Source organism: Panthera leo, chromosome B4 (genome assembly GCF_018350215.1).
Source record: "Panthera leo isolate Ple1 chromosome B4, P.leo_Ple1_pat1.1, whole genome shotgun sequence".
NCBI lineage: Eukaryota > Metazoa > Chordata > Mammalia > Carnivora > Felidae > Panthera > Panthera leo.
Window position 1 is genome coordinate 39,561,098 of NC_056685.1, and position 144,179 is coordinate 39,705,276.

The following is a 144,179-nucleotide window of genomic DNA, read 5'->3' on the forward strand; positions in this document are numbered from 1 at the left end:
GATTCTGTTTGTTCAAGATGAGCCAAGGGCTACTTAGGAGCCTGGGTCAACCACTGAACCCAAGGAGCTACCAGGACCCCCTTCTGGGGGTCCCCAGAAGACCCCCATGTGCCTGGGGCCCTGGGAGTCATGTTAGGCCTCACTGCCCTGGGGCCGCAGGAGAGGGCCTCATGGGTGGTGGTGGAGACAAATGATTCTAGCTTTTCTCCAAAAGGCATACATTCCAGCCTCACTTGTTAAGACCAACAGAGTCTGGGAATAGCAGGATATTCTGAATTCATGAGAAATCCAGATTATGGAGTTTGTCAAGAGCTGTCCTGAGGTGACATCTGCCATGGGCAAACCTACAGGTCCTGTGTCCTCTCTCCTGACAGACAGTTCACCTGTACCAGTCCCGTAAGTGCTCCTGGAAGTAGGTGCCACGCAGGAACTTAGTTAGCCCCCTGTGGGGTGTGGTGGGGCAGAACTCGCCCCTGAGCATCTTGTTTACACCACCTATCAGCTCTGGTCTTCTTCCTTTCAGCTGAGGGAAAAAGTAGACTTCAGCCCAGGTTGGTCTATTTGTGACAAGTTCCAAATTATGAGGATCCGAACTATAAACCACCCTGAAAACTGGAAGGGTCTGTATCATTTATTTACACTGGATCTCTACGGGGCAGGGCAGGACACTGTGGAGGCTTATCCCAGAGAGATAGTCCTTGGCTGAGGGACCAGGTAGTGGTCAGTGACATGGCCTCTTGAAACCGCCTTCTTGGCTGGATTGCTTTGTTGGCCCCAGCAGTCTAGCACTCTCAATCTGCCTCTTTACAACCTCCGATTATTAGCAACTGCACTCTGAAGCAGGGTCCCTAGACCAGCAGTTCTCAACCTGGTGTGATTTTGTTTCCAGGGAAATTTAGCAATGTCTGAAGACATTTTTGATTGTTACAGTTAAGGGCAGGTCCTACCGGCATGCAGTAGATAGAGGCCAGGGATACTACTAAATGTACTACAATAAACAGGACAGCCTTGCACAAGAAAGAATCATCTGGCCCAAAGCGTCAGTAGTGTAAAGGTTGAAAAATCCTTCCCTAGACAAGTGCCCAGGGGTCCTGGGCTGACCCAGGGGAGCTGGATACACAGGAAGCCCAGCTGGGACTTTGTCAGAACACTTGCCTCAGGGCAAGGTGTTAGGGCTCATTTTCTCCTCTTAAAATAATGAGGATCCTTATAATTTGCCCTTTTACTTGCCTTTGTCAACTGCCTTTCATATTGTTGTATTTTGGTGTGTCCAGCACTGAAGAGGTTTTAGTAAGTAGTTCTGTGATAGCAGGTGAAATAGTGGGGGCACCAGAGTCTTTCCTTGTGTTATATTCCATACTGGCCGTTCTTAGCAACACTCCTTAGTTAGGGTCAGGTAGGGAAAAGGCACAGACTGTAGCCATGCATCAAACCATGCAAGCATTAAAACACCATGGATATTTAAGAAATGGTAACTAGCATGGTTATAAGCACCCAAAACTTTTATGAAATGCTTGTTTTCCCTCCCAACCCTGGGTGGCCAGGAAGAGAAATTAAGTCCCTAAAGTCTAGGAGTAAATACACTAAAGATGGCAAAAATCACAGGCAGAGAGAGATTCAGGATTCATGCTAAACAAAATGGTTACATCATAACTCTACGTAAGCGAGTGATCTGCTCACCTATCTGCATACTGAGTTGCATTTTGCCAAACCTCAGGTCTGAGGCAGGGGGTGTTGGAGATGGGTTAGTAGTATAGGTTAGAATGTTTGGGCATGTGTGCCTCTGTGGATGCCATGTGGGTACCAGGATGAGGATACTCCAGGGCGCCATAATGGGTAAACATATTTGTGGCTTGGTGCGCAAGACTGTGTGCGGTCAAATGGATTTGATTTCCTGACAATATATATGAGCACTTTGGAGCTTAGTCTTATTTTGTGTTTTTTATTCTTCTTAGCCTCCATTAGAGGTAAACATACTGGCATTATATAAATACTATACTTTTATTAGTTTATTTAGACTTGTCTACTGCCTCTTTCCCCCTCAAAAAAGGATCTGAGATAGGTCACAACTAAGGATACAGAGGATATAGAGAAAGGCATAGATGTAGGTAGACTAAGCTTTCTAAAGCAGCAATGTATTGTGTACCAGGTTTAAAAAATTATGCTAACTCTGTAGGCCAATCTAGTCACTGTGATTGTCATGTTTGTCTCAGAGCATCTTTCCAGCTAAAGTAAAAAGGGAAAGGGGATAAAATAATATAAACTTTTTATGTGTGACCTTGAATGACAAAGTGAACAATTCTCCCAACTATGATTTTACAAACAAATGCCAAAGTGGTTTTGATAACAAATCTTAATAGAAGCTGAGGGCACAGTATTCAACTGCAGGTTAGTGAAGACAGCTCCCCAAAGCTCCTAAGGGGCCACTGCTCTTGGGGTTTCACTTGTATGGGCTCAAACTTGAAATGCTCAGCAGAGTAGAATGTCACCATTCTTTATATTCTCTTCCCTAAATATAATTTCTTTGGCTGCGCTTTTTGCCAGGAGTTGTTTACAGATAATTTGAGGCGTTACTTCCTTATAAACTCCTGGATGTTGGTCTTCTAGATCATAATTAGAGAGATACCTTATATAAAAGTGCCCATACTTGATTTTGGCATCAAGTAGGCACTCTGCATTAATCTTTTTGTTTATTTATTTTTTGCATTTGTTTTTTCATCTGTCTGTTCATCTGCCCATCCATCCATCCATCCATCCATCCATCCATCTGTCCAACCCTCTCCTAATTTTGAACAGAGTGGGAGGGTGTAATGGCTGACATGTTACTTATTTAGATGAGCTTATAGGTCTGTGAGATGGAGGCTGCCATCCTCCAGGCCCCATAAATGCCTGATTGTCACCTGGAATTGTGAAGGCCCATGGGACAGACTGGAGATGAACAGGCCCAGTTGGTTAGCAGGGAAGCAGTTGGTGATATATGGACAAGCCAAGCTGTGGGAGGGAAATCTGAAAGGCCATCCTCAGAGTACCTAATTAAATGGGTTCACCAACTAAAACCAGGCTACAAAAAAGGCTTTGTGGTGTTCCTCTCATAAAAGGAAAATAACCCATTGCTTGTTCCATTTCTAGTTACATATTTGTAATTGAGGCCATGCTTGTTTGCACAGCCAATTCTATGGGTGCAAATCAATTTATTTTTGTTTTTAACACTATGCTATTCAGTTGCCAAGAAACACATCAATTGCTTAGTGGTTTATCTAATTCATCCTGTTGGTTGTCTGCAATATGATCCATTTCTTTGTTCTCGGTTAAACCAATCATGTGACTAGACTGTGCCTGAAATTCTGCTCTTATCACCATCCCCCATCTCCTGGGCAGGTGCACATACATCCATGTACACATGCACATGTACACCTTTGAGGGCCCAAAGCTTCAGAAAGAGCAGATAGCTCAGAGCAGGTACAAGCATCCTCTAACCCTCTGAAATCCCCTTGTGACAACCCACATAGCTGTCACATCCTGAGAAACTAAATTTGAATTCTTCAGGAGCTGTGCTATTCTGGCTAATGAACTATGAACTTTCTTAAAGTTAACGAAAACATTCTTTCCTTGTCATTTTTTGGTTGTACCATGCTACTGAGAATATTTCTGTAACCCATTAGTCCCTTTTCCTACCTTGGCAAATACCATAAATAATTAAATCTACCTTTGAATGATTAAAACTCATTATAAGGATAGAGGCTCATTAAGGCATAAAGGATTTTGGAATGAGACATATGTGGCACTGGATTTCAGCTTTAAATGGCACTTACAGGCCGTGTGACTTTAGACAAACTGACTTAAATTTTATTAATCTCTGTTTTCCTTTTTGGTCTGCAAAATTAGAGATGATCATATTTGCCTTATAGGGCTATTATGAGACTTGGAAATAATGTAGGTAAATTGCCTGGAGCATAGTAGTACCCTGCATATGGTAGCAATGGTTGTTTTGGCTTTTATTATTCCAGAGAGTACCAGACAAACAGAGTTATAAAAGGTGCAGGAAATTGAAATTGAGTCCAATGTGAACTGTGCTCAGAACAGCCTTCTGAAAAATTGAATTCTGATGCCAAAACCAATATCCTTTTTATTAATAACATTGGAGTTTCATGGGTAAAGATCCACATCTGATGTGTCTAATTGGTGTTCTCCTGAAAGCTGCTGTTATAAGTGGTCTGTGAAGGTCTATGGCACCCACTTGGGGGAGGGTTCCATTTCTCCATCACCTGGCTTTGCTGGACCAGGGAAGAAATGCAAGAGTGGGAGTCCTAAGGACTTTCACCACAGCCACACAGGGGAGTGAGGAAGGGGCAGAATTGGACCTTCTGTCCTGGATCCTGCAGCTGTTATCTGGTCCCCAAGCCACATGGGTTTCATTCTTCACTCCATGTGATGGGGGTTGGTTATGCCCAGCAGAGTGACCTGTTGTTGAGCAGAAACAGACTTGAAGAAGCAGACAGACAACAAAACATGGTTGTTGGGCATCTTAAGCCTCTAGTAACTTTTAAGGCAAAGGGCATTTTGATGAAATACCAGCAAATCATAAACATATGGATTGCAGTTCTTGGCCTCGGATTCTTAGATGCAACCTTAAGGAGCAGGGGGTTGGCAGAATGTGTTGTTGAGAAGTTACCTACTTGACCTGACAGCTGAAAATCCCCATGTAGGGGAAGATCCAGATGATGATGTCAAGAATAATGGTGGCTCCCAAGAATCATGGCCATACCACATTTCTAAGAGCAGAACTGTATTCAATCAGTCATGTATTTGCCAAGCCACAGCTTACAACCAAACCTCAAAGAGTCCACTTGAGGGAAAAGAGCTAAGGCCACTTAAATGCCTTTCCTTCCCTTTCTCTTATTCAGAATGTCATAAAATCAAGCCTGGCATCTTCAGCTAATAAGGAATTTGTGGGACAAACCTTAGAAGAGGAGAACTAAGAAATACTCAGCTACCAGTCTCCTGGGACTATCTGTTTCCAAGGCTGGATTTTTAATTATTAATTAATCGCAAATTAGTAAATAACAATAAATGATTAAAAAAAGTGTTACAATGTCTTCTGGTACTCTGGAAATGTTAAATGGCAATCCCCATAGTAGATTCTCAACAAATATAATTAAATTACCTACTACATGTCAAGTGCTCTGCTGGGCACGATGGAAATCATGGAGAAGCACTGTTCCCCCCCCCCTACTCTAAGGGAACTCAGAGTCTGGGAAATTCAGGGCCATCATGAAAAGGCCACTGGCTATACCAGGCAGTAAGTGCCAAGTGTCATGGTGAGCTGGCCCCCAAGTTCCAGGAGACCACTGGACCAGAAAACATGTTAGGTGGGAATCTGTTTTCTCCTTGTGGGTTTCAATGACATCAGTTTCAATGGGAGAAATTTCAACTGGATATGTTATGTCTTCCAGACAGTAAGAGTTTTTAAATCCCAAGGGAAGAATTTTTAAAGGGGTCAGGAGATATCATTTTTTCCTGGAACCTTTGCTCCAAGTGACCTGTATTTTCAAGGGGAATGGGCCATAATGCCCTTGTTCTAAGGACTTAACATTCGTGACATTGAGTTGCTACCTGAACTGAGCATGTACTACACCCACATGCATGTGCAGTCGAAGCTAGACCACCACCACCTCCTGCTTCCCCCAGGACCCTCTACCCTGCCCAATGTCCCAGCCAGGGAATCTGACACCAGAGAACCTTCCTGGACATAACCAGTTCTTACTGCTAATAGAGTCTTTGCCTGATTGCCTGCTAGATACACTCAGCATTGATGTAGCCTCTGTTTTTCTTGTGACAATTTGGCTCTGCTCAGCCTCCTCCCTGGAGTTAAGCCACCCATTCTTAAAGGGATGCCCCAAGGCTGTCTTGAAGCTCTCTTTCTTCTTCTCTTCCTTGACCTCCCACCATCTTCTCAAATCTCTACTTGAAAAAAAATTCTCCCCTAAAATTTTCCAAGTATTTGAAGCATTGTGGTATAAAGGAATGAGCTCCAACTTTGGGGATAGATAAGTGTCCATTCAAAGCAGGACTTAGCCACTTGCTAGCTATGTGGCTTTGGGTAAGCAAATTGGCCTCTCTGATCCTAAATTTCTTCATCTGCAAAGTAGAGTCGCTAGGAACATTAGAGGATGCCATGGGCAAAGCATCTAGTATGGTGACCAGCATACAGTAGGCAGTTGTTACTTTTAGTGCGCCCCTTACCCAAATTTCATTTCTTTTCACATGCTTGCTTACACTAGCATAATTAACTTAGTTCATGAAGTGCCATTTTATGAGACAACACATTGTTAAATACTTTCCTAGTCACTGTCTTGTTTAACCCTACCAACTGGTTGTGTGTCAGAGATGCTATTTTCACCATTTTTTAGATAGAATTATAGAGGCCAGAGATCAGCAATGTGAGACAGGCTCCCAGAGGACTCCTGTAGCACCCCTCCCATCATCTGTCCCATTTGCCTCATGGTTATTTACTTATCTCATTGAAGCTGGTCAGACATATCATACAAAGGAAGCTATAGCCCTGTCCTCAAGGAGTTTCTAGTCTGGTTGGTGGGAAGAGAGAGAGAGAGAGAGAAGGTACTGTGCATACTTGCTGAGGACAGGACTGTCCTTTTCTGTTCCTACTGGAACCTCTTCCTGTGGCTGCCAGCCCAGGGCTCAGTCTGGCCCAGCAAGCTGCTCAACTGAGGCACCTCCATGGAGAGCAGAGGCAGAAAAAATTTTCAGGGAAGGAGGCAGGCCAGGGACAGAGATGGCCTGTGTTTCAAGGTGGGACATGCAGGCCTATGCTAAGGCACTTCCCCAAAGCTCCTTTTCATGGCTATTCTACCTGTCAACAAGGTCTATGTTTCTAGGTATGAAGCTTTAAATGAGGGAAGGCAGAAAAATGGAAAGACAATCCTGGCCCACTGAGAGCCTAGTTGTCAGAAAGAGCCCTCTACTAAGCACCAGAGAAATGGATGCCAATACACAAAGTGCCATGGGTGTAGTAGCCCAGGGTGGGCAATGGGACAGTAAAAAAAGGATGGGGGCCTGGGGGTCTTTGAACATGAGCTTTATGTGGTCTTGAAAGAGACAATATTACTAGAATGGAAGAAATAGCTCAAGAATAAAGGGGTGGAGATTGCCATATTGAGAACCAAGAGGAGCCTTTGTAAAATTCAGGCCACACTGGGTAGAAGAGAGAGGATGGGGAGAGGATGGCATGAGGGGAAAAGGGATGCCCTGACTATATTGTCAAGAAACTGGCAGGTCTGTTAAGTGACCCAGGGATCTTGGTGACAAAGTGAGGCAGCAATTTAGAGAAGTGGAAAAAAAAATAATGGGGTCTGGACCCAAATACAAGTCCTGACAGTGTTGTCACTGGAACATGGCAGCCCATTTCACTCTCAGCCCAGTCTCCTGTCCTTCATAAGGGTGAGGCCACCCACCTCAAGGGTGCTGGGGAGAGAGAAAAGCGGACATGACACCCCACTCAGCAGGCGGGCTCCATACCTCTCCCTTCCCTCCCTACCTGCTCTCCCAGATGCTTTCACTTCAACCCAGGGCCCCAGGGACATTGTCTTACTTGTCATGACAGAGGTTTAACAGCAGAGAAAGTCCTCTAACCTTGCAGAAGGAAGCACCTTTTTCCTTTGGTGGAAACCATGGGCCCCAAGTAGCTGGGCCTGTGGGCCAAGATGGACAGAGGAGTGGTGGCTCCACATCCCAGCCTTCAAGTCCGGAACCAGCTGCCCTCCTCCATAGGGCACCAGCCCCTTGGAGTTTGCTTCAAGATGATCTTTGCCATTTCTGGAGCTGTGGGATGCAGCCAGGTGTAGTTTTCCTCCCCTGTGGCCTGACCCAGTTCTAGTTAAGAAGTATTCAGATTTCTCATGGAGAAGAAAAACAACAAACCAACTTTATATTCCTTTCCTGCATGTTTTTTTTCTTTTAATTTTAAAGCAATCATTTAAGTAAGCTTCTTATGTTTTGAATGGTAAACTGAGACACAGAGAAGAATATCAACATGCCTTTATCCCATAGTGAATCAGGATCAGGGGACTGGGATGCTGAGCTTGGCTCCAAACCAGAGTTTTAGAGCCTTAATGTACATACAAAGCACCAGGGCCTGTTAAAAGTGGACACTCTGGACCCGCTCAGTGGGAGTCGGGTGGAGGAGGCCTGGGTCGGGGCCTGTTCTCAAGGTCCCAGGGCCTTCTGACCCCGGAAAAGGGGGATCTGGTGACCACACTTGAGATGCTTTTGCCACCTCTGTTCCTTCCCCTCTCATGACAGAGTGTCTTTCTCAGAGTCCTCCTTCACTGTCCTGCTCAAACTTCTGGTCTGGGCATGGTCTGGTGACACCCTGTGAAAACCACTGTTCCAGCCATCTGTCACTACCATAGCCGGCCCATAGATGGGGCCCTGGCTGGCAAGCTTCCTGTGTGGCCCAGAGGGACCACTTGGAGGGCTCCTGGACATGTAAGCCAGGCCACAGGCATGGCCTCAAAGACAGGTGCTTTGGGCCCTGCCCCCCTCTTCTCTCCCTCCTTGGTGGCTGGGTGTTTGCAGCAAGTCTGGGCCAGAGGGTCCTGCCACCCTGGAACCTCTTGGCTGGGCATGAGTCGGCTGTAATTCCTGGGCCTTCTGCTTCGGCCTTAATCTCTCTGGCTCTCATACTGGTCTTCTCAACTCTTAGCTCCCTGAGCTCTTTTGCTCTGTCTCCCAATCTCCTGTCTGATCTCATCCCACTGAGATCCCCAGCATCCAGCCTGCCAGATCGGAGCTGGGAGGCTGTGACTAATGGGCTTGAAGGTGAGTCATCTGCTAAATATAAAAACCCACTCACTCCTTGGAAGCAAAAGATTCCAAGAAGCTCTGCGTCCTTCCCACCCAAACCCATCCTTCCTCAGAGGGTCAAGAGAAGTTTATTCATGAACAGCAAACAAATAAACACCAAAGAGTAGCAACAGCTGCATTGTTTCATTGCCCTTCGGCTCTCTCCTGAGGATCTCTGAAGGCGGTGAATTTCTCTGGTCCCTCTACCTGCTCTAGGAGGAAGGAGCTGAGTTAGGAAGACAGTGGCTTTGGCCCCCTGTGGAATTATGAAGGAGGCAGAATTTGTCTTCAGGACTCCCTCTCCCCTCTTTCTGCCCCATCCTTATTCAAGAGACACCAAACTGCCCATCCTCCTGCAAAGGTAAAGATGAGCCTTATAAATACATACGCGTCTTGCAGGAATTAGGCAATGCTTACCCATGCATGATTGAATAGCAAATGGAGGGGTTCGGGTATGGGGTCTCATAGTTGGACAGGTGCCCTCCCTTAGTGTCACTCTGTTACCCTCCACAGCGTGCTTTCTGCTTGGCTTGACTGCTATGGCTCTTTGGCACCCTTAGAATATGAGTCCTTGTAGTAGATGCATAAAATATCACAGGGATATTTAATACTTAACCCTTACTTTGTGCCAGGTACCATGCTTAACATCTTGTGTGGATAATTTCAATTAATTGTCTCAATCCTGTAAGTCTATCACTACTCTCAATTTACAGGTGAGGAAACCAAAGTTCACGAAGATGAAAACAATTGTGTAAAAGCCCAATAATAGGGGTATTAGAACCATGATTTAAACCAGTACTTTATACTTTACCTCTAAGCTAAGCTAGTGACTTTCAAGCTTCCTTTGATGACAACCCATAGCAGGAAAAATATTTTGTCATGATGCCACGAATACACACATACACATATACATATATATCTGTACATATGTGTCTATCCGCACACGCATGAATATGAGAAAAATGTTTGGGGAAACAACACTTACTCTTACTGCCTTCTGACTCTATCATATTTATTTATTTATTTGTTTATTTATTTATTTATTTATTTATTTATATTTTGAGAGAGAAAACATGGGTAGGGGAGGGGCAGAGAGAGAGGGAGAAAGAGAGAATCCTGAGCAAGCTCTGCACTGTCAGCACAAAGATGGATGTGTGTCTCAAACACACAAACCATGAGATCATGACCTGAATTGAAACCAAGAGTTAGAAGTTTAACTGACAGAGCTACCCCGGTGCCTTCTATTCTATTCTATTCTATTCTATTCTATTCTATTCTATTCTATTCTATTCCTTTCCATTGTAGTCTAATTTTATTTTAAAAGTTGTGTAGACCATCAAATTGCTTTCATAGCCTTCTATAGGTCTTTACTTATTATTTGCCATTGAAAGACGCTGGGCTAAACCATACTTAAACTATAGTGATTGTTCCACAGGAAGGTGTCTGGAAAGCCGAGTTCCCGTCCTAGGACAGCAACTAAAATATGTGACTTTAGACAGTTGTCTTCACTTCTAGGACCTCATCCTGCTAAAGCCTGATGTGAAATGGAGTTTAATGAAATGCTATGGAGGCCCAGCTCATGCTTTTCTTTAATTTCCTCAAACCGTCTGCTTACATCTTTGTCTGGGGAAGAACAGTGGGTGCCCCTCCCCCCAGCCTTGTATCTCACATCTGCCTACCTGTGCACACAGGTGATGCAGGAACAATGGACTGATGGCCTGGTGGTCTTCACCCTAGCTTTGGTGGTAGGCTTGATCACTGCAGCATGGGTCACAGAGAAAATATGGTTTCCACCTGTCTGTGACTTGTGATCTGAAATGAAGCCACACGTTTTCTCATGTAAAATGTTCATTTGATTCCCCTTCCCATCTTTTTATTTGCCTGCTTTTGGATATCTTTCCTTTCTCAGGCTTTCTGAAAGGCAGAGGAAGGATCATTCCAGTGGAGACTGGGAAATGTGAGTGGCAGGAGAGATACAGAGAAAGAGAAAAAACTAACAAATCAGATAAACCAGAATGGTGTGTCTGGATTCAACAGGACTGGGTCCCGGTATCCCCTTGACCATGAGTGGCTATGTGACCTTGGGCATGACGCCTACCCTCTGTGGGCATGTATTGGATATGAGGGACTTAGCTGAGGTCTCATCCAGCCCATTCTAGAATTATGAGTCCACACATTGAGACAGAGAGAAGAGAGAATGAGCCCTGGGTGGTGCTTACCATGAACGGCTAGTCCAAGAAACCCCTGCGGATGAGAATTCCTTTGTTTTTAATAACTAAAATAGCCTGTCATTCTTCCCTTGGCCTCCCTCAAAAGGTGTTTATCTCATTCCAGTGAGTCTCAAACTTCCAAATTGGCTGCCTGTGGTAGGTGAGCTCCTCGGTGGACAGATTGCACACCCGTGCCAAGTACCAGCAAGTTACTAGAGCAGATCTGCACACAGGAGTTTCCCGTCCCATAGATGAGGTCTGCTTGGGTCCCAGGCTAATTGGTTGCCCTGGTCTGTGAGTGATGGTCACGACGTCTGTGGCTGAGGCCGAGCCAGTTCGACTGTGAGGTTGGCTGGTTTACATGCAGGTCCTCGTGTCTCTGAATGGGGGGTGAGGATTGCGTGGGGCTGGTATGCTGCCCCCAGCTCTATGCAACTCAGGTGGCCCAGGAAAACATGCTCTTCCCTGGATCCTGGCCCCCAGGTGGCAGTATTGGCACCGACACCCCTGCAGCAGCTTGCACTCCACCACCTGGAGGCCCAGCGCAAGGGCAAGGGCACCACTGGCATGTGCTCTGTCTGGAGGCTCTGCCCTGCACGCACCCTTCACCTCTCTGGTGAGGACGCAAGCCATTAGGCCTGTACCCCTTAGCCCTCTGCACTGTTTTAGGACTGGGGGTGTCCTGGGGGTGCTCAGGAGGCTGAGCTGCTTTTACCTGTCCCTAGGCTCCTCTTTCCTCTCCCTGGCAGCCCCTCTAGGAGACTACTGTGCTCTCCAACTGGCTACAGAATTCACAGACTGAAAGAGACTTGAAAGGGTCACCTTGCCCCGCTACCCAGAGGGAAGACACAGAGCCATTCAGTGACCACGGTGTCTGAGGGCAGAGGTGGGGCGAGCTGCTACCCTGGTGTAGGGACCCCCACAGGCAGAGAGGGCCGCAGCTAAGGCTGCCTGTGCATTCTCCCTCTCTTCCCATCAGCAGGGGAGGCTGTCTCCACCTCTACCAGGGGCAGAGAGACCTCTGGCTCCCCTTGAAGAGGCAAGAGGAGGAAGATCCCAGCATTGCTACATTCCGGAGCAAGTCCGGTCCGCGTTTCCGACAACTGCTTTGTAAAAAATGAGCCACATACCTCCAGCCAACATTCACGGATCACCTGCTATGTGCTAGGTGCTTCCCCATTCTTAAAATGAATTTGTGCACAGCAGCAGGCCCCGGTTTATCTCTGGAATGATATGCGGGCAGGAGGTAGGTTCCCCATGTGCTCCTGCCCTTCCGATGACGATAACAGTGTACGACCAAACACATAGGTGCTGCCTCCTCTCCCTTCTCTGCCCCAGTTAGTTAAGGAGAAGAGTGCTGTGCCCCGCTCACAGCTGGGGAAAAGGAGCATACGCCTGCAAAATGTTTCCTACAATTGCGGCAGGAGAAGGAGATGCAGTTATGTTGGCTTGAGCCAGGTTCTGAGCCGACACTGCAGGTAAGGAACCTGGGGTGCTGTCTTCTCGGGGAGAGAGGTGCTGTCACTCAGTGGGTGGGAGGACCTAGCGGTGCTGTGACTGGGCCGGGCCCAGTGTGAGCCCCAGCCTCACTGTGTCTCCTGGGAACACAAGCCTGGCTGCTAGCATTACAGGCAGTGAGAAAGGGCGGGAACTAACGAGTGTAGGACCTGTACTTGACACAAGCCTTGTTAGGACCTGGAGCCTGCTGACAGTGCTTTGTCCCTTGGATGCCCAGAAGCTTTTGCTGCCCCCTATCCCCTACCCTTGTGGTGCCTGTTGTGGGATTCTCCCCAGCCCAGTTAGCTCCTGTTCCCTTGAATCAAAATGGGTGAAGCATTGAGGAGAAAAGACAAAAGAAAAAGACTTAGGATTTGTCCCATAGAAACTTGTGTTAGTGGGACGCCTGGATGGCTCAGTCAGTTGAGTGCTGACTTCGGCTCAGGTTGTGATCTTGCGATTCGTGATTTCGAGCCCCACATCAGGCTCTATGCTGATGGATCGGAGCCTGGAGCCTGGAGCCTGTTTAGGATTCTCTGTCTCTGTCTCTGTCTCTCTCTCTGCTCCTCCCCCTCTCATGCTGTCTCTCGCTCTTTCTCAAAAATATAATAAACATTAAAATTTTTTTTTTTAGAAACTTGTGTTAGTCCTTATAAAACCTTTGAAAAGGAGGAGCAGAGTCAACATAATTTGTAAGTTTGCACTCTTGATTTCTTTCCATCTTCAGCCTTTCCACTTGAGGTCCGGGCAGAGCAGACTAGTTTGCCTCACAGAGAGCTGGCTGAAGGGGAGTGCAGGTCACTGCCACCCACTTTATAGATGAGCAAATAGAGGCTACCAGAAGCCCCCAGTCCCCACTGCCAGGAATCAGGAGATGGATGGAGGTGCATTCCCTCATTTCTCAGCCTCAAGTAATGAAATCCGCTAGCTGCCGACTCTGCCCAGACTGCCCCTGAGGCAGAACGCCCATGCGTGGTCAGTGCTGGGCAGATGCTTCACCTCACCCTGCCTTCCTCCTCACCACAGCAATGGAGATTAAGCCATGCAACCTTTGTAGACTTGTGAGGGCTAAGTGAGGTGAGGAATGTTTGATAGTTGGTGAAGCTCTTTACATGTGTTTATCTGCCCTGGATTTCCACTGTATTCTCTATACTGCCTTCTCCAAAGTCCTGGTCACCTCATGATTGGTGGTCTTGTTGGGGGGAACAGCAGAAACTTTGAAGCCAGATCACCCTGTGTTTGAGTTCCAGCTCAGTCATATGCCAGCCATGTGACTTAGAGCAAACTAACCACTCTGACCCTCAGTCTCTTCATCTGCATAATAATACCCACCTCTCCAAAGTGACTTGAGGATCAGTTCAGATGAGGGCTGTTAACAAGCACCCAGGACAACCTGGCCCTGATCAGCCTTTACCCCAAACACACCCATGGACACACATTAAGATCTTCCTCCTTCCTCAACTCCTCAGACCTGCTTCTGCTTATCAGCAATTTTCCAGCTGGAAATATTTGCCTTCACTCTGGAGAGTGGGGCGCAGGAAGGTGACTCCAAGGTGAAAATGCCTGGGATGAGAACACAGAAGGGACTCAGAATCCTTAGTTTGAGGATCCCCACTGCAGAGGCAGCAGAAGGGAGGCTGGGCTGAGTTTCACCCCTCACCTAGAGTGAGGCCACAAGACTTGCGATATATGCCTTTGTCTACTTGGTACATCTGCAGTGATCTCTGAGTTAGATGTATCTTGGCAGATCCATTTAGTATTCTGTTCTTTGGGGAAGCCAAAGGTGCCTTTGGAGCCTGCAGAACTGACTGGCTGAAGCCAGGCACGCACCTGCCCTCTAGTGGTGATAAAGGGAAAGGCATGAGCAGCACCACGGCTGAGGTACTGTATGGTGTGTGTGGTCCCCCGGAGATTCAGCAGTACCAGGCAGCACAAGTCCAGACTAGCCCAACATGTGCGGGTCATACAGATTTGGGGTTCCACACACCCATTCCTTTGTTCATTGCTTCAACAAATATCTACAGAGTATCTACTATGGGTGGGGAGGAGGGTGGTTCTAGGTAGGGATGTTAACAGTGATCAAGACAGGCAAGTCTACATGCTCATAGTTTTCATTCTAGTGAGTATGCTGTTTCTGGGCATGGGTGGAGGTGCTTCTCAGCCCTCCCCTTGCCTCAGAGTCAAGAAATCAGCAGCCAGGCACCTGATTCATGCCAGGATTTCTCATTTCTGTTCCTTTAAAAAAATGGTACCAGCAATTAAATGACACAATATAATAGAAAGACCATCGAACAGAGTTAGTCGGGATGTATCTGAATCTTGGTGCCTCCACTTACTAGCTGTGTGACCTTGGACTCCTCATTTAACCCCCCAGCTTGGCCTGTTACCTTCCAGCAATATGCTAGGAGCTAATGAGCCAGTGCTGGATGAGAGCATACAGTCCCTTCAGCTCTCTGGTTATGGGTGGGGGGGCACTGTGACAGCCACCTGCCCTGTGGCTATGAATGCTGGAGTGCCTTTCACCTGGCATTTGGAAGGAGTAAATAATTAATATATTTGCTTTATAATTTAAAAAAAGGAAATAAATTCATGAAAATTAATTTGATACAATTTTATCAGTTTCACTGTGTGCCAGTATTTCAGTTACCCGCTGCTGTGTAACAAACCACACCAAAACTTAGTGGCTTAACACAACAGTGTGTCATTACTTCTTGTGATTTCTGTGGGTTGATTGGGCTCAACTAGGCAGACTTTCCACTTAACATGACTGCTGTTAGGGCTGGGAGGTCCAAAGTGGCTTTTTCACATGCATGTGTGGCACTTCTGCTGGGTCAGCTGGACCAGCAGGGGGAAAGAGAGGACCTGATCAGGCATCTGTCTCTTCATCATGCCTCCAGCGGGTACCTGGCCCTCTTCTGTGGCGGCTCAGGGCTACTAGAGCTTTACAAGAGGCTGAGCCCCAAGGCACAAGTCCTTATCAAAACTCTGATTGCATTGCACTGACCAGAGGAAGTCCCAAGGCCACGCTCAAGGGCAGCATGGGAAGGAGCCACACAGGACATGAGTACCGAGTGTCATGTCCATTGGGTGCCACTCACATAACAGTCTCAATGATGATGTGAGGAGCCCTTCCTAAAGCAGTGGGGCTGTGTCTTCAGTAGTTTTGGGAATCAAGGTGCATTTTGTTGCTGCTGTCTTTCCCAGGAATGACTATTAATTGGGAAGTTCAAAGTTTCCGCAACCTGGTGTGTCAGGAAATAAAAAGATGAGCCTGGAGGAGTCACTCCTTCATTTCTCTGAGTGGAGCCACCTCAGAAAAGAGGTTGTCTGCACACTGAGAACTCCATAAACTTCCTTATTCATTTCTCCTTTCCTGTTTGTCACCAGGGAGAGAATGGTGGCATTGGAGGACTAGGACATAAATGGCACTAAGGTTCTGTGACAGCAAACACATCAAATTTTAAGGTCACCAGGCTCTAGACACAAGCTCCAAAAAATAATTTCCAGCTGTCAAGTCTTAGTGGGTTTTTTTTTCCTGTTTTTATCTCTGGTGTAGAGGTGTGGGTTAATCATACTCCTCAGGTCATTAACCCGCCCTTGTCTTGTTTTACTTATTTTTGTATGTATGTATGTATGTATGTATTTATGCTTTTCATTCTAAGGCACCTAATGTGTATCCTTTCATTTGTACACATTCTTCCAAGCTGTGTATTTCTCTTTTGTTGGCATATATGTTATGTTTAATTTACACAGCCAGGACTGTATTATAAATCTATTTTTGCTTTTTATGTTTTCCCTTAGTACCATGGTTTTTAGGTCCATCCGTGTGGCTCCATATTTTTCTAGTTGGCTGTTTTTTAGTGTGCACTCACCCAGTGCCCTCCTCTCTCCTGCCCAGTGGGGGACTCCTGGAGTGTGTCAGCTCCCACCCTACAAAGATCACCTCTGGGGACAACCTCAGCATATATGTGAGTGTTTCTTTAGGCTCTCTGTGCAAAAGCTGAATCTCTAGCACAGTGGGGGTGTTTATAACACATGTGATGAGGTAGTGCCAGAACTTTTCTGAGTGGATGCCCTGGGCTGTCCTCCAGCAGCAGTACCAAGGGGCAGAACTTCTCATCACAGTCCAGCCCTAGCATTAGCCATAGCAAGAAGATACAGACACAGTCCCTGCTCACAAGGATCCCGAGACATCACTCTTCCATGCATCCTTGACACAGACCCTTGTGGACATGTGTCTTCAGATTTCTCCCCGACAATCTGACCTGGCCCTGGGCACCCCGAGCCACATCTACCTGTCTCGGTACCCATGCCTCATCCACCTGCCCTCTATGTGTCAGCATATCTATGTCATGGCAACACACCAAAGCAGCTGGGACTGGATTTTTTCAAAGAGGGGAACTCAGTGAAGATGAGAGATCTCACCTACCCAGGTTTAGCTAACACATCTCAGAAGTAACCATAGACAGTGCACTGGAACACAGTCACTGGCAGCAAATGCTTTGTCTTACCATTGTCAGTGAGTCTGAAAAGCTGGCTTCTTGTTTGGTAGGGATGGAGTAGACAATGTTACTTTAGTGAAATGACCTGATGCCAACCAGATCACCTGCTCTAGACACTTCTTCACTTCACAGGAAAGGACACTAAGACCCAAAAAAGTGATCTCAAGACCGTTGGGTAGTTGAGAGGCAAAGCTGGGGCCAGAACCCAGGGTCCCGTTTGTCCAGCCTGACTTCCCTCCTAACCACTGCCCTTGTTCCTTCTACACTTCAGGGACCCTGGATCCACAGACAGTCTTCAACTCTGTTCCATGAGGTTGAACTCCTTCCTTCCCCAGCTTGGTCTTGAAAAAGGCTCATAAATACTAAAATTGGGTTTATTGGGTTTATTATCCCTCCCTCTCCAATTTAGTATGGCCAACTAAAATGAAACAGGAATAAATAAAATAAAGAGGGGGAAGAAGAAAATAACAATCAAAGCTATTTCTCAGTAGTGTAAAGTCAGTTATGGAATAAGGGAATAATATCCTGCAAGAATTCTAGGCCAGTGCGTGTTTCCCCCTTTTTCCAGGTGGAGAAAGCAGAATTAGAAAGGCACCCAGGGAGGGACTGTGAAGAGACATGACCAATTATTTAGCAAAGAGATCTAAAATTACCTGTACAAGGAGGTCTGGGTGGCCCAATCAGATAAGTATTTGGATTTCAGCTCAGGTCATGATCTTATGGTTTGTGGGTTCAAGCCCCAAGTCAGGGATTCTCTCTATCTCCTTTTCTCTGTCGCTCCTTGCTCGCTCTCTTTCCATCTCGAAATAAATAAATAAACTTAAAAAAAAGAAGATAAAATGACACCTACAGTCCCACATTATCCTGTTCACAAGAGTCACAAGGTAGGTTTTATTCCTTATAAATGTCTCTTCCTTGTATAGCTCAAAGCAAAAATTCCTAATGTCCTCCTATGGTCCCTTCATTCTTTCATCCGACATTCTCTGAAAGCATAACCATAGTAGTAGTTTCAGAAACAGTCAAATAACATTTATATGCCTTTGTAAAATTGACAAAGTTGAACATAGGAATCTATGCTTAAGAAAATCTTAATTCTGGACGAGTGATTAATTAGGTAGGAGGGCAGGATTTGAAGATAAGGGGATGAGTTCTGGTAGTAAATAAACAAATAGCTCCCTGGAGATGGTCAAAGAAGAAGTTTGTTGTTCCACATCACAACACCTTAGGATACCCCAAAAACTTGCTCTGCAAATTAGAATAGGTTGGGGGAGAAGGGGATTTCAGAATTTTGAGCTAATTTTCTATCTACCCAATAAGAGAAACGTTAGAAATAATGCATGCTTTCTTTGTAATCCTAAGCCACACCAGGCACCAACTTTGTGAATGGGGTCTCCCAAAGAATCCTCTGAAGGGAACATGACGTGTAAACATCATGGTGTCTGTTTGTCCCAGGGACTGTGCCACTGCACACTGTCCCTGACCCTACAAGCCAGCGCTTGACCTAGCTGACCCCATGCCTTGGGTTCAGGGGAGATTTTTAAATTTATTTTTGAATTCAAATGCTGTAAAATTCACCCTTTTAATAATGCACAATTTGGCAGTTTTTAGTATATTCAGAGTTACATGACCACCATCACTATCGAATTCCAGAACATTTTATCACCCTGAAAGCAACTTCATACCCACCAGTGGTTACCCTCAATTTCCTCCCTTCTTCTGCCCCCCAGCCACTGGCAGCCACTAATCTACTTTCTGTCTCTGCAGAGAAATGGCCTATTTCGGACATTTCATATAAATGGAATCATACAAAATGCGGGCTTTTGTGACTGGCTTCTTTCATTCAGTGAATGTTTTCAGGGTTCGCCCATGTTATAGACTGAATGAATACTTCATTCATTTTTATGGCTGAATAATATTCTGTCATGTGGACATGCCTACCACATTTTACTTATCTGCTCATCAGTTGATGTGCTCAGGGAGGATTTTATTACTAAAAATGAACTGAACTGAACTTGAAACTGATAGACAGTGAGTAACTTTTTCCGATTCCTGAGGAGGCTGTTAACATGACAAAATCAGTGGTTTAGGATGATGTCTGTGGTGGGTGGACCATGAAGATCTGATTTGCAGTGAGGCAGAAATGGGCATGATGGAATTTGGAGATTGTTCTACAAGAGAGGGGAGAAAGGCCAAGGTCACCCAAGAAATCTATGTTCAAGGAGAAAACCTGAACTCTCACTCTCTCCAGCTCTGACCATAAAGCCATAAAGCCATAAAGCCACAGGCTTACAAAAGCAGCTCATTCTGAGGGAGGGGAACACCCAGTGATGGTTTCTACTTTGTCTCATATGTCTCCTGGAAGCTCTGTTGAAAATAAGCCTACCACACTCCTTCCCGGAATGCTCATGACTGATAATTGCCTTGTGCACAATTTTCTGCCAAACCCTGTTGTTAATGAAATGATGATTTAGTTATCCTTGTCAGTACTAGCCCAAATTGTACGAGGACCCATTACTGCATCTGTGAGGCTGGCAGGAATGCCCTGCCAAGGCACCTGTGAGCGGTTCCTACAATGGGCATTCTCAGCTCAAGCTTGACTGCGGAGTGGAGGCTGCCAGAAGCCATGGGTGCAGCCTGCTGCCTGGACCCCCAACCCACAAATATCAGAGTTGGAAACACCTAGGAGCAAAGTGAGAAACCAGGCCAGAGCACAACTCTGTCAATTTTGACCTGCAAAGCCTGGGGCTGCTTCTTGTCAGCATGTGGGGAAGGGATGCACTGAAGGACTGTGGTGACATGTCAGATTCCCTGAGGTCCAGGGAGATGCTCAGCTGGCTGGTGGACATGGGCATCCTAAACCACCTCCTCAGGTGATGCCCACAATATACCTTTCTTCCCTCCTCCCCAGTCTGCCTGTGGTTTGGGGCTTCCACTCCTTTCCCTGCCCCTGTTCCCAGGACTGCACTCTCCAGCCTTCCTGGACTGCTCATGCTGGCTGCTTTGCAAGAGAAGAGAGCAGTAGAAAGAAAGGGAGAGAGACATGGTTATGGTTGGGGCAACCCCATGGTTGCTGGTCAAGGCAAATATACACAGAAATAAAGTTACTTGGCTCACATGATGTTCAATACACCTGTGTGGGCACAGGAGTACGTGTGTGCACAAACACACACACACACACACACACACACACACACACACACACACACATTTCCCCTTCTCTTGTCTTCAGGAATATTCTGTTTAGGAGCGAGGCCCTCAGGTTTGGAACTAGTTTATCCAAGTTGTGATGGAGAAATGTAGCTCAGCTAGGAGTGTATTGCATGCCTCTTTGGGGCTTTTGTGAAGTTAGCAGAACCAGCCTCTCACCTTGGTAAACCGGGTAGTGGAGGCTATGTGGTGGAGGAGTGCTGGTGTAACTCTGGCCACCAAACCCACAGCAGTGTGTAATAGATGCTCAAAACCTGGTTGCATGCCTAGTCATTTATTCTGATCGCCTCCTGCATTCTTCTCTAAAAAGGTTGTGGCAACTTACAACAGCATTAATGAAACAGATAAGCTAAATTATGTGAGAGGAGCATATAATATAATAAAACAGAATATAATAAAGTCAGAGGTAAGATCAGCACCTGGGAATCTCTCTTTTGTGGCTGAAATTTGGCCCTGTGAGTCACAGAGCTTCCTGCTTTGGATCGTGAGAAGGTGTCATTGGGGGTCCTGATATGGATGGTGTGTAGGGTCAGAGTGTGGTGCCTTGATACTATCCTTGAAGTAGAGAAAGAAAAGATTCCATGACTGCTTCTGGGGGCACCCCTCACAGGAGGTGGGGGTGGGTGGGAGGATGCCAGCACTCCTGTCAGCACAAGCAACAAAGTATTGCAGCCCAAATTATCCAGCTGGAGCTGGGGGTAAAATCCCCATGATCTATAGTGGCCATTTTCAATGTTTTGTAAAAAGCAGTGGTACCCTTCTACTCCAATAAAATCTTGTGCAAGCTCCTCCCAGAGAGAGGGGGAAAAAGGATAGAGAGAGGACTCCTTCCTCACAGCAGATTTGTGCTGAGCTCAAAAAAGGCACTAGACTATAGTGTGTCTTGCCTAAAATCTACAGTTCTGTTCTCTTGATGCCATCTGCTTCCTAGGTGGTGTCAGGACATCTCAGGCCCTATGTAGGAGATTTTCCAGGGGTCTCCCCCAAAGATTATAAGGAGATTCATGTGTAAGGGGTTGATATTATGAAGACACAAGGTGAGAGCTACAGCAGAGGGATGGCCACAACCTTCACATGACAACAGCCTCCACAATAGCTGTTTCCACCTTCTTGGCCCCATGTTTCCACCTTCCTGACATCACCTCTAGGGTTCCCATGCAGTAGGGGGTTATTTCCCACAGGGGACTTACCATTTACTCTGAACCACCAAACTCACAAGCTAACCTCCATGGTAGAGACAGTGCCTGTTGTGGGCAAGGGGTGGGTGGATAGGGACGTCTGTGGCAGAGAAGGTACCTGCCATAAAGAGGGAAGATGGAGGTGGAGGAGAAAGCATGGCCGCATCAGAGAAGTGAAAACGGGTGTGGGTGTGTCAGGGAGGGTGAGGAGACCTGATGGATGCACATTTTGACTTGATTCTATAGGAAATGCCATGTGACGCATGACCAAGAAGGACTTGTCCTCTGTCTAGGACCCAGCTAGGAAACATCCCCAAGCAGAGGGAAGGGCAGGGGCAGTGTGAGGGTCTGCAGCAGCTCCTGCGAATGTACATGAATACAGCTGAGCATGTGTGGCCAGCCACATCTCTAAACCAAATCCTTCTGGTGGGGATTATCCATTACTTTCTCTAGTTCTTCAAGTCCCTTAATCCTCTAGGCTCTGAGCATGGATAATCCAGGGTTTACATAGACCTGATTTTTCACAAGCCTTTGCAAGACCACTGTGTACTATCTTGCTGGAGGAGAAACTGAGGCTATATGTTCTAAAAAGCCTAGTTCTAGAGCTTCCCTCGGATCATTCTGTGGTGGGCCTTGGGGTATGGGCTGCTGGCCCCTTGTTCAGTGATCGGGCTTCTAAATTTGGTTCTTTCCCCATATCTTATCAAGGGAGGAAAGGATGTACCTAATTGCTTCTTGCAGGCACAGGTTGAGATAATCCCCATTCCCTGGTGCTCCTTCAGCCTACTGGTGAGTGGAGAGCAGGCTAAGAAAGGTATACACTTAATCCTTACCCATGTGGGAAAAAGGGACAGAGGGAGGAAGAAAACTTGAACTTGAGCTGAGAAGGGATGGCCAATGCTGGCAGAGGTACAATGTCCCCATGCACACCTTCTTCCCCGAGAGGATTGCCTGTGCTAAATATAAAGAGTTCAGGGCACAGGTCATGGGGATGGTAAGGCGACCAGTGGGCTGACAGTCTGCATCCATGTGGGCACTGTCCATCTATCTGTAAGCTTTGACCCACCCTCTCCAAGCCACAACCTCTGTCCTTTGCCCTCTTAGTTCCCTCCTCCTAACTGAGCTGCCTCTTGCTCTCTTTCTCCCTGAGGCTATGACAATGTCAGGGTACCCAGCCATGGCATGGACGTCAGCCTCAGTTTCCAGTTCTCAGCAAGTGTATGAGTGTGAGTGTGTGTGTAAGGGCTGGGGCTGGGGTCATCCACAGAGCACAGAAGTAGAGAGCTTCTGAAGGTGGGGCTGCCCGTCGGTCACACCCTACACCCTGGAGCCCTGAGGACCTGTCACTTAGACCCACCACCAACCTCAACACCATGAGCAGCCAAAGCAGCATCAATCACTGACTAAAGGAGCCCAGACGCCACAGGAGTAAGTTAAGCCCTGGAGGGACTGGGTGTGGCTGAGCTCAGTGAAGGGCAGGTAAAGCCAGGAACCCTCAGAAAGAGTAGGAAGCATAGAGCAGAAAAGAGGAAACAGCAGAGCTTTCTCTGGTCCTCCCCTTGTTCAGTGCACAATATCCACACCCCTTTCCCTCAGGACTGAAATCTGGGGGACGGGGGGCACTGCACTGCACTGCAGAAGCTGGAGAGAACTGGTAGAGGAGCAAAGAGTGTGAGGATTGGAGGGAAGTATGACCAATGGAGTCTCTCTAAAAGTGCATGGTTGGTAGTCATACAACGCCCAAAGGCAGGGACAGGGGAGGCCCAAACTCAGTGGTCATGTGGGGACTGCTGAGGAAACTTGTAGAACCTCAGCTGGCCATGCGATGAGGGACGGAGATAGTGAATGGGGGGAGGGGTGATTTGGACAAGAAACAAACCCTGCTTTCACTTACAGGTGCTCGCAATGGCCAGTACCTTGAAGAAACTCTGGAATAAATACATCTGGGCCTTTGAAAATGGAGGTAGGAGATGGTGTCATTTAATGGGAACTTTTGCTTGTTTATTCAGCCCATCCTGATGGCAGACATCTTAAGGGACAAGACATAGTAATGACCAAGACCTTGGGAACTGGCTGAAGGGAGTGCTCAGGGAAGTGGGCATGGTGGCCAGTTCAGCTGTCTCCCTGACCCTTTGCTTTTCTAGACCCAAGGATGGATTCCTGGCTCCTCGTACACTTGCCACTCCCTGTCATTCTTCTTTCTGTCTTCTATCTTTTGGTGGTGGCAAGTCCTTGCTTCATGTCTGGATGGGAGTGTCTGAGGTTTGCAGGATCCCTCGCCGCCTATAGCCCAGGCCTGGTGGCCTTCTCAGGGTACATATTCTATGAGGTAAGCCCGGTGGGGCCCTGCAGAGTTCTAGGGTCTTCTCCTTTCTGGGGTGCCCAAAGACCATGATCTTCCTATGCATAAAGCTGAAAAGCTTTGGAGGGGACACATATAGGAGCTGGGGTTCTGTTCCATCTTTGGTGACCCTGCCTTCCCTATAGAGACACAAATCCCATCACCAAATCCCATTTACCTTTTCTTTAAATGGAAAAATAGATGTCAGCAGCAAGCAAGATAGAATGTATTACCCCCCATGCACACCTAAAAGAACCCCCCACTGCCTCCTGTTTCTGCCTAGGCTCTGTTATTCTCTACCTAGTGTTCCAAGCTCCAAACGCAGGGTCCCTTCCAGACACCTTGCTGTCAGCAAATCATTGGTCAGCATGTGTGCACTGGGCATGAATTGGGTGCCTGGCTGTGCAAGAACCTGCAGAGCCGCTGCTGGAGAAGGCACCCCTCACCCCTGCAGTTTCCGCTCTAGGTGGAGAGTCATTTGTGGAAATGGGTGATTACAATTCACAACAGGAAGTATGTGCTAGGGATGGGGAGGAGGCGCAGAGACCCATTTGGGGTGTCAGGAAGAGCTTTCTAGAGAAAGTGGTCGTCATCACTGGCATTTTACTGCGATTATTACAGTGAGGCACTGCTCTAAGTGCTTTCCAAGGACCTGCTCATCAGTCCTCATACCAGCACTGCCTCAAGATACAAAGGGGCCAGGTAATGTAGCAGGTGGTAAGCCTCTCTGGCCACAGAGCTTGCCCCTTCACCCCCAGCCCCTCTGCCTCAGTGCACCAGCTGGGAGGAGATGATGCAAGCGGTCCAGCCTGAAGAAGCAGGTCCTGACAGCCACACCTCTCACCTTCCCTCCTCTATCCACTGGTCTCCATTCCTTATTAATGTTCACCTCCAGGCCACCCTCTGCACTGCTGACAGAATGATCATCCCAGACACCTACGCACCAAAAGGAACTGCTGACCCTATGAAGGCTTCCCAGCAGCAGGGGTAAGGCAACCCTTTCGATGGGTATAGAAGCCTCCCACAGTCCTCTCAGCTCAGCCTTACATTCCCACCTCGCCTCCTTCTACTGCCTGGGCAGCCTGCATGCCACCTGCCTCCTCCAAAGCCACACCGCTCCCCAGGCCCACAGCCTTGCTCCGTGGGCTCCAGGCCTTGGCTGTTACCTGACCCTGACAAATTCCTACTTATTCTGTAGACTCAGGCTTCTCCTGAAGCCTTCCTTGGCTCTCCAAGTCCAGGTCATTTGTTTCCTTCTTTGGGTTTCCACCTCTAATCTCCATGGTGGACCAGGGGCAGGTCTACCAGCTGGGCAGCACTGCTCATGTGTATGTCTCCCTAGCTCTACGTTCAGTGACTTCCTGGTAGCTCAAAACCAGCCATGGTGGGAGCATTTACACCATAGGAACTGGCCAACTCTACAAATCAGTCTCCCCTCTCCTACCCTAAGGGCCTGTTAAACGATTTGTTGGTCTCACTCTGAAGGGCAAGTGCTTCAAAGGCAGGGTCACTCCTCCCCATTTTTATTTTTATTTTTGTAATTTAAATTAACGTTAGTTAACATACAGTGCAGTTTTTGTTTTAGAAGTAGAACCCAGTGATTCATCACTTACATACAACACTCAGTGCTCATCCCAACAAGTGCCCTCCTTAATGTCCATCACCCATTTAGCCCATTATCCCACTCACCTCCCCATTAGCACCCCCCCAGTTTGTTCTCTGTATTTAAGAGTACCTTATTGTTTGCCTGCTTCTCTTTTGTCATCTGATTTTTCCTTCCCTTCCCCTTTGTTCATCTGTTGTGTTTCTCAAATTCCACATACAAGTGAAATCATATATTTGTCTTTCTATGACTGACTTATTTCACTTAGTATAATACATTCTAGTTCCATCCACATTGCCGCAAATGGCAAGATTTCATTCTTTTTCATCGCCAAGTAGTATTCCATTGTATGTATATACCACATCTTCTTTATCCATTCATCAGTCGATGGACATTTGGGCTTTTTCCATACTTTGGCTACTTCTCACTTCTCTTTTAAAAGTCAGGCCCAGCATAATGTCTGGTACCTTGCGGAAGATACAGATACTTTGTGAAACACAAGACATACCCCAGAGAGCTTGTCATTTAATTGTGGCAACAAATTGCTCTGCTTCCACCATAATCCTTTGAAAATCTGCCATGTCCACATCGACTTCTTGCTCAGAAGCCCTTGGTAGCTCCCTTGGCCTATATGACCCAAATGTGAACTCCCACAAGGTAAGGATTTGTCTCAGTGCTCAGAACAGTGGCGAGCATGGAGAAGTGCATAGTACCATTCAACCTGTCATTTTCAAATGAATACTAAATGATAAAGTTCAAGCTCCTTAAAATAGCCTTTAAGTCCCCTCATTAACCAATTCTGTTCTCTCTCTGCTTCTGTGGCTGCTCCTCCCCCAGTGGAAGCCTCCACTGCATTCTCACTGATCCCTTTCTGGCCTCAGGGCAGTTAGGAGAGGTCCAGGCACCCTGCACTTCTCCTTGGCATGCTCAGGCCCTCCTCATTCTCCAGTCCTCTACCAACTTCTGGAACACCTCGTGGTTCCTACTCTTCTTCCAGCCCCAACCTTACAAGGTTTCCTACATCTCGGTGAGCCTTTGAGCTCCTTGGGGGCAGGGTTGATGTGTATAAAGATTCGTGTCCCTCCAACACTCCAGCACCTGGATTAGGGTCTCACACATAGTAAGTGCTCAGTGTGGCTGTGTGGCCCATAGTTGTGCACATTAAAAAAAAAAAAATGAGAGACCAGCAAGACGTATGCACATCCCAGCCTCTGCTCTAGCCACTCCATGGAGGTGATCTGACTAGCAATCACTCACTGAGTATCACTGAGGGTTGGAGAGGGACGATGGTGTCCAGAACTTGACTGGAGGAGGTTTTAGCCTCACAGGCCCTGAGCCAGGTGGGTCTCACCATGGTAGAGCAAGCTTTCCTTTTCTCTTCTTCCTCCCTGTTCATAGCCACCTCACTTCTGGATAACTACAGCTACTTCTGCCAGTCTGTAAATTGTTACAAAGATAAGGGGATGGCAAGACATGGCAGCATTAGGCCTGGAAAGAGTGTTGATAGGATGCACTTTGTAAAAACTGGAGCTTGATCGGGGTGGTGTCACTTATGATGGGAGGCAGTGAATCCATTGGTTCCATGCAGCTTTGGAAGACCTCAGTTTGAATCTCAGCTCTGCCAATCACTTGCTGTGTTACAATGGGTGGCTTACTTACCTTTTATGGGCCACAATTTTTTTAATCTATAAAATGGGATCAATAATACCTACTTTATAAAAGGCAACAATTGTAAGAAGATTGAAGTGGATATGTATGAAAGTGTTTAGCCCTGAGCCTGGCACACACTGAGTGGTAGCTAAGTGGTAGGTATTTCATTGTTTTTAGCTGTTCTCTGTTCAACTGTAGCAGAACAAAAAAACTTCTTTGTAGAAAAAAATCTGAGTCTTGACAAGTCACCAGATAGTGATTTAGATGCTGAATTGAGAGATACTGAGTGATGGGCTGAAGTCTTGCTACTCAAAGTGTGGTCCCCAGACCAGCAGCAGCAGCATCACCTGGGAACCTGTTGAAAATGCAGAATCTCATGTCCCACTCCAGGCACACTGATTAAGAATCTGTGTTTCAACAGACAAGACGACCTGGAAATCCTCATGCTCATTAAGATTACATGGCTACAGGCTACAGCACCTTTGGAGAGTCCTTCTGTTAACACTCTCAGTAACTTCTCCCCATTTCCCTGTGCTCACAGGCATCTTCCTGCAAACAGGTAAGCACTGTGGGAGCAGGGGGCACCTAGGAACAGTGGGGACTGGAGCTGAAGCCAGCCTTGTTGGGGCCAGCTGCACCACCAGCAGGACAGTGGTCTGACTGAACTTCCCCTTGATTCCCAGCAGATGGCGAACATGTGTTGATGGTGCTTTTCAAAGGCCATTAAATTGTTTGATACTGAAAGCACCAAGGTCCCTTTGGCTCTTACACACTTATATGGCAGAGATAACAGAGTTATCTCTGTTAGCCGGGTCTGGGTTGGGTTTTAAGGTGCTCTGTTTGGACGCTTCCCTCAAGCATCCTTGTTGATGTCCTCAGGGTTTGTCCAGGTGGCCACATCTGAGGCTGATCTCAGAGCAAAACCTTGGTCCCATTACCTAGCAGAGGAAAGATCCTCCTTGATGTAACACCTCCCACCACCAAACGCTCTCATGGGCCCCCACTCTTTATTCATGCACCTGCATAAAAGTAAGCACTTTCCCCCATTAGCAACAAGGTTCTAGGCTAAATGAAAATGGAAAGATAACAAATTTAAAAACCTAATATTATGTGGCAAGGATCATCATGCAGCAAGAGCCATTCTTAAGTGTTAATGAGGAGAAAAAAACACTACTTGTGAATCCAGACAGTTTGTAGGATTGAGTGGGATGGGGCGAGGTCATAATTTGGAGGAAGTGATGAAAGGGAGGGGGCTCTTTCTAATCAAAAACTTGCCAAAATGAAGTCTGAGCAGAGAACATTTGGGAATTTGTCTTATGGGACTTGGGCTGGGTGTTCAATACCTGAGTTCTCTTCCCATTGCCCTGGGAAGGATATTGGAAGGAGCCCAGTCTCTGAAGCCAGACCGTGTTCAAATAACCTTGGGCAAGTTACTTAACCTCTCTGTGCCTCAGTTTTCCCATCTGTAAAATGGAAGTAAATATAAACCACATACTATTGTGAATATTTATATAATAACTTAAACATGCAAAGTAGCTGGTACACAGTAGATGCTACATAGGTGTTTAACAAGTGTTATTTCCCTCAAGTTTTAGTCTCCCCTTCAGCAAAACAGGCAGAATCACCCTGTCTTTGGCAGTTGAGGCCCCAGGAGAAGAGTAGAGAATCGACACCATCTTTTCTTCCTCTCCAGGTCTTCTTCATATTACGAAAGAAGCCAGAGCACATCACCTTTCTGCATGTCTGCCATGTTCTTCACACAGTGGGCTGGCGTCAGATATGTGTCACATGGTCAAGGTAAGTGACACAGCTGCAGGCAACCTTGCCCCAGGCCCTTCTGAGACAGGTCCCTGTCTGCTGGCTGAGTCCTGAGCTTGGGAGGTGTGTATCCCTGTAAACAACAGTTTGGTGCTAAGGTTCCCCTTCTTTGTGGCCATGAGACCAGGCCTCTGCTCCCATTTTATCTCTGTTTTTCTTCAGAGCTTCCTACCACCCTTGGGCAGGGGACTGTGGGAGATTCTCAGAGCCATCTGCCTTGACAGTACAGAGGGAGTTATAAGCACTCTCGTTTGGCATCCTGTCAGCCCCAACCCACCATGATGACCTCAAACAGCTCGTGCCAGACCTCCTCATGATAGGACCTTCCCAAGGACTTTTTCTGTAAGGTATGCAGAAATGCTCCCTGCAGCTTAGACAATTGGAAGATGGGAGAAATAAAAAAAAACCACTAGGCCCAGCTCCACTATTTCGCTTCATCTCCCCACGCCACCCTATAGCCTTCTTTGTCAGGATGCTGAATGCTTTGGTCCCCGTCTCCACATGCCTGTACTATGGACTGGCCAGTCTGGGGCCCTGTGTGCAGCTCTACCTGTGGTGGAAGTGACATTTAACCATCCTTCAGCAGGTAAGAAAGACCCATCAGCTCCAGGGGTCTTGGCTGAGTCCTGGGTTCTATTCTTAGTTGCACCAGTGATGTGGTATCTGAACACAAACAAGCCCTTCTTAACACTGTTCTTCCTTAGTTTTTAAAGTTGTAAGGTTCTCAGTAACCATCTTGTCAATCCTAGAACCAACCCTAAGTCACTGACCTGATGTGGGACCTGGAGCAAGTGACTTCCACACTTCAGACCTCAGTCTAATCCGTGAAGTAAGGGGGGTGGGCTATATGACCTCAAAGCACTAATATCCTGAGAGCCTGGGATAACTGATGACCCTTCATGTGACCAGAGGGTGCCTTGTGGTTTGGGGAGTGCCATTGCCAGCTGGTGGTAGCAGCCTGAGGTATTCCTCAGGCCACCTAGGATTGATTGAGTCCATCATCAATGTTCACAAGACATGGCTGGATTGGTGCAAATGGGGAGCCAGAACTGGGAGAAGGATCAGGAAGACTCTTAAGATCATAAATTGGGAGAAAATGGGGGCAATGCCTCACCCATCCCCCTGCCGGTAGACAGGGAAGTGAAGACAAGAGGAGTCAAGGGTAACGTTCTTCCAGTTCCTCAGCACTGCTCACTGCTCTCCTGTTTATGTTCTCTCATGCTTTCCTTCACCCAGGGTCAGTTGCCATCGTTGCCCTCTCCTCCTACAGCCACTTCACTGAGTGCTCCTTCCCTGATGGATTCAACATGGTGGTCCTCCTCTGCAGCCTCAGTGTCATCAGCCTTTTCCTTAACTGCCACCACCAGACGTACCTGAGGGGCAAGCGGGAGAAGCTGACTTCAGGGGCAGGACCCAAGGACTGAAACTAGTAGAGCTGTCCCCACAGAGAGTCGGCAGAAGACAGCATGGGTCACAGCCCACCTGTGCTGAGCAGATACCTCTGGGCCTGCATTTCATTCTGTGAAGGGTGGAGGAGAATTGCCTTCTTTCTGAAGTTCAGGAGAACAGAAATGGACCAAGCTCCTTGCACTCACTTCTGTTACAGCATTTCTCACATGGATTTGTCATTGTTTGATGTGAGCCCTCTCAGGAGGGACTGTCTTGTTCTCAATGTCCCCCCCACCTGGCACAGCACCTTAATAAATGTGCATTTGGGTCCTTGTATTCCATGACTGGCCGTCATGACGTTTGGTGAAGATCAGGGCTGGTGGCATGCCTAAAGCCAAGGCTGGCTTGATATCCAACCTTGCAGTAGGAAATGATGCGAAGAATATGCAAGGGTGGGTCTGTTTGGTTTCTAGCATGGCTGTGTCAATGTTTGCCCCTGTGTCTCTTCTTGTCTCTTCACTCTTACCTGCACTTGTATGATTCTGTGTGTGTAAATGGGAGAGGGTTATGTGTATGTCTAAATTTTTGTTTTCAAGTAAACATGCATGTTCCCATTTGAGTTTCTCTCAGTGTCGTCTGCTTGTCTCTTCTGTATGTCTATGTAAGTGCCACATGGTAACAAAAGCCAACTGGGATCAATATTTTTCCTGTCCCCAATGGGAAACATGGAAGTTCCCTGAGAAATCTGAATATATGTTCCACTGAGGGCCTCCCAAGAGGCATGTGAGAAAAGGAGAAATGGAAAAATGAATATAGCCATCCACTTCACAGAGAGGGAAACTGAAGACCAGAAAAAGGGAATATATGTCTGAGATAATATAGTATGGTGGAAGCAAACATTTGCTGATCCATTTAAAACCAGGAGTTGATTCATCAGGCTCTGTGCTGACAGCTCAGAGCCTGGAGCCTGCTTCGATTCTGTGTCTCCCTCTCTCTCTGCCCCTCCCCTGCTCATGCTCTGTCTCTGTCTCAAAAATAAATAAAAACATTAAAAAATTAAAAAAAAAAAACTGGAGTGGATGGGTCTCTGGGAAGCAGTTGACCTGGGAGCTGCCTCTGGGCTTCCAGGATGCTTATTTTTCTTTATAATCTCTCTTCTGGGTTCCGGAAGATGGCGGCGTAGGAGGACGCGGGGCTCACAGCGCGTCCTGCCGATCACTTAGATTCCACCTACACCTGCCTAAAGAACCCAGAAAACCGCCAGAGGATTAGCAGAAGGGAGTCTCCGGAGTCAAGCACAGACTAGAGGCCCACGGAAGAGGGTAGGAAGGGCGGCGAGGCGGTGCGAGCTCCACGGACTGGCGGGAGGGAGCCGGGGCAGAGGGGCGGCTCGCCGGCCAAGCAGAGCCCCCGAGTCTGGCTGGCAAAAGCGGAGGGGCCGGACGGACTGTGTTCCGACAGCAAGCGCGACTTAGCGTCTGGGAGGTCATAAGTTAACAGCTCTGCTCGGAAAGCGGGAAGGCTGGAGGACAAAGGGAGGGAGAGCTGCTGAGCCCCCGGACGGCAGAGCTCAGCTTGGCGGGGAACAAAGGCGCCAGCGCCATCTCCCCCACCCATCCCCCAGCCAAAATCCCAAAGGGAACCAGTTCCTGCCAGGGAACTTGCTCGCTCCGCGCAAACACCCAACTCTGTGCTCCTGCGGAGCCAAACCTCCGGCAGCGGATCTGACTCCCTCGCTGCCACAGGGCCCCTCCTGAAGTGGATCACCTAAGGAGAAGCGAGCTAAGCCTGCCCCTCCAGCCCCCGTGCACCTTGCCTACCCACCCCAGCTAATACGCCAGATCCCCAGCACCACAAGCCTGGCAGTGTGCAAGTAGCCCAGACGGGCCACACCACCCCACAGTGAATCCCGCCCCTAGGAGAGGGGAAGAGAAGGCATACACCAGTCTGACTGTGGCCCCAGCGGTGGGCTGGGGGCAGACATCAGGTCGGACTGCGGCCCCGCCCACCAACTCCAGTTATACACCACAGCACAGGGGAAGTGCCCTGCAGGTCCTCACCACTCCAGGGACTATCCAAAATGACCAAACGGAAGAATTCCCCTCAGAAGAATCTCCAGGAAATAACAACAGCTAATGAACTGATCAAAAAGGATTTAAATAATATAACAGAAAGTGAATTTAGAATAATAGTCATAAAATTAATCCCTGGGCTTGAAAATAGTATAGAGGACAGCAGAGAATCTCTTGCCACAGAGATCAAGGGACTAAGGAACAGTCATGAGGAGCTGAAAAGCACTTTAAATGAAATGCAAAACAAAATGGAAACAACGACAGCTCGGACTGAAGAGGCAGAGGAGAGAATAGGTGAACTAGAAGATAAAGTTATGGAAAAAGAGGAAGCTGAGAGAAAGAGAGATAAAAAAATCCAGGAGTATGAGGGGAAAATTAGAGAACTAAGTGATACACTAAAAAGAAATAATATACGCATAATTGGTATCCCAGAGGAGGAAGAGAGAGGGAAAGGTGCTGAAGGGGTACTTGAAGAAATTATAGCTGAGAACTTCCCTGACCTGGGGAAGGAAAAAGGCATTGAAATCCAAGAGGCACAGAGAACCCCCTTCAGACGTAACTTGAATCGATCTTCTGCACGACATATCATAGTGAAACTGGCAAAATACAAGGATAAAGAGAAAATTCTGAAAGCAGCAAGGGATAAACGTGCCCTCACATATAAAGGGAGACCTATAAGACTCGTGACTGATCTCTCCTTTGAAACTTGGCAGGCCAGAAAGGCTTGGCACGATATCTACAGTGTGCTAAACAGAAAAAATATGCAGCCGAGAATCCTTTATCCAGCAAGTCTGTCATTTAGAATAGAAGGAGAGATAAAGGTCTTCCCAAACAAACAAAAACTAAAGGAATTTGTCACCACGAAACCAGCACTACAAGCGATCCTAAGGGGGATCCTGTGAGACAAAGTACCAGAGACATCACTACAAGCATAAAACCTACAGACATCACAATGACTCTAAACCCATATCTTTCTATAATAACACTGAATGTAAATGGATTAAATGCGCCAACTAAAAGACATAGGGTATCAGAATGGATAAAAAAACAAGACCCATCTATTTGCTGTCTACAAGAGACTCATTTTAGATCTGAGGACACCTTTAGATTGAGAGTGAGGGGATGGAGAACTATCTATCATGCTCCTGGAAGCCAAAAGAAAGCTGGAGTAGCCATACTTATATCAGACAAACTAGACTTTAAATTAAAGGCTGTAACAAGAGATGAAGAAGGGCATTATATAATAATCACAGGGTCTATCCACCAGGAAGAGCTAACTATTATAAATGTCTATGCGCCAAATACCCGAGCCCCCAGATATATAAAACAATTACTCATAAACATAAGCAACCTTATTGATAAGAATGTGGTAATTGCAGGGGACTTTAACACCCCACTTACAGAAATGGATAGATCATCTAGACACACAGTCAATAAAGAAACAAGGGCCCTGAATGATACATTGGATCAGATGGACTTGACAGATATATTTAGAACTCTGCATCCCAAAGCAACAGAATATACTTTCTTCTCGAGTGCACATGGAACATTCTCCAAGATAGATCATATACTGGGTCACAAAACAGCCCTTCATAAGTTTACAAGAATTGAAATTATACCATGCATACTTTCAGACCACAATGCTATGAAGCTTGAAATCAACCACAGGATAAAGTCTGGAAAACCTCCAAAAGCATGGAGGTTAAAGAACACCCTACTAACGAATGAGTGGGTCAACCAGGCAATTAGAGAAGAAATTAAAATATATATGGAAACAAACGAAAATGAAAATACAACAATCCAAACGCTTTGGGATGCAGCGAAGGCAGTCCTGAGAGGAAAATACATTGCAATCCAGGCCTATCTGAAGAAACAAGAAAAATCCCAAATACAAAATCTAACAGCACACCTAAAGGAAATAGAAGCAGAACAGCAAAGGCAGCCTAAACCCAGCAGAAGAAGAGAAATCATAAAGATCAGAGCAGAAATAAACAATATAGAATCTAAAAAAACTGTAGAGCAGATCAACGAAACCAAGAGTTGGTTTTTTGAAAAAATAAACAAAATTGACAAACCTCTAGCCAGGCTTCTCAAAAAGAAAAGGGAGATGACCCAAATAGATAAAATCATGAATGAAAATGGAATGATTACAACCAATCCCTCAGAGATACAAACAATTATCAGGGAATACTATGAAAAATTATATGCCAGCAAATTGGACAACCTGGAAGAAATGGACAAATTTCTAAACACCCACACTCTTCCAAAACTCAATCAGGAGGAAATAGAAAGCTTGAACAGACCCATAACCAGCGAAGAAATTGAATCGGTTATCAAAAATCTCCCAACAAATAAGAGTCCAGGACCAGATGGCTTCCCAGGGGAGTTCTACCAGACATTTAAAGCAGAGATAATACCTATCCTTCTCAAGCTATTCCAAGAAATAGAAAGGGAAGGAAAACTTCCAGACTCATTCTATGAAGCCAGTATTACTTTGATTCCTAAACCAGACAGAGACCCAGTAAAAAAAGAGAACTACAGGCCAATATCCCTGATGAATATGGATGCAAAAATTCTTAATAAGATACTAGCAAATCGAATTCAACAGCATATAAAAAGAATTATTCACCATGATCAAGTGGGATTCATTCCTGGGATGCAGGGCTGGTTCAACATTCGCAAATCGATCAACGTGATACATCACATTAACAAAAAAAAAGAGAAGAACCATATGATCCTGTCAATCGATGCAGAAAAGGCCTTTGACAAAATCCAGCACCCTTTCTTAATAAAAACCCTTGAGAAAGTCGGGATAGAAGGAACATACTTAAAGATCATAAAGGCCATTTATGAAAAGCCCACAGCTAACATCATCCTCAACGGGGAAAAACTGAGAGCTTTTTCCCTGAGATCAGGAACACGACAGGGATGCCCACTGTCACCGCTGTTGTTTAATATAGTGCTGGAAGTTCTAGCATCAGCAATCAGACAACAAAAGGAAATCAAAGGCATCAAAATTGGCAAAGATGAAGTCAAGCTTTCGCTTTTTGCAGATGACATGATATTATACATGGAAAATCCGATAGACTCCACCAAAAGTCTGCTAGAACTGATATATGAATTCAGCAAAGTTGCAGGATACAAAATCAATGTGCAGAAATCAGTTGCATTCTTATACACTAACAATGAAGCAACAGAAAGACAAATGAAGAAACTGATCCCATTCACAATTGCACCAAGAAGCATAAAATACCTAGGAATAAATCTAACCAAAGATGTAAAAGATCTGTATGCTGAAAACTATAGAAAGCTTATGCAGGTAATTGAAGAAGATATAAAGAAATGGAAAGACATTCCCTGCTCATGGATTGGAAGAATAAATATTGTCAAAATGTCAATACTACCCAAAGCTATCTACACATTCAATGCAATCCCAATCAAAATTGCACCAGCATTCTTCTCGAAACTAGAACAAGCAATCCTAAAATTCATATGGAACCACAAAAGGCCCCGAATAGCCAAAGTAATTTTGAAGAAGAAGACCAAAGCAGGAGGCATCACAATCCCAGACTTTAGCCTCTACTACAAAACTGTCAGCATCAAGACAGCATGGTATTGGCATAAAAACAGACACATAGACCAATGGAATAGAGTAGAAACCCCAGAACTAGACCCACAAACGTATGGCCAACTCATCTTTGACAAAGCAGGAAAGAACATCCAATGGAAAAAAGACAGTCTCTTTAACAAATGGTGCTGGGAGAACTGGACAGCAACATGCAGAAGGTTGAAACTAGACCACTTTCTCACACCATTCACAAAAATAAACTCAAAATGGATAAAGGACCTGAATGTGAGACAGGAAACCATCAAAACCTTAGAGGAGAAAGCAGGAAAAGACCTCTCTGACCTCAGCCGTAGCAATCTCTTACTCGACACATCCCCAAAGGCAAGGGAATTAAAAGCAAAAGTGAATTACTGGGACCTTATGAAGATAAAAAGCTTCTGCACAGCAAAGGAAACAACCAACAAAACTAAAAGGCAACCAACGGAATGGGAAAAGATATTTGCAAATGACACATCGGACAAAGGGCTAGTATCCAAAATCTATAAAGAGCTCATCAAACTCCACACCAGAAAAACAAATAACCCAGTGAAGAAATGGGCAGAAAACATGAATAGACACTTCTCTAAAGAAGACATCCGGATGGCCAACAGGCACATGAAAAGATGTTCAACGTCGCTCCTTATCAGGGAAATACAAATCAAAACCACACTCAGATATCACCTCACGCCAGTCAGAGTGGCCAAAATGAAGAAATCAGGAGACTATAGATGCTGGAGAGGATGTGGAGAAACGGGAACCCTCTTGCACTGTTGGTGGGAATGCAAATTGGTGCAGCCGCTCTGGAAAGCAGTGTGGAGGTTCCTCAGAAAATTAAAAATAGACCTACCCTATGACCCAGCAATAGCACTGCTAGGAATTTATCCAAGGGATACAGGAGTACTGATGCATAGGGGCACCTGTACCCCAATGTTTATAGCAGCACTCTCAACAATAGCCAGATTATGGAAAGAGCCTAAATGTCCATCAACTGATGAATGGATAAAGAAATTGTGGTTTATATACACAATGGAATACTACGTGGCAATGAGAAAAAATGAAATATGGCCTTTTGTAGCAACATGGATGGAACTGGAGAGTGTGATGCTAAGTGAAATAAGCCATACAGAGAAAGACAGATACCATATGGTTTCACTCTTATGTGGATCCTGAGAAACATAACAGAAACCCACGGGGGAGGGGAAGGGAAAAAAAAAAAAAAAAGAGGTTAGAGTGGGAGAGAGCCAAAGCATAAGAGACTGTTAAAAACTGAGAACAAACTGAGGGTTGATGGGGGGTGGGAGGGAGGGCAGGGTGGGAGGGAGGGCAGGGTGGGTGATGGGTATTGAGGAGGGAACCTTTTGGGATGAGCACTGGGTGTTGTATGGAAACCAATTTGACAGTAAATTTCATATATTAAAAAATAAAAAAATAAAAAAAAAAATATATAATCTCTCTTCTTCACTCTTTCCACCCACTAAGTAAATCCTTATTTTGTGAAGGCTCCCCAGTAAAGAACATTCAAGAACTGTTGAAGTTTATGGAGTGCTATTTGGGGACTATCTATCCATCAGATACTTGAGCTAATTAACCGAAGGCCAGGCAGGGCTGCATCCTGTGGACAGTATATTCAAAGAAAATTTCCTCTAAGTTAGCAGGATGTGAACACATCCCACACAATTTTCCATACACAGGTTGAGTGCCTTTGGAGGTGGGTGCATATCTCCTTAAACACATAAGACTAAAGTCTGTTCATGTGCTTAGCAGCCAGGATAAGGAAATATTACTCATTCCAGAGTTCAGAGCTAATGTTTGTCCAGGTCTGTGTAGCTGCTTTGCCTGATCAAGCAGCACAAGAGGAAGTGATATGTCCCAGTTCATGTCTGAATGTAAGGTTTTGGCTGGGGAGACCCTGACTCTACCTGGTTCAGGAGTACTGTGCAGGTATTGTTTATCAGTGTAGAAAGATTGTGTGAATCTTATAAGACACAAAGTTAATTTGTATTTGTCAAAACATAGCCAAATTCATAATTAATATTGTAGTTCATTTCTATGAACTTTTCTGTTTTGAGATAATGATAAGCAAGAGTGCTGGTTAAATTCTTAAATATATAGCAGAGCTGAGTTATAGCCGACAGTGGCCATGGGCCAAGACAAGGAGGCTGTGAATAACCAGTGGGATGGTCCCAGAGACAGAAGCGAGGGGGCTGTGCTGAATCTGACATGAGGGTGCAAAAGATGATGGTCTGGGTTCCTACCTATCACTTCCTAAATCAGATTCCATCTAGTTGAAGGAATAAAACCCACCCAAGATGGAGCAGCTTCATGGTCACCTTCTAGCTCAGAGTTCAGTGAACACCCCTACCCTTGCCAGCTTCCATACACACTCCATTGTACGCTCAGCTGAGAATGTGTCCCAGGTGCTGCTGGGCCTGGACAGGTGCCTGGAGCCAGAGGTTAGGAGAAAAGCCATGCTCCTCTTTTACACTCCCTCCATTACATCACCCTCCTTTACACTATTTCTTGGGGTTCTCTATGTAAATGGAGGAACCCTTCTATAAGAAGACAGACTCTGCCTTTTGTCTTTTGTCCTTGGGCGGTCTTAAGGTAAAACATCTGCAAATGTGGACTTTAACTAAGGTTTTTGGAATTCAAGCCCTCCCAATCAGGATCTAAGATCTTATGGATTTGCAAGTTTTGGGTAGTCAGCAAGCTCCTGCTGCAGATACCGGTGGGAAGAAGAGGGAATAAGCCACCAAAGAACTAGAAGACCTTGACTTGAAGCATCTGCTTATCAACAGGGAGAGGGAGAACAAGGGCTCATGAATAAAGTAAGGGATGATCCATTTCCAATAGCTCACACAGAGCCATTATAAAAGTGGAGACCCATGCTGGAGGACAGCACTCACTGGGCAGCAGCCCTGGACTCTCAGACAACAGCCAAGGTCAGAGTCGGCCTTTGGCCTCTTGCTGCCTGGGGAGGATGTGGGGCAGTGCACATCCTCTTTCATTGTCTTTTCTTTTAGTCTTATTTATTTAAGTAATCTCTACACCCCATGTGGGGTCTGAACTCACGACCCTGAGATCAAGAGTCACTGCTCCCAGACTGAGCCAGCCAGGAGCCCCTAGGGTCTTTTTCATGTATAGAACTCAAGTAGGAGAGGTTTTCAGCTCTAAAAAATATATTCTGACAGAACTGAAATAATAATATATGATCATAAAAACCACTTCTTTTAAAAATATTTAATAACTTAGCAATATAATATTAAATAAAAATGTAAGAGCATCCCAATTTTGTAAAGAATTACATATAAAGTATAAATACAAAACTGTTTGCAACAATCATCTATAGATGGTGAGATTATGGGTGTTTTTAATTTCTTTGTATTTTTCTGTTTTCTGCAATGCTTATTCCTTTTTTTAATCGTAAAAATTTTACTATTGCAAATACAGGATACCTAGGCTGTTCTTTTTCCTGAGAGTTACGAAAGTGTTTATTGGATCTGCTCATCAGATCTTCATTATTGACACGGGTGGCACAGTTGACCCTACTACTGATCTCTCAGTCATGCAACATACAAATATAGAGGGCTAACTGTATTCTAGGTGCTGAGCTCTGTGTTAGGGATCTGACACATGGCAGGTATGATTTGCAGTAAAGGACCATGTGAATACGTAAAAAGCTAAACCTCTGGCCACTTCCACTGATCCAGGCAGTGTTAGGAAGAAAGCCATTTTTGTCCCATGGTGGTGGTCAAAGAAGATTTTGAAAATAGACTTACATATAGTGTCAAATGTGAAAATGGGGCTGAACCCCACCCTTCTGTATCCAATCTTCCTGTGTGACTCCATTCCTTGCTTTGAAGACAGCTTCCAGAGCATTAGAAGTGAGGTATCCAAATGGAAATCTGAAAACACTTTCTCAAAAATTAATCAAATAGGGTACATTTAAAAAAAATATCTGTGTTTAAGACATAACTTTTGCCCATACCATGGACTCATTTTTGGTTTGTTTGTTTATTGATTTTTTAATGTTTATTTATTTTTGAGAAAGAAAGAGGGAGACAGAGCAAGAGTGGGGGAGGGGCAGAGAGAGAAGAAGACAGAATCCGAAGCAGGCTCCAGGCTCTGAGCTGTCAGCACAGAGTCCGATGCGGGACTAGAACCCACGAGCTGTGAGATCATGACCTGGGCCAAAGTTGGACACTTAACCAACTGAGACACCCAGACACCCTTCATTTTTGGTTCTTAACAAACACTTTTTGAAGTGAGTATCTGAGGGTGGGGAGACTTCGTAACAATCTTTATATATATAACAAAAGTTGATTGATAGTTGTGAATGATAGTGATCATTGAATTACAGATTTCTCAAGTTTCCAATGACCTTAGTATCTAAAAACTTTTACTTGAGGGCTGCCTGGGTGGTTCAATCTGTTAAGCATCCAACTTCGGTTCAGGTCATGAATTTGTGGTTCATGAGTTTGAGTCCCATGTCAGGCTCTCTGCTGACAGTGTGGAGCCTGGAGCCCGCTTCCAGTTCTGTGTCTTCCCATCTCTCTGCTCTTCCCCCACCCCTGCCCACAATGTCTCTCTCTCTCTCTCAAAAATAAATAAACATAAATAAACTTTTACTTGAGAAGTGGAGAAAATGCTGTCCATAGATGAAAAGAGACTTTGTCCTGAATCAATATGATGACGGTTACACCTGAGGCCTTGGTTTCTTGACTTATATCCAGGGTTCTATGTCTTCAGTGTCAAGATAAAAGAAATATATTCTTGTAAACAGGGCAGTTCGGATATCCCAGCTCCTGAATTCTAGCTGGTAGCTCATCCTACTGGAAAAATTGACATTAGGTTTCTATATGCCACTCTCTACCACCATCCTGTGCCTCCTTTTTTTTAAAATATAATTTATTGTCAAATTCGGTAACGTATAGTGTGTAAAGTGTGCTCTTAGTTTTTGGGGTAGATTCCCATGGTTCATCACTTACACACAACACCAAGTGCTCATCCCAACAAGTGCCGTCCCCAATGCCCATCACCCACTTTCCTCTCTCCCGCGCTCCCCCCTCCCATCAATGCTCAGATTGTTCTCTGTATTTAAGAGTCTCTTATGGTTCGCCTCCCTCTCTGTTTGTAACTATTTTTTCCCCTTCCCTTCCCCCCATGATCTTCTGTTCAGTTTCTCAAGGTCCACATATGAGTGAAACCATGATATCTGTCTTTCTCTGAGTGACTTATTTCACTCAGTATAATACCTTCCAGTTCCATCCACATTGCTGCAAATGGCAGGATTGCATTCTTTCTCATTGCCAAGTAGTATTCCATTGTATATATAAACCACATCTTCTTTATTCATTCGTCAGTTGATGGACATTTAGGCTCTTTCCACAATTTGGCTATTGTTGAAAGCGCTGCTATAAACATTGGGGTACATGTGCCCCTATGAATCAGCATTCCTGTATCCTTTCTGTGCCTCCTTTCTTATCCCTTATTTCAAGCATAGGGTGCTTCTGTGGTGATTAAATTTACCATTTAGCTCACTGGTTGCAAAATATCAAATAGGATCAGGATGAAAAGAGGAAAGACACAGAGGAAAAAATCGTTTAAAATAGCCTACTTTTAAAAGGAAGAAGGAAAAAAAAAGGTATCTGCGGTCTTCAGATTCTGTAGGAGCAAAAAAGGGGAACGCGGGTGTGGTTTTAGAAGCTCCAGCACCAGATGTGAAGACAGTAGCCTTACAGAGACTGTTTCACCAACTCCCACAATCGCATAGGGTCAAGTCCCTGTTATTAATTCCTTACCATACATACCTCCTAGTGGTCAGCTTCTTTGATGAAACCCTGACTGATACCATTTCCCCGCAGTGTATAAAGCTCCACAAAGTTACAGACAGCCCTGAATTAAAAATGGAGAGGGGCGCCTGGGTGGCCCAGTCAGTTAAGCGTCCGACTTCAGCCAGGTTACGATCTCGTGGTCCGTGAGTTCGAGCCCCGCGTCGGGCTCTGGGCTGATGGCTCGGAGCCTGGAGCCTGTTTCCGATTCTGTGTCTCCCTCTCTCTCTGCCCCTCCCCCGTTCATGCTCTGTCTCTCTCTGTCCCAAAAATAAATAAAAACGTTAAAAAAAATGGAGAGAAGTTGCCTTTCAGCAGCAGTGTCTGTATCCTGTAAGAACTAAGCAGAGGAGGCTGACTGACCCAGCAGCTATTGCAGGGAGTGCCTCCCGAGAGAACCAAGAGCGCCCTCTAGCGCCATGATGGTGAACTTCACCCCCGCCCTGGACCACCTGGGGCTGTATGAAGACCCAGCTCCTGTTTGCCTTTCTTCATTAAGACAGCTAGAGAAGGGGACATTCATTGCTTTAAGATAATCAATCAAAAAAGCCTGAGAACAGAGAACTGAAATTCTTGGCTTTTAAGGAGAAAGGTCTCAATTCACATGTGGGGAAAGTTTGCAAAACATATATGTGATTCTGCAGGGCTCTTTATTTATTTTTTTCTTTTCCCCGGCCAATAAAACCAAGGAGGGAGAGAATAGTTGGAGAATATGCAATGCAGTTAGATGTCAGTGTGGAGACCCTGTGTCGTGCACCACCTTCATTTAGCGAGGAGAGACTTTGTTGAAGTCCAGGGATGTGACAAGTCTTGCAGATGACACAGTGGATATACAAATGGACAATGGTGAGACCATATATAAAAATAGAGCTCTGATACCAGTCTGCAGAACCAGCCCAGGAAACTAACCCATTACAGATAGCTCCCAGCCCAGGAAATCAGCCTGCTATCTACAAGTCAGACTTGCAGGAAGTAAGACCATGATCTCTGTAACTGGTCCAGGAAGCCAAACAATAGCCCTATAACAATCACCCCAAACACTAGGATTTACTAGCTGACAGTTTCCCTAATTTTTCCCAAGAAAATTTAAAACTGACCACCACCACCACCAACAACAGCAACAAAAAACAAAAAAACACAAAACTAAATATGCACCAATTACACAGGATGCCCTGTTTCTAGTTAGCACACCAATAGCGTCCCCACATGAGCAAGCCTCCAATCAGAGCACGTCCAAAGCTTTCCCATCCCACTATCAAGCTTTCCTACCTCTGTCTGCCTTTGAATCTCTGTCAAAATGCAAGTAATGATGGTTGACTCCCTACTATCACAAGCTTTGCTTGTCTCTATTTGGTTGGACATACTTTATTTGCACATAAAGAAGTCTCCTGTCCTTGCAATGTGCAGCAGCCTTAAGGTGAGATGGTGGTATGGTCTTCCTATGCTGGAGAGGGCTGGAGACAGCTTCTTGAGTTCCTCATGACTTTGCCCTAGTCCAGGAGGTAGGGTTGCCAAATAAAATGCAGGATGTCCAGTTACACTTGAATTTCAGAAAAACAATGAATGATTTTTAGCATAAATATATCTTATGCAATATTTGGGGCATACTTATTCTAAAATAAGTATTCATTATTTGTCTGAAATTCAAATGTAACTGAGTGTCCTATGTTTTTATTCATTAAATCTTGTAATCCTAAAGGAGGGCAAAAAAACATTCTCATGCCCCATTCCAACAACTGGAAAGAAAAAGTTAAGAAGGCAGGAGTGAGAGCCCTGGTGAGGCTATAGCGAGTTTCAGAGCTAAAAGAAGGCAAACACATCAGAGGTGATGTGGGTAAGCCTCCTAGGGATTGGATGAGGATTCAGCTGTGTCTCAATGAATTGTCAGGGTAGAGGAGGCATGCCCAAGAACTAGAAGCAAAATGATTATTCTAGAGCAAGAATATGAGCTCAAGACATATCTAGGTGCAGAATTGGATGCCCATTTTTCACCAATGCTGCCACTACATTTGTGTAAACACTGCATCCCCCCTTGCACCCACAGCAAGCCCAACATCAACCCTGGAAGAAGGAAAGCGGATGGGAGAAATATCCTGAATATGGCCGAGTTGTCGATTTAAAAAGACATGCTAGGGCTTCTAGGGGGGCGTATGTTGACTTTGACTGGAAGTGACTAGATTAAATTTCTGCACCAGTCAGAATGGAGCCTCAATATTGAAAAGTAAATCAAGTGATCAGAAATGTTTTAAAAATTAACATTTTGCATATATGAGTTCATTGTCTGTGAGGCTTTCAAAAATTCATAGCCATCATATATATGAATGTCTGGTCTTTACAAACACCAGCTAGAGAAATAGAATCTCCCCTTCTTATTCCCCAACCATCTCTCTCCAGTGTGGCAATTTTCCTGGGGAATTTGACAATTCCTCCAGAGAGACATGTTTAATCTCATTCTATTTTGTCTGTGTTATGAAAACAATAGTGTTGTTTTTTATTTACCAAATAGCAAATGACATTTTGTTGAATATACTTTTCGGCCTTCATACTGACCTCCTATGCCTTCAACGTCAACGTACTCTCCTAGGCTCTCCATGCTTAGAATCACTGACTTAAAGTCTATCTTGTTTTCTTGATTCTTCCTACCCAGCAGATTGATGATGATGAAGATGACGATGATCATGATGGTCATGATGACAATAAAGAGGCCCCTGATTCAGGGCCTGCTGGATTCTACTTACTTTCTATATATCATTGATCCAGGTGACAATTCTGCAAGCTAGACATCATTGTCCCCATTTTACAGAGAGAAGTAAGGCACGGAGGGTCCAGTGATTTGTTCAAGTTAACAAAGACTAAACGGTAGAGTCGGATTTAAATCCAGATTTGTCTAATTCCAAAGCCCATGATTTGTCCGCACTGCCACACTGCTGGCCACCACAGTTCCCTAATTCGCACGAAATTCCTGCATCCTTCAGTTGACTCTAATTATAGTCTTTCTAAAGAGGAATGTGCTGGGCCCTCTTCCTGGCATTGACTGCACCTCACTGGGAATGTTGGGCATCTTTAAAATTTCATTTATTAATAAACACTTATATAATGCCTGCTGTGTGCCAGACACTGGTCTGAGCAGTTTACAAACATTAACTCATTTAATCTTTATAGCAACCCCATGAGGTTAAGCACCATTATTATTATTACTCTTGTTTTACAGATGAGAAAACTAAAGCACAGAGAAGTTAAATGACGGGCTCAGGGTTATGCAGCCAGTGAGTCTGGCAGAGCCAGGTTTAAATCTATTATTATGCAGTGCAACACCCCTTCCTTTAGAGATTTGGATTTCTCATCCTAACCTTTCCCTTAACTATTTCCTGTGAGTGCTGAGAGAATGGTGGGGTCAAAGGCTTGGAGTTCCCTAGAAGAAAGATTTTGAATAAGCTTAAGTCTTTTTTTTTTTTAATTTTTAAATGTGTATTTATTTTTGAGAGAGACATTTATATTTGTGAGTGGGGGAGGGGCAGAGAGCAAGAGAGACACAGAGTCCTACACAGGACTTGAACTCACTAACTGCGGGATCCTGACCTGAGCCAAAGTCAGATGTTCAACCGATTGAGCCACCCAGGTGCCCCAAGCTTAAGTGCTTAAAAAATATCCATCACAAGATGAAAGCCGGCATGGTCCAGCTGTAGCTCCCAGCAATTATTAGTTCTGTTTCAAAAAACAGGCCTTTCTTTAGTTCCAGTGTTTGCTCAGTGCTAATGATCTCCAAGAAACTTCCTTCATTTGAGACTGAAAACCCAATCTCTAGTCTTGGTGGTCTTAATTTTCCTCTTCAGAGGTTTCTTCTTGCCCTCAGTCCCTCTGATCTCAGCTAAACTGCACAGGCCAGACTGGTGCAGGTGGAGGGAGAAGAAGACAGAGGGCGCTGTCTCCTCTGAGTAAGCAATTTGGCTGTCCTAACCTGGGAAATCACACGCCAGGTAGAAAATCTCTGCCTCTTGGAGTCACTTGACTTTGACAAGATGCTGGACATCCCACCTCTTTTTTACATGTTAACAAGCAATGACCTGGAAACTTTGAAGGGCCATCAGTCATTCACACTTTTATCACTGGCTTTTCCCCATTAGGAAATAACAGGGACTTGACATGAGTGGGAATAGGGTATAGAAAGTTAGGAAGAAACATCCCATGAAAAACTCTCTCTGCTGTACCTTGGTCAGAGGCGATGCACTAATAATGGCTTAACAATAACCAGTGGTAACCAGGAGCTCTACATTTACTTCTCTACAAACCTTTGATAATTTCCTTAACTACATTAACTCTCAGCTTCCATATCTATAAACTAAAATTAACAATAGTGTCTACCTTTTAGGGTTGTTACTGAGGATAAAGTACCATATGCTTGTAAGAGGATCATATATGTAGTTCAAGTTTGGGTACATAATAAGAATCAAGAAATGTTAACTGTTCTGATTACATTGTAGACACCAGATGAAATGCAGTTTGTTGTTTTATGTGAACACAATTTTAAGCAATGGAGTCAATGTTTATTTCCCATGTTAGGGAATGGGAACATTTAGCAAAAATGTTAAAAAAAAAAACATTTAGAGAAGCTAAATTATTTGCTCAAGCCATGTGTCAATAGAGGTACAGAGTGAGGCCCAAAGTCTTGGTTGCCTGCCTTCTAATGTCATGCCTATTACATTGCCTAGAAACAGTGTTAGCAGTCACCTATTCCCTCCACCTTAACTCACTCACTCACTTGCTCACTGCCATTTCCACTTGTCCCTGAGCTCTAGGAAAGCTGTCTTCACAACGTGGTAATTGGCTTTCACATCACCCAGTGTAGTACAATAACACTGGGGAGTGGAGAGTAGCCAGGCAGTTCACAGAGTCAGTCGTGGGGGCATTTGCCAGCCATTTCTTTGTTGGCAGAGACACAGGCTCTGAAGCTTAGTTGAAAAATCCAATGGGTGGTGGCTGAGTCCCAGCTTAAAGTGTGAAAGTCCTTATTATGATCCTCCTCATCATATTCCTACTGGTAGCATAGGCCTACTAAAAAAAAGGAAATTATTTCCCAAGATTAATAAAAAGAAAGAGGCTGGGAGGTGGGGGGTTGGTGTTGGGCTGGGGAAGGGGAAATAGAAGGCGACAGACATTAAAATAGCAGCAAATGAATACCATGTAATTTCCAACAGTCGATAATGTCACGCTGCAAGGTTGGCAATTCTGCTGAGATAATTGCCCTTCCTCAGATTACTGTCTTTACCAGAGAAGGAAATGATGGCCGTGTGTGAGAAATCATGCTGCCTCCCACTTCACGAGAAGTGGCAGTGATTAATGAGAGATCAGGCTTCAAGTTCGCAAATATTTCATCCATGCACAGGGCCTTTCAGAAGCAGAGAGCTCTTAGAGCAGAAAACATGATAAACTTCTTCCACAACAGGGAGACTGACCTACTCATGGGATGATTTAGCCTGTAGAGTTGCCCTTCATCTTCCAGCAAGTCTGGGTCTGGAGAATTATGATTTGACATGACTGGTCATTCATGGGTTTTTCCTCGCTGCAGAGAGATTGTCTGCTGGAGAAACAACTGAACCTGGAGTCTGCAGACTTTGGTTGGAAATGGGTTGCTCTGCCTCTGATCCTTCTCAGGGGGAAAACCTCCAGGTGTTTGTTATCTGTATAACAAAATGATTTGACAAGCTAACAGCTTAGGCTCCATTCAGCACTCAAAGCCCCACCCTAGGAGTGTCACTGGGAGGGGTGGGAATAATGGCAGACTGAATAATGGTCTTTCAAAGATGTCCAGGTCCTCATCCCTGGAACCTGTGAACATGTTACCTTACATAGCAGAAGGGACTTTGCAAATATGATTAAAGTAAGGATCATACAATAGGAAACCAATACAAATGGCAAGGTCCTTAAAAGATGGAAGAAGACACAGAGAAGGAGATGTGACAAAAGAAGCAGAGTTGGAGGGATGCAAGTATGCTGGCTTTAAGGATGAGGGAAGGGGCTATAATCCAAGGGATGCAGGTGGCCTCTAACGAATACACCTTGGAGCCTCCAGAGGGAACCAGCGTTACTGACACCTCAATTTTAGTCCAGAAAGATGAATTTTGGACTTCTAACCTCCTGAACTATAAGATAATAAATTTATGTTGTTTTAAGCCATAATTTTGGGGTAGTTTGTTAGAGTAACAATAGGAAAGTAATATTAACAAGAGGGTCAAGAGCCAGATCATGAATGGCTTGCCCCCACACTCATCACTCAGAGAATGCTGAGGCTAATACCCAGGCATCCGGTTTCACTTTCCACCAAACTGGGAGCCCATAGCACCATGACTCGGTTAACAGAAAGATGACACCATTAGTCACTACAGGCAACTAAGGTTAGCTAGCATTAACAATATTAACTAATATCAATTGAGTGCTTGCAACTTCCCAGACATTTTCATGCTTAAAACAATTACAGGAGGTAGGCACTATTAGTGTCTTTATTTGACAGATGAAGAAACTGAGGCCTAGAAAGGTTGAATGTCATAACAAATAAGAGGTGTTGCTGGAACTTGACTGGAATCTACCTCAAGCCAGATACTAAGCTATTTATCTCAAAGAACTTCCAAACCTCTGAATTCCTTATGCAACACAGCGTCTAATAAAAGGACCAGACTCCTGAGTAGGACAGGCCCTCTAGGGACACTGGTTCTCAAACTTTGGTAGCATCAGAATCCCCCAGAAAGCTTGTTAAAACAGATTCCTGGTAGGAATTCTGACATTCTGATTCAGTAGGTCTGAGAAGGGACTTGGGAAATAACATCCCTCATAAACTTCCTGTTGACCTTGACACTGCCCTTCCATGAACTGTTCTTGGGAGTAGCAAGCCTCTGCAAGCCATTCCAACTCAGCCCCTACCTCCAGGTCCAGTGACATTGAAACTGAGGCTGAGCCCTAATCCTGTTTCATGATTTTTGTCAAATCAGAATAAAGAGGATTTATTTTGATAGGAACATTGAGAAAAATGGGTGCTGCCTGGCCTGCATGAATTATGTAGTGATCACATGTTTTTCCAGCTTGAAAGGATGCTCCTTCCATAGGAAAGAAACTATCTTAGGGGTGTCTGGGTGGCTCATTTGGTTAAGTGTCCAACTCTTGGTTTGGTTAAGGTCATGATCTCACAGCTCCTGAGATCAAGCCCCGTGTCAGGCTCTTCGCTGACAGCGTGGAGCCTGCTTGGGATTTCCTCTCTCCCTCCCTCACTTTGTCTCTTCCCTCAGCTCCTCCCTCACTTTCTCTCTTTTAAAATAAATAAATATACTTTTCTTTAACCCTCTCTTACATTTGCTTAGCACTTTTAAAATACTTTGTTCCTATATCTTGATACATAACCTAAATTCATACTGTATTTTTATGCAATGTGGGCAACAATTTAGCTAGAGAAGCCACTGAATACAAAATTCTCAACTAATGCCTTCCTTGATCTGGATGCCTACGCAGAGAGTGAGGAAATAAAAGTTGCACATGGTATTGACAAAGTATAAAAAATTCAGACATCTCTAACCCTGACAATACATGAAGCTACTGGTTCACAATTTCAAAGTCAGGAAGTTTTCATGGTTTATAAGTGAGTACCATAGTGAGGTGTGTTGAAGGAGAAAATGAGAGAGCATGAAAAATAGTCATGATGTACCTATAATCCATCAGCTCATCAATGGAGGAGGGAAGGGGAGGGAGGGAAACCATTATTCATCAGGGCAAGCCGTCCCTTGAACCTCCCAGTCCCTGTGCATCTAGGTCACTTCCCTTTCTATGTTTGGCTCTGAAAATGCAGTGGACCCATTAATGAATTTATTCCTGGATTAAATCTGGGGAAGGTGGGAGTGAGGGAGGGAGAGAAAAAGCCAAGCTCCAGATGTGAGCCTTGATTTGTGAACGGCCTCTCATCTTAATCCCTGCAAACGGGAAATCCTAGCACTAGGCTTGAGGTCTCAGGATCTGGGTCATTTAAACATCATCTTTCTGCTGTTCACCGTCTTCTGCTTCCATCTCTAACACAGCAGATAAATCCCCTCCCCCCACCCCACAAGTGCACACTTGTTTTGTATGTGTGCCTTGTTGACTCCACCTCTGCTGCTCCCATCAATCCGGAAAGGAAGGTCATTTCCAGGGCTTCCTTCCCAAGGTGTCAGATTGAGGGGCAAGTGAGAAGGGAAAGGGAGGGAAGGAAGAACAGCTGCTCCCCTCATTAAAGATGTTTTCTACTACAGATCTGGAAGCAGAATGCATCTGGGAGAGGGGATCAGGAGAGAGACAGCTTTACCCTTTTGCTGATTAATACTCTATTCCCAGTTATTGCTTGATAATATGCCCTTGTGATATTACTTAATAGTAATGAGCCATAGGATTATATACTTTGTAACATTTAGCAGTAAGACCCAGATCATCAAGTTTTCCTCTTAAAATTTTTTTTTTTTTTAAAAAAACTATGTATTTTGGTTGATTTTAACTATGCTGCCTCCTATTCGGTTCTCCCTGCTCCAGCCTAAGAAACCCTGAACCCTCTCTCCTGACTTTCAGAAACTCTGTGTTTCCATAACATCAAGGAGTTGTGGGAAGGTCGGGGGAAGGCAAGCCTTCCCAATTTGGGGGTGACAGCTTCCCTCATGGAGGAGACACAATGGTGGTTTTGTTCAATTTCCTTTTATAATGAAGAAGAGACTCAGTTGGGATGACAGTAATTCAACATAACTGGCTTATCAGAGTGATAGCAGGGGGACTGGGGAAATGGCTCAGATTGTGCCTTTCCTCCTTAAGAAATCTAAGATCTCTCAGCCATGCATGGTGCCTCGGAACTTTAGAAAGCCTGGTGTTGGTAGAAGCAGAGCCTTTCTTTCTCCTCAAAAAGGAGGAGCAGGAGTAATTGAGCCCTGAGCCCTGGACAGACTGGTTAGTACTTTTAATGGTTTGCAAAGTTAGTACCTTTAATGGTTTGTCAGCCCATGCTCTTGCTAGGACCCTCTCGTTGCATTTTTTAAAAAAATGTTTGTTTATTTATTTATTTTGAGGGGAGGGAGGGCAGAAAGAGAGGGAGAGAGTGGATCCCAAGCAGGCTCCCCGCCCAGCACAAAGCCTGATGAGGGGCTATATCTCGAGACCTTGAGATCATGACCTGAGAGGAAATTAAGAGTCAGTTGCTCAACTGACTGAGCCACCCAGGCGTCCCCCATCTCATTGCATTTTTGATGTGCTTCCCAGGTCTGTAACAACCTCCAAGGTAGAGCAGCAAAACTGATGTTTGGCAGGAAAGACTACTGGCATAATTAGAACACAATTTTATTTTTGCCTCCTTCTGTTCCTTTAAATTTTGCCTAATGGTGGAAGCTTTTCCCTTGACCTAGATGAAAATTAAATGGACGTTTATGCTTTATGGTTTAGTCTTATACAATAAACAGTTATGGTAACTTTAGGTCTCAAATACTATCTCAATCTAGGAACTAAATTGCACAGTCTTATATATTAAACTGTTTTTAGCCACAAAGTTGTTTTTTTTTTTTTTTTAACGTTTTATTTATTTATTTTTGAGACAGGGAAAGACAGAGCATGAACAGGGGAGGGTCAGAGAGAGGGAGACACAGAATCTGAAACAGGCTCCAGGCTCTGAGCTGTCAGCACAGAGCCCGACGCGGGGCTCGAACTCATGGACCGCGAGATCATGACCTGAGCCGAAGTCGGCCGCTTAACCGACTGAGCCACCCAGGCGCCCCCAAAGTTGTTTTTTTTTTTAATGTTTATTTTAAGAGAGAGAGAAAAAGACATGGGGGCGAGAGAGAGAGAGAGAGAGAGAGAGAGAGAGAGATTGATTGATTCCCAAGCAGGCTCTGAGTTGTCAGTGCAGAGCCTGAAGACACAGGACTTGATCTCATGAATGTGAGATCATGACCTGAGATGAAATCAAGAGTTGACGCTTAACCGCTTAACCAACTGAGCCACCCAGGTGCCCCACAAAGTTGCTCTTATACACAAAATTGAGCTGGTTTGTGTCATAACAGATAATGCATATAACCTGAACATAGAGCCAAAGCACATTTAATTCACTTCCCCTATCTGGCCACCCAAATGAGTCTTACATTTTTCTGATTGGGCTCCAGCTCCACGATCACTTTGACTATTTAGTTAATCTCCGATATCAGATTCAGTTCCTATCCCTGTTTCCCCTCCCTTCCTGCTCCATAGCTGAGCTCCTTTCTCTTAACTCAATTGCATTTAACACATACTTATTGAAATTCCTAAGACAAACAGAACACAATGTTTGGTGTTGTAAGGGAAATGAGATGAGTAACGTATGGACTTTGATTTCAAGATATCTCTGTTTTTCTCTATTATCTATCTATCCATATACCTGCCTACCTACCTATGTATTATAAATGATAGATAGATAGATAGATAGATAGATAGATAGATAGATAATAAATGGAAGATAAGTAGATAGACATATACACACATAGAGATAAAGTTAAGATATATTCTGGCAGACGTGGAGGGGAGAAGAGACTAAAAACAAGTAGTGGAGAGTAAAATAGAAGTACATTGGCACACTTGCTTTCATAGAGGCACAAGCAAAGTGTCTGAGGGTGGAAGGAAGAAAGTATTATTGAATCTTGCTGGGGAGATCATGAAACATGACCTAGGGAGCTCTTCATAATCTGGATCTCCTCCACCTCTGTAGCCCCATCTCACAGAACTCTTTCTGAGCCCCCCATCAACAACACTGTCTTTCAATTCCTCAAACCAGCCCTGAGGCCTTGGGACATACTCTTTTTTCCACCTGGAATAGTTTTTTCCCCATCACCACCTCAGGAAAACTTCCTTGATGATGGGTCCTTGATGATGTCCGGCTCCCCGCTAATCTCACAACACCCTACATTCTACATGGTGTCTCTTAAAATTGCAATTAAGCAACCAGTGGAAAATTAGATGCTTAGTGGCTTTTGCCTCCCCTGAGATATAACTCCACAGAAGTTAAGAAATATGTTTGTCTTTGTTCTCAGTATGCTCCCAGAACCTGGAACAAGGCCTTGCACATAGTCAATGCTCAATGAATTATTTTTGAGTGGATTAAGAAAGGTGGCATTTGGGATTTTTTTTTCTCCTCTTCTTCTTATCTATCTCCTTTCTCTTCAACCCCAGCCCTCCTTCCCATCAATGCCTTACTTCTCTTAATATATTCTTTTTTTTTCTTGGTTCTGCATACCTTCCAAGTCCTCCTGTGGTCTACTAGGACCAGTCCGATGAATTAGGGGAAGACTTCCCATTTGTCTGCTCTGTATATCTCATTCTGGGAGACATAATCTAGGTGTCTAAGTAATTCCTTCGCAGGCCCTGTCTGGGGTTTGTTTGAGAGGAGGTGACTCACAAGTGCGACCTTCAGACAAGAGCCTTAGCGTTACTGCGGGTCTTGTCTGAAATGTGGTCTGAATTCTCCCTGCATCAGAGTCTGTGTTTGGACCAGATCCTCAGGTGATGGTGCACATGAAGTTCTGTTGTGAAGGGGCTTATCTCCTAGGGTTAGTTGGGTAGAGGGGGGAGCAAGTTTCAGTTATATGACAGATCAGTTAGTGTTGGAGTGCAAGAGGTTTACTGGGAAGTGATAGAAGAAAGAGAAAAGAGCCTGCAGAAGCCAGTAGAGACAGCCTTCAGCCCATGATGCTGATCCCATGACACCTGTGAAAGCAAAGAGATGAGGAAGAAGGTTGAATGGAGTCTCAGACTGAAACATATTTCTTACAAAGTCGTGGCCAACCCAATGGGGGAGATCCAAGGCAAAGAAGGTACAGCAGAGGAGTTCTGCATTGGGCATAAATGGCCAGGTCCCTGGAACCGTGTTGTTCTCAGTCATTGGCAGAGGGCTGCCCAGGAAGGGTGAGAAGTTGCTAATGGCTGGAAGCTCTCAGCTAATGGCACTCATTGAAGCTGAAAAGCAACTGCTTTCTTTAAAGCACATGCTCCCAGTATACCCCCATGGCTGCCATATGTGACATCTGAAGATAATTGTACAAGAAATGTATAAATGCTGGTAAATGTATGGAAAGCAGATTGAAGGAAATACCACATTAAAGGAAACCTGCTTTATATGCTTTTTCAGCACTGTTTATGTTGTGCTCTTATTCTTCAGGGAACAGTCTCTCTAAGGGCCCCTGGAAGACAAGGTCCTGAGGACTCTATCCCATAGGGAGCTCAGGCAGAGCCCTTGTGTGAATCAAGATGGCATCCCTGTATTACAATGTGCATGAATCAGTAAAGACGACTCAGTGGCCATGGGTCTCTTGAGCTCACCCTCTACAAACTCAGTAGGCCCCAGGCTCCCAGGGGCAAACCCGATCCTGACCAGACAACCTGAGAGCCAGAGAAGAATTAAAAACTCAGGGCAGATGGAACAGGGATAGCAGAGGTCTAGGGAGGGGAGGACAAGGCTCTGTGGTTACAGTGATACCCTCACATATTGATTTTCACTTTCCTGCCCCTTCCTCACCCAGGCACATTTGCAAAGACAGCCACCCCCCCATGCACAGAACCACACACAATGAAAACATTTACATAGACCACATTCACATCTACCTTCACGCAACACACAGAAAGGCCCCATGCAGAAAAGCCCTATTTCTTCATACCTGACATAAGCTTCTATGTGCACACCTTGCTATTCCAGCAAACACTTGTGCACCCCGTAGCAAGTTTCCCAAACTTCCCTTATGTGCAGATACATTTCCAGACAAGAGGCCGTAACATCCATATATATTAACAATAAACAACATACAGGAACAAAAAGAGACAAACTTTGAATGAACTTTGAACATTCAGAAACAGCGGCTTTATGGTAACTTAAAATCAACAAATATCTGGAGGCTATGTCTGGAGATGGCAGATATGACTTGAAAGATATTTCTGTTGTCCACTAAAACCCCACAGGGGCTGGGGCTGGGGCAGGGGTAGATAGCCCATTTCCTAACCTAGAGAGACTTGGCTGTTACTCAGCCAACCTCCTGCCTCCCGAGGGAGAAAATTAAAGCTCTCAGGCCAGATGCCAGGAAGGGGGAGCACTTGTACCTGGAACAGGGGTTACACATTTCTGTAGAGGTGTAGAGTGGAGGGAGCAAGGGCCCAAGCTCTGCTTGCTTGGATTTGAATCCCAGCCTCACCACTTTCTACCTGTATGACCATGGACAATTTAGTCAATCCATGTGTCTCATTTTCCTCACCTAGGAAATAGAGATAGATAGTAATAGTGCTCAGAAAACACATTGCTGTAGGAATACACCGGTCAGTATTCATAAAGTGCTGAGGGTAAACCTAGTGCATCCTAGGAGCAAAGTAAGTATTGCTTCTTATTCTACTCTTGGGAGTCCTCTAGCCCTGGGATTCCACAACCTCCCTGCCCCTCCTCCCCCCCCCCCCCCCCCCCCCCCCCGACAAACCCCTCTTCACAAAGCTGTAGTTGCTAGCTCCAAGCTTCACAGCTCTCACCAGGATCTTTCCCTTCCTCCTCCTCTTCTCTGTTAACGGTTTTTATAAAGAGATTTGTGGAGAGAGCATGGAGGAGTTGTGTGTCCTCAGCAAATTTGTTCCGCGGGCCATCACTTTCTGGACTGGGAATCAGGGCTGTCCCAGCGCAATGGCATGAGGCACTGCCAGCTCTTAACCTTTTGTTGGGTGTGTAGGAAGATGGGAAGAGACAGGCTTCTCCACTGGTCTGGAGGTATCTCCATTGCTATGGATCTCTAGATTTCTAGATCCGCAGGAGCTCCGCCCAGCCCCTTCCTGTCTGTAATTTTTCCCCAAGAAGAGAGAATAGGACTGTTATTTCTTGTCTCATCCGTCCAACCCAAGGCAATTCATTTCCCCTGGAGTCCAGAGGCGTTCAGCGAGCTCCCAGGTGAACTGAAATCCACAGCTATTCTCATCTGGTTGCCCTGGGAGTTTGGGCGCTCTGGGTACAACCTGTTCCTCCAGCCTCTCCATTCCCTCCCCCCTCCCTCCCTCCGCCTGGCTGCGCCCCGCTCAGCCCCCCTTCCTCCCCTCGCCCGAAGCCCCAGCAGTGGCCTCCGGGGAAACACCCGCTGCTGCGTGCCCTGAGAGGTGAGGCGGAAAGAGGAGGGGAGGGGGCCGGAGGGAGGGGTTGGGGGGGAGGTGAGGGAGGAGGCGGGGGAGCTGCACAGGGTGGAGGCTGAGCACCGCCCCGCAGCCAGAGAGGGGCGGCTGAAGGTTGCATCTGCTGGAAGGAGGCTTTGGCTGCTTGGTAACGGGCTGCCAGAACAGAGAGCGAGGCTGAGAGCGGGGCAGCAGCTTCTTGACGTCAGGACCGAGCCAGGGGATCCTGCCAAGCAGCCCCAGCCCTCCCCACAGGGGGGCCGGCCGACGGTTCGAGAAGAGCCCCGGACGCGAGGCGCCCAGCGGGGCGTGAGGTGGGGGGCGCAGACGCCGGTCAGCAGGGGTGAAGCATGCCCCCTGCCCCCTGGCCATGGAGATCGCCCTGGTGCCCCTGGAGAACGGCGGTGCCATGACCATTAGAGGAGGAGGTGAGGCCCGGGCAGGCTGTGGCCAGGCCATAGGGGGAGAGCTCCAGTGCCCCCCGACGGCTGGGCTCGGCGATGGACCCAAAGAGCGGGCTCCAAAGGGGCGCGGCGCGCAGAGGGGAGTGGACCCGGGAGGGCGGCCTTTGCCGCCGCTGCCACGGGAGCTGCCACAGCCTCGACGGCTGCCACCGGAGGACGAGGAGGGAGAAGGCGACCCTGCCTTGGGCATGGCAGAGGACCAGGTGCTGGGCGCGGGGTCCCTTCACCACCAGCGCGTCCTTATAAACATCTCCGGGCTGCGCTTCGAGACGCAGCTGGGCACGCTGGCGCAGTTCCCTAATACCCTCCTGGGGGACCCAGCCAAGCGCCTGCGCTACTTCGACCCCCTGAGGAACGAGTACTTCTTCGACCGCAACCGGCCGAGCTTCGATGGTATCCTCTACTACTACCAGTCGGGGGGCCGCCTGCGGAGGCCGGTCAACGTCTCCCTGGACGTGTTCGCAGATGAGATCCGCTTCTACCAGCTGGGGGATGAGGCCATGGAGCGCTTCCGGGAGGACGAGGGCTTCATTAAAGAAGAGGAGAAGCCCCTGCCCCGCAACGAGTTCCAACGCCAGGTGTGGCTTATCTTTGAATATCCAGAAAGCTCGGGGTCCGCGAGGGGCATCGCCATCGTCTCGGTCTTGGTCATTCTCATCTCCATCATCACCTTCTGCTTGGAGACCTTACCTGAGTTCAGGGATGAACGCGAGCTGCTCCGCCATCCTCCAGCGCCCCACCAGCCTCCTGGGCCAGCCCGGGGGGCGAATGGCAGCGGGGCTCTGGCGCCTCCCTCTGGCCCTACGGTGGCACCTCTCCTGCCTAGGACCCTGGCAGACCCCTTCTTTATTGTAGAGACCACTTGTGTCATCTGGTTCACTTTCGAGCTGCTTGTACGCTTCTTCGCCTGCCCCAGCAAAGCAGAGTTCTCTCGGAACATTATGAACATCATCGATGTTGTGGCCATCTTCCCTTACTTCATCACCTTGGGCACTGAGCTGGCAGAGCAACAGCCAGGGGGTGGAGGAGGAGGTGGCCAAAATGGGCAGCAGGCCATGTCCCTGGCCATCCTCAGGGTGATCCGCCTGGTCCGGGTGTTCCGCATCTTCAAGCTGTCCCGCCACTCCAAGGGGCTGCAGATCCTGGGCAAGACCTTGCAGGCCTCCATGAGGGAGCTGGGTCTGCTCATCTTCTTCCTCTTCATCGGGGTCATCCTCTTCTCCAGTGCCGTCTACTTCGCAGAGGCTGACAACCAGGAGACCCACTTTTCCAGCATCCCGGATGCCTTCTGGTGGGCAGTAGTCACGATGACCACGGTAGGCTATGGGGACATGAGGCCTGTCACTGTAGGGGGCAAGATCGTGGGCTCGCTGTGTGCCATCGCTGGGGTCCTCACCATCGCCCTGCCTGTGCCGGTCATTGTCTCCAACTTCAACTACTTCTACCACCGGGAGACAGACCACGAGGAGCAGGCAGCTCTTAAGGAAGAGCAGGGCAGCCAGAGCCATGGGGCAGGGCTGGACAGTGGAGGCCCTCGGAAGGCCAGCTGGAGCAAGGGGTCCCTGTGCAAGCCTGGGGTGTCCCTGGAGAATGCAGACGGAGCCAGAAGGGGCAGCTGCCCCCTGGAAAAATGTAACCTCAAGGCCAAGAGCAATGTGGACTTGCGGAGGTCCCTCTATGCCCTCTGCCTGGACACGAGCCGGGAAACGGATTTGTAAGGGGAAGCCTGGGCAGATTGGTGGTAGTGGGACAGGGATGGGGGAGGCCTCCTGAGTCTGGGCATCTACTTCATACCACAGAGTATTTCAAGCCCACCTTGAAGTCTGTCCCTCTTCTTCCACTTCTTCTATCCCTCCCCCTCCCTCCCTTGATCCCCCATTTTTCCTCTTCTTTCCATGACACCAAGGGTCGCCTATTTTTAAAAAGTACCACATTCCATGACGCAGGAGCTGTTGAAATGGTGGGCACTGTAAATGGATGTATTTGTAGCCAGTTTCCTATACCCAGCAGAGGGATAACCCAAACAAAAATGACTTTAAATAGCCCAGATCCCAAGAGATTTTGTAACCCCCTCCATGTGTTCCAAATTTGCTTTACATATGATTTTATTTGTGTATGGGGGAAATATTATTTTTATGGCTGGTGAATGGATTTTTGTACTGTAGTTCAGATGGAGATATTTTGGATATATTTTCCAGAAATGTTGTATTTATGGAAGAGAGAGTTATTGTGATGTTTTTATGTGATACGTATATTACAGCCAGAGACCCTGGTTGTGGCTGTTCTGGTTCCTGTGTCTATAAGCCTCTCTCTTTTCTGGGATGTGGTATCGGTGCTTTGAGTCTAGGGCAGGGAATGTTCTGGAAGAAAGGAAAATCTGACCTTTTCTGTGCGCCTTAAACAATTCTTGTAACTTTCTTTGAAAAGCATTTTAATGACGTTGAAGAAAGGCTTCTGATAATTCATTCTCTTTATTTTTATCCCAGGAAATAAAATGTTACTTGGTTGAGGCAAGTGTTAGTTTTGTTTTTGTTTTTGTTTTTGTTTTGAAATTTAGAAAGGAGTCTGTGACTTACTGTTTCTGGTTTTGAAGTCAGAGCAAACACCACCTTCACTGGGGTAGATCACTTTGAAAGTTAATGGTTTGATTGTCAACTTCTTTTGCTGGGCCCCCTCTGCACATCACAGACAGAGGGATGAACTCTGTTTGTCTCAGACTGTTTATGACATGCCACCTGATGGTATGGTATCAGACTCAACCATCAGCGGGGGGGGGGGGGGGGGGGAAGGAGCCAAAAGGCATGAGAAGATCAGACCCCTTATGACCCCACTGCTGTCTCCTGGGACTGCATTTCTGAGTTCTCCTTTGTCTGCAGGCTTTAAGCCCTGTTTAACATGGCTCTCAACAGCTCTGAAACAAGCCTGATTCTCACAGACATGAAGCCTGTTCACAGAAGTGCAGCCCTGGTGTGAAAGTCATGGAGGAGGGAGGGACTAGTGCTTTGTTGTTAAACTCTGCCCCTCAACCATGGTGTGGGAGAAGGGAATGCAGTGACTTTCTGGTGGACAGAGGCAGAGAGAAGCCAAATGGAAGGATTTGCTTGTCCACATTGAAGGCTAGTTTCTACAGATTGTGGCCTTGTGCCGAGTAACCCCCAAACTCAGAACGAATGTCTTGGTTCCCTTTTCACTGGATGGTTGTGGTAAATATCACAGTAGGTATAACACTGGCTGCCATTTCTCTCTGGGATTAGCTACCTTCTGGGGCTCTGGATTCCTGCTGTTGCTTTTGCTGCTAAAGAATACAAAGACTGGTTGAATTAGATCCTCACCAGGGTGGGCTGGTGATCCACAATCACACCTCCCCCACGACCACAGGGAGAATAATGACTGGTTCTGAGAGTGCATCCACATCTCCGTGGGGTGAGGGAGGCTTTGCTAAATTGATGTCTGGGAACTGTGGATTTAAATAAGATGCCGACACAATAATAAAAGCCAGTGTCTGTGACTGCCTGGAGTCATTTCCAGTCAGGAACTGTTAACAGTGAATCTGAGGCGGAAATAGAAGGATTGTGCAGGCAGGGCTCTGTTGTTTTTCATTACATGCTGAAGCAAAAGAAGAAGAAGAAGAAGAAGACGAAGAACAACAACAACAACAACAACAACAACAACAGAGGCTATTTATTTATAATTTACAATCTACCTGAAAGCACGGCATCTTGCCAAAGTTCAACTCCACAGTCTCACCTCCAAGCCCTCTTTCAGTCTAAAGTTAATGTATGTAGTTGGGCACACACCTGGTGATTGGGACTAGATCTTCCCTCAGGCTCCACCCTCCCTTACAGAGAAAAGAGAACTCGCCACCTATGACCTGAAAGTCAGTTCCTTCAGGCTCAAAGAGAGAGCAACACTTGGGTCTTAGCTGTGTCCAGATGCCTAAGTAGAACAGACTGCATGGCTGAAATGTCCAGTAAGTCACTTCAGTCTTATACAAATCCTCAGGGAGAGAGGGGAGGAAAAGAGAGAGTGGGTTTCTGTGTTTGGCATGAGAGAAGGGGATACTGCAGAGCAGTTTACAAAGGGGATCGGGGCAGCTCTAGAGAGGGGTCAGGTACCCTAGTCCCCTGCCTCAACCTCCCATCCCCAAGTTCAGTGTCATGGTATCTGCTCTGGAGCACTGAGTGGGCACTCACTAGGCAGTGCAAGGATTTTAATCTCTCCATCTTCTCAGTGCACCTGTTGCCACGATTCCCCAAATAGGCTACACTCTTTCACTCTGGCCATCATGACTTGCCTACTCATGTGATTAGCAAAAAAAAAAAAAAGGGACCTGAATGTCAAAGTTCTTTACCCAGGCCACCTGAGATTAGGGGCCCCTGCATCCTCCCCCACCATCCTCTTCTCTGCTATCATTGATTTTCCATACCCATTACCTTCCCGAAGAGATTATATCAAGTGGCCTCAGTCAAGATTTTATCCAGATGTTGTGTCTTGGTTCCCACAGCAGGAAACCAGCACTCGGTTCATAATCTACCAGCTCTGGCCACCGCAACTGTGAGAGCAGGGCTGTGCTCTATGTCATGCTCTTATGGAAGGACAGCTTCTCTACAGCAAAGCATCTGGCCCCTTCTTTTTCTCTACTTGTTTCTTCTCCTGTCCATGTTTCCTGAATGCTGAGTAATGACAGATTCAGAAAACAAATCTTTTCACATGCTTCCAGAACCCCAGCTCCTTGATTGCCCTGCCTGGGACACTCCCTAGAGAGGAAAATGAAACAGAGAATCAGCCCTAGAGGAATCTTTTCACTGAGCTGGGCTTTAAGTGATTCTAGCATTAACCATAGAAGCACTTCTGGGCTTGGAGTGGAAGGCACAAAGTGTTTCTCTTGGAGCAGGGACACCTTGCTCCAAGTCCCCTCCAGAAATGTCAGGCTTGTGCAGTGGAGTGTGACCCTGGGTGATGTTCAAGTACTCTCTGCAGTTGGACCTGAGCAGCACATGGCTTCTCACCAGCTGCTCTGGGCCCCACACTCCTCATTGTGCTGGGGATGGGGGTACTGGAACAAATGTTAGGATATTGTCCCTGCCTTCTCACGCTTCCACTCCCCCTGGGAAACAATCATGTAAAACAAAAGTAAGTATTGCAAGACAGCATGTGATCAATTGTCTTGGAGGGCGTTTCAAAATTTAGTGTTATGGGTCAGGCATGGGAGGGTGAGGAGGAATAGAGGAGAAAAGAGGAGCTTCTGGAGACCTGAGAGGTGGCTAGGAAGAGGGGAGGGAATTCAGGATGAGGGAGGTGGGGGTGCCATCGCTCAGAGAGTGGCCGTCCTGTCCCCATCACCGTTATTTGGGGTGGTGTCCAGAGTTAAAGGCTGGTGCCGCTCCCCAGGAAGTAGGAGATCTGATTTTGCCATTAGCAGGGCCACTCAGCTGTTGTTCAGGACAGAGGTTGGCAAAAGTTCTGAAAAGGGCCAGATAGTAAATATTATAGGCTTTGTAGGCCAAGAAGCAAATGGAAACTACTACTGTATGCACTCACATTACCATTTAAAATGTAGTTATTTAAATATGTCAAAACCAGCCTCAGCTCAAGAGCTACAGATTTCTCTCATACCAGTTTATCTGTCATACAGAGGATGCCTCTGGGCATCCAGTCATGCCTGTGACACCTGACCTGGCTCCCTGATTTGATTTTTACCCCATTGAATTTGTATTTCTTGCAACTAATGACCCCCGGCTCTCATGCTAGGATTTCCTAGACCAGGGAAGGCCTTATTAAGAAGATGTTACTCATTTCTCCCTCCTCATGAAAATTAGATTGTGCTAGTGGCTGTGGGACAGGCTGCTCTGTTTCAAGGGAGAAGAAGAAAGTGCCAAATTGGAATTTCTGCCTAGGACTCTGGACAGTGGGTTTCCACCAAGCTGTAGGTGGAAATAGGCCCAGACTGCCAGAGGATGGGCCTCTTTCTCCTTCTGGTCTTTAGTCTTTTCCCTGACATGACATCACACAGGAAGTCATAAGGATGCACTTCCCCACCCCCCACCCCCACTTCACCTGGCTTTCCTCTGGCTATAGAGATGGGCCCTGGGCTTGTGTGTCTTTTGCGTGCACACGGTGTGCATATGGTGTGCACATGTATAGGAGTGTGCGTGGCAGGGTAGGTGTGGCCCAGCCTGGAGTGAATTAACTCCAGAACTCAGGCCTCCAGACAAAACCAGAGGATTGTTACCTGCCCTTTTAATTGACATTTATTGTCTGACGTCAAACTTTGCACCATGCAATGTTTCTGCTGGAAGGAGCCTTGCAAGTAATCTGGTCTGTCCTTCTCATTTTACAAATGAGCAAACTGAGACCCACAGAGAAGAGGTGATTTGCCCAATCACAACCATAGCTAAAGGGAAGTAGGACTGAAACTGTTTTCCTTGACTCCTAGGCTGGATTTCTCCATGTGTACCACTGTGCTTCCTCTGCATGAAATTCTCAAGCTGTTCCCAATCCCTCCTCCCCAGGCACATCCTTGCCACATCAGTTTATCTCTACCCAGTCTGCCTGTTAGGGCTGCCTCCTGGGTATCCAGTCATGCTTGTGACACCCTGATTTGTTTCCTGTGATTTGGTTTTGCTCAACTAAACTTGCGTTTATTGCAAAGGTCAAGCCTGTATGGGCAATGAAGGTATAGCACTATAATGAACAGGCTCCTACAGACATGCATCCCACTGTCAAGGGGCGGGGCGGGAGGGGGGTGGGAATCTGAAACATTTATTATCCAGTGTCCTTGATACTATCTATCATTCCTTCATTCATTCATTCAACAAATATTATTCAAGTAATATATACTTTGAGGCAGCACTGTGCTAGGCTCTGGGGATGACTGGCAAGGGATCTTCTCTGATTCGTTTTTCCTGTCCAGTGTGGAGAGTCAAGTAAGCAAATGAATATTTTGCTAAGTCATTTTTAAATTGAGGGCCATGGGGGAAATGAGCAGTGTTGTGACTGGGAGAGAGATGTATGTTTCAAGAAGGGCGACATGTAAGGGAAACATGAGAAGGCATGAAATGGGGTTAAGAGAGGGATGTGGGGACTATGGGGGCACCAGGATAGAGTGTACGTTTTTCTGCAGAAGCACAGGAGTGGAGGTCTCAGGCAGAGCTGGGATACCAGGGAAAGCGAAGGCCCACCAGACAGCTCCAGGCAGGATTGTCAATCCCAGCATCACCCACAACCCTTCACCACTGAAGAGCAGGAACGTGGCCCTGTCGTTGCAGGCAGCACACCCAAAAGAGATTCAGCAGGACCATCCCACCAAGGGAAACACAACACGAATTTCTGCTGGAAGACCAGAGGTGGGCTTAAATATGAACTTTAAAAATTCGTGAGGAGGGGCAGGCTAAGGCCCTCAGACACTCCCTTATTGGTTGGGCAACTAATAGGAGACCCCAGCATATTTTTGAGTTTGCACTAAAAAGCAGGTGTGAGCAATCTGAGGCTGTGGACTGAGGCCCGCCCCATGTGAGAGGTGGGGAGCAGGGGGGCAAGAAGAACTAGAGACCCACAGTTCCTCCTAACTGTTCAAAGACCAGGAATGGTAACTGAAAAACCTAAGAGGGAATGTGGTAGGGTCAAGGAGAGAGCATGGTGGGAAAGCCAGACTTCTTTGTGTGATTGCCTAAACATTCAGAAGGATTCCCCACTTGTACCTGGTTGGTGAACTTGGCTTGGATGCCCATGAGCATGCTCCTCTGTGGTTCTTTCAGGACTGAAGGGCTCTGAAAGACAGTGGGATTTCCCCTTTCAGCCAGCCCACACTACCCCCTCCTTCCGGTAGGCATTGGGCCTCTTTTCTGTGTGTGTGAGAACCCTCTTCTGGGAGAAGTGGAGAGGTAGGGATGGTGTAGGAACTGGAGACAAGTGCTGTCCATCAAGGTGGCTTGCTCAGTGTCTCTCTCTTCTAACCGTGTTCTCCATACCTTTTCTCACACATGCTCTCTGTGCCCAGGAGAAGTCACTTCTGCCTCCCACAGGTGTCTTGCATCTGCTGGCACAAGCCTTCAGTCCTGGCTTCTGTGGTGGAGACAGAAATGAAACCGATTCTGCCCTCAGGAAACTCAGAGGCTCACGTGGGCAGGCCACACCTGCCTGTACATAAGGAGATATCTGCAAAAATAGTAATGAAAAAAGCCCCTAAAAATAAAACCAAACAACCAGCTAAAAATGTCCCTGAGAAATACAATTGCATTGAAAGGTTTGGGGGATTGATGTAAGTCCAGGGGAGTTGAGTCAGGATTCCTAGAAGTGATCTTCAGAAGCAGTGTGAAGGGGAGGACATAGACTTAGTGCTTGTTAGTATAAGTCATCCCTGTCCTCCTGCCCATGAACCCTCCTGCCAATTCCCACAGCCCTGTCATGTCACATGTAACTCTGTCTCTAGTGCCCAGTCTTCTCTGTCAGGTTGCGAGACATCTTGTGCCGGGCCATGGCTCTCAGCTCCTTGCACACGGCCTTTGCATACATCAAGCCAGATGCTCCAATATAGTGAGAGATCAGTAATAATCTGCTAAATGTTTGTTTTCACATAGAAAGAATGAGGTTTACCTTTTTTGTTTTGTTTTCAGTTTTATAGTGATTGGTCTTCTGAGACATCGGAAGACTACTTCTTTGGTTTCATTTTTGGTGATGGGTAAATTGTGTTCCAGTGAAAGAACTGCTCTTTTGGAACTTTTGAGTATTTATAACGTGATACCATTGCAATGTAATATTTATTATAATTTTCCAGATTACTGCAATAATAAAATTTCCGATTTACATGGCAGCTTTGCTCCAAGGAGTGCAAACATCTGTCCCCTTGGCATGGATTATGAACAAGTGAGATCACTAAAACCTGAATGGGTATGTCTCAGTAATCCATGCCAGTCATAGCACAACATGCTTGCTTTCTTCTCCAGCTGATTAAATTTTCTATTACTGCAATAATCTGCATCTTTTAAATGGGAATCACTTGGGAAATGGAAGCAAGCAATTCCACACACAGTCCCTTTTGCTTAGTTGGCCAGGCAAGTACAGTTGACCCTCAGCAACAGGGGCTTGAATTGTGTGGGTCGATTTATACGTGGATTTTTCCTGATCAATACAGTGCAGTAATGTAAACACATTCTCTCCTCCTTACAATTTTCTTAATAACATTTTATTTTCTCTAGCTGACTTTATTTTAAGAATACAACATATAATACACAGAACATACAACATACAAAATATGTGTTAATTGACTGTTATCAGCAAGACTTCTGGTCAATAGTAGGCTACCATTAGTTAAGTTTTGGGGGAGGCAAAAGTTATATGCAGATTTTCAACTGCGTGGGAGGTTTGTCCCTTAACCTCCTTTTTGTCCAAGGGTCAACTATATTTCTCACAGAATATCTAGGTTGAACAATCCACTCTTGTTTATGCTTATGCTCCTCGACTGTACATTCTCTGTAGTGTACACATTATTATATTATTGTTATATATATATATGTGTGTGTGTGTGTGTGTGTGTGTGTGTGTGTATGTATGTATTTTTTGCTCTTGTTTGGTTTTACTAAAGCCCCTACAAATCCCATATCATTTGGAAACCAGTTTTATTTATTTATTTATTTATTCATTCATTCATTCATTCATTCATTTATTTATTTATTTTTAAGTACGCTTCATGCCTAGCATGGAGCCCAGTGCAGGACTTGAACTCATGACCCTGAGATCAACACCCGACCTGAGATTAAGAGTCAGACACTCAAATGATGGAGCCACCCAGGTGCCCCTGTATACCAGTTTTAAAATGGTGTCTGGATGGCCATAGTAGCCTCCCCATGGCCTTTTAAAAATTTTTTTTCATGTCTGCCTCCAGTCCACCTACATATGACTTCCAAATTAATCTTTCCAGAGGACATCCCATATGATCAGGTCATCTGAGGACTGCTAAACAGAATAATTCCAGTCCCTTTAGCCTGACTTGGAAGTCCTCCATAATATGATGCTAGATCTTTCTTTCCAGCCGTTTCTTTCTCTACATCATGTACCTCCAAAGACCCACACTTTATAACCAAACTGGAGAAAGTTATGCCCCCAGCAGTATGCTTTCCTATCAGTCATCCTCTTGGTTGGAATGCCTGACTCTTATTTTTATTTGTTGAAATTCTACTCCTACTTCAATGCACAGCTCAAATACCTCCTTCTTAAAGAAGCCACACTCAGTCCCTTCAGCCCAAAGTCATCTCCCTTCTTTGGTGTTCCTATCTTAAATATATTTACCCCCACCATGGCAGCTGTTTACCTATCTCTCTCCCAGGCTCAAACATTCCTTCAGAGCAGGAATTGGCCGCCACCTTCTGATTCATCTCAGTGCCTAGAACTAGCTTGGAATACAGGGAGCACTCAATAAGATAGCTTTCTGGACTGAATTGACTCCTCTTTTGACTTCTTGTTTGTACCCTAGAATTATGTCCCAGGCCTCCTAAGACACTACACATATAAATAAGCTACATTGTGATGTCCATATGTAATATGTTGATGAGGCACCTGTTATGAGTAGGGAGCTTTGTTAAGCCCTTGGCAAGCTGTTTTGCAATGTAGTAAAAGACAGTCACTCTGGGCCTCCCACACTAAGTTTTGCAGAGCAGTCACTGATACACTTTTTGGCATCTAGGAAGCTGTGGGAGAATGGCCTGTATTTGCAGTTGTCATTGCTCTGCTTTCACTCACCATGTGTGTAACGTAGGTGGACAAGAGCATTCAGTGTGAGCTGGAGCTCCTAGAATTAGAAAGATGGAGCCGTCTCCAGACAAGGATCCAGGGGAGTGTTTCGGAGCCAGGGAAGAGCCACAGGGTGGCGATGGAAGAGAAGGTGGCTGAGGGACAGACATGGAAAACCAGAGAAGTTGTCACTGTGGGTAAAAAGTGTTGGTGAGGATAGAGTGAATATACATCAGCTCTGCCAAGGACAACCAATGTATACCTGTTGTTGATTAATGAAATCTTATTAATTATTTCCAACACTCCATTCTCCCTTATTCCCAAAAGGTCCCAGTTTGGAAGATGAATTGAATGATCACCCAAGTGGAGGTAGGATTTGGGAGGAGAGGTGATGGTCTTTCTTTCTATCATTCTCCGCTGCCATTTTCATGGGTAGCCCTGGATTGCCATCTTGGTTGGCTGCCATACCAGTAGCAATGTTGCCTACAAGGCCAAGTGCAATTGGGCCACCACACATTTTCTGAGCTGTGCTGTGTTAGCTGCTGGAATTTAAGTATATGTAAGACATTAAGGTGCTCTGTGTGATATCTAACCCCAGTCCAATGCAATGTAGTTGTCAATCCCTGGCATAACACTGGGTAAAATCATTAGAAGTCTTAAGCACTGAAAATAATATGATGCTGTCTCATATGTAATCCAAATAAAAACAATATTAACCTAAACATAAATTTAAGAAAGTCCCAGAAGTTCTAATATTTTTCTTGATGCTTTTACCGAAATATCAAGTGTTATTTAAAAAATTTTGGGTGCCCTCAGCTCAGGTTAACTCTTCTAATTGGAAAATCTGGCACTGACCCAATCCCCTCCCAGCCCAGAGGAGATCCCCATGGCTCACTTGGCCACATCACTGGACCCAATTATGGGGATAAGCAGTTCTGTCTGGGTGGCTTTTCCAAGTGGGAAATGGATTCCAGATGTTGACAGCTGGAGGCCACCAAACCAGACCTGAATCTGAATGGAAAATGGAATTTCCCAGAGCCACACAGAGGCCTTTGTTCTGCAGCTTTGAAGGGGTTGCTCTGATGCCATCCCCAGCAAGGCATGGTTTCTTAGGTCTTTTCTGGGAAAACTCCAAGAGGGCAAAGCTGAGGATTACATCTCTGCTGTGAATTACTGATTACTCCTTTCTGATGTTGGGTGTAAACCACTCTCATGCTGTGGCAGCAGAGGGGATTTATTGTGTGAACACCATATCTTAGAGACTAACCTGGAAAAAGGAACAATGATAGGATCATGATGAAAAGTATACATTGATGACACAATTGAATTGTTTGATAAAGAATATGTGAATAAAGTCTGACCATGAAATCATTAGAGATTTTTTTTAAGCAAATGTATATGTACAGACCTTTTGACACACAAATAAATAAGTGTTCAAAGGGGCATCCTGGAGAAGGCTATGTGGGTAACTAGAAAATACTGCCATTGCTCAAAACATTTTGAAATCCATCTTTGGAAACACATTCAGACTGAGTTCTTTGAGTTGATAGATATCCTCTTATCAAATGGAAAATTCCCACTGAACTTTAAGTGGCTGGCAGTCACTCACACTTAGCATGAACTAGTTAAGTCAAATGCAATGTAACTATAATCTTACAGTCTAAGAAAGGGAGTGGGGGAAGGCAGAAATTGGCAGTGGAATGCTGGGTAGCAGAATGGGTTAAAGAATTGTGGGAATAGAGAATATTTAAGGCCTTTAGAGAATAGCTGGGGAGAGTTGTGCCCCAGGAGGTTGAAGACAGAGGGCTAGGATGTAGGGGCCTCCAGTGAAAGGGGGTCAGAAAGGCATAAAGAGGAACCTCAGGGCTAGTGGATGAGAAGGCACCAAGTTAGTCAAGCATTTGGTTAAGTGAGAGGTTTGGAGGTAGGAAGACCTGAGTTGGAATCCTAGTTTTGTCATTTATCAGGCAATGTTACCAAATGTAAGTGATACTTTTCTAAAGGGCTTGTTGTTTTTTCCAATTATAAATTAGGAATAATAATATGGCCTTTTTCCAGAGTTGTCATAGACAAATGCCATAAACAACATAGATGTTTGTTAGGCAGTAAGCCCTCAGCACGGGTCAGCTTTTGTTGTTATTATCATGTAAAATTCCAGGAGGGAGCTTAGAATAAGCTCTGCCCATCCAAGGGGGAGCTACATCAAATTCATTTCAGCAATTAATTAAGCATTAAAATCTCCTGTGCCTGGCTAGATCTCTAAGATGTAAAAAGATGAATAAGGGGAAATTATTTGCCTATGATCTACAAAGCAGCCCAAACAAAAACAGATATAGGAATCAGGTGTTTGGGATGGATGTGAAGGATGGCAGGGATGTATGCTGGTCAGGGAAATGTCAGGGGATCCAGGAGGAAGCCTCCCTTTGAGCAGAGGCCATGGGTGGACTGCCCGTGCTGCAGAGTGGGAATAAGGCTGTCCTGGTGCAGCGCATATGAAGTCCTAAAAAATCCCCTAAATGACTCTCACCTTATCTCAGTTTTGTATCCATCACAGGTCTGAGGAACTGGGCTCTTACTTGACCATCACAGGGCACTAAACGTTATTTTTCAATATTATAGTTTATAGTGATAAAGAAAAAATTTTGATCTACCAGTTCACAAAAACTTCATGTGAACTGATGAGCTACACAGGATGAAATAAACACATTTCTTTCAATGTTTGATTTGTCCAAACTCAGAAACGAAACCTCTCTCAGCCTTTTGTCTCAGACAAGTGGCTATTTGGTTGGATACTGGAAACAGTGTGAACATTTGGATGTAGCTTTGTTGCAGGTGCAATTTAATGTATGGATTCCAACAATGCAAAGCCTGAAGTATGTAACCTCCCCCTCTGTATCCATCCTAGACATTAATGAGACTGAAGATCATGTGGATGATCATTCATTCATTCACTCATGCCTACATGCATTATAGTGTAAAAGACCAACTGGTCTGGAAATAGACTGCTGGGGTTTGCATTGTCGCTCTAGCTTATTTTCTATGAAAACCTCTTTGTGTCTGTCATGTAGGGATAGCAGTGCCTTCCTCATATGGTGACTGAGAAATGAATGAACAGCGCATGGCAGGTACTCACTCCATTGCCTGTCATGTAGTAAATTGTGAATAATATTATGCATCACTATCATTCAGCATCTTCTATGTATCAGGGACTGTGCTTAGTGCTGAGAATAAAGTAGAGCCCTTGACCAAGAGACATAGAGTTAATTTTCACATCCTTTTTGTATTTCTCCAGGGTTTATAGGCAGCCCCCTTCTGGAAGCGGTTTCTAAGCATCTTTTCTTTTCTTAGTTCTTTTGACAGATTAGTCATGCCACTTCTTCAGGAAGGCTTTCTCTGGCCTCCAGCCCCTCCAGTCCCAGCTACCTGTCTTTTACCTAATTTATTTGTAGCATTTGCTATTTTCTGAATTTATAATACCTGTCGACTTGCTCATTGCCTCTTTCTCCTACTGGAATGTAAGCTCTGTGAGAACCAGGACCTTGTCTGGCTCATTCACCTTCTGTATCCCAGGCACACAGCGGTGTTTAATAAATATTTCCTGGCTGACTGACTACTGAATGAAAGCCAGCAGAAGGTCTTGGGCAATGCAGTTTTGACAGGAAAACTGGATTTTAAAAAAGTTCCTTGAGGACAGAGGCCATGTTTTCTTCTGTTGTCTTCCTCAGCCCTGACAGAGTTCTGGGCACATGGTGGAACATAATAAATACTTGTTGGTTGATTGGTCGAATCAATAGCAACCAGAGAGGAAGCATACCTGGACGAGGTAAAGGGTGCAATAAGATTATTGGTCTTGAAGACTAAAAAAGCATTGGGAATTATTTCTCGTGTAAGGGGAAGTCTTATTATTGGGGTGTGGTATGGACAAGTGGATGTATAGTAATTTTTATTGCTCATAAATTTAAAAATATGGTACATGAGCTTATACAAGGAAGCTGGAAGTTTCACAATTTTCCATTGCTTTGTAATAGAAGTGACTTCCATCTACACTGGCATCCACCTCTAGGGTCTACGTGACATTTACAAATCATTTATCAGCATTGAACTCCCAAGAGCTTGCTCTGCCATTTGCTAAGATGCTGGCTGACACCTCTGACAGGAGAAACTGGGATGTGTTTTGACAACCAAGTGGTTTCCTTAGCAAGCTGCTGGTGTTCTCAGGCAGCTCTTCAGAGAAAGCTCTGGCTTTCAGATCAAGACTATAACTCTCAAGGGCTTCCCTTCTCAGAAGCATGCACTGACTTCATTCTAAGACTGCTGTATGAATTTGTCTCTAGGCTCTGTGAAGCTGGCTTATCAGCTGAGCAAAGCTGGTCTCAGGCCTCATCACCTTCTTTTTGATTAGGAAAAACCAGTGAAATCATAGCAAAAACACCCAGAGACCCCAGAAAATATTTTCTGAGTCCATTCTAAGAACTGGGAAGTGAGCTACCATGGTTGGGGGTAGTATAGTGAAGACACCAAGAGTCATATTGGGTTGTTAACCCTTACACAGATAAGATTTAAGAACCCAAGGTAGTAAGTGCTACTCTTACTGCTAGCTACTACTTCCTGTGCACCTACTGTGTACCATGCTTCATGGGAGACATTTTATGTGCATTATCCCCAATCATAGGAAAAGCTTCCCAGGTTGTAGAGCCAACAAAATTTAGAGAAATCACACAGCTAATAAGTGGCACAGCTGGATTTGAACCCATGCTCTCTGCCTCCAGACTGTGTGTCTGTTTCCACCCAGACAGCTGTTAAGGACTGACAATGAAGGAGCAAAGGTCCATGTTGGTGATGGTAGACATAGAGCAATGAAGATCCACCTTCAGGCAAGCAAAGGATTTGAAAAGTTGGAAAGGAAAGGCCAGGTCAGGGAAGAATAGAGCTCAGGAGCAGAATGGGAAATCATGACAGCAAAAGCTTGGAGGTAACTATGTGGGAAATGCACTGGGAAGAGAGTAAGAGTTCGTTTTGCTTGAGTGGAAGGTGTATGAGTATTTGAGAAGGTTCATGGGAAATGCAGGAGCCAAATTTGGGAAAACAAGTTGAGACAGGCTGTGGTGGGTTTTGAACAACTAACTAGGTAGTTTGGGACTCATTCTATACTGCAGGTGAGGGCCACTGTGGAGGTTTTGAAGAGGAAGAATTAACCTGATGCAAGAGGTATTTTAAGAAGACAGATGCAGATGGCATGTAGGAGATCTAGGGCAGGGAAGCCAGCAGTGAGATTCAGCCATGGCAGAGGTGTGAGACTGTTCCCAGGTCCCTACTGGCTGTTCAGTCTGAGAACCATTTCCGTCCTCTCTGCTTATCTCCATTTCAACAGAGCTGCCCATGTCCTCCCAAAATAACCAACACAGTTCTGCCCTTCCTACATGCTCTGCCTAGCTTCTGCCAGGGCTGGGTCTGACTCCCTCAGGCCAGGGGGCCACCACTATGCCCACTCTGCTGAGCTCAGCAGATCTCCTTAGCCTGAGGGAAGCCTGCCAATACATTGCCATTATGAGGGGATACACATTTTTTACTGTCTTGTTAAAAATACTATTGGTCATTAGAGAAATAACTTGGGCATTTATAACATAATTTATTTCCCTTGTCCCATTTGGAGAAGGATGGGAAGAGGGTGCATCTTGTTTTAAATGAGAGACTAATATTACATAGTCCATAACATCATAATTGACTTGCTGGAAAGTTGTTGAAAAGTTGTCCATGAAAAACAGAGTATCATGATTTTCTCCCCCAGCAATGTGATCAGGGCTCCTGGAAAACATAGAGTTACTTTTACCAAGAAAAGTGTCAGTTCCCTTGTTATGGACTGCTACAAGCACCCCAGGCTCAGGTGCCACACCTACGGCAGATGTGAGTGTGATGTGCAGGTGTGAGCGGAAGAGAAAAGAGGAAGGTTCGGGTCTCTGCTCTCCTGTTCTCTCCACACCATAAAGATGGCTTCAGCCTCTGAAAACTGTGCCTAGTAGATCTGACAACATGGAGTGGGCCCAGGAGTTCATACACCCAGACAACCAGAGAGTCAGAGAGTTTCTGGAATGTGTCTCAGAGTCCAAAATAGCAGAGGCCCTCAAATTTCAGTAGGTGTAAGAATTACCTGAGGTGCTTCTAAAAATCCAGAGTCTGACTTAGTAGGTTTGGGGAGTTTGCATTATTAGCTGGAACTTTGCATTGTAAATAGTAGGAATTGCATCTTGTCTGATTTAAGCAGAAAAGTAGTTTATAGAAAGGGTATGTGTAGCACATGGAGCTAAGGGAAGCTGGGCAGGCAGAATACTCTGGAAACACAAAGAAGGAAGTGGAATGACATCAAGAGGGAGTCATCTGGTCAACCTGACTGCTAAACATCAGCTCCGCACAAGAGACCCTGTGGTGGCATTTAGTCATTCTGTATCCCATTCCTTCTTCAAACCTCTTTCCTGAACCCCCTTGTAACTGGTCTTCTGAGTTTGGCCCATCTATGTCTTTAACTGTAGATCCAAACTACTATCTATTTTCTATGATTTACAAAAGGACTATCATTTGTCCATTAGCTATGAATAGGTTTTGTGTTACACAATTATGGTTTGTAAAAATTATTTTAATTAGACCTAATATTTAATGCAGTATTTACTGTGTGATATTATACATTCAATCCTAGGAATAACTTTGGAAAACTGGTGTCCTATTAACATTCCCATTTTACAGATGAGGAAGCTGAAACTGAGAGAGATGAAGTAACCAAGATACATGGCAAGTAATGGGTTACCTGGGATGCAAGCCTAGGCATTCTGGTTCCAAACTCTGCATTCTTCTAACCCTTGTACTTCACCTGGACTCTCTTTCTTTGGAAGAGCTCTGTGATGTATATCAGGCTGCTATATATCACATCTGGAGGGTTTTTTGAAATTATTTAAATAGGCTTTTATTGGGATGCCTACTTAGTCCTTTTTGGTCTTAGATACTTATGATTAGTTGTCGGTTGCCAAAGATTTCCATGGTTTCCATCCTGGCTCCTTCAACAATGTCATTGTTTATAGTAACCAGGATCATGTTCTTATGGAGACACTATTTCTAGGTATGGTCAATGTCTTTGTTAAGAAATTATAGTTAAACAATCTTTTTTACTTAACTATGAAAACCACCTCCTTGGATAAGTAGAAGGTATTATACTTCTCCTCCTGTATCTTGCAAAGACAAAACTTTTCCCTCAGCTACCCTCCGTCTGTGAGCAAGCTGTGGTTAGCTAATAGTTACTGAGTATTTATATTGAGACTGTCTGAAATGTGTTACATATATCATCTCATATAATCCTCAGAACAAACATATGGAGCAGTAGTACAGTGTATTTCCACCCTTGAGAACTATAAAATGAGACAGCACAGTGATATTTGCCTAGGGTCTCCCAGGAAGTAAGTTGCAGAGCCAGGATTTAAAACCAGGCAGTGGGCTCCAGAGTAGTGCTGAGCTAATCCTTGTTGCTGTAGCTTAAGCTTATTCTCTCTTGCAATGTCAGCACCGAAGATTAATTCATCCATTCAACAAATATTTATCAAGTGCCTACTCTTTTCTAGGCTAGGGAAAATTGTATGGTCTCTGACTTTAAGTAGCTGAGTCTAATGAGGGAGAAAGACACTGATCAAATAATCCTACAAATCTATGTGAAATTGCTTCCGTGAAAAAGCAAAACGTACTGAAGGAGATGTCCACGATTCCATGAAAACGCACAGTACGATGATTTTCCTGGTCAGGTATGCATGAAATGGAAGTCTGAAAACTACAAGACCCTGTATAACTAGGCCCTGCAAGCCTTAGCAGTGTGCCCACAACTGCTAAGTTTACCTTGTGTCCTAACCCCAGCTTCGGGAGTCTTGGTTTGGAAGGAGAGGAGAAGAAACAGGAGAATGTTATGCTTTATCTTCTTCCCTTTCTTACCTGCTACTTTTTCTAGTCCTGAGGTGAGCCCTTGAAAGGGTGAACCAGCCGGGTCTTCCTAGCTGTCAGCCTGAAAGCTTACTCCTTCCCAGTATGAGAACTCAGCATCAGACCCTCCATAGTGGAAAGAAAGTTCTTGAAAAGAATAATCCACATCCATTCTGCTGAGAGAGAAATGGGTATCAGGTATGCAGACCTCAGGGGAGAAGAGGATGGACACTCTGTGGGAGCTGAGGTCCCACTGGCAGATCCTGGAGACGTGGCCATGCCCTGCTATGTTTGCCTGGTGTGCCTTCTGTGGTGAAGTGAGGACATCAGAGGGAGGCACTCTGATGTCATTTAACCTCCAAATATTGGTGTGGGTGTCACCACATGCATTCACAGGAGAGCTCTGGAGACTCAGGGACCATATGGGTGATTTCTGAAGCGTTGTACTATCTGCGTGTAGTGTGTTAACTGGGGAGAGGACAGAGAGGGATTCTTTGTGAGTCAACTCTGAAGACCCTGGATGGTAGGGCTTTTCTGCTTAGATTTTGAGTCCTTGTGCCTCAGCCCAACTGACAGCATTGGTATCAGTGATGCAGAAAACAGGGCAATTTCATTCATATGAAACCAATTAAGAAAAGGAGGCTGATCAACTCAAACCAAAACTTTACCGAAAGGAAAAACACAGAAGGAAAGGAAAGTGAGATGGCAGTGTGAGAGGACGAGACTAGCTCTCAGACTCTCTGGGAGAGTAGCTGGTAATGCTGTGGGGACACTTTCCTGCTGCTCTCCCTGTCCCCACACTTCATAGGCCAGGTACTTTGCCATATTACGAGTTGCAGAGGCTGTCAGCTTCTCCAAGATCAGGGCCAAGACTGACAACCAAGGCAGAGTATAGGAGTTCAGGGCTGACCAGAGGGCTGGCCTCCAGTCTATCAGTCCTAGTGGTTGGCATCTTCTAGACTTCTAGAGTGACTCCACTGCCCCAAGAGCACATGGTGGAAGGTTTCTGCCAGCTGCATTTTTGTTTGAACAACCAGACTGCAAAAAACTAATAATGACAAGGAGCTGATTAGTATAGTATTCCCCCACTTAAGAGGAACCTGATTAGAACAAATAGAAAGAAACAAAAAGAGACTTCCATTCAGAGTAAAGATGCCAAAGGAAATGTGGTACAGTTGAGTTAGTCCCACACATGGAGTCAGGAGACAAGAGTTAAAATCCCAGTGTTTCCACCTAATTTTTTTAAGGTTTATTTATTTATTCTGAGAGAGAGAGAGAGAGAGAGAGAGAGAAGCAGTGAGAGAGAGAGAGAGAGAATATGAGCAGGGGAGGGGCAGAGAGAGAATTTCAAGCAAGCTTTGTGCTCTGCATGAACCCAGTGTGGGCCTTCATCTCACAACCCTGGGATCATGACCTGAGCCAAAATCAAGAGTCGGATGCTCAACTGACTGAGCCACCCAGGCCACTTGTTAACTGGCATCCTCATGCAGTCTCTTAAGCTGTATAGTTTTCAAGTCCCATTTCTCAAGTTTCCATTAACCTGAAAATCAATGAAATAAAAACAGTAAGTGGGATGACTTTATTTGCCCTATACTGTTACAAGTCTGGAACTGCTCATTATGTTGTATTCCACACAAATGGCCCTTGCAGTAGCCATAGTGGCAATGTAGTGGTGTCAAATCAGGTGGAAGGAAGTTAGATTTTAGTACATAATTCTAGTGTATATTTCATGAAGCTGTTAAGTCAGCAAACCATTAATATGAAGTAATGTGCCAATAAGAATAGGTTAGATTATGCTGCAGTAACAAAATAACCCCTAAATCTCAAAGGCATAAAACATGTTTTTATTTGCCTATTTTTACATATCTATCATGGGATAGCATGGGGCTTTGTTCATTCTAGTCACTCAGGAACCAAGGGCGACACACAGCCCCCATCCTGAACACTCTGAATTACCATGCTGGAGGATGGTGAGCTCTGAAAAGTCTTTTATCCAGTTAAATGCTCTTACCTGGAAGTGTTACATGCTTCTCTCATCCCCACTCATTGGCCAGAACTAGTCACATGATGACAGCAACCCACCAACAATTCTGTCCAGAAGGAAGACAGCCAAAAATACTTGGGAACACTAATCACCGCCCTAGTCGGTAATTTAAAGCCAACATTGTCAGAATTTTAACTACCACTATGGAGTAAAGCAGGAATCCCCTCTTGATGTGCAACGTGGAGAAAATCCACCTTCTGAAATGATGTCAAGGTATGGTCAAGTCTCTAATATTACTAGAGGTCAAAGTTGTTCACTGGAGATAGTTTTATTGCTGTGAAAACTAACCTTATTTAATTATCTTTCTATTTGTATTTATTGAACCATAGAGTGACAGAGGTGGATGAGAGCTCATGGCTCTGCCAGTTTCACAGATAGGGAACAGACCCAGAGGGTCTAGGGGTCTTTTTCCTAATCACACAGCCATTTCGGCATTGATCTGGGTCCTGAATCCAGCTCTCCTGTTTATGTCTATTTCACTTGCCTCTGCAGTGAGGCAGTCCTCTGGCACTCTGCAGTCCTTTGCCAGAACCACATGTTTTTTTGTGGTACCAGCTCTGATGTTATTTTTACTGATACAACTGGCTCATCTAACAGAATTCATCTGCATTACTCATTTTATCAAATAAAGGAATGTCTGCTCAGTAAGACCAAGATACCCAGGCTTTTAGTCTAACTCCTAATGTTGTGCTTGTTTTTCTAAACTATTCATAAATTCATTTGCTAGGACTCTGGTTGGCCTATTGAACTTACATGAGGGAACTGTTTGTTGCAGTTATTAGGTGAAGACCAGCCTTCTGTCCTCTAATTATGTATTCCAATGCTGTTGTGTTACTTGGTTATCTACTATAATATAAGTAACTATTTATCTCATGCTAAACAGTGAACTCAGTGAAAGCAAGGACCATTTTCACTCAGTCCATCACAATATTTTCAGCTTCAAGGCTCTCTGTAAAATTTCTGATAAGAATTATTGTTTACTTTGGCCACATACTATGCCAGGTGCTTAACAAACAATTTATCTTGTCCTCACAGCAACCTCAAAGGGTAGATATTATTAGTCCCATTTAATAGATGAGCAAACCAAGGTGAAAGAGTAGATGCCATGTAGCAAATAAATGGATGAATCAGGGCTTAACCTGGGCCATCTGGCTCCACAGTATTAGTGATTTGTCTTCTTTCTCAACATTTTTACCTCCAAAAATTCACAAGCTTCTTGGGCTCAGTTTCAGGGCACAAATACCTTTATTTGTTTTATGTTACCCAGAAAAGGTGCAGTGCACACAAGTGGATCACAAATCATTATTGAAAATATTGCTAAATTTTGGCATAATCCAGTTGAAATTACAGCCCCAGAAAACATTCCTCAGAGTCACGTAGGAGTTCAATACCTCGATTCGCATGGATCTGACTTTGAATGCTGCCCACTGCCACTTACGAGGTGTGTGAGCCTGAGCAGGCTGTTTAACCTCAATAAGCTTCTATTTCCTTATCTGTAAATGGTGATAAAAGTCCCTAACTGATGAGGTTCTTGTGAGGATCCATGAGATATGAGTAAAATGTGTAGTAACAGTAGCGTTCCTGCCATTCTGTAGATGGTAGCAGCAGTGATAGTAGGAGGAGGAATTATAATAGCTGAGACACTGAGAGAGGTTTTTAATATAGAGAAAATCGCTGGTGGGTTATATAAAGTTCATCCTTATATGCTTCTTCAAGCTATTTCATCGTTATTTGATTGCATTTTGACAAGTGCCTATTTGAATAGTGGCTGGGAGTGTTGAGTCTTTCAAATGTGTAGTTCTCGATTTGCTTGTGATGGGGTTAGGACATGCTACCCCAAAATGTGGGACCTTGGCATATTGAATGTCTTAAACTGAAAGAGCCTGAGAAAATAGCAGAGGCAGGGGGTTTCCTCTAACCTCCCCCACCACACCCTTCTTCCCTAAAACCGTTCATAAATTGCTTATGTGAAAGGTCCCCTCCCTGTACCAGGAAGATGGAAGACATTCTTATCATGGAGATGGAATTTGGGGCCAAGAAATCCATATAAACAAACCTTATTAAACCAATCCTTGTCTTGACTGCTACTTCTTCACATTTACTACCCCAGCCCAAACCCCTCTGTCTTGCAATTCTTCACAAATCTATTGTTTCTTTGTCTAAAAGCTTCCTAGTATGATTATTTCTTTAGGTCTTCATTCTCTTGGGAGAAATTCAATTAAACTTATATGATTTTCTCCTGTTAATCTTTCTTTGTAAGTTTAATTTTCCAACCCAGTCAGGGACCCTAACAGGGTCAAGAAAAACCTTTCCACCCCTGCACTTCCCTGGAGGTTTGGGCAACAAATCACCCCTTGAAGCTGGATTTTAGGTACTCAAAACTCAAAGATTGTGGGTGAGAAAATGGGAACAATGCACTGGTAATTGTCCCATAAAACTCCAGTTAAAGAGAGATACCATGGTGGTTGGAAGGTGGGCAAAGCAAATGTCAACAAGATATTTTTAATGAGGTGTCTGCATGAGTTTGTCAAATTCTATTTCTTACCTTAGTTTCCTTTGTTTATTAAATGTGGAGATATGGCCTTCAACAACCAGAGATGGGGTGTGTGTGTGTGTGTGTGTGTGTGTGTGTGTGTATAAATAGAAATTTCTGAGGTCTTTGAGAGGAAGAAACTATGGAAATTGGATGAATCCTCATTGCTACTATGGAAATCATGTGACTTTAAATTTAGAGGATAAAAGTCTGGGCTCAGGTCCCATCTCTGTCACTTAAACACACTGTTCAATCTCTTAAGCTTCATGTTGCTGACCCCAAAGTGAAGTTGAGGGAGACTTCTTATAACCCTGCTGTACCTAACTTAGAGAGATGTGGTGTGGGCCAAATCAAGGCATCTCCATGAAAGTCTTTATAAATTCTCAAGTATTTTTCTAATCTTTGTTACTGCTTTTATAATTATATCTTTGAATTTATGTGCCTCTGGGGAGAAGCACTGAAAGGAAAGAGATTCAAATGAAGAAAGTGTGGAGTGACAGTTCCCAAGAAGGGGCTGTTTTGGTGGTTGGCCTCGGGCCCCTCCAGCTGATTGTGGCAAGTGTGAGGAGACAAGGCAGAGGCTGTGTCTTCTGAGCCCTGACCTGCAGTGTGATTTTTCTGGCCACCCTTCTCCCTTCCTCTGGTCTTGTCTCAGGAGCACAGGGACTGCAGTGGCTGAGTTGGGTTTTGTGGAGAGGGAGGCCTCCTCCTTCCTATAGGAGATAGAAAGACTTATGGCAAGAGGCCAGGGGCTGAATTTGAAACCCAGATAACAGAGACAATGGGATGAGAGATCTGATCCTCCTAATCCAAATCCTTAGACCAGCTGGAACAAAGGATTTTTGTTCTTGTAGTGCATTTATACAATGCATAGTTATTCTTTTGATACAGTGTTAATAATAGATTGTAATGATAGTGTCATTATTTGGCAAATGACCCCTTTTTATTTTTATTTATTTTTAATTTTTTTAACATTTATTCATTTTTGACAGACAGAGAGACAGAGTGGGAGCAGGGAAGGGGCAGAGGTAGAGGGAGACACAGAATCTGAAGCAGGCTTCAGGCTCTGAGCTGTCAGCACAGAGCCTGACACAGGGCTCAAACCCACGGACCGTGAGATCATGACTTGAGCCGAAGTCAGACACTTAACTGACTGAGCCATCCAGGTGCCCAACCCCTTTTTGATCTATCAGACAGATAAACACATTTAAAAATTGCAAGTTTCTCTCTTTTCTTTTGCTTGCTTTTCTATGTTTCATCAAACATTTATAGAGCTTCTGCTCTGTACCTTGGACTATGATTGATGCTGGGCATACAAAGGAATAACCCTACCTCTAGCATCTAGGAATTGTACTGCAGCTAAACCAAGTGGTGGGTGGACAAGAAAGGAGTGAACACTTATTGAATATTCTATGTTTCTGTCATGTGCCTTCCATTTCACATATATTTATTTTATTTAAACAACCTAGATGGAGGATGTAAACAACCTCCACAAAGTAGCTAATGATAACAATAAACATATGTTATTTCATTCAGTCCTCAGAATATCCCCATAAGGTGAATACTATTGTTATGTCCAGGCCTGACATCAGGAGGCTGAAACTGAGAGAAGTCAGGAACTTGCAGTGGTGCAAGTAGAGAGTGGTGAAGCAGGCATTCAGGCCCCACTTCCCTAAATAGAGCTCACTTGTCTCTTATGAATTACCCCAAGGACCTCTGGCTCTAACTGATGGAGCTGCATTTCTACCAAAGTGGCTCAAATTTCTTTGACTCTGAGCAGAGACCACCTCTCATATACAAGTTCAAGCATGAATAGGTTGGAGACAGGAGTTGGGAGTAGATTGGGAAGCGTCTCATGAACCAAGGGAAGCCATCTGACTCTAGTAAAGGGGAATAACTGTGGGCTAGAAGCTGGGAAAAGTTGGCTTCTGTCTGGACACACACCATCTTTATTCTGGAATGGTTAAGAAGCAGACTTTTTTTTTTAATGTTTATTTATTTGTTTTGAGAGAGAGAGAGAGAGCACAAGTGGGGGAAGGACAGAGAGGGAGAGAGAGAGAATCCCAAGCAGGCTCCACACGTGAAACATGAGATCATGACCTGAGCCAAAATCAAGAGTTGATGCTTAACCAGCTGAGCCACCCAGGTACCCTAAGATGCAGATTCTTTTTTAATGTTTATTTATTTTTGAGAGAGAGAAAGAGACAGAGTGCAAGCAGGGGAGGGCAGAGAGAGAGAGGGGAGGGCAGAGAGAGAGAGGGGAGAGAGAGCAGGGCAGAGAGAGAGAGGGGAGACAACAGAATCTGAGCAGGCTCCAGGCTCTGAGCTGTCAGCACAGAACCCAACGTGGGGCTCAAACTCAGGACTCTTACGACTCTAACTCACAAACCGTGAGATCATGACCTGAGCCGAAGTTGGATGCTTAACCAACTGAGCCACTCAGGCGCCATTAAGATGAAGATTATTTATGCCTACGTTATCCTGGCTGTGAACTGGGAAATTGGGGACAGAGAGGGCAAAGGACACTTAGTACTCCTTTTCCAACTGTAGCCTAGTGACAGGAAGCCTGACCTGAACGCAAACCACCAGGAAGCTACCTAGCAGCTCCCTCCTTTACCAGCTGAGTGACTGTCTGCAAGTCAGCTTTCTGCAGACCCCCTTCCCCCACCTCTCTTTTCTCAGCAGGGTGTTATACCACATTCACATAATTATGTTTATTTATGTGTGATAAACTAAACATGCCACCGTGTCTACAGGGTACTCTGATAATTAATTTCATATGTCAACTTGTCTGGACTGAGATGGCCATACATCTCATAAAACAGTATTTCTGGGTGTGTCTGTGAGAGTGTCTTTAGAAGATATTAGAATTTGAATCAGCAGACTGAGTAGAGAAGATTATCCTTATCAATTTGGGTGAGCATCATCCAATCCACTGAAGGCCCCAACAGAAGACAGAGGTGGAGGAAGGGTGAATTCACTCTCTCTGATTGAGCTAAGACATCTATCCTCACCTGCCCTAGGATGTTATTGCTCCTGGTTCCTGGGCTTTTGGACTCAGATTGGGACTTACACCATCACCTCTCACTACTCCCTTTCCAATTCTTGGGATTCAGACTGATTTACACTCCTAGCTTTTCTGCTCCACTAGCTTGCAGATGGCAGATCATGGGACTTCTCAGCTTCCATTACTGTGTAAACCAATTCCTATAACAAATCTCCTCATGTCTATATCCATAGGTATGCTATTGGTTCTGTTTCTCTGGAGAATCCTGACTAATACAGGCACTATTCCCTTTTTATAGGGTGCTCCCTGGCAACATGCCAGCATGCTATCAGCAGGGCTTCAGAGTCAGAATGTCTTGCATTTAAGAATAATTCTCCTAAGTGAAATAAGCCATACAGAGAAAGACAGATACCATATGTTTTCACTCTTATGTGGATCCTGAGAAACTGAACAGAAACCCATGGGGGAGGGGAAGGAAAAAAAAAGAGGTTAGAGTGGGAGAGAGCCAAAGCTTAAGAGACTCTTAAAAACTGAGAACTGAGGGTTGATGGGGGGTGGGAGGGAGGGGAGGGTGGGTGATGGGTATTGAGGAGGGCACCTTTTGGGATGAGCACTGGGTGTTGTATGGAAACCAATTTGACAATAAATTTCATATATTGAAAAAAAAAGAATAATTCTCCCTCCTTCTAACTAGGATAACCACTTTATTTATTTATTTAATTTTTTAAAATGTTTATTTATTTTTGAGAGAGAGAGAGTGTGTGAGTGAGGGAAGGGCAGAGAGAGAAGGAGACACAGAATCCGAAGCAGGCTCCAGGCTTTGAGCTGTCAGCACAGAGCCCAACGTGGGGCTCAAACCCATGAACCGTGAGATCATGACCTGAGCCAAAGTCGGACGCTTAACCAACTGAGCCACCCAGGTGCCCCTATTTATTTATATTTTAAAGTTCATTTATTTATTTTGAGAGAGACAGAGACAGCGCAAGTGGAGAAGAGACAGAGAGAGAGGGAAAGAGAGAATCCCAAGCAGTCTCCACACTGTCAGTGCAGAGCCTGATGCGGAACTCTAACCCATGAAGCAGCTAAATCATGACCTGAGCCGAAACCAAATATCAGACTCTTAACAGACTAAGCCACCCAGGGGCCCCAAGGCTAACCACTTTCAAGAACAGAACACCAGTCCCTTTAATTTAAATGGGGATGATAATATTGACCTAATATGCTTGTTAGAAGGCTTAAATTAAATGTATATAAAGCAGTTGCTCTGATGTCTGACACATAATAAGTTCCCAATCCACAGAGCTCCATGTTTCATATAAGGAGCTTAGGCAGCAGATACTCACCCTCTTGGAAAGTGAAGGTTATCAGGGGACAAAGAGCCTGCTTGTGCTTTCCAAGTCTCTCCTAATACTATAGGGCTGGCCAAGGGCTTAGAAATCTTTAAATCCAAGCCTTTCATTTTATAGACAAGGATGTTGAACACCAGAGGTAAACTTCAATGATAACGGGGATTTCTCTGGGACCAGAACTGGGTTGTCTACCTCTCTCCTGTGGAGCCAGCTCCCAGGTATTATTGCTTGTCTTACCATTGCCCCTGTGCTCTTAGCACAATGGCAGTCTTGCAATCCAGCCTGCTCTGAGTTCCTCTGGGCTGCTCACTGGAGCAGAGAGGGAAAGTGCTGGAAAGCCATGTGGCATTGGCCCAAGGAAGCATCAGCAGTAGGGCCTTGAGAGGTTCTGGCAGCAGTGACCTACTTACAAAAGGGAAAAAAAAAACCAAGGAGCAGCCATCATGCATTTTGCTGTTGGAGGGGCTAGATCCCCTGTGACTGGCTTCCCAGAATACAAACTTGCTGGGGTTGAGCCTGAAGAAGAAGGACTAGGTTCTGAGTGTCATTCATGGTAACTTTAGGCTCTGCTGTCAGAAGTACCCATGCCTCACATGGGTTTATCATCCAAATAGAGGCCCATGATGGAGGACAGAGAGAGGCGGACAGAGACAAGCAGAGGCAGACAGAGAAGAACTAAGAACAATAACACAGGGACCCTTGTTATGGAGGAAAGGAAGCAGGGAGAAGTGGATGCTGAGAGCCCCAACCCATCTCTACTGCAGTCCTTAGTCTGAATGTTGACAATGAGAATCTGTATGGATTTTCACAGTTTACTCATTGCTTTTGTGTTTTCTCATTTTATACTCCACCACATTAGGCTAGGTATTTTATTTTCTTTCAACAAATATTTATTGAATTATTACTATGTGACCAGAGATAGGTGTTGGGGTCAAGAAATTTTTGCTGGTCAAGTGTATCTTGAGTTATTAATTCCATTTTATAAAGGATGAAACAAACTTCCTGTGATTGATAAGAAGTGTTAATAATAAGTATTCAATAAACAGATTCAGGACTCAAAATCTTCCCATGATACCACACAGATGAATGTCCCCTATGGCTGTCACACTTTAATATTCTCCATTTCCCCCCACCCCCATCAACCTGGAATGATCCATAGACATGAATGCCTAAAAACTCTGCATTCCTAGTGGCCAGCTTACATCGGTCCACAGAGTAAGAATCTTCTGCTTTACAGACTCATCTGTAAAAATGGAATTGAAAAGGTCTCTGATTTTTCCTCTGCTTCTAAGGATTGGGTGCAACCAGATTTCCAATTCATGAAATATGCTTATTATACCTGGAAGGATATAAGCTGGACATCAATCAACAGCCATATATTGAGCATGTTCTAAATGCTGGGCAATGTGCCAGGTGAGTGGAGAGGACATGGGAATATAAAATGACTTATCAGATATGTAAAGACTAGGTAAGTCAAACTAAAGGATACCAAGACTGAAGGGTGTGATATAGTGAGACAATGAGCTGCTCCTGAGGGATGAGCAGTTCTTGGATCTATGCCCACAGAAGAGAGAGAATCCAGGCAGAGGCACAGCCTTGGGGAAGACACAAAGGTGGGATACATTATTGTATAAGGGAAAGTCTGGGATGAAGGAGTCTTGAATGCATGAATGTCCTGATTGTAAAACACAGAACCTGAAGCAACAGTCCTTGATTTTCATGCCCTAAAGAGGTACAGGCGTTAATGACAGCAACCCTTGTGAGGTCTAGAAGACCTTGGAACTCTAGGGCCCAGCCCTTTGGCCATTTCAAGATGCTCCCCATTCCTTGGCATGAAGCCAGGAAAAGGAGGAAAGCTGCAAAAATCCCACCAGATGGCAGCATTTCCTAGTGTGACTGCCCTGGGGGAGCACTGTGGACGGGATTTTGTCTACAGAGTGCCTGATACTATGACTTACAGTCCCAGACAGCTATCCCTGGAGCCAGACTTCATACCGTGCTACTGTCCACACTGCCCCCATTTCTCATGAAACATTTCCAAGCATTTCATTCTGGGAATGGGAAATGTGATGTTGTCAAGGGAATCCTCTCCAATTCATGGGGATGGGAAGGAATGCATGCACTCTCCTCCTCCTTCCCTGATACTTCCTCCTCCTCGTTAAAAAAAAAAATCTGAATGGTGCAGGCATGCTTATCTTCCTATGAGCTGGGGATCAGAGCAACTAAACCATGTCTGTGTTTAGTTTGCTTCACCTCAGTTCAATTCCTCAGTGACCACCTCTAAATAATTCCTGAGTTTTCAGCTCCCCTCTTGTGAACTCATGCACTTGGACCTCCTGAAGGTGGGATAAAGGCAGGTGGGGATAGGGACAAATGGGGCCACAGATGATCCAAGGATAGGATGCCCACTCAGCTGCTCATTGTGCTACAAACCTGAACAATGAGTCAAAGAAGGTGCAGAAGGAGGAAAATGGGCAGGGGGACCTGGAACTCCTTTTGTGCTTTCATTCTACAATCTGCAAGGTACTTGAGGGCTTTTGGATCAGTTTCACAACATCAAAGTATCCCAAATGCAAACGATCCTGTTTTCTTTTTCCTGAAGTCAAGGAAATGGATACCTTAAAAGTACAAATAAAATTATTTTCAGTTTAGAGAAATACTTTAAGATAGCATTCAAATGACTTAATTTAGCCAAAAATGCCCCAAAAGATACATCATGCAGAGAGTGGAAACTTTGGTTGGGGACTTGGGGCTTGCCAAGACTTTGGCCAACAACAACAGTTGGGACAAAAGATGATCAGAGTGCATGACAAGCAAAGGGGTCCAGAGATGGTGAGGGAAGGGTGAGACTTGGTTTAGATTCAGGTCAACCTCTAATGATTTGGTAGCCTAAGGCATTCCACACAAGAGGCAATTTGGATTCTTCTTGCTTCTGAGATCCCCAGACCCAGCTATCTCTCCTCACACACTTGGATTGTTCATTGTCACATGATGTTCTGCTGCTTGTGAAAAATGCAGCTAAATGTGGTATTGTTCTCTAAGTGTGGAGGCATTCTCTTTCAAATGTGCCTTCTTCCTCATCCTCTGGCATGGTTGTTGGAAGTGCTGTTTTATAAGCTAAAGAGAAATGCATGTAAAACCCTGAGACGATTCCTCTGACATTATTGCTGTCAGTGTTTGTACATTGCATAATATATGTGAGGCAGACAGTGGAAATGCCACTGGATTTGTATCAGAAGACTGGAATTGTATCTCTGTCTTGTCAGAGTACTGACTGTGGACACTAACATCTCTGTGAACAGTTTCTATGAAAACAGTGATAGTAACTGTATGGCTTAAATCCTAGGGTTTTTGTAAACCTAAGAAGTCCATGTTGATGGAAGCACAGGTAAACTATAATTGTTATGGAGATTTCAAAGATCTCCCAAATCTCCTTCAGTTTTGTGGGGTTCTCCTTAGGCAAAGCAGAAGATACCTTCCCCTAACCCTGGAGCAAGTTTCACCCACGGTCTTGGCACAAGCTGAACTCAGAGGGATCAGGGATATCATCTATGGTATGCTACGGGACTACCTCCCCTCATCTGGGTCATGTGGTTGGTCATGTGGTCTGGGCAGTTCTTTGGCCTACAAGGTTCAGGCTCTGTCATGGCTGCCTTTCTTACATGGAGCACACTCTTCCTTTGTCTACATTATAAATGGTGAGTAGAGGGTCTTTACATCTGTCTTCTACACCATTGCCTGGTTAATTTTTCATTCCTCTTCTTACCTGTGCATAATGGCAACTGATAGCTTCCCAGAAAGTGCTAATGAAGACACTGTGCTCTTAACTATGTTCCAAGCAATAGCCACACCCTCTGAGTGCTCCCTAGTAAACACTAAAAATCATTCTGCTCAGGATTGCAATGGATTTAAACTCTATGGGTTAAGTTGGTCTGTACCCAGGTTAAGACCATTTTCTCCAAGAAGCTCCCCAGATACTCTAAATCATGTTCCTCCAGAATCTCTGTGTATCCACCCTTAGCTCTCTATATGAGTCTATTATTTAGGCATTAGAATCTGCATTGTATCAGGAAGGCATGGGTAGAAAGTGCAGGGGCTCCTGGGTGGAGCCAGAGAGAGACTTGATTTGTGTACAGTTCCAGCCACCTGCACCCCACACATATGCAAGCTTTGTGCTTTGTGTTCAATAAACATAAGAAAGAGCAAGTATTCAATAAGTATAAGTTGAGGCATTAGAGTGAAGCAGTGAGGATCCTGTTTTAGGACATTCAGAAATTTACAAGGGAGAAATGGGATATAGAAATGGGAAACTCAAAAGTTAAATCACCCAAAATAGAAAACTTAGGGTCTCATCAAACCCCAAAATATTGTGAGTCTGCGGGTAAGTTACAAACTCAGAGATTTCCTTGGATCAGTCTTTGTCCATTCTGAAAGGTTTCTGGAGTGAACAGGGCACTCAGTCTCACTGTACCTGATCCTTACTTTTCAGAAAAATGAAAAGGCCAAATGAAAATTCCATAGCAACATGAAATAAGAGCCATGTCCTGGCAGTGCCCTTGCTCCTGCCGGTCTAGGTGGTCCTTCCTTTCTCAAGTTTATATAAAGGAAACAAGAGGACCCCTGAAAGCCCAGGCCTAGAATTTTCTAACTGCCATGTAAGAGGATCCATGCTGCTGTGATGGCTGCAAGGTGGGCTGCTCTCCTGACATGCTTCATTGGGCAAATAGTGTCAACTCCATGGCAAGAGCAACCCTGGGTGTAGGCCAACTCCAGTGGAACTCTGGAATCCACAAGTCTATAAGATCCTGATCCGAGCCTCGAGAGAAAGATTCCAGAGTAATGGAACAAATCACCCAGACCTCAGCCAGCAGTCCAGGTCCCGGGGATTGCACATTCTGAAGAGCAGTAAGGCAATGAAGTAGATCAATGTGGATCAGTGTTGGTATACCTTGAAGTCATAATGTTGAGTGAAAAATACAAGGGGCAAAAGGATACATGCACCAGGACATCATCCATGCAAACTTTTTAAACAAGCATGCCCATTTGTAGAAATATAGAATCCATGCACGGGAAGGGTGCATATGACATTAGGAGAATGATTTCTTGGAAGGGAAGACAGAGAGTAAGATGGTGTATCCAGATAGCAAAGCCTATTGCTTTGCTTACATGCTCATTTTTAATTTTATTTCTGAACAAAAATATCCAGAATAAATATGTCAAGGTATACAAAATCTGTTACATTATGGCAGTAGGTACATGGATTATTTTTCAAATACTTGAAGATTCCATAATAGACCAAAAACTTTAAAAAAGGCAGAGTAAGGAGAATTCTGGCTATGAAGAGGTCCATTCATGGTTCTTTGTTCTGATTGCATATCAGAGTCACCAATAACACCAAGGCCCCCACTCAGATTTATAAATAAAGTTAGAACCTCAGAAGATGAAGCCTGGGTAAGTCATTTTCTGGAAGCTCCATGATGATTCTGACTTCACCTGAGTCTGATGAGATGTCAAAAGAACAGCTGGTAGTGGTCTTCCCAACTGTAACTTCAACATTGCAGGGTCTCCCCAAAAGGTGCTGATCTGACGTCCGCCTTTTACCCAGGGGGACTTCTGCCCTCATTTCAGCAGCCACTTCAGGATTAAACTTCTATCAGGAGAAAATGTTTCCCGCTGTTACAGAGAGTCTTGGTAGTGTTCTGTTCTGGCCAAAGGTAGTCATAACAGCTGAGGTTTCAGGGCTGTATACAAAGCCATCTCACCAGTTCTCTGCCTTGTCATGATAGCTTCCAATCGCCCTGGCAGGAGGTCGTGAAAACCACTCTGGAGTCAGTAGTACTGGGGATCTGCTTCTGGGGTTCTGCTGGGGTCCCCAAGCCCTCACTGGTGAGTTCATATTTTGTCTCATTTTCGTTTTCAAACTTCTCTTCTGAACCTGTTTCCTCTTTTTGGGTCTGAGAGAAGGTGGAGGGAAACCCCTGCATGAGTCTACACTAGTCGATATAGGACATGTCATACTTTGGTGGGATAGCCTTGAATGGCAGCCCTGGCTCTGGGGCTGACTGTTAGTGTCCCGTGAACCAGGATGACCCTCTCTGGGTTAGGAAAGACACTTCCCTTGAGTCTCCCTACATAGATATAATGAGGAATGAGCACTGTAAGAGATCTGAATACCAGGACAGTATTTGCCTCTATCTTACAGTCTAGTGATCAATATGGCTTTTAGGCTCTTAGATCCTTCCTAGAGGGGTATAGCACAACACTATGCATGTTGCAGATACCCAATAAATATTTGTTGATGAAAGAAATTAATGAACGAATGAAGTGTTTCAAGAAATGTATGTACAACCTGAGAGCAAGAGATGATTATAATTAGAAAACCATGGCTGGATCTGGGAACCCAACCCAGGTGCTTGTTCCTCTCTATCAGACATGGCAGCCCAGGCTCCCAGACAGCCTGGACCTGAGCCAAGACTCAGAATACTGGCTTTAAGTGAAGCCTCAGGGGAAAAGTCATCCATCATAGAAGGTAATGGTGAGAGGAAGGATTTGTCTCCCCTCCCCTCCCCCCAATTTTCCTCAGACTAGTGGCTGTTGGGAAAGAATCTGACTTTCCCAAGAGAAGAAAGGCCAATTTTAGAACAGCTTTCTTTCTTTCTTTTTTTCTAAGAAAGCTGGTGCCAGTACAGGACATTCTGCACTGGTCCCATGCTAAGGTATTCCTGAGCCTTCTTGGACTATGACCATTTCCTTTCCCCTCAACCATTCTTACTACCTCATATTTCAGTTCCCCATCTGTCCTTCATGCCTTCCCCCAATATCACCCAACCTGAAGGGTGATGATACTATTAAGGCAGCTCCAACAGAAGACCTCAGCCTCCAGAACTGATGCAATGGGCTCAGTGCTGGCCTCACTAACTTGCTCACCATCATTATAAGTGACTGAGGGAGGTTGGGGGTGGGGGGAGTGTTAGCTTCTCTGGAAGGAAAAGAGCCTTTAAGAAGAACAGTGCAGACTCCTTCCTCTCTTCCATATATATCTATGGTAGGTAGAAGTAACAAGAAGCAGAATAATAGAAAAATACCTTATTTGAGACTTGCCACTCAAAATATGGTCCCTGGACCAGCAGCACTGGCATCATATATTAATATTAATATATTAATAATATATTATTAATTATAATCTCATTATGGAAATGATCCTGCCATTCCTGGGGGGTTATTTCTATGGAGATGAGAATGGGCACTATTATTCCCTGGTTTGCTGCTGTCTTACCACCTTCACTACCACCTCACCTCCAATGCAGAGAACTCAAGAGCTAGCCTGTGGTTTAGAAACCTGAGCTCTCCAGTTCCAACACAGACTCCCACACAGTCAAGATCTGCTCCCTCAGGTTCAGTGTCCTCATCTGTAAGACAAAGGGTGGTGCTAGGTGAGAGGGTGTATGGTCCCTTCTGGCTTTCTGACTTTTTTCTCCTGAGATGTCTGGGGACATCCTTCTTCAAGAGAAATCAGGTATGGATGAGGTAGGTAACTTTGATAGTATTTTTATGGTGTCTATTTTTTTAAATTTTTATGTTAAGCATTTAACATGTTTCAGTAAAGCTGATTTCACTTAAACTATTTCTCAAGGTGGTTTGAAGTATTTTAGTGTGAGCTCATCTTTACCAGAATTGTTTAAATGGAAATCCGAAGCCATTTGGCTGTAGGGTGTTGATCAGTGTGGACTTTGCTTCTACAAGAGGCCACAGGTTGGGTATCATGGCCCAGGACCAGTTTCTATATTGATGTTCTCCTCCATCATGTGCATAGTGTATTTTTGGACACCAGGCTCATGCTCAACACGGCCTTGAGATTTTTGGTTTCTCATGGGAGCTTTTTCCTTCTCACAACTCCGAGTAGAGACAAGCTTCCTTGCCAGCACCCTGGGCTGGAAGGGAGAGATTTTATAGTCACTTTTTTTTTTTTTTTTTTACTGAGGTTATCACCCTTTACGAATGAGGCAGAGATTTTATAGTTTCTTTTTACTTGGGGATCACAGATTCACATAAGTTTCTCAAATCCTACTCTTCAAGGCTGCATCTTCTGTTCTGTGTCTGCTAAGGAAGCCTCTGGCTGTTGGGGTCCATTTCAGAGTCTAGTCTTCATGCCCTTTTTCCCACGGCTATTGTAGGAAAAGAGTATTATTATTCTGACTTTCATTTCCATTATTATTTCAGACATCTATGGATTTTTTTACTTTCTTTCTTGTGAGCCCAACTGCATATTTAATTTTTAAAACTTACTTTTTTTTTTTTTTAGCATTTTTTGTGTTGAGGTGTGAACTTGCAAGAGCTTAGCTCACTGTATCCCCCTGCCTAAAAGTCTCAGATGGTGTAATATTTCAAGATTCCTTCCCAGACAAAGAAATCCTTAATTGGATTAGTAGAATGGAACTTTATCATTCCAGACGTTTCTGTGGAGTTCTATTGGTGCTGAACCAACAGCTAGACTCAGAACATCCATTTTTTCTTCAAGGTGAGAGGAGGCCTACACCACCTGGGAGCTTAATTTCTCAACTCTCCCCATCCCCACTCCCTGCCCTCTAGCCCCAACCCCCAGGCTGGATACTGATCTGGATTTCTATTCACAGACTTCTGTTGGGCTTGCCAGGGCACCCTGACACTGGATGGTGACAAAACAGCACAAAAAGAAGCTGTAATGAATGATCTCCTTAAGGCAGATGAGATGGGGAATATCTCCTTCCCCTACATCCATAGCTATATTTTTCCTATTTACAGTTTCCTATGGTGTTAGAAGATGACCAAGAAGTTTCAGCTTTCTGCTTAATGAGGCGGGAGGTACAGTTCTGAAGAAAGAGAGGCACCAGCTTGTTTGAAAAATTTCCTTTGTAGGATAGTTACTAATATGCTCCACTGCTTATACTGAAAATGAGAAAGAAGGGTCTTACTGATGTTAAAATCTCTGACAGGAGGTATATGTTGGCATGAATATAACTGTTGTTATCTTGGCATTGAAAGAATAATAACACAATACATTAGGATTTTGAGGATGAAGGTGAAAGGAGGGATAAACACCTCGAATTCCTCATCTTTCATAGACAGAGGCTAACAGACTCTGTCTGAACTTGAGTAAATACTAAAATTCTAACCGTAGGGGTATTAATAGTAAATGTTTATCTTAAAATAATAATTCTAAGTATATTTGGAAGTATATCTTAAATTTGAAATCATTTTAAGCATATTTTTGAGTCACAAAGATTACTAAGGAAAAAAATGAAATAGTATAACTAATGAAAATCAGGACACAGACGGGAGAAGGAAAATATGTGGTTGTAGAATTCAATAAATACCTCACTGTGACAGTTGGTAGACAATGCTTTCCATCAAATTTTGATAAATCAAGGAATAGAAGCCTATACATTTTATTTTATGCTACAATGATAAACACAAGGAAAACAAAACACAGACACTTGTGAGAAGGTTGTCTCTGGAAGGTAGAGGAGGGAAAATGTTCTCATTTTGTGCCTTTCTGAAATGTAACTATTTTTTAAGATCCTCAGCATGCAATGATTTCCATAATAATAAAAGCCATTTAACATGCTCAGTGGGTCAGAGATAATTGTGTCTTGGTCAGCAAGACATTGCCAGAGAAATGTTTTGATTTTTAGTACTGCCAAATCTATCTTTTTAAGCAAGATAAAGCCATGGAGTCCATGAGGAATAAGCTCACTCTGATGTAACAGCCTGGAGAGGGAGCCAGATAAGACTGGCCTTCCCCTCATGCAGGGAGCGTGGGAGTGAAAGAAGGTCGAACGCCTGTTGAAAGGTCAGGCTGCTTGTTTCAGGAGTCACTAAGATCATGTCCAGGAGGACCATCTGGGGACTAAGAATTTTCTACCTGGGAAACAGGGAAAGGATATCAGAGAAAAGAGTGTTGTCACTGTATTTTCCTTTGGGCTCACTGGTTCCCTACATTTAATGATTGGCCTTTCTGCCTACTTTCCAGCCCCATGTCAGAGTTCTTAGGTTTAAGTTAAGAAGCAGCCTAGAGAAAATAAGACAAAAGATATGTTAGCCCATCTGCCATTCTGTGAAAAGGAAGCATGCCCCAGTATAGGCGAGATCCCTCTTGATCCACAGTGATAGCAAACATGAGCTGAGAACACTAGCTCCCAACTCTTAAGATGGGGCTATTTTCCCTGAAGGAGACTGATGGGAAGAGATGTCTGTAATGCCCCTAAAAATCATAGTGCTATGCCACCCCCAATTCCTACTAGCTCCAAGCAAGTGTTTACTGTCTGACCATTCCCTGCATTTGAAGAACCCTTGTCTAAAGCTTGTGTTCTTGGTCCTTTGGAAGCCTCAACAGGACAGTTGGATTTCGCCAGTAAGTTTCCAGGTGGTGTTCAGGTTTCTGAGTTTTTCTTGGGTCATGCCAATGAAGGTAGCTGTCATTTCCCTTTCCCTCACTAAGGTACCAAGGACTTCCTTGAGTCCACCATGGGAGAAAGAAAAACACTCAACACCGTGCGGCCAACAGGCAAGTGCACCATTGTCCTCTGGGAGGCACCTGTCCCCTCCAGCCACTCAAACTCTGGCCCCAACCATCTCCAACTGCTGTGTCAGGCTGTGTACAGTTCTTCAGTGTCAGGCGTAAGTGAGGTTTTTGATTTCTTCTCCTCACTCCAGGCTCACAGTTATTTCTGGACATTGTGCAAGTTCATGCCTCTGTGCCTTTACACAACCTCATCTCTATGCTGGGATGCTCTTCTTTACCTTTCAAGTTTTCAAAACCTTCCTTGATGACCTCGGAGGCTAACTGGTTTATTTTCTAGGCTCTTAGAAGCACTTGTGCACACCTATATTAGGTTTAGCCCTGTGTATTTTGGTCATATCTATGTCTCTGAATATTCCCTAGGGCAGGGACTATGTCCCATCACTGTCGATATCCAGCCCTTCACACAGATCCCACGGGGAGCACACTCCAGGGAGCCTCCACAGTACAGTAGGTATGAATCTGAACTTGGAAATCTAACAGACCTGGGTAGAAGTCCTGACCCTGCCATCTACTTGCTGTGTTACTGTTCCGAGCCATAGCTTCCCCATCTGTATAATGAGGATGAGAAATCTCTGCCTCTTTGAGTGCTTGTGATGATTAAGTCATATCTTGCCCTGAAAAATGCTTTGCTTGATGGGCATTGAGGAGGGCACCTGTTGGTATGAGCACTGGGTGTTGTATGGAAATGAATTTGACAATAAATTATATTTAATATAAAAAAATAAAAAAGTAAATGGAGTCACATAAAAAATGCTTTGCTTATACTAAGTGCTCAAATTCAACTATAATTATTACATGAAAAGAATGTTATGCACAGTTTTATGGAGGTTGTTTTTGTCCACGTTTTTTCTCATCTTTTCTAAAACTCCTAAGCTAGGTAGGTAGACACAAACTTTAGAGCTTGAACATGGAGCCATAAAATTACAATGATATGCCAATCTTCACATGCTCAAAACTATGACTTCCAGGCTGGAAGCAATGGCAGATTCCTGGAGAGGTGGTTTTCCCATCTTCTGTCTCCAGATAGGCTTGCAGCTTCCAGACTGCGGAGAGGTCATCCTTTTAAAAGTCCTCTACAGATGGAGGTCATCACTCTGCATGCAGGCAAGCACATATCAACACTGGAATGTTTTTATTTTTGTCTCAGTTTCATCTGTCAGAATTGATGTAGTTTTAGCCCTCTGCCCTTCTGGCCTTGTTCTGTCACCATAGACTTATGTCCCATAAAGAACAAGTCATAAAGGTTGCAGTATCTTTTCTGGTTCTTCTGGGTAGGCTTTTGAGCGGGAAGTCTCCATTAAAGGCTGGAAGGCAGTGCTGAATCTCAAACTCGGGCCTTGGGTGCCACCTGGTGGGAACATGCCATATTGCAACCACTTCCCCCTTTTGCTTAACAGTCCACAGTTCAGTAGAAAAGGGAATTACTGTGCAACACATTTTAGATTTTTTTCCATCATTGAAGGTAACTGGCCAGCCCAGAGATCAAACCCATCAGGATATCCAGGTCAGAAGGGGACTTAGGAAGGTTGGAGGATTCAGTGTGAATCACCCACCTCACCCAGACCCCTAAAAGGGTGATTTGACTCATTTTTGGTTCTGGCTTCATGGTGTTGCAAAATTGTCCTCACCAGGAGGGCTCTACTAATCATTAAAGTGACCCCACTACACTTTGCATGTCTCTCTCTTTGCTCTTTCAAAGTACCTGTGCTTATTTGAGCCTGACTATAAGGCAACAAGGTGGGCAAGGCCAACATTATTCCCCCAAGTATTTTGTAAGGAGCTTGAAATGTCCTGTCCCAGACCAGAGTCCCGAGGATGTTTCTAGGACTGTAATTCCAATCTACTTCCTTTCTGCTTTCCAAGTTTTGATATTTTCATGCTGTAATGGTTGTTTCCTTCACCTTCTTTCTCTGAAAACTTGCTTGCCTGCCATGGTCAGGTCTTCCCATGTCTTACTGCAATTACTACAGTGATGCTGTCATTGGTCTCCTGCCCCTCATCTCTTCCCTTTTAGTTCCTTTCCCACAGTGGAGCCAGTTGTGTTTTTTTTTTTTTAATTAACATTTATTCATTTTTGAGAGATAGAGAGAGACAGAGTGTGAGTGGGGGAGGAGCAGGGAGAGAGGGAGACACAGAATCTGAAGCAGGTCCAGGCTCTGAGCTGTGTTAGCACAGAGCCTGACGCGGGGCTCCAGCTCACTGACTGTGAGATCATGGCCTGAGCCAAAGTCGGACACTTAACTGACTGAGCCACCCAGGCACCTCGAGCCAGCTATGCTAAGACAAAGTTCCAATCATGCCACTACCCTGACTTCAAAAATGAAAACAGAACTTTCATGGTTTCCAATGCATCTATAATGAAGCTTACCCCTCTTAGCATGCTGCACAACATCCCTGACTCCTGATAACTTGGATCATCTTGCTCTCAGCTCCTCACCTCCCCCTACTTCCTCTGCCCCCACTCCCATCCCCACCCTTAATCTGGGTCCCAGACATGGAGGACCACTCCTCCTGATGCTGCCAACACCTTGCCACTGCCCATCTCCTTGATTGCTTCTCAGAACTTGTCTTCTTCAGCTTATGCCTGTCCAGCTCCAAACCTGCCACCAGCTGGTAATTGTCTTTGCTCCTCTAAATGCATTCTCCTCTTCTCCTTTGCCCTGGAGACCAGGGCAATTCTGGTCTGACCCTGTCCATTGCTGTCTACGTTTCGGTTGGAATTACCATGAATCCTGCACTAATAGGAGCTCAGAGGGAGGGTGAAGAGAAACCCCCATTCTCCACTGTGATTTGGGGAGTGACTATACTCCCCTTCCTGGGCCCCAGTCCTACAAGCCTGTCTCCATAGCTGCAGCACCTTCGAGTTCTGCACATCCTACTTCCCTGCCATCCACCTGCTCCTTCAAACCCAGGGACTTAGGAGCTGCCCTCTGTTACCAGGGCTTGTTGGCCCCCTTCTCACTGTCCACACCTCTCTGCAGCTGCCCCTTCTCAGTACACTCGTTCTTCCAGGAGAACCCTGATTAATGCAATCTCTTACATGAGGTCTTTTCTGTACCCTCCTTCCTTTGGGGTGGCAATCTTCATTCCCACACAGAATGCTGCACACACATGGCCTTCGCTCACACTCCCTTACAGGATTAGCTGTGTGCACAATTAGCAATTCCACTTTTGTATCCATGGTCCCCAATATATGGTCTGGCATGCAGTATGAGGTCAAAGTGCTGGCTGAATGAATCAATTCAGGCACAACAGAGACATTTTGTTGGAAAGAGTGTGGTGCTGATGATCTCAGCATTTTGGGTTTGAATTTTATGTGGATCCATTATTTTTATGTAGATCCCAGGGCACTGACTCCACCCTCATTCTCATGAGTCATTCTGCTGCTTCCACTTGGGGCATGGATGGGCCCATAGGCAAGAACACACAGGCTCTTACTGGCACAGCTTTAGAGAGAGAGCCCACTCATAGATAGGAGTCATTCCCTGCACGTCCTCAGTATCTTGCACCTGATGTTTGAGGGAGAGGGGCTGCCTGGATCAGGAGAGTGTCAGGTCAAAGGCATGTGTGCTGATTAATTGGTGTTAGCATCTTGGTTTTTCCACCTTTAAGCAGGCATTTGAAATAGTAACCACACTGAGCTTCTAAGGGAGGACACTGGGGCCAAAAAGGGGCACCATCTGGGTCTCCTGAATGCATCCCCAACTCCACCGAGCTAAGTGAAAATCTTCCTTGAGACCACCTGGAAGGAAAACCCCAAGGGTGGGCACTGAGTGGGTTGTTGGGAATGAAGGGTGGAAGTGACCGTTCATTTCACAAGAGATGGGCCAAACTTCTGAGAAGCTGTGTATGGTGCTGCTTACCTCTCCCCACACCCATTTGGGATTCAGATGTTTGCACAGAAAGGTAATGGGTTGGCCCTGCCTCTCCGTGCATAGGCCCTTCCTCTGCACAATATGCCTGGCCCCCCAAGCAAAAGCTCTGTAGCACCTGGTCCCCATCCTTTCTCAGCTTGGTTCCTTGAATTCCTGTAGGCTGAATTTCTGCAGAGCACAGCAGTCCTTGCTTGTGTGGGTTGGTGGCAGAAACGGTGGACAAATCTATCCTAAGGATCTGCTTTATTTGTTGCCAAAGTGATTGCAGAAGAATCAGTGAAGGGAGGCTTGGAAGGGAATCTGGGAGAGTGGCCTGAGATTCAACGTTCACCATGAGTGATCTGGAGCTACAGAGTTCGGTGCATCTAGGAGGTATTTAACTAAAATTTGGTGAGTGAATGAAAAGGCAAAGCCACAGTCACCAAGGCTGAGTTGACTTGATACATACCCCTGCTACCGTCACAATGTTCACAATACACACCTTGCAAGTTCCTCTGTGGTTGGGCCTTCAACCTCTGCCCTGTTTCTCTGTAAGTATTTGGACATTTCAACTAGCCTCTTGCTTTTCCTCCAGCATCATTGCTGAGCATCTTTCCTACTTCATCCTTGTTTCTTGGCCCTGAGTGTGAAATGGGGCCCTGGGAGGTCTACCCACATTTCTATATTGGGATTTCTAAGCCTGTTGTTGTGAATAAAGTGATATTTGGCTTAATATTCTTATTCTGAAAAGAGGATCCATTTTGCTGGCCATATCTTTAGTTTCCCTGTGGTTATTTAGAAAATTGAAAAGGCCACAGACTTGCCTTGCACACAGAGCAGCATGTTTATGTGCAGTGACCTTTACACATGGTGATGCCCTCTGAGGTAGATATTTAAATGGATTTGGCCACCATTGTTGCTTCCTCAATGCTCTGAGATAAATGCAGAAAATGTAGGTTTTCCATGGACTACTGGGAAGATGTATCTTTGTCAATACCGCGCCATATATGTAGGGAGCTATGGAGTATATTCCATGCCCTTTACCAACTATAGAGAGAGGGAGCCATAGGACCCTAAAATTTCTGACTCAATGGCAAATTGTACCAGTCCTGTACTTTAATCATGACAGACTGGTCTAGCCACTGGCCTAATGTAAAACACAGACATCTCTTGCAGGAGTCTATCTGCTCTTAGGTGTCTACTAGGCACCCAGGAGTTGGCAGGTGGAGAAGTTCAGCCATTGCCTGCAGTTCAGCCATCTCCTGCAGGGGTCCATCTGCTCTTAGGTGTCCACTAGGTATCCAGGTGTTGGCAGGTGGAGAAGTGTTTAGAGTAGTGCAATCTTTGTAGGGAGCCCAGTCTGGACATCCTTTCCATACTCCTTCTTTCCCTCAAGTGGCTGGGACGTCTGGATGACTCTTGTGTCAAGAGATGGATGTCAATCTGGAAGCATTGCTATTTCCTTGCTGGCTGTGACACCGCCCACCCTGTGTGATACCGTGCTTACTGTTCCAAATGCCCTGTGGTGAGCACTGTGCTAGACACAGGAGTATACTTCAGCTACCACGGGTCCTGAAGATAACTACTCCCATATCCCTTTGCCTCATGGGAAGGAAAGCCTCAATATCATGAGAAGTAGGAGGGGAGGCATACTCACTGACTTGCACTAACTGTCCTCCAGGACTATCCCTCCAAAAGAGATATCAACCAAGCCACTCCAAATGTCCAAGTACGTACTTCATAGATGGTGACCTGCTCCACATGTTGAATCTACTACCCATTGTGTGGTAAGGCAGGGGAGGACTTGTAGCCCTACCTGTGTCTCCTGTCATCACAAGACTCTGCTGGCAGCTCTTGAGTTTCTGGTCTATGGGACCCAGGACTGAGTCAGCCCTGCAGGGAGACTCTTCCTTTCCCCAAAACCACTCAGACTCCTCCAATACTAAAAAAGAGCTGGCAGCAGGTCCTGGCGAGCCTTTTCTTGACTTTCCACTGGAGTCACAAATGCTGACCTTGTTATACTGCCCAAACTCATGCTCAGGGCCAAGAGACAAGGATGCAGGAGACGCACATTTCCTAGGCTTTGCTTTTAAATAGTCCTTCCCTCTGTGTTTCAAGTGAACATGATCACACCCATGAAAGTCTCTTCCTAACCATCTTCCAGGGTGCCTTATAGTGATAACTGTGATTTTCAGCCCCTTCAGGGCTGAAATGTTAGGGACTGCTGACATTTAGGGCTGTGATATTTAGAAGCCACTCTGTTGCATCAGGGAGTGAGTGAGAGGTAAATGTTAACTTATCTCAGACTGATCCCTTGCAAACTGGCCTTCCAGAAAAGGAGGTGGCCTCCTGCCAAGTTCCATGGTGGTCATCTATGGCCCAGTGCTAAGAAAGTCAATCTGGCTGTTGTTCCCAAAACCTGAACACTGATGTGGTGAATTTTACCACTAGTTTTCCATGTCTCACACTGGAACTGCAAAGCTTGAACCAGCAACCTGATTTTTAGAGGGGAGGGCCTGGTGCTCTACACAACCACAAATACTGAGGTGTTCTGATAGGATTGGAGCCAAAGTCCTGCCATATTGTCCTGTGGTTGTTATCTTGACCACTGATCACACCAGACTGGTGCTTCACTAATCAGACAACTTAAACCCCACAACCCAGGAGTTGAGATGCCTGTCCCAGACCCTACACCCAGCCCTAATCAGATCTCTGGTACTGTCCCAGAAGGCAATGGACAATGAGGTCCTGCTCATTGCCCTGTCCCCATCTCCAAGAGTTTCCCCAGTGAACACTGCTCCGACAGGAGGGGTATGTGTTCATACAGTTTTTAATATTCTGCTATATTTCCTTCTGATTTTTTTTCAGGGTGTGTGTGCATGTGTGTGTGTGCACATGTGGGTGTGTTTAAACAAAATTGGAATCATGGGACACATAGAGATTTTTACTTTTATTAATGTTTTATCTTGGATAATTTTAGATGTTTTATAGAAGAGTTGCAAAAATATACAGAGCTCCTGAACACCTTTTGTAGTTTCCTCTAATGTTAACATCTCAGATGGCCATGGTACATTTGTCAAAACTAAGAAATTAACATCGGTTCATTACTGTTAATTGAATGACAGGCTATATTCAGATTTCACCAGTTTTTAAATTATTATTAATGTCCTTTTTCTGTTCCAGGATCCAATACAAGATATCACATTGCATTTTGTCATCATGTCACCTCGGTCTTCTAGTTTCTCAGCCTTTCCTTGTTTTCCATGACTTTGACAATTTAAGGAGAACTGGTCAAATTCTTTGTAGAATGCCCCTCAATTTGGTTTGTCTAATGTCTTCTTATGATTAAATGGAGGTTGTGGGTTCATGGCAAGAAGACCACAGAGAAGAAGTGCCCTTCTCCTTGCATCATATCTAAAGGTGCATGACAACCACAAGACCTATCCCTAAATCATGAATATTTCCTCCAGGTCTCCCACTGTAAAGTTGCTGGTTTTTCCTTTCCATGTGTTATTTTTGGGAGTGAGTCGCTAAGTCCTGCCTACACTCAAGGAGAAGGAAATCAAGCTCCACCTGCTGGGGAGGGGATGAGGGTATTTGTGGATATTATTTGGAATTTGTCTATAAGGGATACTTGTCTTTTCTCCCTCATTTATTTATTTGCTTATTCAATCATTTATATATACCACTAAGGTGTCATGGGTATGTATTTTATCTTGTGAAATTTTAATTCAGTGCTATCATTGTTTACTTTGTCATTCAAATTGTCCCAGTTTTGACCTTTGGAATCTCTCTCAAGTTGACTCCTGGGTCCTTTTGGCATGTTCCTTACCACCTCATCTCCTTTTCCTGTACACTCATCCTTACTTCTTGCCCTACAAGTTACTTTTGTATTTTCCCTGAAGAACCCTACAATCAGCCATTTCTCCTGGAGCCCTGGTTTCTTTTATTGGAGAGTGATGGTTAAACCCCAGATCTGGGCACTTGGGATGCTCATTGCTACTGGAGTTCTATGGTTGCTAAGCCCTCTCAGCAGACAGAGCTAGGAAATACATGGATGTATCCTAACCTATGCATACATACATACCTATCATTATTTATTTATTTATCTTTATAAATAAACATGAGTTCACAAGGTTATCTCCAACTTGAACCCACTAGTACAGGGTTCAGGCTAGTTTTCTGCCTTTACTTATTTATAATTCCTTTCTCCAACATTGAGAAATGTGGCTTCTCTTATCCACAACTCACTTTCTTGTTCATTCCTAATTTATAGGGAAAGTAATTTCAGAATTGTTAGCCTGTACTCCAGCACACTGAGTTTTATATAGCAATATTTTTCTTCTTTTAATGTAAGCTTTTGGAAGGATTAAATATGTACATAAAAGTATACAAATGTAAGGTTTGAATTTTCACAAAATGAGCACATGTTATTAACCTACACCCAAATCAAGAAACAAACATCACCAAAATCCCAATAGCTCTCATGGCTCTTTGCCAATCACTTCTCCCCCACAAAGAGAAAGCACCAGGATAGCTTCTCATACCATAGGTGGGTTTTGGCTGGGTTTGAACTTCATAGACATGGATTCATACGGTATTGTATCTGCTTCTTCTGTTTGACATTATGCTTATGAGATCCTTCCTTATGTTGCAGGACATTGTGTTTCATTCATTCCATATGTCCTGCTTTCTTAAGATTATATCATGAGCTGTTTTTCTTGGTCTTAAATATTTCTCTACAATGTGATTTTAATGCCTATATAATATTTCATAGTATGATTTTTACCATAAACTATTTAATCATTCCCATATTGCTGGTCATTTAATTGTCCTCTGGTTTCTACATTATAAATAATGTTGGCCAATGGTACTTTAAGAAGATTGATAGGAGAATAATATAATATAATAATTCTAATGGCTCAAAATCAGTTAAACCACATATGGAGTATTGCATTCCATTCTGGCCTTAGTGGTCCAAGCACATCCAGAAGGGTTTTTGAGGGTGGTGAGGATTCTGGAAACTACAACTTATGAAACTTAACAGGGTGAATGGAGACTATTTGGTATAGGGGTGGGAAAGTGAAACATTATTTGAAAAGGGGGTAGGCTTATTCCGTATTATAAAATTTTAGCTCTCATAATTAACTAAGAGGAGGAAACTTTTCCCCCAAACATAAGGAAAGTGACCAATCATCTAAACCAGAACACATCTGTGAGTCAAAGAAGCACCACTTATAATTACACAAACAACAGACCTACACTGGGGGTCTCCCAGGCATACCAGGATGCTGATCATCACCCGGGGAATGGGAAAGTCTTCCTAATGAGCAGAGACTGACTGAGAAACAGGCTGACTCACAGTGCTGACCCTTCATTACTTAAGGTGTATTGTATTGTATTTGTATTTTGTATTGCATGAATGTGCAAACATTCCCTGCTTTGGGTTGGAGGTTACTGGATATTACTAGTTACCAGATGACTTCCAAGTTGCCAGATGGTCATCTGTTGACACTCTAGCTCTAAACACCCATAATCCAACTTAGAAAATGATCTCCTGCATTGCTGAGATGATTAAATGAGATTCAAATTTCCTTCTGGGGTCTTTGTGGGAGCACAGTTCTCATCTGGTACTCAAACATTGCATTTGTGGTCTAGGAGGACAAGATGGTGATGATTTGTAAGATGCTATGTATTACATTCAGTGCTCTGTGTTGGTTTAGGGAATATTCCATCTAAGGTGCTGAGTGTTTTAATGACTTATTCAGGACACACCAGTTAGACTTATTTTGGCTTTAAGAAACAAGTCACTGTGGCTAACATATATAAGTTGAACATAAATAATCAACTATATCCATGCCCTTGAATTCCATGAGTGATCTGGTATCTTGATAGTAAATTACACCCCACCCCTTTAAAAATTTTTTGGTTTTGACATAATTTTAGGCTTACAGAAGAGTTGCAGAAATAGTGAGAATCATCACATATCCTTTACACAACCTTCTCTAAATTAACATCTTACATAATCATAGCACAATGAACAGAACTAAGAAATTAACACTGATGCAATGCTATCAACTGAACTGAAGATTGTATTTAGATTTCGCCATTTTTCCTGTTAATGTCATCTCTCTGTTCCATGACCTAATCTAGAATCTCACATTGCATTTAATTGTCATGCTTCCTCCAATCTCAGTTTTTTTCTTGTCTTTCAGATCTGGACAGTTTTGAAGAGTACCAGTCAGACATTTTGTAGAATGTCTCTCAATTGTGTTTCTCTGATATTTTTTTCATGATAATCTTTTTGAGTTAAGGTTATCGACTGTTGGGAATACCATCACAGAAGTGATGCTGTGTCCTTCTCAGGGCATAGTGTCAGGGGGCATGTGATATCATTATGCCCTATTTCTGGTGATGTTAACCTTGATCACCATCTTGAGATAGTGTTTCCTAGGTTTCTTCACTCTAAAGTTACAATTTCCCCTTTGTAATTAACAAATTTTACTTTGATGCCATCCAAATACAACTTTCCTTCTTAAAATCTTGCTCACTAATTTTAGCATCCTTCATAAATCAAAATTTTCATTTTAGCGGAATCACATGAATTCCTGAGGAAAAATGCTTAAGTGCAGAGAGCACACTTTCTGTCTTATCTGCCTTTCTTTCCCCATCACTTGGGTCAGTTTTTCTCTCTTTAGGTCAGCTTCTTTCCTCTCTCCCTGCATGGCTGTCTCTGCTCTCTGGTTTATGTGGTGGAGAGTGTGGCTACCATCAGCATCTCTCCTCAGTTTAAGAGGCCAGTCCAAGGAGATGAACTTTTTTAGTGCCAAGCCCAAGTTCCTGGGCAAGGGATTTTTGGTTTGTCCAATCGGGGTCAATAACCAAGCCCTGGCCCCTTAATTTGGACCCAGAGATGCAAAAACATATTACTTACATACACCTGCTTGGAACCCACCTCAGTATTGGGATGGGGTGGAGAATATGCCCTAGAAATCTTTGTGAGATGAGAAGCCCCCGGGGAGGCCCAACTCACACAGCAAGTCTGGGGCATAGTTAGAACTGAAACTCTTGACTTCCCAAGCAGTGTGAGTTTCTCTTCAACACCTTGATCCATGTTAGGCACTGAATTGAAGACAACTTGACTTCCTGTCTTGATCAAACTCAAGGGAGTGTGGCATCTTCTCCCAATTCTTAGAAATAAATATGAAATTACAGTGGGTACGGAGGGGAGATGGAAGGTTGAAGGTCCCTAATAATTCCCTGGATTTAAAGCTCTCCTTGGTAGATCTGTGGGGCTGAATTATCCATCCAGCTGTGTTACCCTAATTCTCTAAAGACATGGAACGAAAACCCAAAAGCTAATCCCTTAATGGGATTGACCTTAAAATGCAGCAGATTTTCAGAAATGATTGAAAAATCTTTTCTGAAAGGAGAGATGCCTGGATCAGATTCTTCAAGGAAGGAAAGCAAAGCATACCTCTCTGGTTCAGTAGGGAGTAAAGGGAGGGGTGGGTGCATATAGGGAAGAAACAATGCTTAGCAGCATTTCCTGGATTCCTGATTCATATTTTCCCTCTGATGTCAGGAATGGAGCATCCTTTTCTCCTCTGGCAGCTTGGTTATGGCACTAAGAAATCCAAGATAAATGGGACATTCTGTGAACAGACCCTGGAACAGCTGGACATTGCTGGACACAACTGCAATTGTTGGTCAAATGGGGACATCTGGTTCACTTCCCCAGAGGTTTAGCAATGGCAGGAAGGCCAGTAAAGATAATCCAATTGGCCACTGCCGGGCTGAGCTCCCAGGAGTCCAAACACTGGGCTGGGGAGCTTGGGTTTCTTTTCCATTGGAGCAGAGGAGGGAGAGTGGCAGGACAGCCAGCTGTGCACCTGGGCTTTTCTTGCCTGCAATCCTGGGTCCATGTGACCATGGGGGACAACCTTCCTGGAAAGTTGGGGGATCACCTAGAAGAATTTGGGAGATTTTTCACACTTGCAATTTGGGAGCACACCAATAGCCTCCAAAGAGAAACTCTAAAACCTCATCATCATGAGAACTTCCTAGCCTACAGTGTGACAAATTTTTGTTCTACAATGACCAGGTTGAGGGACTGTCAGCTAGAGGTTAGTAGAAAGATTAGGATCAGGGCTGTATTATATCATGAAAGAGATCAGCAGACTTGGGCAAAAGACTTAAGTCTCTTCTGAAACTCAATTTTCTCAGCTGTAAAACAAGGATGGTAATACCTGCTTCCAATATTGTTATGAACATTATATGAAATCATGGGTATAGAGAAGTTGCTAGAAAAATGTGAGCCATTTTGGTGGTGGATGGGATCATTTAAAATACAAGTGGGAATGCTTACAACCAAGTGTCAGTTCTCCACGATGATAGACAATGCAGAGAACTGAAACCTATGGGAGATTAAGATATCTCCATTTTAGTTTCTGTTATCAAACTGTAAAAAATCATTTAGCTTTCTAAATAAATGTACTACATAGTCAAATAGACATGCTGGATATCCATGCCTTAATTTCCACTCAGGGGGACTTATGAGCAGTAGGCTGATTAAAAGTTCACAGATGAAAGGTGTGGATCTAACGATTTGTTTTGACCAACTGAGGTTCAGAAAAGGGGACAAACTTTGGCTACAAACTCATAATTTAGAGAAGGGCCTGCTGTATAGCTTTCATGGGCAGGTGATTTTTGGTTCCAACACACTCTGCAATTCCCTAAGCTGAGACTATTAAGACTGGTAAATAAATCATTACTTTACTAGTAATTTACCCTGGCTTCTCAATATGGCCCTACACACCTCCAAACATAGAAGTGCTTTAACCTCAAAGGAGTGACTTTTGAGAAAAATGCCCAGTAGCATTTCCCAAGAAGTTACATTAAGTCTCCTTAGAAGTTGAACCAAATGTATGTTGGGGGAGAGATGGGTGGAGACAGCTAGAGGCGAGGGGTGGGATTATTTGGTTGTAGTGCCCTGGTCTGCTGAAGTGCCCACAGGGGCAAAGTGACAAAACAGGGTGCAGCCACAAGGGCCTCTTTGAGAAAAGGGAGCGTGACATGAGGAAGGACTCTTTTATGTTGCTTGCTCCATTCAGGGCATATTTGTCAGCAGGACCATGAGTCATAAGGAAAAGGGTCTTTTCTAACCTAAAAATAAAGCCATGGGTACAGAGCAATCAGGGGAGGGTTTGTGGCTTGACCTTTTCTATTTCTGAATGTGTGTGGAGCATGTGTGTGTTGTGGGGGTGGAGGAAGTGGAGTGGACATGAAGGAGAGCCAAGAGTCTCCAGCCCTGATTCTACAAAGTTACGTTGGTGAAGTGAGCACTCAGTGGTAGTGGAGGTAAGCATCACACCTACAACTAAAAACCAGAATTCCAATGCTGGAAATCTCTGACTTGCTATGGATCCAGCATTCTTTATCCCAAACCTACTCTACTGTCCACCCCTTAGCCATAGTACACACAGGAATCCCACCCCTTCACGGGGGGGCTGCCAAATTTTAATCAATATCTGAAACTGACTTTGGGTTCATTGAGGATGCACACTATTCTGGTGATGTCCACCTGAACTGAGACATATCACAGGATGGGAGGCATTGCATGAGGACAGACTGTCATCACAACATGCAAGAATTCTGCTCATGGGTGTCAAAGAGCAATCCAGGACTGAGAAGACAACACAAGGTTAGTGCAGTCATGGAGGGTGCAACTTAATCCCTTCTAGTATACAGCCCCGAAATCTACTGTATGAAGTTCGGCTCCAAGGACAAAAATCATTGAAAACCACAGTCAACAAACTTTGCAGATAGGTGCAGAAAATACCCTTGAGATCACATCATCTTGATCTTTCTCATCTCCTGTGGGCTTATCAGAAAGCAAACATTTGTCTTGATCTCCACAGAGTGTAGTATCTCACAGAGTCTCAGAAGTCCTGGAAATCAATGAGCACAGTGACAAGAAAGGGCAAAAATGAAACACACTATACTTTCTTTTCTACTTGCCATGTTGTGACTACTCCCCACCCACCTCATGCTCTTCTCTGCTCCCTCTGGTTCCTCTGGATTAGTCCCGCTCATCCTGGGAAGGCCAGTCCCATCTACCCTCCCCAGGAAAACCTCCCCCAAATGCTCCATCCCACACTGCTCTTCCCTTCCTCCCAATCCCTGCACATGCATCCTGTGTCACTTCCTGATAGGCTCTTCTGTTGTCTGCACTGTTTTGTGCATAGGGGAACTTGTGACCCTAACAAAGCTGGGCAAAGATGAGGTGCTAGACCTTGGTCTAAGTCCCAGGCAAATCCTTGCACTCTCTAACACACAGCCTTCTTGTCAGTAAAATGGGATTAATCATATCCCTCTTATGGAATTCTTATGAGAAGGAAATGAAGAAAGGTATGTAAAGAACTTAGAATAATAGCTATTTTAAAATGCTATTGGTATAAAGAGGGTACAATTTACTTAGATCCAATACTCTCCCCACATGTTGCCCCTCATCACACTGAGTGCATAATCAGTGATCCAAAAATACTGGTGCAATAGAAGTATTACATGAACTGCAGTGGAGGAGTTGGTACTGCCACTGGGGCAAAGCTGCTGCATGACCCCATTAAAATGTCGTGTTCCTTGGCCCCATTTACCCACTTGCCCCATTGAATGAGGGGTGAGAACCCTGACGCGGGCCTGCTTGGCCGAGTGTCTTGGGAAATGGCCCACGAGTCAGAACATGAGCTCCCAGGGGCCTGGAGACCATGTGTTCCATGACCTTCCTGGGGCCTCTTCCAGCCTCACACTCCATAAATCTGAATTTGATTAGGACGGGCAATGATTGGAGATGCTCCCCAGTGAGGCAGTGCCAAGAGCCCTGCCCAGGAGGGTCTGTCAGCGCCTGTGATGAAGTAATCGTAGGGGGACAGCTGCATCTGTCTTAGTAAACAGATGAACTCAGTCAACAGCCTCTTCAGCAACCAATGCAGAGAGAAGCCATCCGCAAGGCCTTCTTACTCTCCCACCAGCACATTAACCAGCTCATCCATGTCCCTCACATCACCCAGGGGAAGCCAATGCCCATAGAAGTGAAGTGATTTGCCTGCGCTTGCACCTATGGTGTGTGAAAAAACTCAGATCTAAGACTACAGTCTCCCAAATCCCATTCCACTGCTCTTGGACGAAAATAAGCTTGGCAGAGTCAACACACCACCCCCAAACCTCACAGCACTGCATGAGAGACCCCGGGAACGAGGGGGCATTCCCAAAGACACTCTGTCAAATCTTTTGCTCCTTAATGGAGAAGACTGGCCCTCGAATGCAGGTGACATGTTGGATGCAAAGAGTCTCAGATGTGGGCTGGTTGATTTGCACAGTGACTGAAGCAACTGGCTCTTTCTGAGTTTTGATTGTTTCTCTGTTGATTGGGGAGAATAATTTGTGATCTACTGGATCTGAGATTTTTAAAGAATCAGTGAATCCCTCAGTTTCTTGCATGAATGCTTCAGTTTCTAATAGGAACTAAAAAAAATGTTAAATGAATCCTGTCTACTTGAAAATATTCTGATTGAGTTCACATGCCCCCAAGAAAGCACATGGAGAGTTACAGTCAGAACAATTCTGTGACTCTGAGCTTGATCTTTTGGAAACAGGTGCCAGGATGGGAGAATGGATATCACTGCCCCAAGCAAGAGGAGAGGGAGGGAATATTTTTAGTCTTCTTTCCCTTGGGGGTCTGGAAAGTGCTTTATGGTTGCTGAGACCTGGGTCTCAAGGAGGGGAGTTTCCTATTTCCTTCTGGGAAAATCACTTAATCTCATTGTAACTGTAAACTCTTACAGTTTCTTCATCTGTAAACCAATGGCAATAATTTCTCCCTTATTGGGAGTCAGTGAGGATTAAATGAGACAATGCACCTTGTAAACTGTCAAGGGCAGTGACAAGGTGAGCCATTACTGCTCTATTTAAAGATGCATGCCAATGCAAATAGAACCAACTAAGCTGATACTTGTGATGGACCCATTTTTTCCAGGGTCATTTGGAAAGATGCAGTGCTTCCCAGAAAATGCCCTCAGGCTATGGCTGTACCTGCATGTCCAGGCAGCACCAAGTTACCTATTGTACACTATATCATTAGGGTCTGCTCTGTGGAATTCCTGTCTGCACGTGGTAATGGTGATCCCCACAAGGGGGAGATAGTGGAGCACTGCTCCATCTGGAAGGAGCAAGTGAAGGGATGTGCAACATTTCCTGCTGGGCATTCTCCACTCTAAATGGCTTTCCTCCTGGTGCCCCAAACAAATCGCTTTGGATGATGCCCATGGGGACAGATAGCCAGAAGGCGGATGCTCTTTTCCCTGCCTTTTCTTCCTCCTCCCCCTCCTGCTCTTTCTCCCTTGGTTACTAACTTGAACATTTTAATCAATATGGCACTTCTCCAGGGTCTCCACGCTGTCACTGCAATTTGCTGTGGTTCAATGGGTGAATTTTCTTTTCCCTTCTAGTGGGAAGCAGAATTATTTCCATGATAGGAGCCGACTGGTTCAGAGAGACCTCCGCACAAAGAGCACTATGAAGAAAGGAGACAGCTGGCTGAAAAGAGAGAAGGGATTTGGGGAATTGAAATTCCTTATGATATTGGACTTAAATGTGGAAAATTCACTGCTCTGCATTGCTCAAATGCCTCTGAATTAGAGCAGAAGGGGTATCAGTTAATTTGTTAACTCTGGAAGGAATTCATGGCCCATAGATTTACAGGATTTTTTCTGACTGGTATGACGTCCATTGTGCTTGGCATTGGTCTGCACTCATCTCTTCATTTACAGTCTAGACTGACCCACTGACCCCTCTTCTGATCATCCTTTGGCTTTCAGGAAAGAGGGCATTCAAACCACTTCAGAGAAGGAGCCGCCTCCAGTTACTTTCCTCAACTCCTCAGGTGTAAGGACTGTGGAAATCCTTGTGTGTGTATTCAGAAGAGCACAGGACGAAGACAAGAAGATTGGATTCTGGTCCCACCTCTCTCCCCCACCTAGTGGTGGTCCAGAAGCACTCACTTCCCCCTCTGACTCTCCTATTCCTCAGCTCTGAAATGAGAGACAAGGTTTTGGCCTTTTTCCTAAGGTCAGTAGGGAGCCACCATGCAGCTCCAAGCAGGGTTGTGATGGTTAGATTTAGTCAAGGAATTATTGATGCAGAGGGTTGTGGCAGATGCTGTGTGGAAGGGAGAGTGAGTTGGATGTATTCACAGCATGTCTCAGAGGCGTTCCTGAAATCTGTCTTTGCAAAATGACTCCTGAACATTGGATGGCACTAAGGCTCTCTAGGCTTAAGGTTTGACTCTTATCAAAGTCCAAGTATCTCTGAGAGGGAGAACACGTGGCTCTCATCAGTCACCAACGCCAGGGACTCTCAGCTGAGGCAATGCCATTTCCAAGGAAGTTCTTGGGAAATTTGTGGGAATGGCTTTTTTTTAAAAAATACAATTGTACACGAGCATTGACCTATTGAAATAGATGTGTATATATTTTATCTCTCTTATATTCAGTACAGCCTTTCACACTATGAGTACAGGGAGGTATAGGCAGACAGGCTGGTTATAAAAAGCAAATGTTGGATCACCTCATACCCATTAAGATGGTTAATATTAAAAAAAAAAACAAACAGAAAGAAAGGGGCGCCTGGGTGGCTCAGTCGGTTAAGCATCTGACTTCAGCTCCGGTCATGATCTCACACTCCGTTGAGTTCGAGCCCCGCATCAGGGTCTGTGCTGACAGCTCAGAGCCTGGATCCTGCTTCAGATTCTGTGTCTCCCTCTCTCTCTGCCCCTCCCCTGCTCATGCTCTGTCTCTCTCTGTCTCAAAAATAAATAAAAACATTAAAAAGAAAAACAGAAAATGATACGTGTTGGATATGGAGAAATTATAACCTTGTGCACTGTTCTGGTGGGAATGCAAAATTGGGTGACCGCTATGGAAAAGAGTATGACAGTTTCTAAAAAAAAATACATAAAAATAGAATTATCATATGATCCATCAATCCATTTTAAAACATATAATCAAAATAATTAAAGGCAAATTCTTGAAAATATATTTGTACACCAATGTTCACAACAGCATTGTTCACAATAGCCCAAAATTGGAGACAATCCAAGTGTCCATCAGGTGATGAATGGATAAGGAGAATATGGTATATACACAGAATGGAATATTATTCACCCTTAAAAAGGAAGGAAATTCTGACACATGCCACAACATTGATGAACCTTGGAGATATTGTGCTAAGTGAAATAAACCAGTCACAAAAAGATAAATAGTATGTGATTCCACTTACATGAGTCTCCTAGAATAGTCAAATTCACAGAAACAGAAAATAGAATGGGTTTATTAGGGGCTGGGGGGAGAGGAAATGGGAAGTTGTTGTATGGGTACAGAGCTTTATCATCACCATTGCAAGATGAAAAGATTTCGGGAGATTGATTGAACAATAATGTAAACTGAATGTACATAACACTACTGAACTGTACAAAATGGTTAAGAAGTTAATTTAAAAAAAAAGAAAAAAAGAAAAAATCAGATGTTGGGTCTGATGGAGATAAGAACCACAGACTTGCTCCTTAGTGCAAATCAGTTCAAGCTGACTTCCTGAGAGGACAAGGTAGAAAAGACAGGAGGGTCCTGGGCTCTGAGGACCATCAGATGGGCCCTGCTGGTGGGATAGCAGACACTCTCAAGCTTCACTGGTTTCACTATCTGGACTATGACAGGGACTGAGATATTTACTTCCTTGGAGGTAGCTGAAGATGACTGTATTTCCATTTGGGTTGTGGCTGTGAAGTCCTGGAGACAAGAATGTGAAGGAGATGAAGGTTGGAGATAATAGACCTGTGTTAGGCATCTCTGGCTCTTAAGATAATTTAGCATTTCAAAAGCATCCATTTTATTTCCTAGCTTGATCCAACAGAAGACAAGTATTGAGCTTGATGTCTATTTATACCTTCCTCAGCCCTTCAAATCTGTTCAACAGTCATCTCAACTGCTTGGTACCCAGTTTAAGTATTGAATATTTGTTCTAAAGGGCTTTCCAGTCAAGAAGCACCATCAACAACATCTTAGTATAGATCCCACCAAGAGCAGAGTCTGAATCCAAAGTAAATCAAATGAGCTAAATTATTTAGGAAGTGTGAGTGAGTAAACAGAGTTGTAAGGCAGGGATGAGGGGAGAGCAAATGTGATGATGTACTCTAATGTTGGCCATGCTCAATACCTAGGACAGTCATCCAGGAGAAGGAAAGAGGAACTATACCCATCATCTTCTACGTCCCATCTGTGAAAGTTTTTCCAAATGTACATTAACTCCCTTGGACTTTCAGGGGCTATCTAGTATCCTTGGTTCTGGCAGTGGAAACCCCAATGTAGGAGCAGAGAGGACAGAGCAGGGGGATGAGATGAGGGCTGTTGGGTTGTGCCTGATGGGATCATATGCATTTTCCACAGAGCAAGTGGTCAAGAGCTAGAGAGAGACAGGTGAGCCTGAAAGGATCTGAGGTGGCTCACCAAATAAAAATGACTGATTCTGTAAATAAAAAGGAAAATTGGAAAGTTCCACTTTGATGTCCTTTTTTTAAATTGTAATCCTATCATGCACAATATGTAAATTGCATTCTGCTATTTGACTGGCCCTATTTATTTCTTTACTCTTACATGCCTTTGTTTATGCTGCACACTTTCCTGTACAGGAGTTTAACCTCTGCCTACTACAACGTCAAGTGAGTATGTAGGACTGGATTATCTCTAAGTTTCTAATTAGCAGCTCTATCTTTGCCGTAAGTCTTTGAAACACTTGTATGTAGTCTAGATTGGAAATACTCTGGGTATTGGTTTCTAAACCAACTTCTCCACAACCTTTTTCTGCTGCATGCTCCACAGTGAGCTTCCTGTCACCAGACTTTGGCTCCTCACATCCAAAGCCTCTTCCGTGGATATACCCCATATAAAACCACCCCTACTATTGTCTGAACTCCTTTCTCCTTTCCTTTCAGCTTGACTTTGATCTCCTTTTTTTAAAGTTTATTTATTTATTTGAGGAGAGAGAGCACAAGCAGGGGAGGGGCAGAGAGAGAGAGTGGGAGAGAGAGAAAATCCTAAGCAGGTTCCACACTGTCAGTGCAGACCCTGACGTGGAGCTCTAACACACAAACTGTGACATCGTGACCTGAGCTGAAGTCAAGAGTCAGATAGTCAACCAACTGAGCTACCCAGGTGCCCCAACTCTGACTACTTTCACTTTCACTCTCTAATAGATTGGTACTAGGGAATGTTATTTTTCCATTTTTAAGATATTGGGAGAGTGCTTTCCTCTAACTCTCCCTGGCCACCTACTTTTCCCCCCAGATGGTACAGCTATGTCAGTCTTGTCTTTCTATGTTACTTATCTGGCCTTCCAGTTGTCATTCTTGGTAACTATGCCTCTCTTATTATTTTTCTTTTTCAGGCATCACCTGAAAATGGATGTCCCTGAATCACATTATGAACCACTGGCATCTCAGCATTCTGAGGACCTTTACTCAGTCACTCATGTGTGTGTTGAACATCTTCCAGAAGAGCTGATCTTCCAGGTGAATCACATTTCAGGTGAATCAAAAGTGTTCACAAATGTGCACATGTGTAAATGTGTTGTGCAGCTGCATATATATAGGAGTCTTGGTGTGTAACCAGATGCCAAAACCACCTAAAGATGGTTTGGGGATTATCAATTTAGCCTGAAAATGAAGAAAGACTGTCTAACCCTGGGTACCATTCAAATATACTTATGATGTTTACTATATACCAAGAATTATTCTAGATGCTTTCCATAAATTCACAGTATAATTATTTTTACAGAATAACACAAAAAGATAGTTACTTTTAATCTCCATTTATAGATGGGAAATCAAGGATCAAAGAAGTAAAATAATTTTCCCAAGTTCTCACTGGTAGTAGGTGACTGAATCAGGGTCCAGCTCCACCTTGTGCAAGGACATTCCTGCTGTATAGCCTTGACCATCCACTTGGGGAGGGGATCAGATTAGTACAGCTCACATGATTTCTCCTGAATCACCTGGAGCAGGTGGTTTGTTCTTGAACTACTGAAGGTTTTATTCAGCCCCCATCTTTGGGACAAAATCCTCAGATAGAAGCCCAGGCTTTAGTTTGGTAATGAATGATATCATCAGTCACTTGGTCTTAGCATAGATGCATCCCATTCTTGGGAAGTTTAGCTTCCTGATCCTCTTCTTCTCTTCTTTAATGGGAGAAAGCTGATGAGCCAGGGAGGCTTCAGAGCTCCATGCTAGGACAGTTCCATCCTCAGAGAAGAGGCTTCACTACCCCAAGAAGGATGTGCTTCAGGAGATGTTGGTACTTCCTTTTATGATATTGTCTTAGCATAAGGACTTTGGTGAGTAATGTATGCTGCCAGAGTGGAGAAGGTATTCAGCAGAAGCTATGTCAACACAGACAAAATCTGCAAGGTCACCCCTTTCACCTCCCCATCGCCACCAAGGTGTAATGAATTAAGCCGTTTTTATCTACTAATCTGTATCCAGCACTAGGCTATGCATTATGGGTAAAATGAATGAAGAATTCTAAAAACAGCGTCCTGTTTGCAAACTTATCTAATTTGTTTTCTTCCTCCTTGCCTCCCTTTCTCCCTCATTTCCTCCCTCCAGAAAGGATGGGACCTTACATAGACAAAGAAATTCTTACAGATTTTGCAAGCCCACTCAGGAGTTAGCTTTGCTTAGTAAACTTACTCTGAGATGCTGAGGTTTGTGAATGATGTGACCTGTAATTATTTTTAAGTTAGGAAATCATTGAGTATATGTAAGAATTGAATATATTGATATCAAAATGTCATTTTTATTATGGATGAAGCTGAATTCAGTAAGTGATTGAGACACATAGCCTCCACTGGGCCTCCCATTACCTCCTCCCTCCCCAAGTATCTTGGTAGAATTAAGGTTTGTAGAGTACATGTACCCAGTGTCACTGTCAAGAGAGTGAGGCGAAAGCCAGAGAAAAGGAGAAAGACTACAATATGATTAGTTGTCAATATACTAATTCCATGCAGGGAAGGGCCCAGGAAGGGCTTGGTGAAAGCTGGAGAGATACTGATCGAGTACTCAGTAAACATTATAGCATGAAAACATGAAACAAGGAGAATAAAAGTTGCCCTCTGGGACAGGGAAATTCTCCAATTCATCTACCTCAGTTCTGGAAAACAGTACGGAGTTTCTTCAAAAAATTAAAAATAGAACTACCCTACAACCCAGCAATTTCTCTAGTAGGTATTTACACAAAGGATACAAAAATGCTGATCTGAAGGGCAAATGTACTTCAATGTTTATAGCAGCACTATCAACAATAGCCAAATTATAGAAAGATGTCTATCAGCTGATGAATGGATAAAGAAGATGTGGTACATATATACAGTGGAATAGTACTCAGTTATGAAAAAGAATGAAATGTTGCCATTTGCAACAACATGGATGGAACTAAAGGGATATTATGCTAAGCAAAATAAGTCACTCATAAAAACGCAAATATCATATGGTTTTACTCATATGTGGAATTTAAGAAACACACCAGAGGCACACAGGAGAAGGGAAGGAAAAATAAGATGAAAACAGAGAGGGAGGCTAACCATAAAAGACTCTTAAATACAGAGAACAAAAAGGGGGCGCCTGGGTAGATCAGTTATTTAAGTGTCTGACATTGGCTCAGGTCATGATCTCACCATTTGTGGGTTCGAGCCCCATGTCAGGCTCTGTGCTGGCAGCTCAGAGCCTGGAGCCTGCTTCAGATACTGTGTCTCCCTCTCTCTCTGCCCTTTCCCCACTCATGCTCTGTCTGTCTCTCTCTCTCAAAGATGAAAAAACATTAAAAAAAATGAAAATAAATTAAAATAACAAAAAAATACAGAGAACAAACTGAGGGTTGCTGGAGGGGAGGTGGTAAGGGATTGAGCTTAATGGGTGATGGGCATTAAGGAGGACACTTGTTGGGATGAACACTAGGTGTTATATGTGAGTGATGAATCACTGGGTTCTACTCCTGAAACCAATACTACAATGTGTGTTAACTAACTTGAATTTAAATTTAAAAAAATAAGAAAAAGGGAAAAAAAGTAGTTCTTCGAGGTAAAGCAAGTTAAAAACCTCAGCAAAAACAAAATCCTTTAATGTTTTACTGATGGTTACACTCTGACCCTCTCAATCAGCATACCTTATAAATAGCCAGTACGTTTTAGTAACTTACAACATTTAAGTCTCTCCTCTCTGTGAATCATGAGGACCATCACCTTCACCTGACTGTCAAAGGCTAATTTCCACCCCTCGCAGCCCATAAGGGAATCTTAGGTTATAACTCTTTATAAAAACAAATCTGTACGTAAAAACTGCCCCTACATGCACACTTCATTTGGTTCCAAAATACAGATTTTCAGCTTATGGCAAAGCTATCTATAAGCTTATTTTGTGGTCTTTCTCTCCACAACAGTGGCCTTTGCCAATAAAAGCATCCTGCATTTCATTTACCAACATTCTCATTCAGAGAAGAAGAATATCAGCCTAGTAGTGCTCTGAATTATATTCAATCATATTAGCACAAGCTCTTCTGGATTGTATTTTTCTATTCTGAAGCCCTGGCTCTAACTTTCAAATGGACAGTCTCCATCCTCACCCTATTTGGAGCAGTTTATAAGGATTGTGAGGCTCCTTGGAAATGACTTTACAGACTATTTTCTGAAGGGAGCAATTACCTCTGCAGGAAACCAGAGAGCAGCAGGCTGTTACTGACTGAAAAGTTCTTGGTGATGGCCAAGAGTCCTCACCTTCAGAGGGACTGCTAACAGCACCACTAGGAATGTGCCTACAGTCCTTGAAATCTGGTATTTCGAAAGGGTCCCCAAGGTCATCTGTTTCCTCATTCCTCCTCCAACCTGCCTCCTCCAACCTGCCTCCTCCAACCTGCCTCAGAGACAGGTGTCTCTTGTTTTCTTTGACTTTCTGAGAAGATGTTCAAAACCCTTCTCTCTTAAACCATTTTGTCATTTCCATTAGGAAATTATTTTCAATGCCAGACTGTCTTCAGAAGTTATGTGGTTTTTAAGCTTGGGCATTCATAGGATGTAACAAATACAGGATCAGGGAATCTTCAAGGAAAATAAATTCCACTGTAGCCCATTTGGCAGAGCTACCCTGTTCTGGACTAGTAATTGCAAAGCAACGAACCCCCAGTGTGAATAGCCAGAGTCCTCATTCAATGGAGATTTTCTTCCCTTTTAAACTACTCTGTTAAAAAGCCTGTAGAACACAAAACAAGATTTCTTCAACTATCTGCTCAATGTTTCCACTAGATTCCTTTAGTTTGTATGTCTCCCTCCCAGTTATCCTGTGGTTCTTTTTATCTCTAGTTTAGCACTAGTCAAAAAATGTTGGTATCTACATGCCACATCTTTCCTAGTGAGTTCCTGAAGGCCACATTCATGTTTTGTTTTTCCTTTTGGCACTTACAAGCACCCAGAATGGCCACTTACATCTAATAAGTGCTTTAAAACAAATGCTTATTTGACTCAGTTGTAGAATTAAGATTAGGTTTTTGGCTTAAAACAAAACAACACATATCTTCTATGTGAAGGGCACATCCAGCCCAATCTGTTCTTCCCCGCCTCCACAAGATTAGAGCTGGTGCTCAACATGGTGATCCTTCTTGGAGATCCTTCACAATCCAGGAAGGATTCAGTGGTGTGCACTGTCCCTAAGGTAAAGAAGTGGAATAGCAGTACAGGGAGAAGCTTCAGAGATTACATAGTGCAATCTACTCCCTTGGCAGATTTGAAAACTGAAGTTTTGGTGGGGGGAAACCAGTTGGCTTGGGTCACCCAGCTGGTTAGTAGAAGAATCAGTAAATCAGATCCTCTTCTCCTGACCCTTAGTTGAATGTTCTTTCTGCTGCATAGGGATATTTAGTTCACAGACTAAATTTCTAGATTTCTAGTTCATAGAAAAATTTTCAACATGAATTAAAAAGAAAATAATTTTTTGGCTATAAAAAAAGCAAACTCTCCAACATGTCTCATTCTTTCAATTACTCAAATTATTCAAAATTATACCGTGTTAATATTTTCTAAATATATTAGATGTTAACAATAAGGCTAAAAAATAACACCAGGCCTGAATACCCATATTTAGATATATCCCATGACGAACCATGCCTCCCAACATAATGACCAGTCAAGTAAAAGCCTGCTCAAACCCCATGGGTCTGATTCTTTTCCCATTATAATAGGATTATAAAGTACTTAACTTCTGCTACCACTATTGGAACCAGATTTGCTTCCTCACCACAGAATCCCTTTTAGGGATAGCCAAAGGCCAGTGCGTCTTAATCATTTATCACTTGTTTCAAGGGCTTTGACTTTGATCTGGGGATTATTCCTTGTGTTTGAAAGAGGAATAAGCTTCTTATCTAATCTGGGGAACAAAGTACAGAATCCAGCAGCCGGAAGTCCTGGGTTTATTTTTCTTAGGCAAACCCATGAATTCATCATCACTTCAGGGAGAAACAAAGAAGGGGTTTCAGGACTCCATTCCCAGCTGTCAGGTACTCATTTAGAAAAAAGGGGGAGAGTCTGCCAGGCTGAAGCACTGTTGGTGATCCAGATCCCAGTAGACGAGGGGATACAGGCATTCCTCATTATGAGCCACTGGCAGGGTTTTGAGGACCATACTCCCCCAGGTCACAGCTCCTGGTACCACTGTCTGCTCTGAGACTCTGACCTTAATGGAGTCTTGAAGTTCTGCAAGGATTTAATTTAGTATGAGGGAGGAGAGTAGAGGTTATCAGCCTGGCATCTGACTGCCTTTCTGAGTAGGGTTTGAGAAGCTTAAGTCTTGGTTGAATGAGAAACACATGCATTTCAACTCCATTTAGAAGCAGCATGGATTTACCCCAAGACAAAGAACTATGGATTGTTCTTGACCTTTAATGGACAGATGGACTCACTATCTGAAGTTGAGTTCTGACCAAAATGATTTTATAAATATAAATTTTTATATTTTTTATAAATATAAATTTTTATAAATATAATTTTTATATTTATATATATAAATATTTATAATATATAATAAATATTTAATAATATATAAATAATAAAATAAATATATATATATATAAATCTATAAATATAATTCTCCTTATGAATTTGTAGGTAGCTTTATGCTAATGGCATGTTGTGCCAATGCACTATTTTACCCACTGTTTCAAATGTTATTAGTTTAAAATACCTATTTTATGAATACAGAGTTGACTTTTGAGCCTTGGGTGTTATGCCTACCATGAGTTTAAATTTGTTCGTGGAGAATTCTCCTTCTTTTTCAATAGTATTTGCTCCCCTTTGTGTCCTTGAAGACTTAGCATTGGACATGACAAAAATAAAGTGGGAGAATTTTCTCCTCCTTCTTTTTCTTCATATTCCCCTTTTCTGTTATTTTTGTTATATTTTTACAATGTGTTTGAAATGTATTTCCTCTAAGAAGGAAAAGTATAGAGGACACATGATGTTTTAGAAGAATATAACCAAAATCTACATAAATAGAAATGCAAGTAAATACTGATGACCCATTATTAAGGTGAATTTGGGATTTTAAGTGTTAATAATTGATGCACTTATCTTGCACATTATGTAATCTTTAATAAGTACTTGCTAACATGGAGACATTAAAATGTTATACACATACATATCTAACTTATAGCGGAACTGAGGACATAATCTGAGTATCTCTATTTCATTAACTTTACAATATATTTTAGTTTGAGTAGACCATTTATCCATGGTATTATAGTGGGTTTGATTGATAATGAAGATTGTAATTTCTTCCAATATCTCCCTGAGGGAGATATGCCCTCAGGTCCTATCTCCCCAGACTACTTTATCAATTCTTAGTGGGTCCCCATCACAGAGCAAGCAGGAACATCTCAATGATACCAGCCACTGGGTAGTCCTTCTACAATCTCCATAGATATCTAAAAAAATATATTCTTCCAGACATGCTTCAGTGGAATATAGTAGGATGTTGTATTATATACACATACACATACATATATAGATATGTATGTATACATATGTATATATACACCCATATATACACACATATACATATATATATTATATAATGTTTATATATATATATATATATATATATATATATATATATATATATATATGTTTATGCCCAAGTAGAACTTATTCAGGAAGGCAAAATTTGTTTAACATTAAAAATTCAATTAATGTAATTTACCACGTTAATCTACAATCATCTCTATAGATACAGACAAAGCATTATGCCTTTCAATAACCTAGGAATAGATGGGAATTTCTGCAATCTGATAAATAAAATCTATGAAAAACTTGTAGCTAGCAGAAATGTTTTACAGTGAAATATTGAATTCTTTTCCCCTAAGATGAGGACAAAAACAAGGATGTTTGCTTCCACTACTTTTATTCAACACTGTATTAGAAGTCCTAGCCTGTGTGACAAGCCAAGATAAAGCGGAAAAAAGTATAAAGAGTGGAAAAGAAAGAAGTCAAACTCTCTTAATTTACACATGGCATGATAATATCTGTAGGCAATTTTAAGGAATCTATAAAATACTAGTAGAAATAATAAATAATGTTAAAAGATGTGGGAAATAAGGTCAATATGTAAAAATAATTTTATTTCTATATACCTGCAAAAATATAACCTGGAAAATGAAAAAATATTACCTACAATCTATAAAAGATAAAAAATATAAAATACTTAGAGACAAATGTAGTGGAAAATGTATAAAACCTCTGCACTGAGAACTAGAAAACATTGCTGAAAGAAGCTGAAGAAGATTTAAATAAATGGAACAATATCCCACATTCATGAATTAGAAGACTCAGTGTCAGTAAGATTGCAATGCTTCCCAATTTCCTTAAAAGAATCAATGAAATCTTAGCAAAAATTCCAGAAGCCTTTTTTTTTGTAGTAACTGACAAACTCATTCTAAAATGTATATGTTAATACAAGAAAACTAAATTTTCCAATACAATCTTTAAAAGAAAAAAACAATAAAAATACCACCTAATTTCCAGATTTGTTATAACAGTACAATAATCAAGAGAGGGTGATATTGACAAATAGGTCAATGGGACACGATAACAAGTCCAGAAATAAAACCTCCAATATATGGTCAAATAAATTTTTGACAGTCACCAAAGAGTAGAGAAAGTCTTTACATAAATGATGCTAGCACAACTAGATTCTATATGGGGGAAAAATGAACTGCAAACATTAGTTTGCACCATACTCAGAACCTCGTTTAATATAGATCATAGGAAAACATGTAAAAAATAAAGCTATAAAGCTTCTAGAAGAAAACACAGGGGAATATATTTATTACAATGGGTTAGGCAAAAAAATTCTCAGCATAAGACATCAAAAACACTAACTATAAAAAAAATGACAAGTTGGACTTCATAACATTAAAATTTTCTTCTCATCAAAAAATACCACTAAGAAAATGGAAAAGCAAGCCATGGATTGGAAGAAGATATTCCCAATCCATTTATCTGACTAATAGCTTTTATACAGGATGTTGACAAAGTCTTACAAGTCAGTAATAAGAAAGACAATTCAATTTTTTTTAAAGGCAAAAAAAAAGTTTGATTATACACTTTGCTAAGATGTATGGAATATCAATAAAAACATGTAAAAGGGCTGAACATTACCAATATTTAAGCAAATTCAATTAATATCACAATGAGATACTATTTCATACAGGAGAGTGATCAAATTTGAGAAAACTGACAATACCAAGTATTGGCGATCTCTAATACTGTTGGTGGGCTTGGGAAATGGTACAACCACTTTGGAAAACTGTTTGGTTTGCTCTTATGAAATTAATCCTACACCTTCCCTGTGCCTCTGCCATTCCACCACCCAGATATTTACCCAAAAGAAATGAACACATATGCACAAAAAGACAAATGAGACAACCTATGCAAGAAGGACACTCAGACCCTCCTTTGTTCCCCTGAAAGCAGGAAATAAATCTCCCATGTAAAAAGAGGTAAGGAGACATCCTTATTGCCAGAGATAGGCAATTTAGAGCCCAGAAGGCTCTCTATAAAATAACCCTTGTGACTTTTTTATAAATTTTTTTTTAATTTTTTTTAACGTTTAATTATTTTTGAGACAGAGAGAGACAGAGCATGAACAGGGGAGAGGCAGAGAGAGAGGGAGACACAGAATCTGAAACAGGCTCCAGGCTCTGAGCAGTCAGCACAGAGCCCGACGTGGGGCTCGAACTCACGGACTGCGAGATCATGACCTGAGCCGAAGTCGGCCGCTTAACCGACTGAGCCACCCAGGCGCCCCCCCTTGTGACTTTTTTTAAAACTAATTTACCACCCTAGCCCCAAATCTGTTGAGAATTCCTCACTAACTGATGCTCCCAAAGTTAAATTTTCTTTGTCTTGTCAATTACTCAGATTTATTGCTTCCTTTTCTAAAATGTATAAAAACTGTATGTCCTGGTTATTTCTTTAGGGCTCAATTTCACAATTGTGCTAATGTAATAAAATTTTGTGGGTTTTTTCCTCCTATTAATCTGTCTCCTGTAAATTTAATTCTTTGTTCAGCTGGAAGACCTTGAGGGTAGAGAAGAATTTTTCCTTCCCTTCAAGTGAAAGAGGCCAAATGCAAGCATATAATCTGTGTGGTTAAATATACAGGAAGTTCAAGAATAGGGGTTATAGGCTGAATTGTGTTTTCCCAAATTCATATGTTGAAGTCCTTATCCCCAGTACCTCAGACTGTGACTGTATTTGGAGATAGGGACTTTAAAGGAGGTGATCAAGTGAAAATAAGGTTAATAGGGTGGACCCTAATCCAATCTGACTCGTGTCCTTATAAGAAGAGATTAGGATGCACACACACAGTTGGAAGACCACGTGAAGACAGAGAGAACACAGTCATTCTCATCCTAAGCCAAAGACAGAGGCTTCAGAAGAAATCAACCCTGCTAACACCTTGATTTGGACTTTGAGCTTCCAGAATTATGAGAAAATAAATTTCTCTTGTTTAAGACATCCAGTGGTACTATGCTATGGCAATCCTAGAAAATTAGTACAATAGGCAAAAATAACAAATAATAGAAACCTGAAGAGTGGTTGACTTTTAGGGGAAGGATTTTGATTTGAAAAGGGCAACAGAAAACTTTCTTAGGTGATGAAAATGTTCTACGTCTTGGTTAGAGAGGTGGTTATTTGTGTGTATAATTGCCAGAACTCATTAAACTATACTCTTGATATAGGTGCATCCTACGGTCATGTAAATTATACATAAATTTAAAGAGAAACATTTCTAAATTCATTTCAGTTCCAACATTTCAACTGAACAGGAGAATGATAACAGCATAACTCTTACAGGGTTTTTGATGAAATAACACCTAGGAAACACTTGGCCTGATGCTTAGCACATAGTAAGCTCTCACTGTTACTTCAGTCAGTACCTGCCCCATATTCTGGCCTCTTGTTCTTTTGAAATATTCACTTTCTGGAATTTTAGTGAAAAACATCAACATCCCCAAACCACATTACTTTGTTCTTTATCTGCTAACTCTGCTTTCAGTATGTCCTGGAATAAACCCCAAGCACCATGTAGAAGTGCCAGCATCCCACCCATGCGGGGCTTGCCCTTCACCTGGCAAGTGATTCCATCCATGAGAGAATTTCACACATTCTCCTGATGGCCACTGATCCCTTTCCAGCTCCAATGTCACCCTGGAAACTGCCCCAAGAAGGGTTTGTTTTCAAATATCATGGCTATTGCTGTTGATCGTGCTCACATTCATTTTTCTTCTGGGAAATAGCTTGCCCCCTTCCTCCTGTGTTTGTAGAGTTGCTTATTTAGGGCCTAAAGCAAAAAGCTGGTATGCAGCTGGTCACATGTGAAAGCCAATAGATGGGAGAGACTGATACCCTCTGCCTCAGGTCAGTTTGGTTTCACCCAAGATTCTAAGAAAAATAATGTTAATGTTCAGCTTAAATTTTTCACTGTGCACAAAAAGTAGAGTATGTGAAAGTCTCTGAATTCATCAGTGAAATGATCATAGAGGAATTCATACGCTTGTTCTTATGTGTCTTCTCTTCACCCAGGTCATTTCCAAATCCCTGGAAAGCTAGCTATGCTCATTTGGGTAAAAGGATGTACTATTACAAGTACTTGTACTAGCACAAGATGACCAGAGGTAAAACATTGTCTAGAAACCTGAGTGTCAGCCTGGACAGTGTCACTAGTCTATTTCAACACAACTATACTAAACACCTTCCTGTTTGTCACCATAAAAGATCTGAACTGACCTGGCCTTCCTAGTGACATGGCACCTGGCTTTCCCACCTATACAACCTTACTTCCTCTGTTATCCAGCAGCCACCCTCTGCTCTTGCAAGATTTGCCTCTTTACTGCCTCTACATGAGCTGAATTCATTCCCACCCAAGGCCTGTGGATGATCTTAGAGTTGGCGATATTCATGCTGAGGCATATATATCTGGGAGAAGAGTCAAGCTATACTGAGGAACAGATAGGCTCAAAAATAGCTAAAACTAGGAAATGTAGAAGAAGAGAGTAAATGAATTGTTGGACGCTGAAGAAGATGGGAAACTTGGGAGCTTCCAGGTTGGAAAGGCAGGGAAAATCCTTAATAATCTTTTGAGTTCATCAAGAAAGCTTCATGGAATACCACTGCATTTCACAACTCCAGGCATACAGGGCACACATAATAAAATGGAGTTGTGCAACATGGTGGTCTTTGCTTCTCAGTGGAGTGGGATTTTGAAAGCAACCTGAATTCTAGAAAAAGAGAGAAAAGGGGAGAAAGAGAAGAGATTATCTGAGGTACAGCTGTGGAAGTAATTCATGTATGAATGAAGGAAGATTGTGTACTGGTGAAAAATACCTTTTTGCAACTTGCAACTCCCTTTGGTCAGAACATTTCCAGAGCCTTTTCTTTCTATTTCAGCTTGAAAATAATACTGAAGAGAAGGTAAAGAAACTGGAATTTCTTTGCTTGGAGTAATAGAGACCAAAGGATGACTACACAAAGCATTCAAATCCAGGAAATGTCGTTTTACAGATTCTGATAAGCAGCTGTCCTCCAACTCCTGCGGCTGCAAAACAAGTTTTTAACTCATGGCAATTCATGACTCATTTTAGAATGCTATTCTGCATGGTTGACCCCATGCCAATTTATTTATACCCTACTTAGCTCCATAAAAGGGCTTGAGGAGGCAGCATTTGGACTCTTTAAACAACAAGTCTCACAAGAGGTACAGTCCCTCACTAAATCATTGACCATAGACTTGGCATCATGGCAAGAGCTTTAGATAGTAGGTTAAGTTTTTTTTTTAATGTTTATTTATTTTGGAAGGAGAGAGAGATAGAACGTGAGTGGGCAAGGGGCAGAGAGAGAGAGAGACACAGAATCTCAAGTGGGCTCCAGGCTCTGAGCTGTCAGCACAGAGCCCAACACAGGGCTCAAACTCACAAGCCATGAGATCATGACCTGAACCAAAGTCAGATGCTTAACCGACTAAGCCACCCAGGTCCCCCATAATAGGTTAAGTCTTATTTATTTATTTTATAGGCGCAAAAATACTTCAAGAGATAAAGTAACTATACCTGAATCACATAATTGAGTGGTTTTATTTTATTTTATTTTATTTTATTTTATTTTATTTTATTTTAATTTCCAGAAGGAAAGCCCAATAATATGGGGATTTTTTATTTGGTAACTATGAACACCTAAGAGGTCACTGAATCCCTTGAATTTGTACGCAAAATACTATGTGTATCTGCAAGTGTGCTACTAAGTTGTTTACACCAGGACATCTGTATTGGGTATTAAAACATCCAAATGCCTCCATACTGGTTCCAAATCTTCCTAGTGACCCACAATACCAGGTGTTCTGACTTCCTTCTAGGAACCCTCTAGATGTCCCCAGAATCCAGCAAGTAAAGAGCCAGCAGCTGGCAGGGAACCATGCTCAGTGTTTGATATTTCAAAAATCACCCTGTGTGTATGTGCACGCACACACACACACACACACACACACATGCATGTGTGCGCATATGCACTTTCTGGACACAGACCTTACATAGGCTTTAACTAGGCTGTCCAAGAGGTCTTTGAACCCCAAATGATTGGAAAGCATGGTGCCAGGACTATAATTCCACTATGATATTTGGCTCTATCCCCAATGCCTAGTAGTAGACTCAGGTCTTTGGGTTTACATATAGAATGCCTTGCCAAACTTTTCAAAAAGTTTGAGCAAGCCAAAAGTTCAAAAATAGTTGGTACCATAAGTTATTGGTCTTATAATCTTCTCTCACTGGAACTGATGGGGGAGCATAAAGAGCCCCAGATTACTAATGAAACATATTTCATAATATTTTCCTAGTAAACATTTATTTACATCCTTATATACAGCTAAGGCAAAATTATGTAGGAATTAATTAATGGGAAGTGGAGATGGACATGGTATCATAGCTAAGGTTCTGCATCAAAAATCTGTCCATCTTGTAGATTAACATCAGGGCAAGCAGGATCCAAATCCAATACAATTGAATTTATATTCAGCACATTTTGGAGGTGTCAGAATGGAGAGGTTTGAAGAACCAATAGTCAATAAGCATTTATTGTACTTCTTCTGTATGTTAAGTCTTTGACTAGGCTCTGCAAAAGAGTTCTGGAATCAGGCCTGAAAAGAATATGATATGCAATTTGGGCTGCATTCTTCATTTATGGATAGGAAGACTGAGGCTCAAGGGAGTAGTGACATGCCAGGCTTACACAACATGCAGGTGACAGAGCTGGTGCTCAAGTCTTGGTCTCTGGACGCTGAGTCTAGTGCTCTTCGTCTATTTCCATTAAAGAGATGTAGAGGTTATCTGATCTGAACTCCTCTTTCTATGGATGAAAAAACAGATTAACCAAGGTAAGCGTAGCATATTGGTTGAAAAAAAAGTCCAGACAGGATCCCAGCTTAGTTCTTCTGATTCTCTGACTAGTGCCCTCTGTCATATTCTCATGGATCTTGTTCTGCTTTGGTAGAGTAACAGGGTTAGAGATGAGACAATCATGGGGACCCAAAGATGAGGAAGGGGGAAGAAAGTTTCATTTGTCAGTCTTACAATTTTTCCTGAGGCAAGTCCTATTTGAGTCCTATACTATTAAGAGTCTTGGGCACCTAACTTCATGCTCTTTGCAATGCTAGGGTAATACTTACTTACCTCTCAATCTTGTCGTAAATATTAAATGTAATTCTTTGTAAGGTATCTTGCATTATGCCTGCTGTGCAGCATGGGCTCATTCAACTTTAGTCCCCACAAGTATGTACTTCCTTCCCTCTTAACTTGCCAAAGTTAAGTGTATTTCCTCGGAAAATAGGAGCTGAGGAGGACATTTTAGCCAGGACACCTCTAGAGAGAGAATTGTCTCAGTGAGCTTAGAACGTACTGAAGATCTGCAAAAAATATTGTCATGTTGGTTAAACTTGCTGAAATAAAGCCCTAGAAAAGGAAGCATTTTGAAGGCACTTTATCAACCCCGAAGAATGTACTTCCTTTTGATTTACAGATTTCATTTCTAGGAATTTATCCTGAGGAAATAATCAAAAACATTATGCATGTTTATATATGCATAGAAAAAGGTCACAAAAGATGTGAACCATATTGTTAACAGTGAACTGTTTCAGGGTCATTGGGCTGTAGGTGATCTGATGTACCCTACTGCTATTAGGTGATGTGGCAGAAGCAGAGCTCTACATTAGCCCTACCAATGCTATTTTCCTCCTAGGCACACAGGAAAACAGTATTTCCCAGTATTCTGCCATGTCAGTTGGCCATGAGATCAACTCTGACCAGTGGGCTATAGGAAAAGCAAAGTATGTGTATGTAGTCCTCAATTTAAATATCTGGAGAAATCCTCCCCCTCTCTCTCTCTGCTTGTTGACTGATCAAATGATGCAGAAGGTCTAGCTGAAGACTTTGAGGCCCGGGGGACTACAAGGCAGCAAAAATGAAGATTCTTGGACTAAAGTCACTGTTTGGAGGGGAGTCACCAGAAAGAGCTAGGAACATTTTTGTTCAACTTTGTGTGAGAAATACATTTTTTTATTCTGTTAATACACTGTGATTTTGAGGTTGTTTGTTTATAAGAGCTGATGTTAATTGCCTTGACTAACACATGGCATTTAGGTTTTCTCCATTAAATATGCATTATTTTGAACTTAGAAAAATAAGTTCTTAGAGATCCCTGGGTGGCTCAGTGGGTTAAACATCTGACTTTGGCTCAGGTCATGATCTTGTAGTTCTTGAGTTCAAGCCTTACATTGGGCTCTGTGCTGACAACTCAGAGCCTAGAGCCTGCTTCTGATTCTGTGTCTCCCTCTCTCTCTCTGCCCCTGCCTTATTTGCAGTCTGTCTTTCTCTCTCTCAAAAATTAAATAAACATTAAAAAATTTTTGAAAAAAAGAAAAACAAGTTCTTAAAAAGAATAGCTGCCCATCCTTTTTCTACCTGACACCCACTACTCTAAGGCATTCAAGAAGATCTGTATCTTCAAACACCTCTATATGAAGGGATAATCACCTTCCTAGCCCTTCAGAGACACAGAACCTTGGAAGTATTTTGGCAAACCTATCATTCCTTTGTATCCATGCAGTCACAGCTTATTTGAAGACTTAAGCTGTTTTACCAGAAACCTGGGGAGTAGAGCTGCAAAGTCACTGGCAGTTGATTCAAGGAAATCAGAGGCAGGCACGAGTCCTGCTGTTTGGCCTGGGGCCCAGCATATGGTTTTGGAAAAGAGGTATTTGCTATGGATGGTTCTCCCTCTGCAATTCCACTTAAGCCCTTTGAGTTGCTTGATGTGAACATGAAAGTGGTAGCTGGGAAGGAACTGGGGCCTAGTAAAAGGTGATGCTAACAAGGCAGGTGGACTTCTACTTGTGCTGGACCAGCACACCCACTACCTTCCTCTTTCCAGGAAGAGTAAGCAGTCTCTGAGCCATCGATAATGCACACACCTGAGGTTTGGACACATGTCCATTAGCAAGAGAATCAGGGTGGTATGTCTGGTATTGTTACTTAGAAGCTCTGGCCTGTGCACTGGGAACACATCCAGAGAATGGTGCAGAGGCAAATGGATGAACTTACTGCCTACCAGACACTGTCCTGGGCACTTGTCATGCATGTTGACATTCACTCCCCTCAACAGTCCTGAAAGGCAGGGATGAGCATAGCAAAGCCTAAAAGTTTATATACCTTGTTACAATCAACCCATGATAGCACTAAAATTTGACCCCATGTATGCTCTGTGGTTCTTCTTTTATCCTCCTCTCCCCCTTAATAAGCATGATTAAAATATTCAGCTAAAAGTCACAGGAGACATTTCAATTTTGGGTTTCAGGTTTTTATGAGCATTAAAATATCTTCCTCTAGGGGCGCCTGGGTGGCTCAGTCGGTTGGGCGTCCGACTTCGGCTCAGGCCATGATCTCGCGGTCCGTGAGTTCGAGCCCCGCGTCAGGCTCTGTGCTGACAGCTCGGGGCCTGGAGCCTGCTTGGGATTCTGTGTCTCCCTCTCTCTGACCCTCCCCCACTCATGCTTTGTCTCACTCTCTCTCTCAGAAATAAATAAACATTTTTAAAAAATAAATAAATAAATAAATAAATAAAATAAAATATCTTCCTCTAAAGGGCACCTGTTGGGATGAGCACTGGGTTTTTTATGGAAACCAATTTGACAATAAATTTCATATTAAAAAAATAAAATATCTTCCTCTAATCCCATTTGTTCCTGTTTTTTTTTTAAATTAAAAAATTTGTTAGTGTGCCTCCTTACATTTGCCTTTTGCTTCATTTATTTTATTTTCTCCACCCCCACATTGGCCTGGGATTCACTGATTTACCTTGAAGCCTGAGTACAAGTAGACTGGCTGCCCCATATGTGCCCTGGAATCAGTGTAGACCCTGACTTTTGAGATGAAATTGTCGCTTGAGTATTCCAGACTCCCTCACCCCCAGCACTTGACCTACACTTTTCAGCCTTCAAGGGGTACAGATTTAGGTGTCCCCCAGCTTGTTTCCTCACCCTCTCCCCTTCCCTGCATTTCTCTTCTTTCTGCATATGTGTGTACACACACACACACGCATACGCACACACACATGCATATGCACACGCACAAACTCACATACACCAGTTTAATCTTCCATTTAAGGCAATCATGATGAGCCCCTCCTAGAAAGGCCTTATTTTAAGGTTAAGTGCACACTTGGCACTCCCTTTATTTCCTCTAACTGTACCCATGGTAGTTTTTTTAGAAACTGTACTGATTCATGAATGAGAGCCTTAGAAGTTCCTGGGGGGTTTTAGGACATGTCCTTTTGCATGGCCTCAATTAGGTAAAATTTTATCTGAAGAGACTTTTCACTAAAAATTCAACTATAGCCAAATAAAAAAATAAATATCTTATTCACAGGGAAAGAGGAGAACAAGCCTATAGTGCAGGCTCCATCTGATTCTTGATGGAGACAGAAGAGTGCCCATGTGTCCGAGCAGTGAGTTCCTTGGAGAGGCACACTGGCTATCTACTCTTGGGGACAGGAAGGTCCATTGCCCTTATCCTACATGGACTTGTCTCAGGAGGCTAATGAGGAAGGCCTTCTTCCCTCATGGGCCTGCACCACTTGAGTAGCCCCTTTCTTATTGGTACTAGTCACTCCAGGATTTCCTTATTGAGTGAGAAAGCACAAGTCCCTGTTGGGAGGCTGTCATCAGAGTTAGTCTCTCTTCATCTCTTGAACCTGCTTCCTTTCCCCTTCACTGTTTTTGTTCTCAGCAGGCACCCAGTGCGATTGCAAAGCTTCTCTCTAGGATTTTTGATCCTCTCCAGGACTTTTGATCCTCAGCTTTCACCAATCCCAGAGAAGGAAAAAGTTCCTTGCTCTTTCTCAAAGTCTATATATCAAACCATAGAGAAGACTCTGATAAGCCCTGTTTGGGTTATGTGCCCATTTCAAACAATTGACTCTGGCCTAGGGCCTGAAATGCTGCAAGAGGCCAGGTCTGGGTCACAGAAGCACCCCTTTGGCAGGGTCTAGGAAGGGCAGATTGGTTTCAGGGCAGCCCTACCTAAACCACTTGGAATTGACTCTCAAAAGAAAGAAAGTTTCTGTAGCAGAAGAAGGATGAAAGAAATCTGGGAAGGCAAAAACAGCACTCACGGGTACATTATGTGCATGTTAAACACAGGGTAAACATTGTGGTTTCTCAAGGATGTTGATGTTCCAGAAAATCTTTGACATGTGGGAGTGCCATTTGAGTTACAAAACTGTGGTAAATACTTATTATTTTTATTAACCTACTCTTTCAGATGCTATAGGTCTTAATCTCACATTCTTTTTTTCCCTCCTCTAAGAAAAATTCCACAGATGTTTGCATTCAGGCTTAAATTTCATTCATTCTGATGTTTTCTATAATGCCGCTTGGGAATTAGACTATCCCTCTTATGTGCTTTTCTGTGATTTGGCGAAATCCAGGAATGAATTTCTTGCTTTTGTCTTTCCTGCCATGGGAGAATTGAAAGCAGTAGCCTTTGTCCAATAAAATTACTTTTTATCATTTCTCTTTTATTTTTATAAAGGGTTTAAAAGAATGTCAACATGGGCCAAGAATCCAAGGACAGCTCTACCCTCCCCCCCCCTTCTCTTACCACTTTCTGTCCCTCTTCAATATTTCCACATCTAGCTGTCTTCCAGCACCGTTTTCAACTCTCTCCTCCTGCTCCTTTTCTTCCTGGCTTCAGAGAACACCAAAGCCTAGGTCAGGGCAAGCATAATCCAGGCTCCATTTACCTCCTCATCCCACCCATTGTCATGTCCCTTGTTATCCTCCCTATAGTCAACCCAGGGCCCCAAGAGAATAGTTCTCACATGAAACAGACATCTATGAGAAGTCTGCTGCCCAAGTTCATGGGCAGATATATGTTAGAATATTTTGTGTGTGTGGTGGGGGTGCACTTTTGTTGAAAACAGAGAATAAAACTAGAAAATTCTGGAAGACTCTATATAACCCAAGATGCTAGTTACCCCATGGAGATGCCATAGATGACCAAAAAGTATATCCCCAGGACATCTGATCTCCCATTTGACTAGCCCTTATGCACATCTAATTTTAGCTAACTTTGTCTTCATTTATAATCAGGAATCTAGATTAAAACTTACTTAATAACTACCAGTTTAGAGTACTGATGTCATACAAATTACCTCACTCAATCCTCTTAAGCACCTAATAGGTTAGGCCTCACTATCTTCATTTTATCAGAATGTAGATTGAGGTTTAAAAGAAAGTATATCACTTTATCATGTCCATACATCTAGTAAGTTGCAAAACCAAGTTTATTTCACCAAAGTATATTGTCTTATGACTATAAGGCAGGCCATATATAGAGGAAATCTGTAAGGCAGACTAGCAAGCTGGATATCCCTTTAATTCATCTTATTTACTTAAAGTCAACCAACTATAAATGTTAATCACATCTATAAACTATCTTCATGGCAGCATCTAGTGTTTGACCAAACAACTGAGCATCATAGCTTAATCAAGTTGACACATAAAATCACTTACTTATTTCTATCATACTCTACCTTAGAGGGGATGTGTCTGAGTTGGCACAGCTACAATATGGAGGTAGATTATTTAGCCTGCATTGGATGTGGGGTGAAAAAAATAAACTTTAAGTGTATTTAACCTCTGAAATGTTGAAGTTTGTTACTATGGAATAGCTTATCCTGTACTGACCAACTTAGATGCTCTTGGTTGCAAGTAACAAAATACTTTGACTGTTTTCAAAAACAAACAAACAAAAACCTGGGTCCAGAAGTGGCATCAATAATGACTTCAAGGATGTAGGAGTTTTCTATTTCTGGCATAGCAGTAGGAATGACTACTTTAGAAACTGACTACAGGGCCAGTTTCTTTGAAGCCTGATTCTCTGTGGGCACAAGTTAGCAGCACCATATCCACTGAGAAATATTCCATGCAGATTGATTTACACTAATCATTTTCAAACCTGAATACATATTACAATCATCCACAGATATTTGAAAACATGACCAATATCCAAGCCAGAGCCCACAGCAATTAAATCAGAATCACTAGGGTAGACGGAACAGCAATTACCAAGCTTCCCAGGTGAGTCTGATGAACAAGTAGGGAGAACCACTGGCCTAGACAGACCAATCATAATTTCCTTCTAGAATCCTGGAAAGAAGGAGAAAGGGGAAATAATAAAGAACCCATTATTTAGGGGACAGAGTATCTCTCTCTACTACAAGTTTGAGGGTTAAATTGCAAATACTCCTGGCACAGAAAAATTAGTGACCTAAATATTTGTGATCATAGCAGAACCTTTCAAGAGATTAGGTTTTGCTGGGGAAGAGGGGAATCTCAATAAGGGAGGAGATTTGGGGCTAAAAGATGGGTAGGAGTACCATAGACATTTTGCTATTTCATTGCTTTCATGGTCCCAAATCTCATCTCTCACAGGTGGATTTTAGGCATCTGGGCTTTCAAAGGTATCTGGCAATTTTCTCAATGTGCTTGATTACCCCTAACTTTGCATTTGGGGCAATATTTTGACATAGATATTTAGGAGGTAGATAAGGAAACCCTATTTTGATTTTCTCCTTTTCCTCTATTAGGTTATGGATGGGTGTGACTCTTCACCCCCTAATCCAACCAGCCAGTCCATGGTCCCCACAATCCATTTCTTCATTGCTCATTTAAAGCAGCAAGGATAATCTTCAAGTGCATATGTGAACAGGAAGTAGATATGATGATGATAAATGAGGGAGAAAAACGTCTGACCTAAGAACTTCAATTTGGGGGTAAAGTTATTATTATTATTTTTTTAAATTAAAAATGCACAATTCACAGAAGACTCCTTTTATCCTTGCTAACTGATTAATTCCCTCCTGGCCACTCTTTCTTACCTCCCCTGTTCATGATAAATTGCTGCCTTTGAGTTGCTCAAGGAGATGGTGCATTGTTCTGTCTACTGTTGTGACTTCCCAAACTATGTTCAAGTGCTGTCATGCTAATGATATTGAATGCTTGGAAATTTTAGATCAATCCTTGGCCATATTCCATATGCTCCTGAATGTTTCTCTGGTTTGTCTCCTGATTTCTTCTAGGTCTATGTCTCAGCCATTATTTTTTTTTCAAACCCAGTCTATGTAGACTCCCCTTGCCTGTGTGCCATGATTGGTCTGTTTCTCTAAACAGATTTTATCTTCTTGAAAGCAATGACAGTATCATTCAGCTATGTATCTCCAACTGCTAGAAGGGTCTGGAACATAATTCATGCTAAAAAAACCTGTTTTATTGAATGAAAGAATGAATGAATGAATGAATATGACTGATCAATCAGTCAACAACCTGTATAAAACTTAGTGTGAACAGAAAATTTGGTGAGTGCTCTATAATCTTGAAAAAGTCATTTTTCTGCTTCAAAGGTCACTTAATTATTTCCCAGTCTAAAAATCAAAGATCTCTTTAATTTTAAGGACTCTACACTTTCTACACAAGGCATTATGGCAAGGAAATCTTATAATTAAATGTAATTAATGTAAACAAGTCCTTATTTTTGCTTCTGAACAATATTGTAATTTAGGAGATTGCATTCCTGACCAAATATTGGGATCTAGATCAGAGCCAATGATTGACCACATGTCTTATAAAACATCCTATAATAATAACAAGTGAGTAAAATCAGTGGAAACAGCAAAGGTATGTTTTCAATTGTAAAAATATGCTACAGAGATTCACATTTTTATAAAGTATATGGTCATTTTATTTACTTTATTAGAATATGGAAAACTTTTTTGAAGATAATTGGAAATGGTCCAGCAAAATAAAAATGTTTTGACTGGTACCTTTTATTTCCTATATAATTTTGTATGAAGTAAGCAGATTCATCCCAAATTATGCCATTTGTATAGTTGCTTCAAGCTTTGAAAATGTTTTTCAATGTGTGAATTTGCTACTGCTGAAACTGCTGGTAGTGATGATGATGGCAGTGATGATAAAGATATTTTTTATCACTGAAAAATAACTTTCAAAACTAAGGGCTACCCAATTCTCTCCTGCCACTTTCCTAACTCCCTTATTCATATAAAACCTATATCTTTGAGCTACTCAAGGGGACTTTGTGCTCCTGGTCTGCTGTTGTGACTTCCCATGGCATTGAAACTCCTTACATACAATTACAAGGCCATTCACAGAGATTCTTTAAGAGGAGCTTCAGAAAACACACTGTCTGGAAATTGTCAGGATCCATGCTGCCTGCTATCTCTGTTTGATTGCTACTAACAGCTTCCTTAGGTAAGGGCATTAAGTAGCTCTGAATTGGTGAACCAGAGCAATCTTAGGGTGGGGGGAAATGATTGAAGGTAGAGGAAAGAGAAGGTGGTATTGTCCACTTCTTGTTCATTTTTCATAGTTCCGTAACCAAAACTTAAGTGTCTTAAACATGAGACACATAAGTGATAACACTCCCTTTTCCTCATTCCAATCTATTCCCTAAACACACAGAAAGTCCTTAACATCGATTTAATAACTAATTAGTTATTGGCTTACCCTACTTCCTAGCTCTATTAAAAAACAAAATTCAATTGAGTAAATTTTAAAGATCTTATTGGTTTTATTCAATGATTCATGAGTAGGGCAGCATCCAATCTAGCAGATAGAAAGGAGCTCTGAAGAGCGATACAAAATGGAAGACTTTCATAGGCAGAAGGGAGCAGGAACAAGGATGTTACACCAGGTGGAAAAGCAAGTTGGTTACCGCAAGGTCACTTTGTTTTGGGGGATGAAAGGGTCTATCAGGCAGATTGCCTATCTAGGGCTGATTACATGATTGCTGATTGACTGCCTGGTTTAAGATGCCATTTCTGGGAGAGCTGAAACTACAACTAAGATAAGTCTTGGTTTGGTGACATGGGGCTTAATAAAAAGACTCCATTTTGGACATCTTGTCTTGTTTTTTACAGATATTAGGAAAAATGGTAAAGTTGTTTTAAACAACTTTTAAATATATGTGAATATTTCTGGGTGTCTCCACTAGCTCACCCATCCAGAATATCTTTCCCCCTCATTGCCTTTGAACTATTTTATAATTATTTAAGTTGTATAAAACTGATATTAATGCAAAAGATCCTTTCCATATTAAAAATTGTTTGTGCTTGTTAGAACCCAATTGGCTGTTGCCCTGTAGATAAACCAGTTTTGTATCTATTTGTAAACTCATCTCAGTCTTCCTTTACTTCATATTAACATATGTTTCTTTTAATTCTTTTTTGACCTGGTGTGACATCTTATTGCCTCCTTCATTGATTAGTAAGTTAAATAAAAATATTTGATGGCATTTCATTTTATGCTTGTATGAAAATCATGATTATATTCTCTTTTAAAAAGTATCTTTTAACAACTTGGTAGTTGATCCATGCCCTAAAATAGCTTCTTTCCATCAAATGGGATGGGTGAGGACTCTGGTAGGTCAACAAAATAATTTTAGAAATTCATGTGTAGCCCTAACCTTATTCCCTAAACCACCTGTGTGTAATTTTAATTGCACTTATAGCCACATTCCCCAATAATAACTAAATTCTACATAACTCTTTGCAGCTTGCAAAATGTTTTAAGCTGTTTGATGTGTATACCAGTACCTTGTATAATTAAGTTGAACAAGAATTATTATGACTCTCACTAAGGAATTAAGGGGGTTTGGTGTTTTGTCTGACATCACATGAATAGAAACTCAGGTCTTTGAAGAAATATTCCTTGTTCTTTCTTCTATACTACCACACCACAAAACACCATACCCCCTTCTATACTTCGAAGTGCCTCTTGAAAAATCAAAGTCAATTCAATTAAGTTACAGACAATTCTAGAGTTAAGGATATTTTATTTGAATATGCCAATAATTTGCAAATTGATATTTAGTTGTGGTTTGTAGGTTAACTCTCTTTTAATCACATTACTCAATTGATCTATAGCATTGTTTCCAGGGTAATTTATAATAGTATTAATTTTCTGAAGGAAGAAAAGAAGCTAACATTTATTAAATACCTGAAACGTGACAGGTCTTTTTAACCTACTTTTTTTTCATAAGATGTTCAAAATAACCTTTTGAGGTAACTTCCATGTCTTCACTTTACTGTTGGTGATGAAAAATAATGTAAATAATTGGTATCATTTATTGACCATTCACGTATTATCTGTTGTATTCATCACAACAATCCTATCAAGCTAGTTGCATAAGTAAAATTAAATCATAGGAGAATCAAGAATTGTTCCCAAGGTCATATAGTTAGGATATGAACTTATGTTCAAAGCTCATGTTCTTAACAACTACTTAGTGGTTCAGAGTAGCCCAGACCACTGTTGTCTTGTTGTATTGTTGTCATTGCAACAGTGTCCATTCTGCATGGGGCTTTGTACTCAGGATTGTGAAGACTAAATGGGGCCTCTGGTCCTGGGTGTCTTACAGTCTAATAGTGGCACAGAGTCAAGGTGACAGATGGGATCTGAGTTGGGAGAAAAAGGGACAAATAGATTCTTGACAACGGCTAGAAGTGCAAGAGGAATTTTCTTTGGAGGGATCTGAAGGACCAAGGATATGAAGTCAGTAAGGTGAGCTTCCTGTTTACTCTTACCCTCAACTTTTTCCAGTCTTCAGTCCAAGGTAAATCCACCATTTTGAAGAACAGAAAAAGCGTTTCTCCTCTTTCATTTCTGTAATTAATTCCAAAATTAACTCTTGTCAAACTTTGAGAAATTAAGGATTATAACAAATGCAAAACAACCCAAAGTTCTTTTAAGGTACATTGGAGCAAGTATAAGGCTCAGTGTTCCAGGTTTCTAGTTAGATAAAGAGGCAACAGAGAGAACATGGAGCTCTCTTGCCCTCTCCAGGCCTGGTGTTCTTGTCTAAAAGAATGATCCTCTAATTGAAATTAACAGGCCAGGAGGAAATGAAACTGCCCTGGGTGAAGAGGTGTCAGAGCTCCTTGATGCTTTTTATGTGGCTCACCTTCCTGGCCTAAAGGGATTACAGTGCAGACTTGTGAGTGTGCTTGTCAAGCAGCTTTGGTAGACCAGGCAACCAGAGAGGACGGGAGATGTGTTGGACACCAACCTTCAGGTAAACATTGACCCGAATGTCAAAAGTGGAAGAGTGTGGAGGCCTGGGAGCCAGGGCAGATTCCAGAAGGGATTGTTGGAAGATAGTGTGTATATTTTGGAACAGGAGTGATCTGATCACTTAGGAGTATACAAATGACAAATCACAAAATGTGTTCGGTGAAGAACACTCCTTGCTGGGAAGTTAGGCAAATGCAATATAGATGGAATTTTTGGATTTCAGTAATTCATTTGTCAAAGTTAGGGTTCTTACTGGTGTGGATGTTGTAGGACATATTATTAGAGCTTTGTACAAAAGATTAAAGTTTGCTGTCTGATAAGGTCTGAAAGTCTGTGGTTCTCTGTGTTTATACTAGATGGTGATTCCAAGATTAGGGGGTTCTAGAAAACACTGATATTCGAATTACTGTACAATGTACAGCTGACCTACTGTATTATGGCAGAATGCAGACAATGTCACAAATGAAATACATTTTGAACACTGACATCTTTTTTTTTTAATTTTTTTTTACGTTTATTTATTTTTGAGACAGAGAGAGACAAAGCATGAACGGGGGAGGGTCAGAGAGAGGGAGACACAGAATCTGAAACAGGCTCCAGACTCTGAGCTGTCAGCACAGAGCCTGACGCGGGGCTCAAACTCATGGACCGCGAGATCATGACCTGAGCCGAAGTCGGCCGCTTAACCAACTGAGCCACCCAGGCGCCCCGAACACTGACATCTTCTATCCATGTATCCACCTTTTCTTTTGCATGAATCAAATGCACAAACGTTCACATCCCATCCTCACCCTGTCTTTCCTCTGCCCGACCATGAAAAGGCTTTCTTTTGTAGTCAGTTTTCCAATTGTTGAGGAAAGATGAAAAGTTTCCCTTTCTCATCATCATTCAGGCTTCTCTTGCCAGAAAGGTACTCAGCAAGGTTGGATGACTTTTATCCTTTTGACCCTTGTCCCCCTTTTGGCACTAGAATGTTCTCTGTTGTCCAGACTTCCTTCACTGGCCACATGCCACATTTTCTCATACCAGGCTGGGAAGATTCCCCCCCCCCCCTTCAATGGCAGTCTGCATTAGGTTTCTTATGTTTATAAATATGGGTTTTCAAGCTTTATGGGAGAAATAATTGTTATTTTTTTTTTGCTTTTCTGTGGAATCAAGCATATCTCCACCTCCCTTCTAAAGGTTGCATAAACTAGCAGGATGGGAGGATGTTTTTTCTTCCTCAAAAACAAGGAAAAATGAAGCATTCTCTTCGTCCAAGAATGGGCATGTATATGCTAGTGTTCTAATAAAAAAAACACAAATTAATTGTTTCTTACTAAATTTTGTGCCTGTGACCAGGAGGGGACCTGGAACAGTACTTACTGGATAAATTGTTTTGAAATCATAAACAACAGTTTACTTAATCCATCCTTTGGCTCACACTTCACCAGAGGCAGGAGAGCTTTCAATTTTTAAAAACTGTAGCCACTGATTTCCAAGAGGCAGGGGGGCAACTAAGAGCACATGAATACAGCAAAACAGAGAAAAAAGAGAATGCTCTTTCCAGCTTCTTTTTAAATTGTAATTTTTATAATTCAGCAAAAAGTTGAATCCATCTGTCTTATACGATGTCCAGTTTTGAGAGAAGGCTCTTGGGAAAAAAGAAGGAGGGAGAAATGGAAAAGAAGCTGGTGGGGCAGGTATGGAATAAAGAAACAACAACTGGGCCTTTGATCCAGTTATAATCAAAGATATAGAGCAACAAATACAGATATAGCCAGGTAGAGACTTAGACACAAACCCTTCCACATAGAACCACACACACACACACACACACACACACACACACACACTGAAAGAAATAGCGAAATTAACATATGCCCAAGGTGTACAGAGACCCCAATAAATGAATTAGAAGCATACACATTTTAGAGACACACATACCAAGAGAGCTGGAGAGGTATTAACATGCTGGGGGAAACAGGGGAAAGAGGTGTGTGAGGCATGGAAAGCCCCATTCCTTGAATGACTTCCATTCTTCACATACTGCCTTGGGCTCCTTGCGGGGGATCATAGTGCAGTTTTTACCAACATAGGTTTTGGATCTTACCTCCAACATTTTCTAATTGTGCAACAACAGGCATTGAAATTCATGACAAAACCACACAGTGGGTATTATTATTCTCTAGACTGATAAGGACATTGAAATTCAGACAAGTCATATAGCTTGCCCGAGCTACAAAATTATTACATTGTTGAGTCAAATTTGACTTCAAAGCTACCTGGTTCAAAAGCCCGTGGTCATTTCCTTGCACTATGGATGAAACTGACTTACTTCATCTAAAATGTTGCATTTGTGGGTGTGGATGCACATGTGACTGTGTGTATTTGTGGTGGGGACACAGTAATATGACCCTCTCTCTAAACTTTAAAAATTGCTCAAAGTGTTAAGATCTTTTTATGAAAATTATCTTGGATTCCACGTGGAATTTTTAGATATTTCCTTTTTTAAAAAATGTTTGTTTTTGAGAGAGAGAGACACAGTGTGCAAGTGGGGGAGGGGCAGACAGAGGGGGACACAGAATCTGAAGCAGGCTCCAGGCTCTGAGCTGCCAGCACAGAGCCCAAAGTGGGGCTCAAACCCATCAACCATGAAATCATGACCTGAGCCGAAGTCGGACGCCCAGACGCCCCAGAATTTTTAGATATTTCTTAAACTCTTCTTCCTATGTATCAATGGTGAGAAGTTTAATTTTATGGCTCTGTGAAGTGAACTTCTGGACACATCTTAGAGACATCTTTGACCTTTTGGATACTGTTGTCGCTATTCATCTTGTTTTTCTGTAATCATAGGTGTGGATGGTATGTCCTCTGTCCTTTTGAGACAGGTTGAAATGAAACAAATGCATCCACCAAACCCACACTTTAGAGGCTGTTCTGACCCCAAACATCCTCAATAGGAAGGGTTAATCTCATTTATAAAGTTGCACTCAATCCTCTTGGTTAGAGGTCATTCCTTAAGTATCTCCAAGTGCTGACTCAGCCTTCAAGATATTAGTCTCTCTCTTTTCCTACCTGCTTCTAATGAAATCAAACCATCCTTCCCAGAACTTCTATTGGGCTTCTTTGCCTATGACACTGTCTACCTACTAAACTTGAAGCCACCTAAGAGCAGAACTTCTGTCTTTGTATCACCAAGACTTGGTACAGTGTTTGCCATAGGCAAGCACTAAATGTTTATGAACTGAGTATGTGAATCCCTTCTGAGAACTCCCATAGAAGCCAATCTGTTCTCTGACCTTGATTTTCATCTTTTCCTACTGCATTTTGAGTAATTGATATCTATGCTGTAACTTAAGAATAGGCCCTATGTTTGTCCATCTTATTCTCTTTTTTTAAATGTTTATTTATTTTTGAGAGACAGAGAGAGAGAATGAGTGAGGGAGGGAGGGGCAGAGAGAGAGGGAGACACTGAATCTGAAGCAGTCCCCAGGCTCTAAGCTGTCAGCACAGAGCCCGACATGGGGCTCGAATTCATGAACTGCAAGATCATGATCTGAGCCAAAGTCAGATGCTCAACAGACTGAGCCACCCAAGCGCACCTATATTTGTCCATATTTATGTCCCCTTTGTGCCTAAGATCCTGCCTTAAGGCCAGAAGAGTTGAATACATATTTTATGGCCCCTGTCTTTCATAAGCTTTTCTCCTACACTCTTTCCTCACCTTAGCCAGAATTGTGAGAAAATCTCTTCAAAAATTGCTTCCCCCCCTCCTCAGAAATAGAGTTCTTATTTTGCTAATGGGGCTTCTGTCTGTGGCTCAAATCCACCAGATTCAACCACTTTATGTCAGCTTTTCCTTTTATGGACTCATTCTGAAGAAGCAATTGCCCAGGACTGTGCAAATATGCCACCTGATTGCTAAAAGCTATGCACTCGGCACCGGGATCTGACCCACCAGTGAGCAAAATCTTCAGAAGGGTTTTTTTAACTGCTATGTCAAAAACATTCTTTTTTCCCCCCAACCTAAAATCTGCATTCTCACAGCACTTCTATATCAGGTCTGTGCCAGATGAATCTGCTCTGGATTATACATTTCTGTATGAGTGTTGTTGGCCTGTGTTTTTTGTGTGTGTCCTGTCCCCACGGGATAAAGTTCAGGGCCCCTTCTTCTGCATGCAGACCACAGAGAATCTGTGTAGGAAGGCTTGATGCATTCTTGTTTGTCAGTCTCTTGAAGTTTAGGCTTTGCTTAATCACTCAAAAGTGTGGCTGTTTGGCATTTATCTGACATTCTTCATTCAGGAAAGAAAAATAAAAGAATAGGGGTGGTTTGACCTTGGGAACAGTGCCCCATGAGTAAGGAGCCAGACCTTTTCCCTCACTTGCTCAGGCCAGCAGAGAGAAGGTTGTAGAAGGCATTTCTAGCATCCACTGACCTGCACCTCTGTAGGAGG

The 144,179-nt window shown here is 43.5% G+C and overlaps 1 protein-coding gene across 14 annotated transcripts; it reads left to right on the forward strand.

Moving 5' to 3' along the window:
- The first annotated feature begins 55,993 nt into the window (after positions 1-55,993).
- On the forward strand, positions 55,994-118,591 carry KCNA5 (potassium voltage-gated channel subfamily A member 5). 14 transcript variants are annotated; one of them, XM_042945581.1, is made up of 8 exons: positions 55,994-57,692; positions 63,500-63,722; positions 85,283-85,403; positions 89,777-89,876; positions 114,145-114,174; positions 114,900-115,039; positions 115,705-115,804; positions 118,507-118,591. In XM_042945581.1, exons 1-6 carry the CDS (start codon positions 56,283-56,285, stop codon positions 114,924-114,926), a joined length of 1,911 nt encoding a protein of 636 aa, XP_042801515.1. In that variant the 5' UTR covers positions 55,994-56,282; the 3' UTR covers positions 114,927-115,039; positions 115,705-115,804; positions 118,507-118,591. The 14 variants fall into 14 exon arrangements, with proteins under 14 accessions (XP_042801515.1, XP_042801516.1, XP_042801517.1 ...); XM_042945582.1 differs by having other exon boundaries at positions 114,900-115,023; XM_042945583.1 differs by lacking the exon at positions 115,705-115,804 and having other exon boundaries at positions 118,507-118,560.
- The last annotated feature ends 25,588 nt before the right edge of the window (positions 118,592-144,179 follow it).

Excerpts from the sequence above, each read along its gene's own strand:
- KCNA5 (XM_042945576.1), top strand. The coding sequence starts at position 56,283 with ATGGAGATCGCCCTGGTGCCCCTGGAGAACGGCGGTGCCATGACCATT. Across the intron at positions 85,404-89,776 it reads AATGCTGGGCAATGTGCCAG|CTTCCAATCGCCCTGGCAGG; the intron begins GTGAGTGGAGAG and ends TTGTCATGATAG. Across the intron at positions 94,647-94,911 it reads ACAGTTCTTCAGTGTCAGGC|GGCAGGGACTATGTCCCATC; the intron begins GTAAGTGAGGTT and ends AATATTCCCTAG.